The 105,535-nt window shown below is 50.2% G+C and overlaps 1 protein-coding gene, 2 long non-coding RNA genes and 1 other non-coding gene across 12 annotated transcripts; all 4 read left to right on the forward strand.

Annotated features, from left to right (window-relative positions):
- The first annotated feature begins 15,644 nt into the window (after nt 1-15,644).
- On the forward strand, nt 15,645-77,185 carry SSH1 (slingshot protein phosphatase 1). 9 transcript variants are annotated; one of them, XM_070275334.1, is made up of 16 exons: nt 15,701-15,840; nt 20,997-21,037; nt 41,268-41,299; nt 42,608-42,711; nt 46,679-46,762; nt 47,192-47,313; nt 51,880-51,948; nt 52,939-53,004; nt 55,960-56,154; nt 57,358-57,451; nt 58,309-58,437; nt 61,288-61,334; nt 62,731-62,877; nt 64,352-64,552; nt 67,060-67,627; nt 71,063-77,185. In XM_070275334.1, the coding sequence occupies exons 6-16, from the start codon at nt 47,234-47,236 to the stop codon at nt 72,290-72,292; spliced, it is 2,826 nt and encodes a 941-aa protein (XP_070131435.1). In that variant the 5' UTR covers nt 15,701-15,840; nt 20,997-21,037; nt 41,268-41,299; nt 42,608-42,711; nt 46,679-46,762; nt 47,192-47,233; the 3' UTR covers nt 72,293-77,185. The 9 variants fall into 9 exon arrangements, with proteins under 9 accessions (XP_070131431.1, XP_070131435.1, XP_070131433.1 ...); XM_070275332.1 differs by having other exon boundaries at nt 15,798-15,840; nt 46,679-46,743; XM_070275329.1 differs by lacking the exons at nt 15,701-15,840; nt 41,268-41,299 and adding exons at nt 15,843-16,103; nt 20,749-20,847 and having other exon boundaries at nt 46,679-46,743.
- Nucleotides 76,257-76,371, forward strand: MIR9010 (microRNA mir-9010). The gene has a single exon (NR_128021.1). It is a non-coding gene; the product is annotated as a microRNA mir-9010 (primary transcript).
- Nucleotides 77,186-79,181: 1,996 nt separating the features above from the next.
- On the forward strand, nt 79,182-84,101 carry LOC138925328 (uncharacterized). The gene is made up of 3 exons (XR_011441314.1): nt 79,182-79,318; nt 79,444-79,536; nt 83,966-84,101. It is a non-coding gene; the product is annotated as an uncharacterized lncRNA (long non-coding RNA).
- Nucleotides 84,102-84,740: 639 nt separating this feature from the next.
- Nucleotides 84,741-86,725, forward strand: LOC138925329 (uncharacterized). Its single transcript, XR_011441315.1, has 3 exons — nt 84,741-84,873; nt 85,317-85,466; nt 86,509-86,725. It is a non-coding gene; the product is annotated as an uncharacterized lncRNA (long non-coding RNA).
- Nucleotides 86,726-105,535: the final 18,810 nt, after the last annotated feature.

Below are 105,535 nucleotides of genomic sequence, written 5' to 3' on the forward strand. Positions count from 1 at the left end.
GTGGAGTAGGCGTGGAGTTAAAGAGACGAGAAGAAGCCAAAGAATCTGTCACAGGTATTTTGGTAATTTTCCACTAATTTAAGTATTTGCCTCCTTTATCCACCGTTGTGTACTTTATGATAAGTTTGGGCGGACTAATTTAATAGACTAATAAGATCTTCAGTTTCCACTTGCAATGATTTTTCAGGCCAGTTAGATTCCATCTAAATTAGCATATCTAAAAGCCCTGTTGAGTTAAAATATATGCTTTTCCCCCTTGTTAGGTATGGGCCTTTTCTGTCATAATACATTCAGTTTGTTCTAATCATTTTATTAATGCTAAATTATCAGCCCAAGCAGATTTCCATCTTTTACCTTCTTCTTGGAATAATAGTCTTTCTAGTTTACCTTTTCGTATTGGATTTTTTTTTTCTCTTGAATGTCTTTCTTCATTAAAAGGCAGGCTCATCCCGTCCAAGAATACCTAGTCCTGATCCTATAGCTCCTAAGGCTCACTTTCCCTCTGGAGCCAGTGCCAATCAACCCACCAAATATGTTGTTGCCATTGCAGGCTAATGGCTTTGTTTCAATTAGGATAAAGATTACCCAAAAGCATTGAGTTCCTCAGACTAGTATTAAATGGGTAGTAGTAACACCTGAATATAACTTTGGCTGAGCCATAAAGCTTCCCATAGTCTCCCTGGTCTTACAGTAAGATTAAATTTAGGAGGAGGGGGATAGACAAGTGTGTCCAATATTGTCCAAAGTAGCAGGTACAATAAAATAGAGAAATAGTAAGAATAGAGGCCTGGTCCTGAGCATCGGGAGGAGCTCTCTGCCCCAGATGTCAGCGGCTTCTCTTCTTAGTCAATTTGATGGGGAGGTCTCCAGCCTTTGTACAGGACCAGATGTCAGGTGGAGATCTCTTCAGCTGTGAGACGTATCTCCAAGGTTCAAGGCCTTCTAGTTCTGCGGCAGGGTCACTGGTTAAGAGCACTTGGTAGGGTCCTGTCCAATGGAGCTCAAGGGCTGTCTTCTTCTCATGTCATTTCCAGAATACCCAATTACCAAGCTCTAGACTGTGACCAACAGGATCCTTTAAATTGGAATCTGGGAAAGCTTCTTTATCCCGTTGATGGGGTTGAGTATTAGAGATTAGAGACTTATAGTAGTTGGTCATGTTAGCATAAGACAACAAGGGATCAGCAGAAGGTTGTGTACCAACAACGATCTGTTGGTGACCATCCCACATGGGGTCAGTTCATCTTTTCCAAGGAGGGCACTGCGAGCAGTTGGTGAGACCAAAGGCAATAACTTAGGCCAGGGGAGTCCAGTCTACAGGTATATAAAAACCTCAAAGACAATTAACAGGCCTAGACTCCAACATCTACAAAGGGGCGACATAATTTTTCTCTCCACAATTACCTTGATTTTTGCCAAAGATAATCACAGTAAAACGAATTCATTGATATTAAAAACTTGGCCTGATTATTTATACAAGTGAAAATAAGAAGACTCACCGAGAGCTTCTGAATTCCCAAGGGATGAGGTAGGGAGAAAAAGTAAATGTTCCATCTTTGTTCACAAAGGTATATCTTACCAAATTGTTGATAACTTAAAAGATTTCTTAAAATCTGGAAAAACAAAATAGTAGAGCATCCTCCTTGGTTATGGAGTCCTATGTAATTAATACTTGATCTTGATCTTGTGTTAGCTGTTTTATGAAGCCATTGATTTCTCCGTTAGACTTCTGTAATTTCTTACCCAGTTCAGTTTTATGATCTGAAAGTTTATCAGAAACCTGATTTCTAGAGTGTCAGAGGTCTTGCCATGAATTTCTCTGAAGATGAAACACATCTGCAAAAACATCAGAGTAAAACAATCACTCTCTATAGATGACAAAAGATTTAACATTATAAGGCAATTCACAAGAAAATTTGGTTATTTCTGTGACAACATTTTAAGATAATAACTAGGATTATGATTGATAACCAGGACAGATCAGAATTTTAGGAATGTTATACAATTTTTAAAACACTTGCATTAATAACATTTATCCACACAACATAACCTAAGAAGATGTATCGTCACTTATTTGACAATGCTTCCCATATAATTTAACATGCCAAATAAGCCTAATTAGTTTAATATCTCCCTCTTTAGATGAGGAGAGAATAAATTCTTTGAGAGGTCCCATGTCCCACTGGAAATTCCCAAAGTTACTTTTAGGTCAAAAGAAAGAGTTAATTTGTGGTTTGAATTTGGGGAAGTTTGTCAAAAATATCAAAACGTTTAGAAACCTTGGTCAAATAGGATCAAAGGTCACTTTGAGGCAGTGTTTAGTTATCCATTTAGCCAAAGTGATGACAGAAGATATTAAAGGCAAACAGAGAAAGTTAAAGAGTTAAAAAAAACCCAGCAACCCTTAGTTCTCCTGATAGAGAGGTGTCAGCTCTTTGAACATAGGAGATTATTTTGAAAAACATAGAATTCCTGACTTTGAGGTAGACATTCAAAAGTAAGAAAATTCTTTTATAATGTCTTTACCAAGAGCAGACTAAAAGTTCAAGAAAATTATCCTTTCAAATGGTTCAACATCCGCAAATCAATCAACGTGATACACCACATCAACAAACTGAGGAATAAAAACCACATGATCATCTCAATAGATGCAGAGAAGGCATTTGACAAGATCCAACAGCCATTTATGATAAAAACTCTGAACAAAATGGGCATGGAAGGAAACTACCTCAACATAATAAAGGCCATATACGACAAACCCATAGCCAACATCATACTCAATGGGCAAAAACTGAACCCCATCCCCCTGAGAACAGGAACGAGACAAGGATGCCCTCTATCACCACTCTTATTTAACATAGTACTAGAGGTCCTGGCCAGAGCAATCAGGCAAGAAAAAGGAATAAAAGGAATCCAAATAGGAAGGAAAGAAGTGAAACTCTCGCTGTTTGCAGACGACATGATCTTATATATAGAAAACCCCAAAGAATCCATTGGAAAACTGTTAGAAGTAATCAACAACTATAGCAAAGTTGCAGGGTATAAAATCAATTTGCATAAATCCGTAGCATTTCTATACTCCAGTAATGAACCAACAGAAAAAGAACTCAAGAATACAATACCATTCACAATCACAACAAAAAGAATAAAATACCTTGGGGTAAATTTAACTAAGGAAGTGAAGGACCTATATAATGAAAATTACAAGGCCTTTCTGAGAGAATTGGATGACGACATAAGGAGATGGAAAGACATTCCATGTACATGGATTGGAAGAATAAACATAGTTAAAATGTCCGTTCTACCTAAAGCAATCTACAGATTCAACGCCATCCCAATCAGAATCCCAATGACATTCTTTACAGAATTAGAACAAAGAATTCTAAAATTCATATGGGGCAACAAAAGACCCCGAATTTCTAAAGCAATCCTGAGAAAAAAGAACAAAACGGGAGGCATCACAATCCCTGACTTCAAAACATACTACAAAGCTACAGTAATCAAAACAGCATGGTTCTGGTACAAAAACAGGTGCACAGATCAATGGAACAGAATTGAAAGCCCAGAAATAAAACCACACATCTATGGACAGCTTATCTTTGACAAAGGAGCTGAGGGCATGCAATGGAGAAAAGAAAGTCTTTTCAACAAATGGTGCTGGGAAAACTGGAAAGCCACATGTAAAAGAATGAAAATTGACCATTCTTTCTCACCATTCACCAAAATAAACTCAAAATGGATTAAAGACCTAAAGGTGAGACCTGAAACCATAAGGTTTCTGGAAGAAAACCTAGGCAGTACACTCTTTGACATCAGTATTAAAAGGATCTTTTCGGACACCATGCCTTCTCAGAGAAGGGAAACAATAGAAAGAATAAACAAATGGGACTTCATCAGATTAAAGAGCTTCTTCAAGGCAAATGAAAATAGGATTGAAACAAAAAAACAACCCACTAACTGGGAAAAAATATTTGCAAGTCATATATCTGACAAAGGCTTAATATCCATAATATATAAAGAACTCTCGCAATTCAACCACAAAACATCAAACAACCCAATCAAAAAATGGGCTGGAGATGTGAACAGACATTTCTCCAAAGAAGATATACTGATGGCCAATAGGCACATGAAAAGATGCTCATCATCGCTGATCATCAGGGAAATGCAAATCAAAACTACACTAAGATATCACCTTACACCCGTTAGAATGACAAAATATATAAAACTAATAGCAACAAATGTTGGAGAGGTTGCGGAGAAAAAGGAACCCTCATACACTGCTGGTGGGAATGCAAACTGGTGCAGCCACTATGGAAAACAGTATGGAGATTCCTCAAAAAACTAAAAATAGAACTACCATATGATCCAGCCATCCCACTACTGGGTATTTATCCAAAGAGCTTGAAGTCAGCAATCCCAAAAGTCCTGTGCACCCCAATGTTTATTGCAGCACTGTTTACAATAGCCAAGACGTGGAAGCAACCTAAGTGTCCAGCAACAGACGAATGGATAAAGAAGATGTGGTACATATATACAATGGAATACTACCCAGCTGCAAAACAGAACAAAATCATTCCATTTGCAATAATGTGGATGGACCTTGAGAGAATTATGTTAAGTGAAATAAGCCAGCGAGAGAAAGATAATCTGTGTATGACTCCACTTATATGAGGAATTTAAAATTATGGACCAAGAACAGTTTAGTGGATACCAGGGGAAAGGTGGGGTGGGGGGTGGGCACAAAGGGTGAAGTGGTGCACCTACAACATGACTGACAAACATTAATGTACAATTGAAATTTCACAAGATTGTAAGCTATCAATAACTCAATTAAAAAAAAAGAAAATTATCCTTTCAAGATAGAAAAGAACAAAATTTTAATTTCACACCAGCTTCCTTTTGATATTAAAACTCATTCGTTTAATTAAATTCATTTTAATCTTAGCCAACTTGACCATGCTCAAAACTCTTTCCTCAGGGTTCCTCTTCCACACACCTTCTATAGCTTTATTTTTACATTCAGAAATTGTCTCATGCCTTCCCTCCTTCCTAGTACTTTAAGACAATTTACTTTCTTAACAAACACACAAAAATATCTCCATTTCTTATACCTTCTTTACTGAAAACATATATCCTACTTTCCTTGCATAAAGATATGTTCCCCCTATTAATTTTTAGTAGCTTTAATCACATATATTAATTAGAATTCTTTACCCTTAGAAGCCTTAATTTTTAGTGAAAACTAACAAGTAAGCAACTATGAATTTTCTTTTACATTAGCATTCTGTGAATTGGAAGAATTGGAAGTATTTATACACTTTCTAGAAACGTGCCTTTTCAAAGAAAATTTTTCAGCATGGCACAAAACATATTTATTAGTAAACCCAAATATTTTTCTAGTTTTTCTGAAATAGCAAACCAAAGGTAGATAAATCTATGTTTAGTAATTAATTCTAATATTTTATCTTATGTGAAAATGACCTAGATACTCAATAAATTCCTACCACTTAACTTAATCTAGAAAAATTCTCAGTTTTTAAGTTATCAAAAGGTTTTGAAGTTATTTTAAAGCAATTGTTGTTAAAAAGTTTACCCAAAACCTTTTATCTTTTTTACATCTATTTAGTTTACTTGTTCCCAATAATTACGTTGATTGCTTACAAAAACTTGATAAGACATTAGATAAAATCAGCTATCATTCTAAGTTATTATTTTTACTGACAAATTTTGTAACAGAGATAACGTCTGCAACATATCTGATGTTCATAACTCTGAAAACATGCTTATTTCAATCAAACCAATATGGGAGGTCTTTGGGATTGGAGAACGGGAATGAGTGGAGTCTGAACTGCCGCTCGAGCTGCATTTCCAGTTTTGCAAAGATTTGTAAGATAAGGACAGGTGCCTTCAATTCCTCAGAAATTGGGTTGTGACTTAAACGACATCATAGGCTGATCTACCCGTCCGGCTGCATCATCCTTAATTTGCTTCTTTCCCTCTGGGGACATAGCTTTAGGGGGAAAAGCCTACACAAAAAATTTCTACCAGCTTCCAATCTGGACAAATTTCTGATCGTAAGTTGCCAAATGCTTTTAAATATCTTGTCAGCTTTCACCAGGACAAACAGCAATATTTCTGGCAGTATAAACAACTCCATTAGTGTGTGTGTGTGTGTGTGTGTGTGTGTGTGAGGAAGATTGGCCCTGAGCTAACAATCTTCCTCTGCTTTGACTGTGGGATGTCACCACAGCATGGCTTGATGAGCAGTGTGTAGGGTCTGTGCCCTGGACCCGAGCCTGTGAACTCTGGGCCACTGAGGCAGAGCACACGAACTTAACCACTATGCAACCAGGCTGGCCTGCTGAAGTGCACTTCTTAAGTGAGCTTATATAATTAAGAGTTCCTTCTAACGGCCAATGTAATTCCCCTGAGGCTGGCAGCAGTTTGGTAGGACCCTGGCTGCAAATGACATTCAACTCACATTTCTGTCCAACCATATCTGACTGCAAATGGGGTGCAACCCACATTTCTGTCTGACTGTATTTTGGGGCCCCAAACCTGATGGTTACCAAGCCAAACTCTCCAGACACAAAACAATCTTTGTAAGATTTTGCTGTTCTTTGTAAATATTTGCAACTTCTAGAACCATTAGTTTTTGAGCAGGGTGCTGGAAGGTGGTGCACTTGACTCTTAAGAGATTAAAGGTGGCATTTAATCTGTCTGTTCCACAGCTATCACCTCTAGTGCACAAAAAGACAAGTTTTGGAAGCTCAAAGGAGCCCCAAAGTGGCCACTGGAATTTTAAATTATCTCAAGTTCTTTTGATCTAAACATCCAACCATTACAGCTGTCCTCTCTCTATTTCTTATATCCGTATCCTCCTGGAGCACCGAATGAGGCATTGCTGCCAAAGAGGACTTAGAGTAGGGGTTCCCCATTTTGGCCATCTAAGACTTTAATTATCTTTCATTAAACTTTCCTGTTTTGTTAAGTACTTCCAAGCAGAGGCTCTGTAAGTATTGTACATAAAGCCAGCTGGAGTTCCAGTGGGTGACTGCCTCTCCAGGAGCTTGTCGGCTTTAGAAGTGTGGTTTCCCATTTTCGTTTAGTTTGTGTTAAATATGAAGGCCAAGCAATTCCCAAGGGCAGTGTAGTGGGTCAGAAGTGTGCCGCTTGTGGGGCTGGCCCCGTGGCCGAGTGGTTAAGTTTGCACGCTCCGCTGCAGGCAGCCCAGTGTTTCGTTGGTTCGAATCCTGGGCGCGGACATGGCACTGCTCATCAGACCACGCTGAGGCAGCATCCCACATGCCACAACTAGAAGAACCCACAACGAAGAATATACAACTATGTACCGGGGGGCTTTGGGGAGAAAAAGGAAATAATAAAATCTTAAAAAAAAAAAAAAAGTGTGCCTCTTGTGGTGTTACTTCCTAAAAGGCTGTGAACACTCTCTTATATGTCTTGGTTTCTCCCCCCAGCAATCTAAAACTACCGTCGGGGCTCAGAGTACTGGACGACCAATCCTTACGTGTGGATCCCTGGATGAGCCGTTAATTATTTAACGTGAATGATCATGATGGAGTTCCCTATGGGCCCACTGCACATCACAAGGATCGACCCAGGACACTTCCACTAGGTTCTCAGTGGCCTGAGAACCCCTCGTGGCTAGAAGGAGCACACGTCCCTTGTCTTTGGAGCTGGATGAGTTCAGTCTCTCACTTTGCTGTCATACAATTTGTTCAGACTTTATAAATGTAAATCTTTTCCAACTTTGAAGGCAAATTAAAAGGTCAGCCAACCCAGTTTAGTCCAAATTTCCCCCTGGGTTCTCCTTACTCAGGCAAAGTACTGTGACATCCTTAAGATATTTAAGTCTTAAGACCTAAAACAGCTCAAAAAAAAAAAGTGAGGGAACTGTCAACTTAAATAAGGGGGTAGGGATTTCAGGAGAACTCACTGAAACATCTGAACAGGGCAGTGAGGCAAGGATGTCATGGACTCGAGCTGGTACCAAGTGCCAGTTCAGCGTAGGCTCCTTGTGGTCTCAGGTGAGTGTCTCTGAAAGCCTGCCGACTATGCCAAGAAATGTTGATGCCAATAATCAATAACCTTTCTATTGCAAAAGGAAAAGAGACTTTTATTTGAGCCAAAACTGAGGACTATAGCCCAAGAGCCACAGCCCTCAGAAAGGAAGAAAGTGCTCTAGGGAAGAGTGATTTTCAGCACGGTTATAAACCATTTCTAAAAAAAGAGATACACATCGGGCACGACAAGGATACATTCTTTCAAAGGTTCAAGGAGAAGTTTGTTACAGATTAGCACCTACACAGCAGGTCAACAATGACCCTGGCATCATGGGGAGGGAGCCTTTTCTAGAGTCACAAGAAAGGAGGCGTTCATTCTTCTCCTCAAAGTGTACATTCCTTGCTTTAGGGTAATGAGTAAAGCAGATGCGCAATGGAAGGGGTCTATCAGGCAGATTACTTAACTAGTGCTGATTAGGGTGATTCCTGATTGACTGGTTTAAAATTCCATTTCTGGGAGAGTTGAAACTATAATTAAGTCTCCATTCGGTGACATGGGGCTTAGCATACAGCTCCATTTGGGGCCTGTTGTCTTGTTTTTAACAATTGTCAGCTAGCTCAGTTATCTCTAATCATGATCCCTTACACCTCAAAAAATCAGGTTGAGATTTTCATTAGAATTGCATTTAATTTAATTCAGAGAGATTGATAAATCTTCTATACTGAAATTTTCCATCCAAAAACAAAGGTTCTCCATCTTTCCATTTATGTCTTCTTTTTTGTTCCTTGATAGAGTTTTAGAACTCTTCACATTTGACTTCCAAAACTGGATCCTATTATCATATACTGTTTGGTGGCTTACTTTATTTTTCCCCCCACTTAACATTTCATGAAAATCTCTTTGTAGTAGTGCACTGTTTTATAACATACTTCTATATGGCTGCTGTATTAGTTTTCTATTACTGCACAATAAATTGCCTCAAAATCCAGCAGCTTAAAACAATAAACACTTATTATCTCCTACATTTTCTGTGGGTATGGAGTCTGGGAGCAGCTTGGCTAGGTGGTTCTGGCTCAGTGTCTCTCATAAGACTGCAGTTAAGATGTTGGCTGTGGCTGCAGTCTCATCTGAAGGCTTGATCAGGGCTGGAGGATCCACTTTCAAGGTGGTTCGCTCACATGGCTAGTAGGTCAGTGCTGGCTGTTGGCAGGAGGATCTCTCTCCAGAGGGCTGTTGAGTGTCCTCATGACTTGGCAGCTGGCTTCCCCCAGAGCGAGTGATCCAAGAGAGAGCAAGATGGAAGACTCCGTATCTTGTATGACCTAGCCTCAGAAGCCACACACTGTCATATCTGCAGTATCCTAGTGATTACACGGGTCAGCCCTAATCCTTGTGGAGAGGGCTCCACAAGGGCATGAATGCCAGCAGATTGGGATCACTGGGGGCCATTATATGCATGTATCCAAATTTATCTAACCAAGCCCCTGTCATGGGACATTTAATCACTCCATCTTATAAGTTGAGATTCCAAGGCCCAGCAAGGGTCGGTGTGTTGCCTGTAGTCACACAGCAAGTTAGAGGCAGAGTCAGGTTAGCCCAAGTGCTGTGAGGACACCCACTGGAGAGGTCAGGGGAGGCCTGGAGGGAGACAGAGCCTCTCTACCTAGCAGAGAAAACCAACGAAACCAGGTTAAATCAGGGGGTGAGCAGGAGAAGGGAGACCCTAGCCAACTCCACATAGGAATGCAGAGCTCCAGCCTGCCTGGCTGCTGGTGGCCATCAACCTGCTCAGAGAGAAGCCTTGGCAGGAGCCCTGGGTACCAGCATCTGCCAGATCCATCCCTGGGCACCATGCCCAGTGGCCAAGCCTTTGAATTCTCGGAACACCATTCCCTGCATGTGGGAGCACATCCAAACAGTCACCTCTCAGACTAGAAAGGCTGACAACCTGCACATGGGTCCCGGGGTCCGGTTCAAATACTAGCTCTGCTCTGAGCCTCAGTTTCTGCATCCAGGGAAATGATAATATTAGGTATATTCGTTCCCTAGAGCTGCTGTAACAAAATACCACAAACTGGGTGGTTTAAAAAGCAGAACTTTGTTGCCTCACCATTCTGGAGGCCAGAAGTCTGAAATCAAGCTGTCGGCAAGGTTGGTTTCTTCTGAGGGCTATGAGCATCTGTCCCATGCTTCTCTCCTAGCTGCTGGTGGTTTGACGGCAATCTTGGGTGTTCTTGGCTTGTGGCAACATAACTCCAATCTTCACAAGGTGATTTCCCTGGGCCTCTGTCTCTGTGTCCAAATTTCCCCTTTACGTAAGGACACACTCATATTGGACTAGGGCCCACCCTAATAACCTCATCTTAACCTGATCATTGGGACAGATCCTATTTCCAAAGGTCACATTCACACGTCCTGGGAGTTAGGACTTCCACATTTTTTGGGTGGACACAATTTGACCCATCACATTAAGTAACATTGATGAGTAAGACGGCACTATGACTTTCATGCACATTATTGTGTCCAACCCTCAAAACCAACCCACAAGATAAGCGCTCTTGTTCTTATTCTCATTTCACAGAGGAAGAAAGTGAGCCTCCAAAAAAGGAAGTCCCTGACCCGGCGCCTCATAGCTCCTAAATCAGGAAGCCAACGTGAATCAGGGGCACCCCAGGGTCTCTATACCTCCCTGGTGTGGTTGTCATAGTGATTCCTCTGCTCAGTGTCACCTTGTCCAGAGGGTCCCCTGACCACCTGCCTAAACAGCTCCCTCCATTTCCCTCTCCCCTTAGCCTGCTTTTTCTCTCAAGCTCTTTTCACTGCTTGACATTCTGTTTCATTTGTTTGTTTCTTTAAAGATTGACACCTAAACTAACATCTGTTGCCAATCTTCGCTTTCCTTCTTCTCCCCAAAGCCCCCCAGTACATAGTTGTATATTCTAGTTGTAGGTGCTTCTGGTTGTGCTATGTGGACACTGCCTCAGCACGGCCTGACCACTGGTGCTAGGTCCACATCCAGGATCCGAACCAGCAAAACCCCAGGCTGGTGAAGCAGAATGTGCGAACTTCACCACTCGGCCACGAGGCTGGCCCTCTCATCTATTTGATGCTTATCTGTGCTTGTCGTGTTCTAAGAGCTTTACTGATATTAATTCATTTAAATATGATATTTAAATATGCATATATTCTATGCATGTATTATACTAAATCTGTTCGCTTATATGTTGTTTGGCTATATCCTCCATTTGATTGGACGTCCTCCAAAGACAGTAACGCTATTTTGCTCACTGATGGACCCCAAATTCCTAGATTAGCGCCCAGCAGAGCATAGGCACTCCATAAATGTTTGTTGAGTGAATGAGAAAATGATACAATGTCCAAGAAGTGTCTAGAACATATTGGCTTATGACATTATAATGATTTTTTTTTACGGTAAATGTGTATGTTGGTTTTTACATCCATTTTCTATGGCTGCTGTAACCAATTACCAGAAATGTAGTGGCTTAAAACAACAGGGATTAATTGTCTTGTAGTTCTAGAGGTCAGGAGTCTGAGATCAAGGTGACGGCAGGGCTGCATTCTTTTTGCAGGATCTGAGAGAGAATTCACTCCCTTGTTGTTTTCTGCTTCTAGAGGCCGCCTGCATTCCTTGGCTTGTGGCCGTCCTCACATCACTCCAACCTCTTCTGTTGTCACATCTCCTACTCCTCCCTCTGATCCTTCTGCCTCCCCCTTATAAGGACCCTTGGGATTATCTCGGGTCCACTTGGATCATCCAGGATAATTACAACATCGTTAACTTAATCACATCTGCAAAATCTCTTTTACCCTGTCAAGTAACATACTCACAGGCCCCAGGGATTGGGATCCAGACATCTTTGCGGGCCGTTATTCAGCCTACCAGAGCGTTAGTGCCTCTGAACTTCATTTCAAATAGTTAAGGAAGAATTGCAAATTATTTGCTCTGAAAGGGAACTATCCGTATTCTCTTCCCTTGCTCCCTCCTAGGCTGTCCTGGAAGAACCTCAGTCTTTTGCCTGAATTCTAAAGTAGAAAAACATGGGTTCAAATACCAGCTTCACCACTCCGTAACTGTGTGACCTTGAGTGTATGACATAACCACTCTGTGCATCAATTCCCTCATCCGTGAAACGAGAATCACGACAGTGTGACAAGAAACAAACAAGGAGGCCCGACCCAGGAACAGGCACAGAGGCTGTGGGAGCACAGATAAAGGACACTTAATTCAGCCTCTGGTCAGAGGAGGCTTCCTGGAGGAGGTGACCCTGGAGCATGAGTGGGGGACATTCACACGTTAATAAACCATGTCCTCAACACACCTGCAAATCATTTTGCATAATGCCTAGCAGAAAGCAAATAACTCAATAACTTGCTGTTTTTAATAGTTGCAAAACTGAGCTGAGACTACAGAGTTCAAAGATGATTAAATAAATTATGATGAAAAAAATTACATTGATATCGAAAGGAAAGAGCTCTTCTGAATGCAAGAGAACTTTGCACCTGCCTCTTCCAGCTGATTCCCCACCTCCACTCCCAGGGTTCCTGGAGGCCTGCAGACTGAGGCCAGGGAACTTTCACTTCTCCTTTCATCGCCACCCTCCTCCCCACTGCCCCTTACAGGCCAGAGTCAAGCCCACAGGTTGTTGTCACAGAAGGGTTTAGAATGACCAAAATTTTAAATGAGGACAGAGTCAAATCAAGGCAGGATCAAGAAAAGTACCTCATGTGCCCTGTGGAAGCCTGAGGCAAAAGGAAAAATCAATAACACAGTACCGATCCTGTCCTTATTGAAAATGTTGATACGTCATTCATTGTGGACTTTTTTGCACTAATTTTGGTCTAAAATGTTGCGTTAAAATATTATTTCTCTTGGTTACTGAGTTTTGTTTTGTGTGTGTGTGGCCCCTTAAATTTTTCACCCTCACCCTGGTCCCAGCCCTGCTCCTCAGGTTTTCCTTAGGAACCCTGTGACAAGACAGAGATTTGTGACAATGAGGAGTGACAGACACTTGCCGTGTGTTTGGGGGTAGAACAGGGACTATGGAATCCTGGAAGGGACACTGAATCCAGCCCTGAGGCTTTTTGGAGGTGGTGGCCAGCAAGTTCGTCGTGGGAGGAAACAGAGCTCTCAGCTCTAGGAGGAAGGGAGAAGGGGTGGAGATGGCCTTTGGAAAAGCTGGGGACTAGGTTTATGCCATGAGGGTGGCAGGATCAGATCTCGGTATGGATTTCTTGATGGATTGGCGAGAAAGAGAATGGAGGGAAGACCAGCGAGAGGCCTCGGCAATTGTGCAGGCAGTGGTTCCCAGACCAGCAGCATCAGCATCACCAGGAAACTTGTCACAAATGCAAAATTTCCAGCCTCCTCCAAAACTCAGTGAAGCGGAAATTCTGCAGGGTGGGACCTAGAAGTCTTGTGTTTTCTCCAGGATTATTCTCGAACACTTCAATTTGAGAACCATTGGCCCAAGGTTCCCAACCCTAAAAACCCACACCCCTTTTACAAATAGTTTGTAATGACTGCTAACTGGAAGCAAAATTAATAGACAATAAAGCGCACCTACACGGGTAATCTAAAATCCCCAAATCTAAAGGCCCTAACATAGAAGACAAATAAGTCCTAACAAAACAACATGCATGTCAACATGGAAATGCTTGGGCACAACTCCCCTGGAGGATGCAGGGAAATCTCAGAAGTGTGTCTGCTTTTAATGAATGCGTTTGGATTTGAGAAGTAAGATATCCACTATTCAACTGAATATTGCCCATAATTTTGTCTGATATTTGACATTTGAAAATAAGTGCTAAATAAGTGTCGCCATCTGTCCAAAATCGCAGCTGCAAACGCAGGTGTGTTGGGTGGAACCCTCTAACACTAGGAACGGTGATGCCACCTAAAACTCCTTTTCCCAAGCGGTGAACAACTCCTGACAAAGCGCTCAAAGAAAACAAAGCACATTCTTTCCTCTATTGAAACATAGTTGCGTTGCGGAAAAGTCAGTGAAAAACACTTTGTGTTGCTATATAAAACGGTGTTAGGATCTGGCTTCAGATAATTATGAATGGGGTTTTCACCCACACGGGTGGCTGGTGGGAAGGGAGCAATTCTTTGGGGGGGACTGTCCAGTGCCTTGCAGGACGTTTAGCACCCCTACCCTTTAAACGCCAGTAGCGCCAATAGCTGTCCGTTCCCCATCTGTGAGATAATCAAAAATATTCTCACGAATTTCCCAAGAAATACTCCAGAGGGGCTATAGGGCCCCCATTAAGAGCCACCTTTGAGATGAACGGTGCTGAGGGCCAGACCCCAGGGATATGCAGGGGGCCCCAGTTCCTGGATCTGGGGAAAGCAGGCAGAAGGGTCCAGGAGGCTGCCAGGGTTGCTGGTTGGGCAGCTAGATGAATGGTGGAGCCCTTCACTAAGATGGGAGCAGGACTGGACCAGCGCATTTGGGGGTGCTTGTGCAATGTGCACGTGGAGAGACTGAGGATTCTGGATGAAAGAAAAGTTTCCTATTACCGAGGCAAGACAGTACCACCTTCTTGGTATCTTACTCCACATCCGTCTCTCCATCCCATACTGATCCCCTCTCCCCAGGCAACCCTGTCCCTGGTCTCCCTTCTCCCCTCTGCCCCACAGTCCATTCTCCACGCAGCATCCAGAGCTCTCTAGAGCGCATCCTGACTCAGGCCACTCTCTCCCTCCTCACCTCCCTGGGTGCCAGCGGACAACCTCCTTCCAGCTTCTGTGCCTTTGTGCAGCCCCCACCTCCAACCCACCCCAGAGCTGTGTCTTCTCCCTTCACCAGCTATCCTGCTCGTAGGTCAGGCCTCAGAGCAAATGTCCCTTTCTCAGAGAAGCCTTCCCAAGGGAATTTGGCTGGGTTTCTAGACACAGAGAAGGAATTCATATAGAAGGATTAGCAAAACAATTTTGAAGACGTGCCTACCAATTTGATTCACCTCTGTAAGATCCCTGAGGGCTTAATCTAGTTTGCTCACTGCTGAATACTCCATGACGGGCACTCAGTAGGCGCTCCGTAAATATCGCAGAGGCCAGGACCAAGCGAACGGGGCTCCAGGCGCAGGGACCCGGGGGCGTCCTTCCTGGTCCCTGCGCCTCCCCGCCCTGCGCAGTCCAGGCTGCGCGGCCGGAGGGCCTCAGTTTCCCGCCTGCGCAGCGGGAGGCCCCTGGGGACAGCCTCGCTCACCGTCCAGCCCGGCGGGCCAGGCGCGCAGAGCCCTGACCAGCCAGCAGGGCCTCGGGCCGCTGCTCCGGCCCGCCCTCCGCGCACGCGCACCGGCCCGCGCCCCGCCCCCTCTCCGCGGCCGGGCCCCGCCCCCTCCCCTCGCTGCGCCAGGCGCTGGGCCCCGCCCCTCCCTTCGCCGGGTCCCGCCCCGTCCCCGCCTCGCGCTGGGCTCCGCCCCCTCCCCGCGCCGAACCCCGCCTCCTCCCCACGCTAGGCCCCGCCCCCTCCCCGCGCCGAGCCCCACCTCCTCCCCACGCTAGGCCCCGCCCCCTCCCCGCGCTGGGCCCGGCGCGCGCCGGCGCGGGAGGCGGGGGCGGGGCGGCGGCCGGCGGGGGGAGGGGCGGCCCGGCCCCGCTCGGCCCGGCCGCCCGCGCGCGGCTCCTGGAGCGCCCCCGGCCCGGCCCGGGCGGCGGCGGCGGCGGCGGCTCCGGCTCCGGCCCGAGGCCTCGGCGGCCCCGCGCGCCGCGCCGCAGCCATGGCCCTGGTGACCCTGCAGCGCTCGCCCACACCCAGCGCCGCCTCCTCTTCCGCCAGCAACAGCGAGGTGAGCCCGCGCCCGGCCTGGGCCGCGAGGGCCGGGCAGGGCGCCGGGGCCTGCGGGGAACCCGCTCTGCGACCCCGCCGGGCAGCCGGACTGGGGTGACTGTGCGGGAGGCCGCGTGCGGTGTGACCCCCCGCCCGCCTGGGGGTGACCGTATGTGCGGTGTGACCCCCGCCCGCCTGGGGGGGTGACCGTATGTGCGAGTGTGACTCCCCACCCGCCTGGAGGTGACCGTATGTGCGGTGTGACCCCCGCCCGCCTAGGAGGTGACCGTATGTGCGAGTGTGACTCCCCACCCGCCTGGAGGTGACCGTATGTGCGGTGTGACCCCCGCCCGCCTAGGAGGTGACCGTATGTGCGAGTGTGAACCCCCACCCGCCTGGGGGTGACAGTATGTGCGGGTGTGACCCCCCCACCCGCCTGGAGGTGACTGTGTGTGCGGTGTGACCCCCGCCTGGGGGTGACCGTGTGTGCGGTTGTGACCCCCGCCTGGAGGTGACCCTGTGTGCAGCATGACCCCGTCTGGGGGTGACTGTGCAGTGAAACTTTGACTCTGACCCTCCTCTGGGGGTGATTGTGCAGGAAACTGTGTGACAGTGACCTCCTGCCTGGGGGGGTGACTCTGTGGGTGCGACCCCTGTTTGGGAGTGACTGTGCAGTGAGACTGTGGGTGTGGGTGTAACCCCCCGGTCTAGGGGTGACTCGGTGTGCGGATATGACCCTCATTTGGAGATGACTGTGCAGGAGACTGTGTGTGTGACAGTGACCTGTCTCTGGGTGACTGTGTGGGAGACTATATGTGTGATAGTGTCCCCCCTGTCTGGGGGTGTCTGTGCAGGTGTGACTCCCATCTGGGGATGACTGTGCAGGAGACTCTGTGTGTGACAGTGACCCTGTGTGTGGGTGACTGTGCGGGAGCATGTATGTGTGACAGTGACCCCCCCATCTGAGGGTGGCTGCAGGTGTGACCCCCATCTGGGGATGACTGTGCAGGAGACTGGGTGTGTGACAGTGACCCTGGATATTCAGCCCCTGTCTGGGGGTGAATGTGCAGGAGACTGGGTGAGGGGCCGGGAATCCTAATTGGGTGACTGTGTGAGAGACACTGCTTCTGAGATTTGTGACCCTGTGTCTGGTGTAGGCCCTCTCCCTGTGGGCCTGACTGTGTGACTTTCCCTGTGTGTGACTCTGTGGCCTGTCTGCTGGGAACTGTGCCCGTGTGATGCTGGGAGAGACGCCACCGGGGGTGCCCCTGTGAATGTGTGAGATTGTTTCCCCGACGGCACGCCCCTGGAGCGCCGGCTCTTGGTGTGCATGGCTGTGCCTCTCGCGTGCCGTGTCACTGTGTGACAGTGACTGAGTGAGCTCAGGGTGCTCTGTGGCAGTGTGTCATGTCTTTGTGTGCAGCTGAGTCTGGGTTTTCCCTTTTGAGCTGTCTTTCGGCACTGCGTGTTAATGAGCATCTGGCTGTATGGCTGAGGCCGATGCTCGGGTGTCTGTGGTCGCACGGGTGCATTCTGGGGCTGAGAGGGCACCGCTGCACTGTGCAGGTTTCTGTGGGCCTGTGTGTGACCAGGCCTGTGTTTGGCTGGCTCCTCACCCTGGGGTCAATTGGGGAATTGGTCCTCAGAGGCTGACACTTGGGTTGGACTGTGCTAGGCTGGGCCCTCAGGCCTCTGAGCAGATCACTCCTGCAGCTGCAGAGCGACTCCCTTGTTCCCCACTTTCCCCCACTTTCTCATGGAAAACTGGTTAAGGCCTCTGGTCTAAACTCACATTCATAGCAAGGCCGAGTGTTGACTTGAAGACAGCAGCTGGAGGAGGAGATGGCGAACTGTTTAGAGAAAGGAGAGAGGAGGCTGGAGGAGGAGCTTGCAGGCCCAGGAAGTGGCCCTGCCAGCATCTGTGCGGTTCAGGCCCCCTCTCCGGGGAGAGCGTGGAGGAAGTTGACTGATAACACGAAAGGGTTTGTGTGGGTCTGTAAGAGACAGAGGAACAGACGAGTCTTTGGCGTAGCAGCCGTGTCTGTCCCGCCGGCTCCCGGCGGGTACCTCTTGGGCCTGTTTTGCTGGGACTGGCAGGAACGTGTCTGGAGTGGCTGCGAGGTTGAGCCATGAGTGAGTTATCTCGTCTACAGACGGAAGATTCTAATAACCCTTCCTCTGCACACTGAGAAAGAACATTGGTGGCCAGTTGGCTGCAACTGAGAAGTTAGGCTATGAGCTTCCCTCCTCCCCACAGAGACATCTGTTCTCCTGCGTCATTCCTGTGACTGCCGTCTTGGAGTTTACAGAGTACTTCTGGGCACTTCATCTCGTGTTCCCTTCTCAAAAACCGTGTGAGATGAGTGAGGAGTTTGGCTTCAGGAAGGGGTTGCACTGAGGGCCTCTTAGACGAGGTCTCCGACTGTAAACCCCACGTTCTCTGCTATTTAGACCTGATATATTCTCGCCTTAGGCACGTTTTAAAAGTTTTATTATTTTTTAGCTGAGATATAATTCCCATACCATAAAGTCACCATTTTAAAGTGTACAATTCAGTGGTTCTTAGTATATTCACAAGGTTGTACAACCATCGCCACTATCTAATTCCAGAACATTTTCATCACTCTAAAAAGAAACCCCTTAGCCATCACCCACCCACCCCTGCCCCACTCTCGCTAATTCTGAGCAACCACTAGCTGCTTTCTGTCTCTGGATTTGCCTATTCTGGGCATTTCATGTAAGTGGAATCTTACACTACGTGGTCTTTTGTGACTGGCTCCTTTCCCTTAGCATGATGTTTCCATGGCTTATCCGTGTCGTAGCATGGGTCAGTACTGCATTCCTTTTTATCGCCGAATAATATTCCATTGTATGGATGTACTGCATTTTGTTGGACATTTGGGTTGTTTCCACTAGACACATTTAAAATTATTATATAAAGCATTATTGTCACAAAGTGCCCATGACCCAAAAAACATAGAATAAAACTCAGCCAGCTTTCTTTGACTTGAGTAACTCAGCAGCCTTTGTCACCAAGTGAGCGAGCAGAGGCCGAGATGTTCCCTGGAAGGCGAGGCTTTCTTCCACAGAGGGTAGGCCATGAAGCAAGATGACACAGAGAGAGCAAGCGCATGCGCGTGGAGTTGGGAGATGAGGGGCCCGGCTGGCTCTTCCTCCGGCCTGACCCTCCCCGGGTGACTTCCCCTCTCTGGGCCTCAGCCCATCCTGCTACTCGGTGTGGGAACTGAGGGAAATCACAGCCTGACTGGCAAAGCAACACTCTTCATTTGTTTCCAATCTTTCATTATCTCATTTATGTCATTTTACTGTTAACCTTATCTCCTTCCTTTGTGAGGACAGGCGAAGCGCACAAGAAGAGATAAATCAATAACTTTCAGGAATGGATGGTAACATTGTTATTTTTGACAAACGTTCAACGTGACTAATTTTCACAGGCAGATCTCCAGTCCCTTTTTCTGGGTTGCATCAGGATTTCTCAACCTCGGCACTGCTGACATCGGGGCCAGTAAATTCTCTGCTGTGGGGGACTGTCTGGTGTCTTGTGGGATTTTTAGCAGCACAGTGTCCTCCACCCACTAGATGCCAGTAGCGCTCTCCGTGAAACGGCTCCAGACGTTACCCAGTGTCCCTTGTTGAGAAAAATGCCCCTGGTTGAGAACCACTGAGTTAGAGCCAGTATTCTCGTCTGAGTTTGTTGTTGTGTGAGTGGTTTTGTGTGTGCTTCACTTGAGGGCTGAAACTCATGGCCCTGTGGTCAGCAGAGCCTTCTCCAGTTTTTCCACTTCTCCTTCAATGTCGGGTAGGAAGCGTGAGAACTAATTGGCCACCAGTGTTTGCCTCTGCATCATACCCCACATATATTATCCTAATAAAATGTAGGGACTCCGGGACCCTCTGGTGTACTCACTCTCTGTTGAAATTCCCACCTCGGTGTGTGTGCCTTGCGGCCCAGGCCAGTCCTTGTGTTAGCTCTGTACCCTTTTCCATCGCTGTTGGCTTCTGTCTGGGTTCTCTCCTCCATCAGCCTTGCATCTCTACCAGCCATCACTACTTTTGAGGTTTCTCTTGCCCATTAACTGGGTTCCTCTGTGCAACATTACAAAACATGCCAAAATCAGAGGTGCAGAGTTGTGCGTGTATGTGATGGGGTGGGCGGGGTGGGGGGATGGGCAGTGGGGATATGTTTCTTCTCATTTCAGTTTTTTCCTTGAAAGAAAAAAGGAAAAATTGCAATTGGGGCTTAAGTCGTGGTTACTTTTGGAACCTAACCCTCTTGGCCTTTTAACTCTTTTTTTTTTTTTGAGGAAGATTAGTCCTGAGCTAACATCTGCTGCCAATCCTCCTCTTTTTGCTGAGGAAGACTGGCCCTGAGCTAACATCCATGCCCATCTTCCTCTACTTTATATGTGGGACGCCTGCCACAGAATGGCATGCCAAGTGCTGCCATGTCTGCACCCAGGATCCGAACCGGCGAACCCCGGGCCACCAAAGTGGAACATGCGCACTTGACCGCTGCACCACCAGGCCAGCCCCTGGCCTTTTAACTTTTAGAAAATATTAAATATCCCTTTCTTTCATTTATGTCAATAAACCAATAGCATAGAGAGTTTTGTATCAAACATTTAAGCCTTTTTGAGAACCACTAAGAGCTTTTGAGACCCATAGATGGACAGCCTGATCCTGGCCTGGAATGGTTTTTTTTAAAACCCGAGCACTAGGGCTTAAGATGCCGTTGATCACTCAGCCATTGCCTAGCTTGAAGGAGGAAATGGATTCTCTTAAAACATAGCCCCCTCCCCTCGAAAAAGAAAAACAGGATAAGATCCTAAACAACCCTGGAAAGTTGAGAACTGAGAGCCAAATGAGTGTGTTGAGTGTGATGCCAGATAGGAATGTTCAATTGCAGGAATCGATCCATGGTATTCTGGAAGGCATGTGGATACACTTGGGGAAACCCGATAATTCCTCCCTGGAAATTACTCAGAGGAACAGCAGAGCGGGACTGGTGAGGAAAGGGTGCGGCCCTTTAGAAATAGCCAGGTTTCCTGGATGTCTGTGTCTTTTTCAGACACCAGAGCAGAGAATGTGAGAGTAGTATCGGAGGCTTGTTGCTCGTGGTGTCTGTGGTGTGACATTCTCTTTCTTTCTCTGTAGTTGGAGGCTGGCAGCGATGAAGATCGAAAGTTAAACCTCAGGTAAGCAGACTTGTAATTTTGGTTCTTACAGCTTTCTTCCAAGCAGGTAAGGAGTACTCTTGTTCTTTCCAGAAGGGAGAACCTCAACAAACAATACACCACCTTTGTAGCAGTGCTTTAAAAATTATACAGAAAGCATCATACAAAAGTAGCGCTTTAAAAATGGTGCAGCTGTTTTAACTGTAAACAGCTTTGATAACATTATATAACATTTAGAAAGCAGGAAAATAATTACCAATATTCCACCACACTTGCTTTACCGTTAGGAGCATCTTTATAAACTTCCTTCCAGATTTTACCTCTGCTTTTTAAAAAAATAATGGCTGTAATATGCCTCACTTTTCCTTCCTGCTTTCAGTAAGGTACTCCTTTTGAGGTAAGCACATTGCTGATTTGAAACAGACTTTCAACCCCCAAGTTTATTAATTCAAGGTGTTTTTTCTGCTTGTGAGAACTCTTTAGCTATGCTCATTTAAGAAATTCCTTACGCTGTAGCCCTCGTTTGCTATATTCCCAAGTAGACATCAAAAGTACTTTTCTTTTTCTTTGCCAAAAATTAAGGCCTTCTCTGTGGGTATTTTGTTGTTTTACAGAAGATTTAGCACGGCATTATATAATGTATTCCTCTGTACCAGGGAGCCGGCTTAAACTCTGACTCTTAGAGTTTAAAAAAGTAAACAGAGTTCAAGGATATCGTTCTTTAGAAAAAAAAGTCTGTTTCATCTTGTGAGGAGGAGGAAAATTAATTGGAAAAGGAAATATGTGTTCAGAAACTGGGGTCAGCCCTTCATTCCCAGGAGCAGGATGTTCTCCTGGTTGAACCCACATGCAGAAGCGGTAGAAATATGCCTGGCCCGTCTTTGAAGTTTCTGTGTTTGAGAAGGGAGGGAACGTATTCCCTTCTATTGTGGCACGCGTGATTTCTCAGGATCACGTCTGGAGGGAAACAGTAGCCTGCAAAAATCACAGGCTGCCTTAGTTCAATTGCTGGGTCCTCATGTTAATGTCACGCTCCAGGAGGGGCCCGCGGCTCTCTCGCCTGGGGTTTTTGGTTGCTCAGGCTCGAGGGCAGGGCTCGAAGGCTGGAATCAGCCAGACTCCAAGTGGGGGCAGCAGTGGGCCATGTTGCAGATCTGCTGGGCTCTCTGCGTGGAGGCAGGGATGGGGAGAAGTGGAAGTCTGCTCTTCGGAAACTGGGAGAGGAGGCGCTGGGAGGAGAGCTTGTTGGCTGCTGTGTGGGACCCGCAGAGCAGCTGCGCCCCGAGCTTTGCTCCAGCCCTTACCTGGGGCTGGAGTCTCTTCCTTCTTTCAGGGCTCTTGGCCAGGAGAAAGCATTTATCGCCCTCACCTCGATTGTCTTTGAGGCAAAGAACTATTTTTTTTTAATTGCCTTTCATTAGCGAACAGCATAGTGTTTTGAATTGTTTCAGTTAATAAAGAACTCAGAGAGGCCGGCCCTGTGGCCCAGCGGTTTAGTTCCCGCGCTCCACTTTGGCAGCCCAGGCTTTCACTGGTTTGAATCCTGGGCGCAGACATGGCACCGCTCATCAGGCCACTCTAAGGTGGCATCCCACTGCCACAACTAGAAGGACCCACAACTAAAAATACACAACTATGTACCGGGGGGGCTCTGGGAGAAAAAGGAAAAAAATAAAATCTTAAAAAAAAAACCCTCAGAAATAGCAGTGTTATGAAAACACGTGTGTATTCTTCTGGGCAATCAAAAGCCCCTTACTCTGCAGTTTGGGGCTAGAGAGGACCTTACAAAGGGACAGGAAGGACCGTCCCGGCAGCTCTGGGTACTACCGTATTTTGTCCTCACAGCGACCCCATGAAAGTGTTTCCTGGTTCCCAGGTGAGGACCAGGGCCCAGGGTTGCGTGTGGGGGGTGGGGGTGGGGGAGTTGCTGTGTTGGAAGCGAGGCTCCGTTGCCTCTGACACCCGCGTTGTCACGTGCCGCCGCCTTCTTGGAGCCCACGTCTGTGGTCCAGTTGAGCCCACTGTCTGGGACACATGGATGAGGGGACTTGCCCCAGGTCACCCAGGTGGTTAGAGACCGCTGGAGAGTCAGACCCACGGACGCTGCTCGCAGGTGGCACTGCCTCCCAGGGTGTCCCATCGCTCTGACCACCATGAGTCCCTCTTCTCGGCAGGTCCCAGGGCCGCTGTGCACGCTGGGAGATCCGGGCTGGCGTCAGGACCTGGGTGCTACTGAGCTTGTCCTCTCGGCTCCCTTTTCAGTCTGTCTTCGCTCCCCTGATGTTTCACTCCCCTTGTGAGGCGGAAGATACCTCCTGCTGTGTCACCCTTCCAGCCAAACAGGAAGCTTTGATTAATTTGCATTTCCAGGCCATCTCAATAGGCCTCTTCCAGAGAAAGATGTATGGAATAGTCAGTTGTTTTTGCCTGTTTGAGGGGAGGAGAGTTAAGGAGAGATTTCTCTGTGCTTCAAATGGATCCTGAAGGCAGACTGACCTGATTTGGTGTCTGAGGGCTGCAGGTGGGCAGAAAACCTAGGGACAGCAGCATGGTCCTCTCTCCACCCTCCCCGCTCTGTCTGCCCTTAATGGATGGTTTCGTCTTTCGAATCATCCAAGAAGTTACCTTTGCTCACCCATAGCCAGTGAATTGCCGAAGCACGTGGGCTGGGGCTTCTGTCCCACCTGCCCTCTTGTTCCCCAGTCCCCCCTGGTGGCACCACCCTCCGGGTCCTTATTCTTGGGGCCAGCCATCTGCCCGTCCCTCTCCCTCCCTCTGTCACCCCCACTCGCAGATGGACACTGGTCTGGAGGCGCCCACGCTTCCTCCTTGTGGTCCTCACCGTCTTTGTGCACGCCCCTCACCCTGCGGTGCTAGCACCCTGTTGCTGCTTCGAACAGGACGACCCCTGCCCCCTGACCATGCTCTTCCTCTAAGCCAGCTCTTTTGCAGCTGGCCACAGTCGTTGCGGCCAGCTCGGAGTGTCCTGCCTCCAACGTTGTGACCCGTCTCCAGAGGCAGCGGTGGCTCTTGGTCTCCTCTCTGTGCCAGGCCCCAGCCTTGCCTTACATTGCAGGTGCTTGTGCTTCGTCTCATCCCTGTGTTGGTGCTTCCCTTCACGTCAGGGCCTTACCTCTGGCAGGGCATAGCATCACGACACTTTACGTATGTTCACTTTGTTCTGAGCCTGCGGTAAACTGCGTACCTGTGTGATAGAGAGCACGGTGTAGAGGAAAGAGCGAGGGGTTCAGAGTCAGGCAGACCGAGGTTCAGCACCGGGCTCCTGCACTAGGAGCTGAGTTCCTTTGCCCGTGTGGTTACCATGTCCCTATGGGATTACTGCCCCCTGTGGGTTACTGTGCCCCTCTCTGTAGGTCTCATCTGTAAAGCAGAGAGAAAGCCACCGTCTTTCAGGGTTGTCAGGTGGTTTGTGTGGGGCTCCTTGCACAGAGTCCAGTCCACGAGGGGCTGGAGGACTGCTGCTACGTTTGGTCTCGTCAGGTGTTGTTCCTCTTGGTGTCAGTTCACAGCGTCGAGTTGGAGGGCCGGCTCCCTGCAGGTGCTGTGTCCACCGTGTTGGGCTGACCTGGCCCTGAGAGGGCTGCCACCACGGATGCTCTGACCTGGAGCGGCCTATACCCTTTACTGGCTCCATCCCTGTAAGATGCAAATAGGAATGCACACTTTGCAGAATCAGTGTCATAATTCAGACAGCTTCTTCATAGGCCTTCTGGGAAAGGTCTCAAGAACCGATCACCTCCTGCCCAGGATGGAGCTGACGGACGCAGAGCAGGATGGACCCGCTTCTCTCCCTCCCTTGCCTGCTTGCTGCGGGTACAGACTGCTGCCAGCCTCCAGCAGCGCCCTTTGGGCAGCCGTGCCGTTCAGACTGTGGGAATTGGTGAGCAGATGGCCTGCTGGCAGCGGCTCCTGGCTCCCTGGCCGTCCTGGGAGCTGCCTCAGTCTGGCATGAGAAGTCGGTGGTTGTGTGCCAGGCAGGGCCCCAGGAGAGAACGTGGTTGTGTTGTCTCCAGAGTGTGGACCAGGAGTGAATGCTGTTTTCCCCATCCAGCGTTTCCAAGTCAAGTGCATGAAAATATTTGTTAGCGTTCTTTTAATTTTTTTCTTGTCTGCCCAAGCAAACATTTGGGCCAGAGCCTCAGGATTTCGTCTTCTCTGTTTCATCCGGTTTCAGTGGTAAACTGTGAACTCCCTGACACCTTTGCCTTTCCCTCCGTGCTCCTCTCCCCTTTTGGTCTTAACTTCGAGTTCCCCAGAGGACCCCTTTCTCCTCATCGCCTTCTGAAGGTGGCTGTGTCCTCTCTCCTTCCCCCACAGTGTCCGGGTGGCGTTGGGGTTGGCATGGCCTTCGTCCGCAGAACACGCTTCCCCATGTCTATGCAGGACCTCTTCTTTGCCTCCTGTCCACTGTTTGGGGCTCCTCTCTGCCTTTCTCGACAGTATCTTAGCCTGGATTTTATTGTCCCTGTTGAGAGTCTGTCCGGTTAAGTCCTGCCGAGAGGTGTGGAGCATCTGTGGCCTCCAGGCTCTGTGCAGCTGGTGGCTGAATCAGTTATCTGTTGTGTGTAACAAGCCTGCAAACTCAGGGTCCACAACACCACCCAGGTATTCTCTTGCAGTTCCCATGGGTCAGGAATCCGGACAAGGTTTCACTGGGTCCTCTGCTTGGGGTCTCACCTGGCTGCAGTCAGGGTGTTGGCTGGGGCTGGGGTCTCATATGAGGTTAAGGTCCTCTTCCAAACGTACGCCAGTTCTTGGCAGAATTCATTTCTTGCAGCTGTGGAAGTCACAACGGCTTGCTTCTTCAAGGCCGATGGCAGAATCTGCTGCTCTGGCATCTTGTAACTGAATGCCATCCTGGGAGTGACCCTTTATCACTTTCCCATACTGCGTAACCTAATTAGGGGAGCAGCTATCCCACCCAGTTCCCTGGTCCCCCGACTCAGGATAGGGGCTCACCCAGGGCACCTGCACCCGGGGCTGGGATCTTGGGCCTTCTCAGAATTCTGCCCACCAGGATCAGTCTGTGTGAGTTCTGGAGAGGCCCCGGTCTAATGTAGAGAAAACAGACAGGGGAACAAATAGGTTTCCGTGAGTGTTGGAGTGGAGCAGGCGTGCATTACGTACAGGTCATGCCAACTGAGGGATGCTCAGCCCTCATGGGAGGGGGCCTGGAGCGCTGGGGACCCCACAGGGTTCGAGCCCTGTGCCAGGGCATGTCATGTCCTTTCCACTCTGCACGCACACGCTTGTTCACACTTTCAGGCTGGCGCCTCTTGGATGCGCCCCAACTTTGCATATTTTGTCCTCTGAAATACCACCTCTGTTGACCCTTAGATCTTTCTCCATGAGCCTTGGCCTTAGGGACAGGTGGGCCTGGGTTTGGCTCCCACCTCTGTCACCTCCCTCGGCTGTCATACGGCCTTGGGCAGGCCTCCGTTCGCAATGGGCATAATCATGCGAGCGTGTAGGGCTGTTGTCAGAATTATATGTGCTCCTTACGTGAGGCTCCTCTCCCGTCGGGGACATTCAGCAAATGCCCCTGCTTGCTCCTCCTCAGGCACCAGCTGCTGTAGGAAGTGGTTTATGACTCTTCCTTTTTCTTCCCTCAGGCATTTTTCTCTCCTTGGGACTTGCCTTGTAGTATATTTACTTAAGTACTCAAATGTTTCCCACTAGCAGGACCGACTGCACGTGCAAAATTAAAATTGTGAAGCCCTTTGTTAAAAAACAGTTAAGAATTTCAAGATGGCAACGGCAGAGCATTGACCAAGCTCGGGCCCTCCTGAGCCTGGGGCCTTGAGCGACTGCACGGGGCGCCTGCCCATGAAGCCGGCCCTGCCCTCCTGACCGTGAGCCCACCGAGGGCTGGGGCCTTGCCAGCCTCCACCCTCATGGCGCCTGCTGTGCACTGGACAGGCCATCGAGGGCTCGTAAAGGGAGTCTTCTGTGTTCCGTGTCACGTTGGGGAACTCCAAGTGGTCTTGGATGACGTACAGGAAACAAAAGACAGAGAGATTTTTCCTGCAAGTTCGCCCTGCAGTCTGGCCGTGTTAGATGAATCTCAGTCCTCTTTTCCTGATCTGTCTGCTTATGAGCTATTCATTCAACAGATGTTTCCTGAGCACCTGCTTTGTGCCAAGTGCTCTTCTCCGGGCTGGAACAGAGCAGTGAACAGAACCAACAGAACTCGCTGCTCTCGTGGCTGCCGTCCTGCTGGGGGAGACGGGACAGCAGGTCACGTACACAGGCGCATTCACAGTGTGTCAGCAGGGGCAGAGATGTGGGAGTGAGCACTTCAAACATGCCCCACTCCGTGAGCTGCCTCGCATGCGGTGTTTCCTGTAATCCACGCAGAAATCCTGTAAGGAAGGCGCCGTTTTTATTCCCATTCTCTGGGTGAGAAGACTGAGCCTCAGAGCGGTAACTGGCCCCGTTCCGTTTAGCAGGAAGTGGTGGAGCCAGGACTCTCAAGGGCCATGTCTCTCTGCCTCCAAAACCTGTATCTTAGCCTCAAAATTCAAGAGCCATCTCTACTGACCCTCCTCCTGACGATTCGGATCTCTCATGAGGAGGCAGAGTGGACTCGTCGGGAAGAACCGTGGCTTTGCCGTCCCACCACGGGCTGTGTACTTTAGACAAGTCCTGTCACCTGACCTCCCTGGGCTCTACTCAGAGCAAGAATTACGATGCATCCCCCTTCCGGGGAGGTCACCTGGGCAGAGCCCTGGGAGTAACGGTGCCTGCCTCTGTTTATTGGGGGCCTGTGGGTGCAGGCAGTGGGCCTGGACCCGTGTGCACTGGATCTCGTGTCGTCTCCCCACGCCTGCTGCTTCCTCATTTCAGGAAACTCCCGTTCACAGGGCCTGGGAGAGGCCGGAGCAGGGTTAGCACGAAGGCCACTGTGACTCAAACCCATGGCCCCTCCTTTCTGCCCCGCTCCCTCACAGGAGATGTGCAAATCTGTGTGGCTCACCTCTTCCTGTCCCCACTCCCACGGCTTTATAGTCAGGGGCCTCCCATTGACTCCCAATTTTAAATATTGGAGTACACAAACTTAAAATTCTGGAGCCCTTATACTGTTTTGCTGTTGCTTTCGGTTTAACTCAGGTGTAATTTCTAACAATTTGTTGAAACATTTGATTTTAAAGTCAGAATTTGCCCTCAGTATGTGTTAATTTTTTGTTATTGTTAGAAAACTCATCTTGGGCCGGCCCCGTGGCCAAGTGGTTAAGTTCGCGCATTCTGCTTCAGTGGCCCAGGGTTTCCCTGGTTCGGATCCTGGGCGCGGACATGGCACCGCTCGTCAGGCCATGCTGAGGCGGCGTCCCACATGCCACAACTAGAAGGACCCATGACTAGAATATACAACTATGTACCTGGGGGCTTTGGGGAGGAGAAGAAAAAAAAAGAAAATTCGTCCTACAGTTGGGACAAATGAGGACAGAGGTGAATAGTTAATTTGATTCTGTTGGAGCTTAATTAAACTTGTTATTCAGGTTAACTTAAAATGAATTTTGCTCCGAGTCTAGTGTGTTTCATTAATCTTTTGGAATACCAGTACTTACACTTCTAAAGTCAGCCGTGGGGCTCTGGTCTCCTTCCTCCCACGCACTGAGCACACCGGCACTGCTCGTGCGAGCTCTCGCTTCACTGGTGACTTCACAGGTACTGGTGATCACCCTCCCGGTAAATGGAACAAAGCTGTGAGAGGGAGTCAGAAAACCCGAGATGTGTCTGCTGTACAACAGTAGGCAAGTCGCTAAACGTCTCTGGACTCCCACTTCCTCTTTTGTAAAGTGAAGAGACCAGATGGGATGGTGGCTTCCAAATCCAGGAAAGGGTCCTTAGACCCCCAGTCTAGTTCCGGGTTATATTGTGCTCCTAGTCATTCACCGTAGATTGTAACAGAGTCTCTAGAGTTTCTTTTTTGTCCCTATGCTGAGAACAGGGTCATCTGTTTGTGGGGTCTCTGGCCAGGTCAGGGTTATGGTCTGACCCTGAGATGGAGGAAGCTGGGGTGGTCCCTGAGGACGTGGACGCTTTGCCTGGACCCTCCTCCTCGGCTGAGCGTGGAGCCAGCGCCGTTTCCCCCTCAGGCGCAGGCCACGCTCGGAGCAGCGGCCACGTGGCAGGAGAGGACCCCGGCCTTCAGAACCTACCTTCGGCACGCGGTGCGCTGCGGTCAGATCTCCGGATTTGAACAGTTTATTAGAAAGTTCCTGAAACCAGGAGAACGTTTAGACGAGGCCTTCTCCTTCAAGGGAAGGCGGTAAGAAAACAGGATTAATCAGAACAGGATTAATCAAAGCAAAGAGGAGCTGTCCTCAAGGCGTGCTGAGTGACTGGGCTGGGGTGGGGCAAGATGCGAGGCTGGCCTGTGGGGCGCCCCTGCGGGGGCCTGGTCAGTCCTGGTGCCCAGGGAGGTGGCGCCCGCCTCCCTCACGGCGCAGGGCGAGGAGCACAGGGCAGCGCGGGACTGCGTGTAAATGATGGGTCACGCGGGTCGCCTGTCCTGGGCAGAGCGGGGCCTCGGGATCAGGGAACAGGCGCTGCCACCCAACAACCTGCATGACTATCACCTTCGGCCCCGAAACTGAGGAAAAGTTGTCTCCCTCTCGGGGCCGTGAGGCTCAGGGGCTTGTCCTGTGTGGCGCCTGGTGCTGCCAGACACGGTCCTGTGACCGTCGCTGATGGGAGTTGTGAGGGCCCCGCTGCCCTTGCTGACCGCCTTCCCCTCCCTCGGTGGGCGTGAGGGAGTTGCACCTCGAAAGACCGAAGCTCGAGCCGGTGGAACCTAAGAGGAAAACTGAGCAGTGCGTGACCTGCCTCCCCCAGGCCCCTGAACCTGTGCTGGCTTTTATCTGGGGGCCTCGTGTCTTATGTGCCTCTATTTTTACAGATTTCTTTTTCTTTTTTTTTTTTTGAGTGACTCCTTTTGAAGCTATTTTTAAACAGACTTTTGTTTCAAAGAAGGCCGTCGGAGGCCCTGGGTGAGGACATGTCCGGTGCTCTCTGGGCTGGGGCCGCCCTGCGCTGGCGGGAGTCACTCCCGGTCAGGGCTTGACGCGCTCCCCCAGGCCTGGGCCCGGCAGAGTTCCCACGAGGGCGCCCATGCTGGTGGTCTGGAGAGAGCCAGGCCAGCTGCTGCCTCTGGAAATGACTTGTCCCTTCCCCAGGGTGCAGGCTGCCTCTTCGGTGCCAGGCCCGTTGCGGGTGGAAGTTAGGGAGAGGCTCGTGAGGTCTGGCGCTGTGGTCACTGCCCCATCCAGCAAGGGGGCTCCCTCGGGCCCTGGGCAGAGCCCAGCACATGGCGCGGACGGAGGACTATCTCTTGTGAAGCAACCTGGTGTGGGACGCAGTTTTTTTTAGAGTCGTTTGCTTTATCAGCTCAGCCAATGTTTCTTTAGCGCGTATATGTGTATTGAGCTCGGTGCCGAATGCTGGGGCTTCCATGTTCAGTGAAAACAGAGTCCTTACCCTCCAGAGGTAGCTTGTGTGCCGTGTCTACCTTAGCTCTCTCCAAAAAGAATTTGAAACAGCTTGTAAAATTGATGGAAAACAATATAACTTAAAATTAGAGAAGTGGGACATGGGGACAGCAGGGGAAAATAAGGTGAAGTCTGGGGGAGGTTTGTATGTGGAATGCAGGCGTAATGTTGGTACAATGATCAGAGTTTGGCTATAGATCCGACTTTGAGCTTCCTAGTAGTCAAAGCAAAGAGAGAAATAAGATCAGTTGCTTGATTCATGGTGTCCTGAAAATAGCTCCAGGTCAGTTCCTCTGAAGAACTCTTCCTGGTAGACATCTGTGGGTGTTCCCAGGAGACCCAGTGTGATGGGCGGACAAGCAGATCGTCTTAGGTTTGGCCCTGAGGCCACAGGGAGAGCTGACGCTCTGGGCCCATCCCACCAGCTAACCTGGGTATTTGTGGTCTGGAGAGATGATGTCAGCAGCAGTGCTTGGTGCCAAAGCTGCCGGCCGCCCCAAACGTTGAAAACAGGATGCTGAGTCCCATCCTGTAGGCCTGCAGCGTCCTGACTTCGAGTGCCCTTCACAATGGGAGGCCGGCACAGGCAGGTTGGCCCCCCACTGTTCCAAAAGTGTGGGCTCGGAGCAAGAAAATGCTAGAATTAGGCTTCGCACGGGCCAGGGCTGTGTGTGTGCAGGCCCTCCAAATCTGGGCACACAGAGACCAGGAGGAGCCAGCAGGGCAGGGCTTCCCACCATTCTCCACTGCCTTGTGCAGAAGCACGGCTGCTGTCATCCTGGAGACGCAGGGGGAGGAGGGCCCTCGCGCAGGGTGAGAGCTCACGGTTGGTAAGGGTGGCAGCACCCAAAAGATGGAAGGGGAGAGCCATGAAGTCCGCTGGGGACAATGACTGGCAAAATGGTCTTAAGCTTTTCTCACCTGCCAGCAAAGAAAAATTACAAGTAGTATTTTACCAAAATCCACTTAAGGTGGAATTTTTTAAATAATTTTTTAAATTTTGAAACAATTTAAAACTTACAGAAAAGTTGCAAATATAGCACAATTTTTCTCTGAACCGTTTGAGAGTAAGTTACCAGCCTGAGGCCCTTTGAAAACGGCAAGGACGTTCTCCTACAGAGCAGACGCTTGACCAGTGACCACTGGCCACTGGCCCTGAGACGTTACTGCCTTCTGATCCTCAGACCCCATTCAAGATCCACTGTCTGATTCAATAACGTCCTTTGTAATAAAGGGTCCAGTTCAGGACCGCCCGTTGCGTGTAGTTGTCCTGTGTCTTGAGTCTCCTTCAGTCTGGGACATTCCTCAGTCTTTCTTTGACTCTCATGACCGGGACACTTGAAGAGGACAAAAGGAGGGCCTGTCACTTTATAGAGTGTCCCTCAGTTTGGGTTTGTCTGATGTTCCCTCACGATTAGATTCGGGTCATGCATCTTTGGCGGGAACAGCACAGGAGCGACGCTGTGTCCTCCCTGAATCCCGCCAGGGGGCACGCGATTTCTCTTTGTCCTGTTACTGGTGATGTCCCCTCGATCACCAACGTGGGTTTTGTGTGGCCTCTTTACTGTCCAGTTATTCTTTTGCCCTTTATCATTAAGAAGTATTTCTTGGGGGGATGCTTTGAAATGATGTTAATATCGTGTCCCCTGTCAACTTTTCTATTTATTTATATCTGTATGACTCAGGTTTGTCTGTTTCATTCAGTGGTTTAGAATCTGTTAAATTGTATTATTGACTTCAAAGTTCAGATTGTCCCCCATTTGGCCAGTGGGATCTCATTCAAGCTGGCTTCTGTGTCCCTTGACACGTCCACATCATCCTTCAAGCATGCCCTTGCCTCAGACACCAGATGGCCCAGACCTCGTCTTGTGCTTTCCGTACCCCATCTCTGGAATCAGTTGTTTCTCCAAGGAGCCCTGATTCCTTCTAGTGGAGAATGGGATTGAGAAGCTAAAGGAGGTGTGCTCGTTACATTGGGGTGTTGCTGTCCTCAGGCCCTCTCAGTGGGCAGAATTAGGGACTATGTGGGTGACATGCATGTACACACACACGCATCTATATTTATTTCTCTGTTTATTTAAATGTGTTGAAGACCATGATTTCAAATTGATCCTTTGAGTTCTGATCCAGCACCTTGGGGTCCATTGTCTTCTTCTCTCCATATTTGTAACTCCCTGCTCTGACTATGAGGAACCTGGCTCCCCTTGTCCCTCAAGTAGTAAGTTGTTTGATTAACCCCTCTTCTGTACTGACCCTCCCATCTCTGCAGCCACCTGTCCCCTGCATGGATGCCCTCCTCGCCCTGCCCCCCACCAGACACCCTGCTCTGGGCTACCACACCCCCTCCCCCAGTCAGATGCCTGCCTTGCTCTGCCCACCAAGTGGTTTTAGGTCTGACTTGTTGGGGTGTCAGTTCAGCAGAGGTGCAGCACTTCAGAGTCAGACGGCTGGTGTCCTGTCCTGGCTTCTGCACTCCTTGGCCATGGGAGCTTGGGCAAGCGACTTACCCTTTCTGAGCCTCGGTTTCCGTCTGTATCAAATGCTCACAGATGGATGCTGAGAATTAGGTTAATTGATATGTATGATGTGCTCGGCATGACCCTCAGCAATGATGTTGATTATCACACGGCATTCCTTGAGTGCACACACTCCGAGGGACCCAGAGGCGGAGACGTCATAGCCCTGGCTCTCACGACGCACAGTGTGATGTGGAGAACTTACTTGTGTTGTTTGAAGCGCCTGGCTGCCAAGAGGACCTGCCCGCCAGGTGACTGTAGCTCCCCTTGCAGCATTTCTGTCATGAGTCTCATTTGTCCAGTCCGTCCTGTGTGCGGTGAGCACCCAGCGTCCAGCTGCTCAGGGCGTCCCACGGTGAGTTAGGGACGAGGTGTCCTGAGACTGGAGAGGAGGACAGCTCGGTCAGTTCATTCAGGACTATTTACTTAGAATTTCAAAGCTCTGGCTGTCGAGTCTGTTGTGAGGGTCAGCTGTGCCGGCGTGAAGATAACTTCACCCCCAGCTGTAGGCACACAGGCCCGGGAACAGTTTGGGAATCAGGGGCCTTGGATTCCTGTCACTTTCTAAGTTGATGACCTTGGACAAGCGACTCAACCTCTAAGCCTTAGTTTCCTCACCTGCAAAATGAGAGAAGGTGCTAGAAGATGTTGAAAGGGCAGAGCCATGGCTTGCAGCTCGGGTGGCGAGGGCGGGCTTCCTGGAGAAGGTGTGAACATTGGAAGGTGGGCACAACATGGGGAGGCAGGCGGAGAAGAGGGGCTGTGAGTAGAAGCCGGAGTCAAAGAGCTGCTGAGGACAAGGACGTAGATAAGGATGGAGCGGAGAATGTGTGGAGCGGGCAGAAATGGTGCAAGACGTGACACAAGACGGCTTCTGTCATAAAGCCCTGTGTCTAGCTGTGTTAGAAGCTCCTTGAGGTCAGAGAGTGTCAGATGAGTGAAATTTAGGTTAGTGACATACAGTGGCTAATTGTGGTTACGTAGGAAGCTAGCACAAGAAGTTTGGACTCTGTAGATAACGTCGCATGGTCGAAAGTTCTGGAGCTGGGAAATAATGTAACGAGCAGTGGTTAGGAACTGTGCAGAGTGTGTCGAGGCCAGGGGTCCCTGCCCTCGTTCTCATTAGGCTGAAAGCCCCCCGGCTGTGCCGTCCTGTCCCAAAGCTGCCAGCCACATGTGGCTAATGAAAATCAAATAAAATGACAGATTCAGTTCATCGGTCGCAACTCGTTTTACGTGTTCCGTAGGCACGTGTGGCTCGTGGCTACTGTATTGGACCGTGCAGGTGGAGAACACGTCCATTCTTAGGACAGCACTGCCTGCAGGGCCATCCCGAGTACCCGGCGCAGAGCCAGGCACACAGTGGGGCCCGGTGGGTGTTGCGTGGCCCACTGGGGTGAGGAGGCCAGAACTGGAGTGGTGGCTGAGGCCCTGGGAAGGAAGGGGCCCCTGGAAAGGCTGGGACTTGGCAACCAATGAGAATGGGATGGGGCTTCATACCAAAGCAAGGGCTGAGAACCTGGGACAGTTGAGATAATCCGTTCTTGGAATTTTTGAGTTGTTTCAAAAACATTTCCTTCATGTGCCTGTTATTTCTGGCTGGCTAGGTTGTCTTTGCTGCCATTGCGTTTCCCGCACAATGCAGCCTTTGTGCCTCCTGCCCTCACTAAGGGGCTCAGATGCTGATGGACCAGACGTGCAGGGGAAGACAGCACTAGCTGTCCACGCACGGGGCCGGCGGGCTCTTGGGGGACTGTCAAGGAGCTATCCTAAGGTCGTCGAGCCAACTCAGGGCACATTATTCATTGTCTTATTTTGGGGGCAAAAATCCTGCTTTTTTGAGCATGCTGGTGTATTAAGCTGCTTGCTCCAACCCGTTGGTATGAGGCAGAGCTGTGTCACTGGCTTCAGAGAATGTCTCTTACTGTCTGAAATACTTGTGGACATTCCTTCTCTCTGGGAGAAGCCTACGCCTCCCAGCCAAACAATGCATGCCCCGCAGCAGGGACGTTTGTCCCGAGCCCTGCCAGCATTTCTGGCCCGTGACCCCGTTCCCCGAGCAGAATGCCCTGTAGAGCCGGAATTTCCCTGTGCTCAGCATAAAGTGTTCCGGGGAGCAGTTTGGGAGCTCTCGCTGACAGGTGTGTCAGGTGAGTGACCTGTTTTCTTGTACTCTGAAGAATGGTGTTTGGAGCAAGGCCCTGCCGGGCGGCACCGGAAAACACAGAATAGAAAACGAGGCCTCAGTACAGCTCGGGGTCTTTGTGACTTTGGAACACGAATTCAAAACGTGGGAGGAACCGTGGGAGAGCAGTGGAAAGAGTTTTCTGTGCCCGCCTGCAGTCTTCGATCGCCTCTGCATCTTCACGGGCTTCCCTTCACCAGCAGTGGGTCCTGAGTCCATCGGAACCAGCCCCAGCGGTGTTTTGTGGTGGGTCCGTGTCCATCCAGCTTTCCCTGTGGCTGCCTTGCTGCAGGTCAGACCATCCTGCCCTCTGACCTAGGGATTCCTCGGGAAGAGCGCCCAACTCGGGGCCTCTCTGTCCCATTCTGCCCCTCTTACCGTATGACCACAGACAAGCCATTTATCTCCTCTGTCCTGGTTCTTTCCTCAGAAGAATGAAATGGTAAGAATGAAGTGACAGATGTAGGGCGAGCCCTCTGTACACTGTGAAGCACCGTTCAGACAGAAGCCGTCAGTTCCTTGTTTAAAACAACACCCCCCCAGTGCCTGCAGGTTACCAAGCACTCGGGTGCAGAGAACTTGTCAGGTTGACCACTTGATGGCTCCACCACAAGCCCAGGGTTTGAGTCTTAGCTTTGCATTTCTGAAACTTGAATAGATTAGTACACTCAGGAATGGTCAAGTTTGAGAAACCAACTTATGCTAACCAGACTTATAAGGAACTGACTTATAAGCCAGAATAGACATTTATCAATTCACAGCGGGGCCTTCGCAACAGAAACCAAGTCCTCCTCTGTCCACTGTGGGGTACGTTGAACATAATCTTCTGACTCTTCTGTGCCCTGCTCCTCTCTTCTTTGTGTACCGATCCTTCAAGGCCTTGCCTGGCACTGTTTCTTCTAGGGAGATCTCCCTGGATCCCCAGACTGGGCTGGGCATGCCTCCTGTGTGTGTGTGTGTGTGTGTGTGTGTGTGTGTGTGTGTGTGTGTGTGTGCGCGCATGCGTGCATGCATCTGCAGTACCCTACACACCCCTCCCCTGTGGAACCTGCTGCATTCCACTGCAGTTACTGTCCTGTGTCCTTCTGACCCACTAGGCCGTAGTGTTGCTTCTGGGCAGGAACTGTGTCTGTTTCATTTCTGAATTCCCAACCAGCCACAGCGGAGGCTCAGTAAATACCTGTTCTTCTAAATGGAATTAATGACACGTCCTCTTGAGAGTGTTCATGGCACCCACCTTTTCTGTGGTGACAGCTTTAAATTCATTCCACTTGTTTCTAGAATTACTGTCAAGTCCACTGGATGAACCTCAGTCCGCTCGGTCATCGCTGTGCAGAGCCGAGTGAAATTGGGGGTTGAAGCTGTCCGTGCAAAAGTAGTTTGGTTCTTTTCAACCAGGCCAGTCAATTCGGGACCCTTTTCAGAGCCTGTATCTTAGGCTCCTATTCTCCAGTCTTTTGCAAGATGTAGCATCAGAAGCCCTAGAATCCTATCATTTAAGTCACTTCCTGTTCCCTCATCTATAAAATGAGCGTAATCGAGCCCACTCCGTCTACCCTGAAGAGCGTCGTGAAGACTGAGAGAGTTGACGTGAGCCCGAGCGCTTTGTCAGCAGCAGAGCTTGTCAGAGGTCTGATCCGTAGTCGTGGTCATTTCGTATCGTGGTAATGCGGGGATGCCTTTCGAGGGCAAGGACGCTTGTGACCGTGGAAGTGTTTGATAGAAGATGAGCTCGTACATTTATCAGCTAACCTGTTTTGCCGCTCCCAAGGAGGGTGTTATTTTTTGACCTAGTGCGACCTCCCTTCATTGTCCCTGCTCATCCCTCTCCTTCTGAGAGGCCCATGCGTTTTTGTTGGTGTTATCTTTCACCAGCAGAAAACATTCATTGGGAACCTACCGTGTGTCAGATGTTTTTAGGAAGCTGGTTTTCTCTGTGTCTTCTGTTACGGTTAAGTTCAGGGGCTCTTAACCCTGGTTGTGCGTCAGGAGCACTTCTGGAACTTTAAAAAAAGCCGATGCCTGGACTTATTGCAGACTTTTCAAATTAGAATCGGCCAAGGTTCGAAGTTTCATAGGTTCTTCAGATGTATAGCCAGAGTTGGAAATCAGGGACATTAGCATGAATATTGTCTATGGGATGTTTCTATGCCTAAAAGTCCCATCTTTCAGGGAATTATGTTTCTAAGTGACATGGCACACACCCACACCACCCAGACACACACCTGTCCCTTACACAGGGCCGTCGTCTGTGCCCAGTCGATGCCTGGGCGTGCTTGGCTGAGTATGGTGTTCCTCTGTCTGCAAGTATTTGGCTATTTGAGTGAATGACCAGAACACTGTAAGTGAATATCAGAATGTAGATACAGTAGAACACAAATGAGAACCCAGAAATATGGATTCCCAGACCAGTGCGTTTTATTTTCTTGAACTTCGATGTGCACCAGAATCACTCAAGGAGTTTGTTAAAAAACGACACTGCCCTGGGTATCCCTGGAGACTCTGTTTCAGGAGCTTGACTGGCTTCCTTCATTTGTCATATGGAGAGGATGATGCTGCCCCGCATAGCCGTGGGAGCTGGACGCCCCGGCAGAGCGGAGCGCCTGGACGGCCTCGGCCGCACACCGGTGCTCAGGTGAGGCCCGGGCTGTGGGCGAGAGCCCTGCCGTGAGAGCGGCTTCTTGGCCAGCGTGGCTGTGCCGCTCACAGACCTCCTCCTGAGGAGTCCCCATCAGGCCAGAGGGACCCCATGATGCGTCCTGCCCCATAACTGTGGTGCCGGCAGTGAGCAGGGTGATTGCGGTGGTCCCCCAAACCGCCTGCTTGCCCCCGGGGCTGCCGGAAGAACTCTGATGCCAGGTTCTCCTCCCGAGGTCCTGCCGCCCTGCATCACTCCTGCTTCTCGCACACGATGCGTCCTCACGCTGGGAGGAAGGCCTGCAGACCCCTCGCTTCTGACTGCTCCCTGGTGCCCGCTTTTGCGGAACCAAAGCAGCCGCACTGCAGTTAGCGGCACAGGTGGCGGCGGGGTGGCGGCTCCGGCTTCCACTCTGGACATGCGGGGACGACGGGTGTGCCCGGGGGTAAGGGGGCGTGTGACAGAGAGGTTTGGGCCCAGTCCCATCTCGTGTGCTCCTGGGCACGCTGTAGTTTCCTCAACGGCAGAATAAGGAGAGTTGTCGCATGTGTTTCACTTAATCCTTTCGTGGGGATCATCGACCACTGGGAGCTGGGGAAGCTTCCAGACGAGGCCCTCCCAGAAGTCTCTACGCAGAGCTCTGCTTCATGGAGTGTTCCGGGATCCACCAGTTGGATGCCCTCTCATCCCTGTCCAAACCCTCACGGGGCTCCTTTCTCAGGTCCTTAGCCCATCTTGCCCCGCATCATGCTTGTTCGCATCCTTGATGTGTTTCCCCCGCTGAAGGAAGCACTAAAAACACAACTAGCGCCTGGTGGGCTCCTGCCCGGTGGGTTGGGGTCTCTGCCGGGCCCTCCGGGACCTGGCCTGCTCCACCCGCTCCTGCGCTGGACCCCGCGGGGGGTTCTCAGAGCTCCTCCTGGGTGTGCGCACGCTCTTCCCTCTACCTGGACCCCCCCCACCCCCCCGAGCTGCCTCCTCAAGGAGCGATTAGCGCAACGGAAGAATTTTCAGAATGTAAAGTGCTTTGAAAATGTGAATAACTGTGGCAGCTGCCCACGATCACTGTTGGGTGAATGGATGGTGATTTGAAGGAAATAGAAATCCTTCAATGTGTCGATTTTAACAAGAATGGGGTCCCCCTCGCTTGGGATTCATTGCTTGGTGGCCGGCTGTTTCCCTCACAGTTTCTGATACACGCCCTATTGCTTGTTCCTAAGGCCAACAAGAAAACCGTAGGAGTAAAGTGATTAGAGGGACTGTCGCTGTTTTCCTGCCTCTGAATGGCCCTCTTTCATCAGGATATGCAGGGACAAGGGCCTTTTTAAACCCAAATATCAGGGGAAGACAAGCGTCCCACAAGAGCCACTTGCTCGCTGGGTGGGACTCTCATCCGACAGTGAGGACCGCTCTCTGAAGGACTCCGCCTCGTCCTCGTCTGCCCGCTTTCTGCGGAGGGAGTGGACGGCAGCCGCTCGGGGCAGCAAAGATGTGAAAATGGCAGTCGCCAACCTTATTTATTTTACCGACTTCTGCGTCTCCCTTCGGCCATCTCACTACTTCTGCTCTTCAGAGGTTTCCAGCCCAAATTAGTACGTATTGCCACCACTGGTCTCTATTTTCCTGCCCTGTGTTGGTTTCTGGATGACACTGGCTGTTTGTGCTCTGAGGGCTGGGGGTTTTGAGGGGCATCGGTTGGGGTTTTCGTCTGTCTTCAGTGCCTTGTAGAAACTTTAATCCTCTGTTGTAACCAGCGTCTGAGAACACATTTGTACTGTGGAGATAAAAGCCCTGAGGATGCCGGTAGAGAGGGCAGGGGCTGGACCTGTTTTTAATCCCCTGTCGAGATTTTTCTTAAAGCAACAGAGGAAAACAGTTCGGTTTTGCTTGTCTGGGTCCGACCTTCTGGAACTCTCTTTGCTCTTTTGAGGACTCCAGCATGTTTCGGTAGAATGCTGGTTTTCCTGTAGCTGTGATGGGTGGTTTGTGGGTTGGTTTCCTTGCCCTGAGAACCCGGTCAAGTACATGTGCCATCGCCAAAATGGGTTTCTTAAAGGACATCCCCAATAGGGCGCCTTGAAACTGATGAGTTAGGGTTCTGTTCCTTTTGGTGTTAGAAACCTGGCAAAGAGAACCATATGAAGGCCCGGCCGTGGGCCAGAGGGTTCTCATCAGCCACGCAGAGGGTGAGGGAGGCTCTGGGCCTGGGGTGAGCTCAGACCAGAAGACAGGAAATGGGGTCATAAAGAATATCTGCGTCTTGTTTTCACAAATCCTGTGGCCGCCCATGCTCTGCGGCCTCTCCGCCCTGAGCATCATCTTGTGTGGTTGTCCTTGTGCTGTATTCGCTCGCTGGCTCCCCAGAGGCAAGGTGATCTCACAGGCTTGGGATAACCTCTTCTCCGGGCTTCTTCAGGTCTCGCTCTGGACAAATGCCTGTGGCCTTGAGGAGGACAGGGCCGCCATGCACACAGCCCCTGCCTTCCTGCACATGGGGGGCTCCGATTCTCCATCCATCCCTGGAGCCCTGAGGAACGACTGGCCTTGTAAGCCATCACGGGATAAAGCCAGCCTGTTTTGCATTGTTCGCTTTTTTCCCCAGAGGAAATGTAAGGGAAACCAAGGGGAATTTTTGCCCCTGATTTCCAAGGCAAAGGTCACCGTTAATGGCTGGCTGTTTCCAGAGAGCTCGGGTTTCTGGTCAGTATGGATTTTTTTTTTCTTTTTTTTAAACTCATGAACAAAAGAGGCTGATGTTGACTTACAAAGATTTTCCCCAGCTGCTTTGATGACCTGATTGTTGTTTTAAGATCCATGGCTCTTGGAGTCCTTTGGGCAGCTCTTTCAAATTTTGATGAGAATAAGTGGTAAGCGATCTGTGTCTAAAACAGAATCCTTTTGAAAACAAACGTCCTTGTAAGATTTTAAGGAAGGAGAAGGTGACAAGTTCTGGGTGTCGGGTGATTCTGCAACCTGCTGAAACAGGACAACCTGGATTTTAAATTGGCCAGACAGGTGCTAAAGAGCTTTTTGCCTCCCGTGGGTGAGAACGAGACTGGAAAGAAAGGATGCTCCTCATTTCTTCCATGAGTTATAATCCTGGGCTCCCCAGTACTTGAAACTTGCAGCACGAATATACTGCTGATGGAGTGGAAAGGACGACTTGGCGGTGCCTTGCGACAACAGACGAAGTTCTGTACAGATAGAACGTATTGGTATTGTGAGAGATATAAAACCAGTTGGCAGTCGTTCAAAGGCCCAAATAAGAGAGGCAGAACTAAGCCTCATTATTGGATGTTTGACCAGTCACTATTTTTAGCATGAGAATTCAACCAGAAAAACCAACAGGTTTTATTTGTAGACTGAGTGTTATAGAAGATAACCTTTTTCCTGCTTCCAGGAGCTGCTGACTTCAATGCTGGGGTTCGTACGGTGAGTTTTCTTAGCTCCTAGAGTTATGTTTTAGACTTAGCTGAGTTTTTTATTCCAGGATTAGAATGTTTAACTACTAACAGGAGACGTCTGGGGCAAAGGTGATCTTGCTTTTTTATATTACAGAAAATTTCCTTGTATTTCTATCAGGAATTGATTTGCTTTCTATTTAAAAAAAAGAATATTAATGCTTTTTCTTAGAGACTTTTCGCTTCAAATCATTTATATGTTAATTGGTTGCTCAAGAGAGAATTAATGATTTTTATAGTTCCGTCTAATTTGGACTGTGATCTTCTTTCACAAAATTGATAAAAATCAAATGTTTTTGCATTAAAGTGTAGTACATGTTTTATATTACTTTGAACTTTAAAAAGTAATCATTTAAGAAAGTTAATATTTGCTCGAAACAGAAAATGTGGAAGGTCCTAAGAAGTGGAAAGAAGATAATTGTGGGTGGTCCGCCTCCCACCCCCAACACTGCTAGTAGTTTCAGTGTATTTTATGGGTATTTTCAGAGTTGATGGTATTTTGGAATAATTGGTGGTATTTGATACCTAATACAGTCTATCAATGTATACAGTCTTAATTTCTGCATAAGCTAAAGATTTTATTGATAGCCAAATCATGAAAGTGAAAATTTCTTTAATTGTAATTTTTTAAGTTAAATGGTGAATGTAAATGTTATTGCTAGTTAAAATAACTAAAACCAAAGAGTCATTCTGCTGAGAAATTCATTGGGGCAACTTGAGGTTTACTGCAGGAAGAGTGGACACAGCCACCTTGACTAAGTTAAATGGGTCACAGCCACCCACTTTCCTTAAGATGCAGACAAAGAGTGAGGGCGTCATTTCCTCCTCCTCGTATTCCATCAAAGAAGGCACCCAGAGGCAGTGAGGTTGGTAAACGTCAGGGAGTCAGAAACAAAGATCACCAGCGAGAGTAGGAAAAATTCACAGGGTGAGTCACCCTCTCCTGGTCAGAGAGCTGGTCCCTATTTTTAGAAGATGCAGAATTACAGTGAGATCCTTTACAGTATCCTGCAGGAAGGGCTCTTGGCCCCGGGAGAGCCCACAGAGAACCTTGGGTGGTTTAGCAGAGGCGTCATTTCGTCATGCAAACTCGTCTGCAGCAGGGTTTTAGCAAAGATTTGGGAAGAGTACTGTGTGAAATTATTTTAAGGCTCTTTTATGCCATTTGCGTTTTACAATGCCATTTGTCCACTCTTAAAGCTTTTGCTCTGCAGCGTGTCTGTCCCCACGTTCCCCTCTGCATTCCAGCCTGACTGTGCCCTGGTTTTATTCTTCCCAGCTTAAGTGAGAGCTTTTTCATGGTGAAAGGAGCAGCCCTCTTCTTACAACAGGGAAGCAGCCCTCAGGGCCAGCGGAGTCTTCAGCATCCCCACAAGCATGCAGGTGAGTGAAGTTCTGACATTGGGACCTATATTCTGTGCAACAGAGGAAACTTCCGTTACTGGTGGTAAGCAGTTTGCTGGTCGTAAAGGCCGGAGAAATAGTGGAACACAGGTTTGTAAGGATGGGTGCAGGTAGACGCTCTCTCCTCGAGTGGGCAGGCCGTGCACATTTTCCAGGTGGCCCTGGCAGCTGGCAACGCTTTGGACCACTCGTGTCTACATAAGAAATAGGATGGTCAGCCACATTCTGTGTGGATATAAAGATTTCCTACTCACCATTTGTGAATTACCTGCAGGTTTTAAGTTCCAGTGTGACTTTTTAACAAATGCCCCAGAACCTATCATAACCAGATGGTCCCCTTGAAAATAACCACCTTGGGGTGCTCCAAATCTTCTCTGGGGACTCTGTCATTTGTCTGAGCCTGTGGGAAACTCTCATTTGGAGAATTTTTTCGTGGCTTTTGGCACGCCCTGGGGTGGCAAGTCTTTATTCTTTGACGGTGGGTTTACCTTTGGGAAGTAGACAGAAGTGATAAAGTGGGGATCAGACTGAATATTAATTTAGGTCCAAAAGCAGACAAATAAGAAATGCCTGTGAAGTAAGAAGATTAGTTTTCTTAGGTGACTTGACTCTGAAACTGAAGGCAATTTGAAAAGAGGAATTCAGAACACATTTGTGTATAAATGAATCTTCGCCATGGGTGGACAGTCTCTCCGGGTACTTCTGAGTGGGCAGCGCATGTCTGAGGAGGAGCTGGAGAGGCCTCTCAGGCTCAGGACAGCACCAGGGAAAGCAGCCAGCAGTTGGGGCCCGTTTCCTTGTCACTTGTGATCGTTTTGTTTGCTTACCCTCAAGTCATCCAGCCTCATTTTGGATCTGAGTGCCTCGGTTAAAAGTTCATATCTTACAATTTATAGTAAACAGCAGGACTCGATTGGTGTTCTCACATATTGGTATTTATAATGAAGATTTGGGTCTGTTTTAAGCTGGGAAAATAATTGTCCTGCACAAAGAGGCAGTGTGATTTGGGGAAAGAATGTTTGCTTGGGAGCCAGAGACTGGCTTCTGATCCCAGCTCTGCAACTTCCTGTGCTGCAGGGTCAAACCTCAGAGCCTCAGTTTCCTCATCTTTCCAGTGGGCATCAAATGCTGGCACCTCAGAGGGTATGGAATTTAAAATTCATGCAGGTGACGTACTTAGCTCTTGTGCTCAGGGTAGGGTAGCTGTGATTGTTACTATAGAGACTCTAGTAGATAAAACTATAAACAGAATCTTCGTTCTTGAATTTGCTGATGGTTCTGCCCTGTTAGGAGTTTAACCATTGTTCATGTCTTATTTTTTTTTTAAAGATTGGCACCTGAGCTAACAACTGTTGCCAATCTTCTTTTTTTTCTGCTTTTTCTCCCCAAATCCCCCCAGTACCTAGTTGCATATTTTTGTTGTGGGTCCTTCCAGTTGTGGCATGTGGGACGCCACCTCAACATGGCCTGATGAGCGGTGCCACGTCTGTGCCCAGGATCCGAACCGGTGAAACCCTGGGCCACCAAAACAGAGCACGTGAACTTAACCACTCGGCCATAGGGCCGGCCCCCAATCATTTTTCATGTCTTAACCATAACACGTACAACAAAGTGAGTGCTCAAGCTTTGTTCACTAAGGATAAAATGCCTCCTTCCTCTAATTCAAACAGTAGTTTCACACTGTATGTGAGTTTGGGGGAGTAAGTGCAAAACCATTTTGTAAAAACCCTTAATCAAGCTGGTTCGTGCATCTCTGGAGAATAGGAGGAAGCCACTGGCTGTTTGGCTCTTTCTGCCCCTGGGGTCTGGAATGACCGGTGAACTCAGAAAGGCAGAGGGACCACTGACTGTCCCCAGACGCTCAGCAAATGACCCCAGGGCAGGCACAGACTAGACTGTATGTCAGTTCTTTTTTTTCTAGAGTTACTGTCAAGTACCCTGGACGAGCCACAGTCCCATCAGTGATCATCACACAGAGCTGAGTAAAATTGAGAGTTAATTCTGTCCATGTAGAAGTAATTCAGCTCATTTCCGCCGGTCCCTTCCATCTGAGGCTCTTTCTAGGGCCTGTCCCGGAGGCTGATAGTCTGGTGTTTTTGCAAGTGCGTGGTGAGCGCTTCAGCATCTAGAGACTGTGTGTGGCTGCCAGGCTGGGCTTGGGATTTCTGTCTGTCAGCAATTCCACATCTCCACAAGCAGTCCCGCTGAAAAGCATCTATCTGTGTGGAAAATATCCTCGTTTAGCCACTCATCAGACAAGGGGCTTGATTTTGCTTTCTTCTTTGTGCTTCTGTGACTCAGTGTGGGTGGCGGTGGTTGTGTGCCATCGTGGCATAGGTGACACGACAGGGGCGGCTGCCTTTAGGCTGAGGAAGGAAATGGGGAGCTCCATGTCCTTCTTTAATGTGAACCACTACCCCCAAAGTGTTCCTTCTAGAGAGCGGTGCCGGGTAGTGTGTTTCACACCGTGGAATCCTATAGCGGAGAGAACAGACAAAGGGGATCGCCTGCCAACCACCCGGTTCCTCCCTGAGTTAGGAAGTGCAATTGGCACGTCAGATGTCACTCCGCCCTAAAAATTAAAAGGTGCTTCTGCAAAAGGAACAAATCCAGTGTATTGATCCTTCTGAGGTTCTAACTGTGTTCCATAGCGTAATTTTTTTTAAAAAGATAATTCAGTTTCTTTGGGGTGTTACACAAATTGAAGTCAATACAGGTTTTCAATGAGTTATTCCTTGCACTTTCACTTTCTTCTAGATCAGTATCTTTACAGATGAACCTTTTCTTCAGGAAAAAACCCCATGCAAACATATTTAAAGTAAAAGCTCGGAAAAAAGCAGCATTCGAGTCACGCTTGCTGTTTACTAATTATGTAGCTCAGAGAGGTGGCCCCTCTGCCTGGAATGCACAGCCCTTCTTCACTTTGGTTGATCCCATGGCCAAGGAGACTTACCACCTCTGACAAACTGTCCTCCCCTCACTCCAGCCCAGGGCACCCTCTGGACCCCGGGGACTGCTCAGAGAAGGTCAACAGCTGACTCTGGATTACTGCGTCTTTTAAATAACGAAAGGAAAAAGAAGAATACATAATTTTTAGCAAGAAAAGCAAAAATGACAGGTTGCTGTCTACTCAGATTATTTCTCTGGGCACCCACCCTGCGCCTGCCATCTGTAGAAGCACTTAAACATGTCCCATCCTGCTTATAGAAGTGATGTCTACCTCTGATGGAAAATGCAGGAGAATTTAAAGGAAAAATGACCCCCAGTCCTTTTGTTTTCAGACTAACTTTCAGCAAAACCCGACTCCAGCCGTGCCTGTAGCTTCTGCTGCCCCGCCCTGCAAAGCAACGTTCGTTTGAATTTCATGACATTTCTCCTCTGGGCCTGTCTGTATTTTCCCGGTTTTGTGTTAAAAAACCCGTCTTGCAAGTATTTTTGAAAATAAAAGCAACTTTTAAAAACATGGCAATAAGCTGTGTCTCAGCCCTCATCATCACACAACATCCGTGGGTGGAGGAAGAGAACTTGAGACTTGGTGGTTGTGATGTTTCTCCTGTCATGTAGGTAGAGGGATGTTAACTTCTTTTTTCTTTAAAGATTGGCACCTCAGCCTAAGATCTGTTGCCACTCTTTTCTTTTTCTCCTTCTCCCCAAAGCCCCCCAGTACATAGTTGTATATTCTAGTTGGAGATCCTTCTAATTCTGCTGTGTGGGACGCCACCTCAGCGTGGCTTGAGGAGCGGTGCTAGGTCCATGCCCACGATCCGAACCGGCAAAACCCTGGGCCACCGAAGCGGAGTGCATGAACTTAACCACTTGGCCACGCGGCCTGCCCCGAATTTTAACTTCTAGGTCTTCTTCCAGGCCCTCAACGTGAGCCTCTCATAGGTTTCTGCCTGGAGAGCAGGTGAGTGGCCTTTTAAAACGTCGTTCATTGGTCCAACAGGTGACTTGCCCCAACATCTTCAAGTAATGATCAACCTTCTGCGTTGTGAAGATAGAATCAAGCTGGTAAGAAGAGACGAGAGTGGCAAGTTCTGATTTTTAATTGTGGACTTTGGTGGGGAATTATCCGTGAGCAATGGCAGGGGGAGAGGGAGGTAGGTAGGTAATGTGATATCAGATTCTCCCAAATTGTTCACAAAAGCCAAAGGCAGCTTTGTCCCTCAGTCCCCAGAAGGTCCAGGGAGAGGGTGCGTCAGGTCTCTGTCAGTCTGTGCCAAGTTGGAATCTTCATTCTCTGGATTTTATTTGCTCACCCCTTTAACACACTTTGGGGGTCTCCTTTGAGCGAAGTGCTGTCCCATAACAGTGAGATGTGGCTCCTGGTCTGGAGAACCTCATCTTAATCCCTGAACTCACGGGGGAAGGTAGATAACAAAAGCGCTTGATGTTGGTTTGGTGAAAGAAGGGCCGTCCCTTCAAAGGCAGGCCAGTGACAGCCTCTTTGCTCGTCTAGGCCGTGCGCCTGGAGAGCGCCTGGGCGGAGCGGGTCCGGTACATGGTGGTGGTGGACAGCAGCGGGCGCCAGGACACGGAGGAGAGCATCCTGCTGGGCGTCGACTTTTCCAGTAAGGAAAGGTGAGTCTGCTGAGACAGTGGGTTCCTTCTGCCATGGGGGCAAGAGTCCCTGCTGAAGAAAGTTTTCCGTGGTCCCATCTCCATGACAGTGGATGCGTGATGCTGGTGGCAGGACGATCAGGCACTGGGGACAGTAAGCATGCCATTGCAGCTCTCGTGTGCCGGGTGCTTGCTAGATCTGGTCTCTGTTGTCAGAGAATTCAGGGTCCACTGAGAGGATAGGAGAGTCACACTGTGCCCAGAAATTTACCACGTGGTCCCATCGATGGTGATCTAGAAGAGGGCACCTTAGCCAAGAGGGCTTCCTGAAGGCGGTGATGTCTGTGATGAACACCCAAGGACGAGCTGGAGCCCACCAAGTGAGGCAGGCAGGATGCCCTCCCGGCAGACGGGCCCATGTAGAAGTATGTGATTGATCGGCCTTGTAGCAAGCACCTTATCCAGTATGGATTTCCCATGGTCCTGGGTCAGACTTGAGAAGAGATTTGGAATTTCCCAATAACTGGGGGCCAGGTTGGTTGTACTATAAGCCCTATTGTGTGTGTGAAATGAAGGTGAACAGAACTCCTCGCTCTAGGGTAAGTTAATGCGCGTGAGATCATTGCATAACCTGGATTTGTTCAAACTGGATTAAAGTAGACTCCTTTTATCCATCATTCGTTAATCTGCTCGTTCATTAAGCAACTGATTTGCATTCTCCTGCGAATGAGGCAGCATGCTAGGCCCAGATTAGCACAGCAGTAACAGCACACAAAGTTCTCGACCTCAGAGAGCCCGAAAGCCCAGCCAGGAAGAGGGCCATGACCAGAGACGGGGTGATGGGCTCTGTGACGGGGAGATGTGCAGGGGGCTTTGCAAACACAGAGGGGTGGACATAGAGAAGGCGTGCCAAAGGCCTCCCGGAGCATGCGATGGCTCAGCTGAGTCTTGACAGCCAAGTGGGCAGTTGCGCAAGTTCACGGGCAGGGCAGGGCAGGGCAGGGTGCGTTTGAAGAGCATTTCAGGCAGAATTGACAGCAGGAAGAAAAGCCACAAAGGCAATGAAGTCCTGTGACAGAGCTGCTGTTAGTGGCACGCTGGTACCCAGGACTTTGTTGCTTGTTAAAAGTAAATGAATAAAAAGGGAGGGCATTGCTTTTCTGACTTTCTTCCTGGTACACAATACCATTATGAGATGGTTTTCTGCGGCACACTAGGAGATAAGTGTGAGCTGGCGTCGGTGGCCTTGGGCTGGTTGGGCAATCTGGGTTTGGAGGAAGATGTAGTGTGACGTGTCCTGGGAGGTGAATCCTGGAGCCAGGAGGGCCCGGTCCTTAATGTCGGGGTGCACCCAGGCAGTGCTCTCAGAAGTGGACAGCCCCATCTTTTTGGCTATTATTGGTGTGGTTGTGAGGCAGGAGGCACGGGGTGTTCACCAGGTGTGCAGGCGTATTTTCTCTGCGAATGATCCTTCAGCCTCTCTGCCGTCTCTCGGGGCAGGGACTTCCCTCACCAGTGTAGTCCATTCCAGTGACGCTCTCTGGCCCCGAACTGAAATCTGCCTCCCTCTAGAATGTGCCCATCGTCTCAGCCCAAACCGCTGGAGCCTGGTGGAAATCTAAGCGCCTCCCAGCTCTCTCTGCTGCTTCAGTTGGAGAGAACAGTGCAGTTAACAAAATGCTTCATAAACGCCTCATTTAACCCTTAAATCGCCCTGTGGGGTCAGTGGCCCTACCTCACGTTTTACAAATGAGGAGTCAGGAGCTCCAGAGGTTGAAGTGGCTGCACCAAGGCCATCCTAGTAGCAGAGCTGGGACTCACAGTGAGGGCCGTCACTGTAGCCCTGCAGTGTAGACTCCGCTCACCCTGTCCCTCCCGTTGTCATGCTGCGGTTCTGCCCTGGACCCGCCCTGTTCAGTGATTCATTCGTAGACTTGCCATGTGCGCACTGGTTAGCGCTTCCGTATGCCAGGCACCCTGCTGGGTGCTGGGGCTGCATCCGTGAGAGAGACGCACCTCTGCTCTGTCCGAGCTCGTAGCCTGGAGGTCGTGGACGTGGCGTTGGACCATACACATACACTCCAAGGTCATTCTTTATCAGCGGAGCACGCGGGCCCGGATGCACAGTCTCCCACACTCTAAGGTGCCCTGCCCCGCCTTTGCTGCCCCTTGGCACCTGCCCTCGGTTCTCCTGGAGCACCCTCTCCCTGGGGCCTCTTCCCTCTGCTGCATGCTCTGCTCTCAAGCTGGCATCCCCTTCACTTGCTCTCCGAGCCTGAGCCACAGCCTGCACGCAGGCCAGTGCCGGTGTCCTGTGGTTGGGTAGGTGGGTGGAGAGGCTGCAGAGGGTGTGTGGGGGATCGGAGGGGAGTGGGAACTGCGTGGACCTTCCTACTGTTGGCCCTGATGCAGCTGTCGTCCACACCCAGGCATATGGGGGACTAGGACCAGGCATTCTGCAGCTCCCACCCGAACCGGGTGCTGGGCGGTTGTATTCATCCCTGCCTTGAAAACAAAGCCCTGGTCCTTACTGCAGCCTTTGGCCTACTGAGAGCATGATACGCTTGTTTTTCTAAATTCCTGCCATGGGGTTTTGTTTCCTTGTTCCAAAAAAAAAAAGGAGGCAGCGATGAGTATTGCACCGAAGAATGAGGGGGCCCCAGGAGCGGTGTTGGAGAGAGCGTCAGGTGGCCTGGTGCAGCAGGCGCCGAGTTCCTCCTCAGAGCTGTCCCCACACCTTCCTTGGGAGACCAGAGCAGCCGCCCAGCAGGTTCCATCCGGGATGGATTTTTGTCTCAGATTCGGGAACACTTTGGGTGCCACGAGCTGTCCTCCACTTGTGACTGTTGCTGTCTGTTAGAGGACGTCCACAGCGCATCTCCTGCGTGTGCCTTGAGTCCCCACGTGGGCCCAGCTGCCTTCTCTGTTCCTGCTGTGCCGGCCCTAGAGACTTGGCAGCGCTTTCTCCTAGAGTCGCCCCCGCCCCATTTGTCCTTCTGGGTCATCCTTCCTCTGAAAGACCGGGTCTGCCTCACTGCATGTCCCCTCCCTGCTTCCCATCTCTGTAAAGCCACAAGACCCTCCTTCGTTGTAGAAATTTTACTGTTATCGCTAAGGGGCTGGTGGGAGACTCACGCAAACAATAGATGGGTTTGTTAGGGGTTCTGCAGAGCTGCTCCAGCCACGCCGTGCTCCCTGCTCCGTGCTCCTGACTCCAGGTTGGGACCCTGCCTGGAACCGTCCATGGGCTTCTGCCCCTGCGTGTGGCCCTCCCAGGCTCTTCCCCGTCCTGGCGATTAGGGGAGGCTGGGTTAGCTGCTGCCCTCGTTTCATGTGGACAGTTTCATCTCTGCCCTGTGGGCCTCCGCCTGCCCTGGAAGGACCCCTCCTGCACGGGGCCTTTGGCCGCCCACTCCTGTGCTCCTCGGAGCTCTCTGTGACAATTCTTCTCCCCTTTGTCAGTCCCTGGCGTAGGTCCCTGGGCTTTCTGCTCGTCGATTTTGGGCTCTGAGGGGCCCCTCCCGAGTAGCTCCAGAGCGCCGAGTCTCAACGTGAACCTTATTTTGTAGCTCTCCAAAAGAAATCTATCCAGCATGGGTAGGAGTGCAGGGTGGGGCCTGAGGATTCACCCAACACAAAGGGTTCGTCTGATGTGACCCGACACAGACGCAGAAGCAGAGGGCGGAGGAGTCCCGTGCAGCTGCCTGGCCGCCCGTGCGCTGGGGGAAGAGATGTTCTCTGAGCCCCAGGCCGCCGTCCGCACAGTCGCACGCGTGTGACGCGACTCCCTGGGGGCTGTTGGCGGTGGCAGAGATGTAAGCACAGGATCCCTAGAGGTCGTCGGGGCTGGCCCTGGCGGTCACGGCAGTTTCTCACAAGCTGACTCTCTTCTAAATGCCTGAAGAATTGTCATAATAAGCTGAGGAGACCCTCTGGTAAAGGCCTGTCCTTCCCACTGTGCTTTTCAGTGGTGCCCATCCTGAAAGCATCATTGTTAAGCATCGTTTCACTGTTAGGATGGGCAAAACAAGACAGACTAAGCTCGTGTTTGAAACGGCAGCTGCACGAAAGGTGCAGAAACGGGTCAGAATTGAGCTCCAGTAACGGGGTTGGCAGAGCCCCTCCCCTGTCGCCCCAGGACGGGAGGCTGGGGTTGGCTGCCACTACTTCTGTCCCCCGGAGTGCGTGTGGCCTTGTGGCAGGAGTGCGCCAGCATCTGCTGCTTCCTCCTGCCCCAGTGTGGTTAGCTGGTCGCTCCTTGTCCCCTGAGAGCTGCGGCGGGGACCTGGTGTTTATGGAGCTGCATCCACACCAAAGGGTGGGGTCTCAGGACGCTGTGACTGTGTCCAAGTGGGGATCACTCGTGACTCCCTCTAGTGGGGCCATCCCAGACCCATGTCTTCTAAAATTCTGTGGTGAGCAGGCCCTCCAGACAGCCTGACAGCTTCTCAGAGACTCACCCACAGCCGGGCCCCGCACAGGCGGTGGTCCTCGGCATGAGCTGGACAGGCTGGGCGAAGATGCAGAGAGGGAGGATGGTGCTGGTAGTGGGACCCTCACTGTACAGGCCTTTTTCCTCCCTCACAGTAAAAGCTGTACCATTGGGATGGTTCTCCGACTGTGGAGCGACACGAAAATCCACCTTGATGGAGACGGGTAAGCAGATCTCTTTAAAAGATTCTTTCCCTAGAGACTTTGAAACAGGAGTTGGGTTTGGGCCTCGTTGGAAACTCGTTAGCAGCAGAATCGGGTACGTTGTGGACATTATGTAGGTTTGGGTTGTGAAGTCTCAACGGAGGCATGTCACGGGGATCTGCTGCTGTGTGGCGTTCAGGAACAGCAGCGGACTGACGTTTGTTCGTTTACCTGGATTTGTTAAATGAATATTCACTACCTGCCCTCCGTATGGGGCAGCCCCTGAAAGCTCACAGATGAACATGACACAGCAGGAGCTCACAGTCCTTGGGGGGTGTGGAGAAAGACATACAATCGACAGGTACACCAGTGGTTCAGGAGCAAAATCTACATGACAAAACTTTAGGGGCAGCTGTTTGGCCTCCGCAGGTAGATGAGACACGAAAGGCCATCCGGGTTCTGTGTGCATTTGCTCCTGGTGGGGCACAGCACCGCGATGAGTGGAAAGAAGCAGGAAAGGAAACTGTGCCTCCACTAGGATGCCACCAGTAAAAGTTATGTTGCCTAATAGCTAGGACTGGGAGGGGAAAATGAAAATTTGGTTTATTGAACCGGTGAGATTATGGCCACATTTTTCCCTTTTTTGTTTTCCATTAATATGTTTTCCATGCAATTACAAAAAACGTAGATGGGGTGGGAAGTAGTGACTGGGCTGGGGCTTTTGGAGAGATGGAAAAGAGATGGCATCATGCTACTGCTGCCTGGGCCCCAGGGCTGGGCTTCAGTTTGCGGTAGACCTCACCTTGCTGGGTTAAAAACAAGTCTTCCAGATTGGAGAACGTCCTTTTTGTTTGTCCTCTGCCTGCGTCTCTGATGCAGCAAGCCCCTGGTCCCTCATCAGGTGGCATGGGACACACCTGTCCTCAGGGTGTGCGTGGGGGGCCTGCCCGGGTGTGATGGCAGAGTCTGACGTCTCCCCCTGGGACCTTGCTCTCTGTTTCTCCTCCTCAGCGGGTTCAGTGTCAGCACAGCAGGCAGGATGCACGTGTTCAAGCCCGTGTCTGTCCAGGCCATGTGGTAAGTGTGATTTTAGGGACTTTTAACTCCTTAGAAATGTTTTCCTAGCGGACGGCACAATTAGAAAAGCCCCTTCTACTTAGAAGCTCATTTAGGTGTGTTTATTTTGTGTGTCTGGCTAACTTTACATGACACAATTTGCCATTTTAACCATTTTGAAGTGTATGATTCAGTAGCATTTAGTGCATCCGCCTTGTGTGCAGCCATCACCACCATCTGTCTCCAGAGGTTTGTCGTCACCCCAGACAGAAACTTTGTCCATGTTAAACACTGGTTCCCCATGCCCCCTCCCCCAGCCCTGGGAATCTCTCATCTACTTTCTGTTTCTCTGAATTTGCCTATTCTACGTCCCTCGTATAAATGGAACCATCTTTGTCCTCCTGTGTCTGGCTTCTTTCACTCAGCATAAACTTTCAGGGTTCATCCATGTCGTAGCGTGTGTCAGAATTTCATCCCTTTTGAAGGCTAAATAATATTCCATTATGGGGATAGACCCCTTTTTGTTTACCCACTCATCTGTTGATGGACACACGGGTTTTTCCTGCCTTTTGGCTACTGTAAATGGAGCTGCTGTGACCCGTGGTTGAGCACAGCATCTGTCTGAGTCCCTGCCGTCACTTCTTTTGGATGCACACCTAAAAGTGGAAGTTCTAGATCCCATGGCAATTCCACATTTAACTTTTTGGGGAACTACGAAACTATTTTCCAAAGAGACTGCACCATTCTGCATTCCCACCAGCAGTGCACAAGGCCTTCGGTTTCTCCACATCCTAGTCCACGCTTGTTATTTGTTGTGTTTTTCGTAATAGCCGTCTTCACGGATGTGAAACGGTGTCTCGTTATGGCTTTGATTTGCATTTCCCTCATTCGTGAATGTTGAGCACCACTTCATGCGCTGGTTGGCCATTTGTATATCTTTTTTGGAGAAATGTCTGTCTTGTCCTTTGGTCACTTCTTTATTGGGTTGATTTTTTGTTTTGGAAGGAGTGTTGTTTTTACATGTGTGTAGTTCCTCTCGACAACGTCCTTCCAGCATAAATTAACTTCCTCATTGTGCCTGGCGCACAGTAGGCACTCACTTTTCTCCTTGCGGGGAACAGCACTGGGCATCTGGGGAGGCATAAAATGGACACAATTCCCATCCTCTGGGGTTTAAAATCTTTGCAGGGAGGTGGCCATAAACACACGAGCACAGTCCCGTGTCATCCCAAGGGGTGCTGGGTGTTCTCATGGGGTGCCGGGCTCTGACTGCCGGGGCAGGGGCCCGGGAGGGTAGGGCCTCCCTGGAGACTCTGCTTTGGGCGTGAGGTAGAGGCTGTATTGGGTGAAATAAGTCACATTCAGAGCTTCTCAGAACCTGGCACACACGTCTTGGAGCCTTCCTCGTCCCTGGAGGGTTGCACAAACCGCTCAGGCAGCAACCCCAGCACAGCAGTCTCTCCAGGAATCTGGGAGAGACTCAGGAGAGAGCTGGTGGAGTCTGACGAGACGCGGCCGCCCAGTGTTTCAAAATAGCTGCTCTCTTCACCGGGGAGTGCGAGTGACGCAGAATCCTCCCACGGGTCAGGGTCGCTGCCGCGCTCAGTTCTGCCTCCGCTGGTGCTCCACGCGCAGTCCAGTCAGCATCCTTTTGGGGAAAAGCGTGAAATGAGAATTCTCTAGATGTCCCAGATGTTTCTTTCTGACCCTGGGTAATTTATTATCTCTTTCTCTACAGGCAAATAAAAAATAGGCCCACGTGGTTTTCCAAAACTTCAGAACCAGAACTAAATTTAGTAAATATTCAGCTCAAGTTTGTTCCCTCAACCAGCCTAGCGAGAGGACACGTGTATGATGGGGAAAGTGCAGTGGCCGGCAGGGGTTCTTATACCATTGTTGGGCTGCCCTCTCATAACTCCATCCAGCCTCACTGACGCCTAGTTCAGCCCATTCACTCAGACGTTTCCAGCCTGTGTTTTTGTAAAAAGAAGGGAAACGGAGATGACCGAATTGGCCATTACCATGTACTTCTTCTATATTGTTTCTTCTGCCCCTTCCACCTCCCCAAACCTCTTCATTTAGTTCCTGTATTAAAATGAGTTTCTAGGAGCTCCTTTCCTTGGGAAATCTAAGCACCTAAGCCTTTATAACATTGATGGGAGCGGGTTAGAAAGCGAGTTATTTAGAATGCAGTAAAATGCCCCTGCTGCATATTAAAGACCCTTTCCTTCCCACTGCTAGGCTTAGTCGTGGTCCCTACGCGCAACGTAACCACAGCGTCAGAAGCACATCTTAATTCTTGGGAGTGAATGGCTGGAATGTACAATGACATGTGAACCGGTCTGGTTGGGCGAGTTATGAAGTTTTTTGTTTCCTTGTTGGAAATGGGGCGGGATATTCTGTTTGCTCTTGGGTTCAGTGCGTATGTCATTGGGTTCAGTGTGTATGTCATTGGGTTCAGTGCGTATGTCATTGGGTTCAGTGCGTTATGTCATTGGGTTCAGTGTGTATGTCATTGGGTTCAGTGCGTATGTCACTGGGTTCAGTGCGTATGTCATTGGGTTCAGTGCGTTATGTCATTGGGTTCAGTGTGTATGTCATTGGGTTCAGTGCGTTATGTGATTGGGTTCAGTGCATTATGTCATTGGGTTCAGTGCGTTATGTCATTGGGTTCAGTGCATTATGTCATTGGGTTCAGTGCGTATGTCATTGGGTTCAGTGTGTATGTCATTGAGTTCAGTGCGTATGTCATTGGGTTCAGTGTGTGTGTCACGGAGAACGGCTGTGTCTCCTGGCAGGCTGTGAATTTCAGGCTGCCGTGTGTCCCCCACATAACCTTTTATGTAAGAGCGACTCCAATGGTGAGTCCTTTCTGAACGGCCCTTCCTCCCCACCCCCACCCTGGGTTTTCGAGGGGAAAACCTACCTCTCCCTGTGCCTCCCCAGGCCTTGACCCTGTCCCCCTCCTCACCCCAGGTCTGCCCTGCAGGTCCTTCACAAGGCCTGCGAAGTGGCACGAAGGCACAACTACTTCCCCGGTGGTGTGGCTCTCATCTGGGCCACCTACTATGAGAGCTGCATCAGCTCTGAGCAGAGCTGCATCAACGAGTGGAACGCCATGCAGGACCTGGAGTCCACGCGGCCCGACTCCCCGGCCCTGTTTGTTGACAAGTAAGCGCGCGTCTCCTCACCCACAGCCACAGCCACCCCGCGCCCCGACCCCGCGTCTGCCCATCACACCTCCCCTGAAGTTCCCTGGTTGAGGGCCACCTCTCAGAACCAGCATCTCAAGCAGGGGCTCCTAACCTGCAGCCCGTGGGTAGTCTTGTCTGGGGGAAGGGTCTGTGACCACCACCCCCCTTTAAAATTCATAGATGAATTCAGGTGTGAATGCCTTTCTGGGGAACATCTCCATGCCTTCTGTCAGATTCTCAAAGGAGCAAGTGGCCCACATACTTCCCCGGCTCTCGGGCAGTGCTCTGTGCTCTGGCCTTTCCTCTCGGGATGCCGAAGACTGAATTTCCAAAGCCTCTTCCTCCGCTCTTAGGAGCATTATGAATATCACGTCTGGTTCCCTGGATCCCAGAACACACCTGCACCAACACTGGCTGAGGGCAGGGCAGCTGCAGCCACAGAGGCAGCAGTGGTGGATCAATTGGCCTATGTCACGTGGTCACCAACAGAGAAATGCGCCCCCCCCCCCCCCGCCCCGAGTGTTTATTCCTCTGGGACACGGCACTTAAGAGGGCTGTGGACAGCGGGGCACAGCCTGAATGAGGAGAGGACCAGAGGCCTCAAAGAAATTATGGGAAGGTTGGGGAGAAACGATAGTTGCCTTTGAATATATGAAGAAGCGTCATGTGAGAGAAGGATTGTCCTGGTCCGTGTGGCCCCTGGAGTTCAAACCAGGGCTGATGGGTAGACGTTTCAGGGGATACTTAGATTTTCCATGTAGGAACGAGATAATGGGAGCTGGACACAGTTGGGATGATGGGCTGCCTCTGGACGCAGTGACCTCCTCACGCCCAGATGTGTTCAAGCAGAGACAGAGGGTCTAGAGGTGTGGGGACGTTACACTGGCGGTCCCAGCCTCCTGCCCCGAGAGTCTGGTGCCTGCAGGACCTGAGGAGGAGTCTGCTTCCCAGCCACTGTTTGTCCTCTTGACCTGCTCTCCCCTCGTTGACTCCTGTGGGAGTTCTGGACACAGAGGGGACTGCTGTGCCCCTGTCCCCTACCCCCAAGAACGTGCACACCAACAAGTCAGCTCGGAGTCCAAGCCACGCTCTCTCTAGCCCAGGAGCATCTGGTGTTTCTCTGAGTGCTGACTCAGGCTTCCTATAGTTCTGCATTTTCCTGAGTGTCATTTCTTTCCAGGCCAACTGAAAGGGAAAGGACGGAGCGCCTCATCAAAGCCCGACTGCGGAGCATCATGATGAGCCAGGATCTGGAGAACGTGACCTCCAAAGAAGTAAGAAAACTCTTCCCTTCGAAGGCCAGAGGTCATGTAGCGGTTGTTGGTCCTGTTGCTCAGAGAGCAGCAGGGGCTGAGCGGGAGAGCACAGGCCTTAGAGTCAGCCTCTAGGTTGGATCCAGCCCTGCCACGCACCAGCTGTGAGGCCTTGAGCAAATTTCCTGACCTCTCCGAACTTTTAGACCTTTGGTGAGAATTTCGTGAGACCTGCAGATGCACCGAGAAGCGTTGGCCGGTCAGCGCCCCCTCCTCTGTCCCGCGTCTCCTTGTGGACGGACAGCAGGCTCTTACTTCTTCACAGGATCTTGACTGACCGGGAGGTCACTGCCCTGGACTGCCTTCCATCTGCCTTCACTGTTTTTCCGGATCACTTTTTTTCTTTCTTCTGTTGCTTTTTGTTGAAGAAATACAGTGAATTATAGTAATAGCTTAAACTAGGTAGATCTAAGGAGTTGAAATGGCCATTTAATTTTTATGAATTAATACACTTTGAAAATCATATGGTGATAGCTCCCAAAGCAAGATGAAACTGATTCTACATTTTCACTGTGATGTGTTTGATATTTAACTGTAAAAAGTATAAGTGCTTTAAACGCAATGGAGCGATCCCATGGGAATCAGAGTCCTTATTTGAAATGATAAACGTGCCCAAGTCAGACTGACTTGAGGCCGAGTAGCTTGCGCTGCCGCCTCCCACACGTGTGTGCTGGGTGTGTCTAACTAAGTGCCTACTCTGGGGAAAAGGAAACCACACCTTTTTTCAAAGCGGCCACAGTTCGTGTTAAGACTTTAGTACTTTGTAGGAACTGTTTTCTTTAACAAGTTGCTTTTTCCTAATATTTTCCACTCCACAGATCCGTAATGAATTAGAGAAACAGATGAACTGTAACTTGAAAGAATTCAAGGAATTCATAGACAACGAGATGCTCCTCATCCTGGGACAGATGGACAAGCCCTCCCTCATCTTTGATCATCTTTATCTTGTAAGAGGCACAGCGCACGGCCGCGGCTGGGCTGGGGGACATACAGCAGACCCTAATGATCTGGGGCTTCGAGCAGGTCAGAGGGGGGAGGAGCCCGAGTTACTGCTGAGCCTCAGCCCTGACTGGTATGGGAACTCCCCTCTTTGACCCCTTCTGGCCCGCAGCCTACTGGTTTGCTCTCAAGCCAGCAGTTTGAGACGTGGCTCCCAGCTGAACTTCGGGGAGTTGGAAAATTCTGGCAAAGTCAACTGGCAACGGTTTTCAGATTCACTACCCTTTGTCTTCCTCAGTCACTAATGCAGGGGCCCCATCTGCTTATCTCCACGTGGTTTGTGGGCTAAAACCCCCAGATACTGACCCCAGTTACCCACGCTCACCAAGCCCCAGAGTTATGCCTGGGCATCCCGAGACCAGACGCCCGGCCAGCAGCTTCCCGTCTGCTCATGCAGCCGGCCGCCCTGTGCACTGCTCCCGGAGCCCGCTGGGGACAGGCCCTGGTAGGACAGCTGTGGCGCGTCGTGTGCGTTCTCTCACCTCCATCTCCTGCTCAGATTTTCTTAAAGCTGTACATCTCCATAGAAGGCAACTGGCAAGTTTTCAAAGTCAGAGAGACGGTAGAGGAAGGCATGTTACTAAAATTAGAGAGGCCGCGTGGTGTCGCGAAAATCAGACCCACCAACCAAGTCCCCGCTCCCCAGCCTGACCGGCCGCGTGACTGGGAGCGAGTCTCTGCCTCTTTTTCCTTCATCCTGTGCCTCCTGGGGTGATGAGGATTACACACAATACGTATTTAAAGCACTTTTCTGTAGGCACTAGTCAGCAGTGACCGTCGCTGGAGCAGAAAGCACTTCCTGGGAAAGTTGAGGAGGTGTGTGTGCTGCTCACGGCACGAACAGTTTGGTTTCTGCCTGGAGGAAGTAATTAATAGTTCTCCAAATGTAAACGTCATGATTATATTTGATATATTAAATATATACACTTAATGTGCTTCTATATATCAATCTTGATGCGTATTTAATGTAGCTCTCACAATGTGTATAGATGTGTGGATCTGGAGCCTGTATGTGGGAGGCTGTTGGGCCACACTGGTCTCTGGTCCTCTCCCTGGGAAGGTGACTTGCTCCCTGGTGGGAACCATGGAAGGCACTTCAACCCATCTCTCCACTAGGTGGTGATCACGGCCAGAGGACACTCCCGCTTCAGTGGAGCGTTCTTGTTTTTTCAGTGTGGTTTGGTGCTTTATGTCACTTTTTCCATGAGAGATACTAAAGGAATTTCAATGTTTGAGCCTCTCCCTCCAGTATGAAAATATGGCTAGCACCCACACGTTGCCAGCTCCACTGGGGCCCCTGCAGCCCTGTGTCCCCAGGGCTCTGCCCTCCTGGGAAAGGAAGTATGTCGGGAGACTGGGAGGCTCCGTTTGCTCTTTGTGACTGTCAGCTTGCATTTCCTATGACCGAAGTGATCGGTTTTTCTCTGTTTTTTCCCTTCCGTGTCCTTGGCATGCTCAGATATGGAGGCTTTGTTTTTTTAATATCATTTAAAAAGTATGAAAACGTGTTGTAGGAAGTTAGGACATATGACTACATCTAAAGAAGAAAATTAAAAGCATTCCCAATTTCACAAATCTAGAGGTAGTCACTGTTAACATGTTGGTTTATGTATTTCTCTATCTCCTGGTTTTTTTAATGCATATATAGCTTCTTAAAAAAGAGGGGCTGGCCCAGTGGTGTAGTGGTTAAGTTTGCATGCTCACTTTTGTGGCCTGGGGTTCACAGGTTTGGATCCCAGGTACACACCTACACACCACTCATCAAGCCATGCTGTGGCAGTGTCCCACACACAAAACAGAGGAAGATTGGCACAGATGTTAGCTCAGCAACAATCTTCCTCCCCCAAAAAAATAAATAAAAGGAAAGGAAAGAAACATACTGTTTATGTTTACTTTTGGGGGGGAGGGGGGAGATTAGCCCTGAGCTAACATCTGCTGCCAATCCTCTTTTTGCTGAGGAAGACTGGCCCTGAGCTAACATCCGTGCCCATCTTCCTCTACTTTATATGTGGGACGCCTACCACAGCATGGCGTGCCAAGCGGTGCCATGTCTGCACTGGGATCCGAACCAGCGAACCCTGGGCCGTCAAAGCAGAACACACAAACTTAACCACTGCGCCACTGGACTGGCCCCTATATTTACATATTTTTGTACCTTACTTTGAAAATTTTTTTCGTTATGTGGTGTTTGCCTGTGTCATTAAATATCCTCCAAAAGTATGATTTATTTTAATGGCTCCATCATATGGATCCATCATCGTTTATTTACTGATTTCTTCTTGTTGGACCTTTGGGTTGTTTCCACTGTTTTGTTATTAGAAATAACCATAAATATCTTTATACATAAATCTCTGTGCGAATTCTGGGTATTTCCTCAGGGTAGCTTTTTGTCAGTGGAATGTCTGGGTCAGAGGGTGGGAACTTTTTAACTCTTGCCAAAATACTTCCCAGAAAGGTAGACCGCTTCCTGTTTTACTTAGTGGTTATGTGAAAGTGCCCTTCCCGAGTGGGGGACAGAGGTCACTGCCCCTGGTGACAGGACCCTGCTGGGGTCTGAGGAGAGGAGGCGGTGAGAGGGCAGCAGGTTTTCCTGGACGTGCTCTTCCCCTGCTCTGCTGACGATGCTGTGATGCCCTGGGAACTGGTTTTGCTGTCAGCCTCTTTCATTTCCCCCTGTTTTCTGAGGCCGGGGCCATGAAAGAACCATCACCCCCAGGGCTAGCGCACACCATGCGTCCGCAAGCAGCTCTGAGGCTGACATGTGACACTCACAGGGGTTTGTGTGCTCTGTCCCCCAGGGCTCTGAATGGAATGCGTCCAATCTGGAGGAACTGCAGGGCTCAGGGTGAGTCTGCGCCTCGTGTCTTCCCCTGTCCTCCCAGGCAGCTTAGAAACCCTCCATGCTGCCCTCAAGGGCGAGCCCCAAGCTGCCCACCTGTCAGTGCCTGAGCCCTGGTCTCCAGAGCGCCTGCCGGCTGATTTGCATAGCTAAACAGACGAGCTTCAAAATGCCACGTCGTGAATAATTCATAGACTTTTAGATTTTACTGGAGTTTGTGTGATTGTGTGTGTCAGGGAGAATGGTTCTAAATCACACTCAAATGGTATAGGACAGCCTGGATGCTGATGGGGCCGTGAGACCCCTGCCGGTGCCCCGCTGCCCAGCAGAGATGCTGCGAGTCCGAGTGTGGACCAGTCAGCAGCTCTGAGCCCCGGGCTGCTCCTGGTTCTATCTGAGGTTATACTTTTGGGCCTGGTGGGAATCTTGTGACTAAACACTCACTGTTGGCCAGAAGCATGTGCCTGTCTCAGTCTGAGAAATGCTCAGCAGCAGGCATAAAAATGTTCAAACCTAGACCTTCGAGAACAGATGTCTCGACATTTTTTTTTAAACAACACAGGCACAGAATCACCATTCTGTGGGTCTGAGATGATGGCATTCTGGAATTACTGCATTTAAAAATCAAGACTAAACAAACTTTCAAATATATCTTTAGAACTACTGGTTAAGGATGTTTTCTTTCAACAGAGAGTATTCTTTTATTTAGGAAAGTATTCTTAAACTGTAGCATGATACTGATGATGCTTTCTACCTTGCTGGGAATAAATAAATGGTTTTAAAGGAGTTTTTTAAGCATTTGTAAGTATTCTCTTATGAAATCTGTTTGAGGCATTTTAAAACTCCTGGAATTATTTTGCTATGCCAGGAATATAAGTATGAAGTTTAGAAAACTATAGAACCTGGGTTAGCAGACCATCTCAACTATTTATTTATAGCCTGCTTTGTTTCAAAAAGGATTTAAGGCAGTTTCCAAGGACACGAATAGTGGACGGATGTATTCTGCTTTTTAACTATTTAAAAGTGAAGACTTTGTTTTTTCTAAAGCCTCTGTTTGCTCATAATAGTTGTGAATTTTGAGACTTTCAGAGTTTAAAAACGTATGTTTATTTTCCAGAGTTAACATTGCTTAGCAGTGCTTTGAACTGTTTTCTTTTTACGTTTTTATAAAGAAATTTATTTTTTAGTATAAATATAATACATTCTCATCATATAGAGGGCATTTAGAAAACACACACAAAAAATTTACTATTAAGGAAAAAACAAAAGTCCCACCATAAAAACGGATACTCTTTATTTAATGTGCATTTAATTTTTTCTCTGCCCAGTTTTTTGTTACTTTGCTTTTTATAGTTGCTCATTCTGATTCTCCGAATTTGTTCTTTATTTTTTCTCATTACAGTGTTGACTACATTTTAAATGTCACTAGAGAGATAGATAATTTTTTTCCTGGCTTATTTGCATATCATAACATCCGGGTCTACGATGAAGAGACAACAGACCTTCTTGCCCACTGGAACGAAGCGTACCATTTTATAAACAAGGCCAAGTGAGTGGGTGGAGAAGCCAAAGAAACCGGTCTGAGGAGGAAACACTGGCAGGCGCTGTGGGGGCAGACATTGGAGGCAGTCCCGGGCCGAGCTGTCTCCTGGTTGAGGAGCCTGTGGTGTGTGATGGACCTCTGACTTTAGGCCATAGGACCCCATGAACCAACGGGGCCGAGTTGTCAACCTTCTCCATGTGGGACCCTATCATTGATTCTGACATCTGACCCCAGTTTCATGGTCAGCACGGGTTCCAGGCGAGGCTCCAATACCAAGTGGACACTCTCGGCGGCTGTCCCCGTGGGGAGTCGCTGAGCCAAAGGAGGGAGGAGAGGGGGCCGGGCTGTTTGTGGGCTTAGAGCTCTTTGGGGGCTGCTTACCCAGACAAAACTACTCCTGCAGATGCCCTGAGCGGTGGCCGCCCTCTCCACCTGAGTCTGTGCCTTTTGAGTAGAATGGGACAGACCATCAGAGGTCCCTGCTGCCCCAAGGCTCTTGCTAGTGCCACCCATCTTTTGTCCTCACCCTATTCTGTAGAACAACTCTGTCTCACTAAAGTCAAGAAGAGAAAAAGATAAGAGGTGCTATCAAGAGAAACCCCGTCTTCTGCTTTGCACCCCTCTGGATCAAAGCTGCATAATGTGTCCTGACCAAACCTTAGTTGGCTTACATTCCCGGGGGTAGACTGCAGGCCAGCAGTCTGAAAAGAAAGCAGTGAGACTCAGGGGTGCATGTTAGGCCTGGGGCACAGGAAGCGAGCTTGCTCCCCCGTGACAGGCAGGCTGCACTCTGCTGCCCTTTCCAGCCTGGTGTCCCCTCCAATTGTTGAGCAGGCGGTACCCTGAGAAATATTGTTCCCAGCCTTGCTGTAGCCGTGAGGTCAGCCACGCCTGGGCCAGCACCGCCTCCTTACAGCCCATCCTCTTGCCCTGGTTCTTTCCGTCTTGGCTGAGTCGGGTGCTGCCGTCCTCAGTCTGGCTCCTTGACCCTCCCGTCTGCCAAGTGTCTCGCTCTCCCGAGGGCCTTGCAGCTTCTGGTTCGCTGACCCCGTTTTTCCACAGTTAGCCGCTCCCTGTCTCCATCTGCTGCAGCAGCTGAGTAGCTTTTGCAGGTAACCCTTTAGCTGCCCACTCGCTTCCTGCAAAAGGGTTTTGGTCTCCTGGCTGGTCCCAGTGATGCCCAGCGATGTGGGAAGACTCCCACTTGGCTCCTGAAGGCGCCCGCTTTGGGAGCCCTCCCCGTAAAACTTGCAAGGCAAGGACAGGTTCCTCCTGATTTCCAGTTGTGTGCTGAGTGATTTCACAGGGAAGTTATTTCCTTTAGAGGGTGTGTGGACATCCGCTGCGCAAACATCGGGACCCAGGACGATTTGGGCAACCAGATCAGTGCAGGGTTTAAAACAGTCGGTGGGGTACAAACTGAGAAAACGAAGTGGTTTACACTCTTTGATGCTCTCTCGCACCCCCTGGGCCCCTGCAGGAGGAACCACTCCAAGTGCCTGGTACACTGCAAAATGGGGGTGAGCCGGTCTGCTTCCACGGTCATAGCCTACGCCATGAAGGAGTTCGGCTGGCCGCTGGAGAAGGCCTACAACTATGTGAAACAGAGACGCAGCATCGCGCGCCCCAACGCCGGCTTCATGAGGCAGCTGTCTGAGTATGAGGGCATCTTGGACGCGAGGTGAGTGACCGTCTGCAGGGAGGGGGCAGGCAGGCTCCAGCAGCCCTGCCGCCAGGCCCTCGGGGGCCGCAGCCGCATCCGGGCGTGCTCCCGTTCGGCCTGCAGAGGCTTCCACAGCCAAGATCCTGCCTCTCGGGGGGAGCCGGTCTGAGAAAAACAACTATTGTTTGGGGTTTGCTTAGTGGTTTCCAGGAGGAATCTGTTTTGATTTTGTTGGCTCGCACAGAGGGCTGTTTTGCTGCCGGAGAGAACCGTGCACAACTTCTAATCCAAAGCACGACTTGTGTGCGGCACGAGCACGTGCAGTCTGCTTCCTGAGCATCTGCTCTGGGCTGAGCCTGGTGCCAGGCGTCGCCTTGGGCAGTTCCCAGCACTGCAGAGGCAGACTGGGTCCTGCCACCGATGAGCTGGCGACTTAGGGCAAGCTCATCCATCTCCTCCAGCCTCAGTTGCCTCTTTTTGAGTTAAGAATGAATACCACCTGGTAGGGTTGTTGGGCAATTTACGTGACTACCATACAGGTTTACTTTTTATTTTTTTGAGGAAGATTAGCCCTGAGCTAACTACTGACAATCCTCCTCTTTTTGCTGAGGAAGACTGGCCCTGTGCCTGTCTAATCCGTGCCCATCTTCTTCCACTTTATATGTAGGATGCCTACCACAGCATGGCGTGCCAAGCGGTGCCATGTCCACACCCGGGATCCGAACTGGCGAACCCCGGGCCACCAAAGCGGAATGTGCACACTTAACTGCTGCACCACCGGGCTAGCCCCCAGGTTTACTTTTATAGATGCATTGCTAGACCTGGCTCATGGTAAATAATAATGGAGCTGCCTTTTTTTTTTTTTTTTTTTTTGCTTGAGGAAGATTCGCCCTGAGCTAACATCTGTGCCAATCTTCCTTTATTTTGTATGTGGGTTGCCACCACGGCATGGCTGCTGAGGAGTGGGGTAGGTCTGTGCCCGGGAACTGAACCTGGGCCGCTGAAGTGGAGTGTGCCAAACTTAACCACTAGGCTGCAGGGCCAGCCCCTAATGTAGCTTCTTTTTTAATTCTCTAATCTCCATCCAAAAAAGGTCTGCAAAGTACACGTTATTCCCCATTTATAGGGGACTAAGGAACTGACATGGAGGTTAACCTGTCCCACGTCACACAGCCAGTGGACGGCAGAAGGGAGCACATGTCTGGGCCTGTCAGCCCCCAAGGCTCCCATGTGGGGAGGCCCCGAGGTTACCCTGCCCCCACGGAGGGGTTCCCCAGTGACCCCAGGTGGATCCCAGCGGGATTCTGGGACTCGCTTTCTCCCTGTTCCCTTTCTGTTCAGTCTGTTCAAGGCCTCCCTGGGTTATTTCTGACCAGGGTTACGAGGAAGCCACAGGCTAAGTCCACCGGCTTCTTGGCCACATTTGGGAAAGCAAGAGTGCCCTGGCAGGGCTGGTCAGGTCCAGAGACCAGACATCTGGACATCTCTGAACTCCCTCCCTGTCAACCAGAGAGTGCTGGACAGGCCGCCAGGCGGAGCCCAAGGCGGAGGGGGGAGACCCATCCTGCCCTCCCCTCCCTTCAGTCCCTCACTGCCCTGAGGGGTTTGCAGCCTCGGGGGGCGGGGGGGGGTTTCCAGGCCGGTTTGCAGCAGCACGGTGTTGACCTTGAATTGCAGCCCCTCTCAGGGCCCTCAGGCCTTCGTGGACCAGGCGCACAGGGCAAGCCGTCACGAAGGATCGTGACGCCTCGGCATTGAAGAACCAAGGCAGATCCTCCTGGTACACCGTCCTTTGACCTTTACTCTCTCATCTTAACCCACACAGCCCCAGGATGTTGCTGTTGCTCTGTCTGAGGTTCATAGAGTGACTGACTGACCTTATTTCCCCATAAGCCTTTCTCTTTTTTCTCTTTTAACCTTTATGTTTTAAAATGTATCATAAAGATACTACCACAGTATTAGAAGACGTATTTTAGAAACCGACCTGTAACTCTCTGACCTAAACAAATGCTTGTGATTTTCTGGGGTCTTCCCTACTTCATTCTTGTGCATTGCGTGTTTAGGCAGTTGTATCAGTGTGTGTAAATCTTTACTTACTCTCTGCTCTGAGCCCAGTATCTCCCCACAGTGTGGGCAGGAGAAGACTATTATTCTTGTCTGGCAGATGGAGACACTGAGAGATGGACGTAAGTGATGTGACTGAGGTCGCCAGAAGGGATGGGACACTGGGCTCATGGCAGGATTTCAGGTCTAGACTCCTTCACGTGTCTGCCACGTCGTCGTCACGAGACAGGAAGTCACTTAAGACCCTGTATGAGACGTGATGATTTAGGATTTAGCGCCTAGGGCCATTTCTCTCATCCTTGCATTTCTTGGGGACAAATAAAAGAGAGAAGCTTTACCCTGGTGAACCCCTGGCGTCCACCCGCGCCTTGGGCTTCCCTTGCTGGCTCACCCCACTCCTTTAACCAAGACCCTCTGGGCACTGGCCTCTGCTGACCTCCCTCCGCCCTTCCTCCCCCCAGCAAACAACGGCACAACAAGCTGTGGCGCCAGCAGACCGAGAGCTGCCTGCAGCAGCCTGTGGATGACCCTGCGGAGCCAGGGGACTTCTTGCCAGAGACCCTGGATGGCACCCCGGAAGCCCAGTTGCCCTGCGTGGACGATGCTGCCCCGCCTGGCTTCCCGAGCAGCAGGCCCCCAGGAGGCCCCACTCTCCCATGCTGTTTCCGGCGACTCTCAGACCCCCTCCTGCACTCCCCCAGCGACGAGACTGGCAACTTGGTGCAGCTGGAGGATCTGGAGAGAGATGCTCTGTTGGAGGAAGCAGCCCAGCCAGCAGAGGCGCACAAGCCAGCCAGACATCCCCAGGAAGGTCCTGGACTCTCTGAGAAGGAAGTGAAGAAGAAACTAGAGTTTGGGAGCCCCAAAGCCCGGGGCGGCTCTTTGCTGCAGGTGGAGGAGGTGGACAAGGAGGAGGCCCTGGGAGCAGGGAGGTGGGGGCGGCCCCCAGCCCAGCTCGATCAAAACCTGCTCAACCGGGAAAACCTAAATAATAACAACAGCAAGAGGAGCTGCCCGGATGACTTTGAGGTAGGCATGGGACCAGCGTGCGGGGCGACCGTCCTGGCCCCTCAGCAGCCCCTCACAGCCGCCTCACAGCTCGGCGCGGCCAGCTCAGCGGTTCTCGCCCCAGCGACCAGGGGCTTTATTTCAGAGAGTGACTCCACAGGCTGACTGGGCCTGCGGACACATAGTGGCTCAGGGATCTGCCGGGATAACGCCTAATCCCCGCGTGCCCTCTTGACCCCACCGCCTCATTCATGTCTCGGGCAGGGCTGCCAACTGGTGCTTTTTCCTGATGCAGAATGTCAATCATAGAACTTACCACCCAGCTTCAATATTTATCAATATATGGCTGTTCTTATTTCCTCTCACCCCACCCACTTTCCCACACCCTGGATTATCTTGAAACAAATCCCAGATAGATCCTTCATCCACAAATGGTTCAGTGTGTAACGTAACCGCAGTGCCGCTGCCACCGTTGAAACCTCGATAGTTGTTCCCCAGCAGCCTTGGTGTTTATTCAGTTTTCCAGTTCGGAGCCAGCGCCTCACCCTCAGAGCGCAGATTCTAGTGCTTCAGCCTGTTAGTCCCTCGTAGCTGTCCTGTTGGCTGGGTTTCTGCAACAAGGCTTTAGCAACCTGGCACTGGCTTGGAAAATCCCCTCCCGCCAGCCCTCCCCTCCTCCATGAGGCCCAGGGACAGAGTGGGGTCGTGTGCAGGGGGCCGCCGTGCCGCCTGGTGTCCACTTCCGCTCTCGCTCTGCGTCGGCTTCCTGAGGCCGGGGGCAGGAGCCTCATTTCCCCGGGCCTCGCTGCCCATCTCCCAGGGCAGCGGTGCATCCCCAGCGAGAGCCTCGGAACGCTGGTGGATGCGCTCCCATCTGCGCAGGGCCTGCCGGTACGCGTTAGAACGCGGCCAGACCTGGGAAGTTCGGTCTGCCGACCTGCCAATCGTGAAATGTGTTCCGAACCAAATACGACTTACTCATGAGTCCCCCCCCCACCACCGCCGTCCCCTCAAAGAGCAGATATTCCTCACGACAGGTGACGTAAACGCTCTCAGCCCAGATAGCGGTGCCTCAGTTTGTCTGAGATGACGCAGCCGTGAGTCGTAGAGTGATGCACATGAGAGAAGCTTGGAAAAGAGGGTAAATGAGGGACACAGCCTTCCTCTCTGGCCAGACTCTCAGTGCCTGGGTGACGTTATCTAGGGAGTAGAGACAAGCCTTCGTTCATTTGTTCGGCTCGGGTTTATTGACGACGGTGCCAGGCTGGTGAGGGGGCACGACTGGGTAAGACAGCTCGGCACACGTCGCCTCGTGGGGGGGACAAGGGTTAACACGAGAGGCTGTAACGAGGAAGGGAAAACAGATGGTACTTGGTGTGATGACCGAGACAAACCATGGCGTGGTGGAGAATCCCAAAGGGAGGAGGTGAGAAAGAGTTGGCTGTGCACAGAGCCAGGAGGAGGGTCTTGTGTGGAGCCCCTGAGGGCGGGGCCTGGCACGTGTGCGCATGTGCTTGCGTGCGTGTGCGCATGTGTGTGTGTGTGTGTGAGGGACAGGGCCTTGGGGCAGCGGTTGAGGGGCGGTGGTCTGAGGTGCGGTTGGGCAGGTGGCTGGGGCATGCGGGGCCTCCCAGCATGATGGCAGGGCTCTGTGCATGGTTCCGGGGGCATTAGGAAGCCAGGGGAGGGCTTTAGGCAGGCGATGACAAGGCCCACCAACTGGTCGGCAGGGAGACTGGTGGAGTGAGTGTGGAAGCGGAACCTGAGAGGACAGTGGCTCAGAGGATGGGGCGAGGATAGAAACACACAGCGTGGGAGGCAGAACCCTCTGCTCCTCCTGCCTCGTGCTCCCTCCGGCATGCACGCCTGTGCGTGGGCCCTTCTCCCCCATGGCAGGGCCTTCATGTTGCTCTCCCTCTGCCCGTGGGGCCTCCCCGCCTCCCCTTTGCCCGATCAACACCTGCTTGTCCCAGAAGTGCCAGGTGCCGTGTCGATTTCCCTGGACAGCCTTCCCTCTGTGGGAGACTTTGCGCTCGTCCCTCCCTGTCTGAGCACTTTTCAGTTTTCTGGTCCCTTCCCTCCAGGGGACAGTAGGCTCCTTGAGGGCGGGAACTGTGTCCTGTTCACAGCCCCCCCACCTGATGCAGGTCCTGGCACAGGACAGGCACGCCCTGGGAAGAGCTGGCTGAGTGATTCTCTCCCACCCTGGCGCCCTGTGGGCTCTGAGAGGTGCTCTCAACTCTCCCACCGTGGTAGGTGTCACCCTCTTTAGAACATTAGGTTTTAAAGATTGAGAAGAAATGGACACGTGGACACTCTGGTTAGAGCTTCAGGAAGATTTCTGGGTCAAGGGTTCAGGCCTTACCCTGAGGGTGAAGAGGTCTTTCTGGTCAACCTAGAAGCCAGCCCCAGACGAGGATAGGGTTCTGGCCGAGTCCCAGCCTCCCGCCTCCCGCCGCACTCCCCGCACGCCCCCCGCAGCCTCCAGCAGTCACGGCTGAGTTTCCTGTGGACTCCTCGCCTTGGAGGACCTCAGTCTGCCGCACAGGATGGCCTTGATCCCTGACAGTCAGGGCCGGGGGCACCCCCAGGCTTCCCTGGGCAAGAGAAACCCACGGGGCCCTTTGCCAGGAAAGGCTCCCTTTTAGACCAGCTTAGGGATCTCACAGCTAAACAATTCGCAGGGAGAGGGGGGTTGGCTCCCCTGCCTCCACTCTTGCTGTTCTCAACTGGGGCTCAGCCCAAGGGGGCAGCCCCGGGCCTGGTGGGTGTGGGAGGGAGGCGGACAGCGCCCTGACTGTCAGGAGGGGCATGCAGAGGCCCCTGTCATGCTCATGGAGAGCCCCTAATGACCAGGGGCAGGTGGTTTTCCACTGACATTTAAACCCCTCTCCGCCTGGCTCCCGTATCGGGGCTGTGGGCTGCCACGTTTGGGTCCACGTTGGAGTCTTTCCAAAACCATTCTTGCCCTTTGCCACCTCTCTGTGAGGAGCTCGATGGTGGTTCTGTGAGCCACGCTGTGTTTGTGCTGGACAGGACGGTCCCATTTCCAGGCTCCAGGCTCCGGGCTCCCCAGATGCAGGTTCTTTCGGCGGGGGGGAAAGGGCGAGGCAGAAACGCCGCTTCATTTCAGTCTCAGAATGCTGTGAGGTCGGAGTTACCCTGTTCCCATTGAGGCCACGGCTCAGGCAAGGGCTGTGTGGTGGCTTGAGGACAGAGGCCCTGCTCCTGACCGTGCTGGCCTCACCGCCCGAGGTTTGCCCTGGGTCTCAGGCACCTGGCTCCTGGGCAGCTCGGTTCGGCATCTCTAACTCCAACCCGCGTCAGTTGCGTCTGTTGGGTTCTGAGAGGTCTCCCTTCCCCCACAGGCTGAAGTGACAGTGCCGCCCATGCCCCCCTGTGCTTTCTGGTCTTGGGCGCCCGCCACACGCTCACGATGCTCTTGTCTCCTTGCAGCACGACGCCATATTTGGGATCCTGAACAAAGTAAAGCCTCCCTACAAGTCCTGTGCCGACTGCATGTACCCTGCCGCCCGCAGTGCCGCTGAGGCCTGCGGGGAGCGACGCGAGAACCCCGCCGCACCGGCTATCTGCACCCAGCCCACCTTCCTGCCCCACCTCACGTCTTCCCCTGTGGCCCACACGTCCGGCCGGTCCCGAGCATTGGAGAAGCTGACCTCCGGCCTGACCGAGACGCCCCCATTGCTGCCACCAGCAGGCTCGAGGCCAGATGCCAGTGGCTCAGAGGCACCAGCTAGCCTTTTGGAACCTTCTAGAGAGACCCCAAAAGCCCTGCCGAAGTCCCTCCTTTTGAAGAATTCTCACTGTGATAGGAGCCCTCCGGGTGTGGAAGCAGCGAAAGAAGAATCGCCACCCAAGAAAGATGCGAAGCCGGCCAAGGACCTGCGGCTCCTGTTCAGTAAAGAATCCGAGAAACCAACCGCCAGCAGCTACTTGATGCAGCACCAGGAGTCCATCATCCAGCTGCAGAAGGCGGGCCTGGTCCGCAAGCACACCAAAGAGCTGGAGAGGTTAACGGTCACACCTGCGGAGCCCGCGTCTCCCCTCAGGGACGGCCCCACCAGCAGGCTGGAGGCCAGCATCCCCGAGGAGAGCCAGGACCCAGCTCCTGGCCCTCAGCCAGGGCCCCCGGCTTCGCCCAGGCAGGCCGGCAGTGAGAAGTCGGAGGCCTCACCCCCTCCCTTAGAAGGAGCCTCGCTGAAGAGCCCCCCTCCCTCCCTCTGCCGCCTGGATCACACCAGTCATTTCTCAAAAGACTTCCTGAGGACCATCTGCTACACCCCCACCTCCTCCTCCATGAGCTCCAACCTGACCCGGAGCTCCAGCAGTGACAGCATCCACAGCGTGCGCGGGAAGCCGGGGCTGGTGAAGCAGCGGACGCAGGAGATCGAGACGCGGCTCCGGCTGGCGGGCCTCACCGTCTCGTCCCCCCTGAAGCGCTCTCACTCTCTTGCCAAGCTCGGAAGCCTCAACTTCTCCACTGAAGACCTGTCCGGCGAGGCCGATGGGTCCACCCCTGCCGACTCCCAGGGCGCCAAGTTGAGCGCGTCTTCCTTCCTGCATGAGCCCCAGGCAGCCCCACGGAACCCAGCTGCAGCCTCCAGACTGTCAGGGAAATCGGCCGCAGAAAACTTGAAAAGCCCCTCGTGGGCAAGCAAAAGCTGACCCATCTTCTGGCGTGTTTGGACTTAAATCTTCACGCCGTCCCTCCTTCAGTTCCTCTGTGGACTTTGGTCAGCCCCTTCTGTCCTGATTTCTCTTAAACAATTGGCGTTAACCTAACTTTTCCCCCCTCTTGCCATGGAGAGGAGGAGAAGAAACAAAAATCTCTAACACACAGCACAAGAAGAAGGGGGCGTATCGGTCGTGTGGCCTGGGAGAACCAGCAGCTGTCGGCCAGTGGACTCCGGTCCCGAGTGCTGTGTTTTCAAGGGCATCATGGTTCCAGAAGAGCATCCAGACGTGCCCCACCGCAGAAATAGTCCATTTGCAGCGTGCAACAGAGAAGTTGAGCGCGCACGTCCCCAGCCCATTCCAGCCCCCGTGGGAAACCTCTTGGATGGCAATATAAGTCCTACCTCTGTTCTTGCTGTGCTTTTTATTTGTAAAATACAATAATGACCAAGGCTCATTCCAGGGAATAATGCTGTCTCACAAAAAGGTTTTCCAAAAAAAAAATTTTTTTTTTTAAGTTTTTTGGTTAGGACCCCCAAAAGTGTTAAGATTTTTAACTGGCCGGCACCACGTGCTGCTAGGTGAGGTCACAGGAGGGCGTTGAGCCAGCTCTGGTGCTTGGGGATCGTCGCCTGGCAGTGGAGTTCTCTGTCCTGGGTGCTGTTACGGCTGAGGGACACGTGTCTGGCCCCGCTGGCGTCGGGTCGGGGAGATGTCTGTGATGCTCTCCGTTGTTGCTGATGGTGGAGTATAAATTGCCCCCCTCCACTCTCCCCGGGAGAAGACCTACGAAGCCTTGTTGAGTCTCCCTGCTGAGTCCAGTGTGATCATGTTGAGGTTTTGGAAGCGCCCGAGTTCTGGCAGGGGCGCTGGTTCTGAGATGTGGGTGGTCCTGCCAGGAGCTCCGGCACTCAGGTTTGTTAGGTCACATCTACTCATATTTGGGGAGGAAAAGGGGATTTCAGCAGAGAGAAACCCTCAGCCCCTCTCCAGGAGCATCTCGGCAGCAGCTTCTCTGAGAGAAGCGGTAAGTGAGGACCCTGCTTCCTGTTTCCCTTTCACTCTTTCTGGTGGCAAGGACGGAGCGAAGGAAGCTCTGTCATCCGGCCTGGGCTCCGTCGGTGCCCCTGGAGGAGTCAGGTGGACTCTCTGTGTGCGTCATGCCACCGAGGGCTCTGGGCTGAGGGGAGGAGCTCCTCTGGTGTCCTCAGCAAGACGTGATGTTAAAATATTGTGGAGAGAGAGGAGACGTGGTGAGAAAAGTTTAACTCAGAGGCCAGCAAACTGCGGTGTGTGGCCCATGAACTAAGAGTGGTTTTTACCTTTTTAAGAGGTTATAAAAAAAATAAACTAATATGCAGCAAGACTGTGTAGTCTGCAAAACCCAAGATATTTACTGTCAGGCTGTTTATAGAAAGAGTTTGCTGACCCCTAGTTTTATCTGACAGCGCAGGGCTGCCCAGCACTCTCCAGGAAGAAACTGGGCAGAGGGCAGGCCTCCTGGCCTCTTCCACAGCTCGGGCCAAACCCTTCCCTCCCCCTCCCGCCCCAGACCTTGCCCGCCCACCCCAGCCTGTCTCTCCTTCGGGGGCCGGGGCTGGGGGGGCGGTGGCTGTGTATGTGGAGGGCACAGCTGGCTGAAGTGTTCCTACAGTGACAGCTTGCCCTCAGCCAGGTCGGCCAGATTAATTCAGCGAAGCTAGAAAACCTTCAAGGGCTGGTCAAATTCTGGAAGTGGGTGCATGAGTCACCATCTTAGAGTGGTCAGAGCCGGCGCCCGAGAGCAGCCGTTCTAGAGGGCACCCAGGCGGGTCTTCAGGAGCAAGGCTGGTCCATATTCCAACTAGTAGCTGGAGTTTTTGCAAAAACCCTCTCTCCACTCTCCAGGAACTTTTTCTCCCTGGTGTTATTTTTTTTTTAATATATGTTATTTTACTTCATAGGAATTTGTTTTCCCACCACTGTCAATTGAAATCACCTTAAAAGGTGATTATCCACTTATTCCTGAAATTTCCCCGTCTCCCTCAGCCAACAAAAGCATAGTCTCAAAAAAAAAATCAAGTTCAATATGTTTTGCCAAATTAAATTTTATGTGGTGGATCCATTTTTGTGTCAAAATAATCCTTTAGATTTGTGATGACAGGCTTATGTTGGTTTTTTTAACCATGTCTATGTATGAGAGCGATATATTTTTGAGAACTTTAATTTTGAAAGCCATAATTTTTCTTATCCAGTTTAAGCGTGGGAAGAAGACTACAAATATGAGTGGGTCTTTGACTTTTGGCAAACTTCTCCATTCGTTTTCAGAAGCACAACCAGTATATCAACATCAACACAGCCCAGGGCCCCGCGCCCCAGTCCTCAGAGCACAGTGAAGCATTCTTGATTTGATGGCTTGCTCTCCGGCCTGGAGAAGTGGGTAAAGATTTTTCTCTAAGACCCAGAGCAGTTGCGTGTAAACCTATAGCGGATTGCTATTTGAGATATTCTACTAATGAGCTGAGAGCATTCTGCCAGGCTTGGGGGTACGTTGGCGAAGACAGATTCATTTCTGGTCTCTGAAAAGAACGTCTGCTCCATAAGCTATGCCAAATCTTGACTGATGCTTTGTCATCTTAGCCGGTGGGGAAATCCTGAACGTGAGCGGCACAAGTGAGAGGCAGGGGTTTATGCCGGGAAAGTCATTGATTTTGGTGACTGCCATTTTTACAGAATGCCTTTCTCGAATTAGGAGAGAACAAAAATTGTCTAAATCAGCTTGGTACCCTGTGTATTCAGCTGCCTTTCGTCTTCCACCTCACCTTTCCCTTGCTTTAATTCATACGGCATGCCAAAAGCTAGACTAAACTCCATCTCATCTTGCATTGAGATGGGGCCCCATTAAGATAGTTTTGTCAAGTCGAAGGGGGAAACTGGTCATGGAGAGAGGGTACCCCAAGCTGCCCTCTGATCATGCCGTGACAATGCCAGTTTCCATTTCTCCGTCTTCTGACTACTTCAGGGTCTTGGAGCAACGTCTGTCGTTGCCTGAGCTTCTTAAGAACAAGGTTCTTGCTCTTGGGGTCCCCCGCCTCCTCAGTCTCAGTGCAGGGATGTGTGCTGCCCGACGGCTCTCTGCTGGCTCGTGGCACCCTGTCCATCAGGCATGAGGTTACTCCCCAGGTGCTCACCGTGGCTGCGCTGGCCACTGCCTCTCTGCTCCACCCCGCCCTCTCCAGCCAAAGACCATTCCAGTCCATTCTAAAGCCTTTTCCCTCATGGACAAGCCCAGAGGATGCCACAGGATGGAGCCAAATGTGCAATAGAATTAACGCCCTCAGGACACCCCTGTGCTTCTGCACTCTGGTCTCTCCACACGGCCCGATCCCAGAAGGCTGGTAAATGCCCCTGCTCCCTGGGGGGCATTTCTCCCTAGTGAGACCAAATCCTGCGCCATTTAGTCAAGATCATCTAAGTAACCTCACCCGAGGTGTCCAAAGAGGGCCTTGCTCTCTGCTGGCCGGAAGTGCTTGGTGCCAGAAAACGTTTCCCCGAACCCTAGTTTCTGGCTTCCCCTCTAGCTGGGCTTGCCCCAGACACACACGCAGTGAGGGCAACCACTTCACCTCTGGCAGGAGAGCTCGGCGGGCCATGACGTTTGTGACATCTGGACAGCACAATGCAGAGTCGCCTGCTCTGGTCCCCCAACCGCACCCCCAGGTTCTTGCCAACGCTGCACGCCAAACCAAGGTTGTTGATTGACCCCCACGCTCAGCTGCTTGGTTTTTTAATTGTGTGCTCTGCAGCTGAATACCTACGTGTATGAGTTCACTCTGCATATATATATATTTGAATATATGTATAACTTGAACCGCATCATCACGTGCGTCACTTCTCTCATCCATGCTCGCCGTGTCCCCCGTGCTGTGAAGCGGGTCGCCTTGGGTGATCTGGAGTGGCGCTGTGTGGCACCGCCCTCGGGAGCTGGGGGACGGGATGGGACTGCCTTGTTTGTCTTGCCGTAGGTGCTGTGGCCCTGGCTTCAGCCGGTCTCTTAAACAGGAGTCTTTATAGTCAGACCTCCGGTCCTCTGCTGTCCTTGCTCTCGGCCGTGCTGCACGAGAAGGTGGCTGCTTCCGCCCTCTTTCCTACACTGTAATTATTGTTTTACAATTGAGTGCCTTAATAATAGTTTACAAATACTGTGTATTTATGGGAAACTGTTAAGCTCTCACCTTCTGTGATTGGATACTTTGCCTTGTCGGTGGTGGTTGGCGGTAGGGCTGGCGCTTGTCCTGCCCCATACTTGACTCATCTGCTGTGCGGCCTCACGCGTGTGCCCACAACCGCCCCAGGAGCATCGCTCTCGACAGCGCTGGGAGCTCCTGCGGGCGAGGCGGGCGCTGGCTCCCTCTGCGTCCTGGGGTAGTGAGGAAAGAGCGGAACTGGGTTGGCTAGCCAGCTGGGGGGTGGCGCAGCCCAGCCCCTCACCCGTTCCCCCATCACACAATCATACTCTTGTTTAATAGACTTTTTATTACCACGTCGACCACCCTATTTTCCTCTCTGTTAGTGTCCTGAGCTCTTTGCAACAAAATGCAGGTACAGACCCCCCCCCCAGCCCCGCACCAAAATCAGGAGCACCCCGGGATGGGCTGCCCTTTGGTTTTTAGGAGTTGCCAGTGGGTTCCCAGTGTGTTGCATTACATCCATGGGGTTTTTTTTTATTCTATTGGTTTTCTTCTTGTTTTTTTTTTTATATTATATATTTAAAAGGCAGTATCTTTTGTACTGTGAATTTGCAGTAGAAGATGCATAATGCACTTTTTTTTTTTTTACTTCTGTTGGTGTGTACTGTATAGTCTGTGTGCTTCTTGTGATGGAAATAAACTTTTTGTTTATAAATGTCTGATGACCTGTGAACTTATGCAAAAGGAAACTGCCTCTTCAGCCCTTGCCGAGATGGTCAGACACATCTCCACCATCGTGATGGTCAGGCTCTCCTGAGCACCCACTGTCTGCTAGGCCCCCTGCTAACAACCTGGACAAGTTAGACCAAAGAAAGAACCAAAGGGAAAATGTTAGCTCCTCCAGGAATCATCTTTTTTCCTCCTGATTTTGCCAGTAAGGAAGAGCAGGCCCACTTGTGGGTGGTCATTTATGTGCCAAAAACCTCCCCACCAGGGTGGCACTTGGGCTGTGGGTGATGTCTCTTCCCGCACAGGCAGAAAGCATAAAGCTAGAGGTGTGCTCGAGAGAACCCCTAAGCTGCTCACACCTAGCTTCATGGGAGAGGGCACCGGAGAGGCTGGTTAGAGCTGACGGCCAGGGAAGGAGTCCCAGGGAAACTCTCCCCAAACAAGGTGGAGGCTTGTCCAGGGCTCAGGTCACAGGCCGCTGCAGTGAGCTTTGGTAGCTCTCCTCCCTGGGTGACCAGCAAAGCCAGCTGCTTCTGTCATAAGACCCTGCCGTCTTGGAGTTCTTTGCTTGTAGCTGCGCAGTCCGAGGAAGGAACATGAGGACTCACGTTCACCCTTGACTGCCCTTGTCTGGATGCGATGGTCACACCTGCTCACATTCTGATGCGTGAGACCAAGTCACACGCCCCCCGCCCCCCCACTGACTGCCAGGGGGCTGGGAGGTGTAAGGTGCACACCTACACATCCACGGTGGGCACTGTCTCTCCCAGACGAGTCCCTTGGTGTGACAACTGAATTCCAGTGCCTGTAGATCCAGAAGAGACTTTGTTTTGTTCACCTAGACTTGCCCTGTCCCTCACCTGGACTCACAGGAAGCTGACGGGTAAACTGGAAGGCAAGTTTGCTACCTGACAACAAGAATCATGGCTGTCACGGGCCAGATTGCTCTCACTTGCCGTTAGCACATTGAGTCCTAGATAAATCTACATTTGAAACCAAATTGTGGTTAGAAATTGCTTATGGAGTAGGAAATCGAAGCAAAAAGATAGGGGGCCGACTCTGATGGTTAATGCAGTCAGGCTGTGATGCAGCCCTTGGTGTAAGATGTTTTTGAAACTGAACCGCGAGGGTCGTGGTTCAGGACAGTCTGGTGGCAAGGCTGGAGACAGCTAACAAATTCTCTTCAGGCTCCAAGCGTGAGTCTGAGCCTGGAGATGGGGCCCAGTACTCTCAGCGTTCCTAACGGATTCCCTGGGAATTCTGATAGCTAAGTTTGGAAAGCGTGGAAGTCAGAATGTGATGCAATCGAGCAGGCTTCCACTTTGCTCGTTACAGTCGCATTCCACACATGCTTTCTGGTGACAACACCCACATCACCCTAGGAACATGGGTGTTCCTAACTTGTCAGATCCTCATGCACCCGGGGCCCTGGGAGGACGTTCCTGTCACTGGCTGCTTCTACCCTGATTTCGTCCTCAGAGTAGCAGTCCCGAGGTTGAGTGTGACCCCAGATCACCCCTCCCGTGGAGGTGCTTCTGCAGGGGAGGACCCGCATGCTTGCTTGTGTTTACGCCTGGGGAAGCCCCTCTTGGCAAGATGCTTGGAAGAGGCTCCAGAAGGCAGAGCTCAGAGGACGACTTGGTGTTTCAGAAGGATTCTCTTCATGGTAGGAAATTCTTTCCGAAGGAGATGTCCACCAGCAGTGCCCAGAGTGAGCCCTGCCCAGAAAACCCCACCCCGCCGTCCCCGCACCTAGCACGAGGGAGCAGAACCACACTCCTGCACCTTCCGTGTTCCCGGCCCTCTACGTAAGCAATCCCGTTGAATCTTCCAAACAGCCCTGTTGACGTTGTCCTCGGTTTACCGATGAAGAATCAGGCCTGCAGAGCGTAAGTCATTTGCCCAAGGTCACATCTAAAAAGTAGTGAAGCCAGATAGGTCCTGCTCTTCCCCACCTGCCCAGCTGTCCCCCACCCCAGAATTAGAAAGTAGCAAGCTGAAGCTGCATCTTGATCTCCCTGAGGTGTCATCAAGAAAACACAGGAGTCAGAGATGAAGCCTCCAGCCACAGGGAAGTTTGACCCACCTCGTGCTCCAAAACCCGTTTGGGCGACACAAGGTGTGTTTCCCTCCTGAGTCATGTTCACCACATTTTGCCTTGAAAGAGAAACTGCTCGTGCATCTAGAAGTAAACTTGCAAAGGCTCCCGTTTCAGCCTGAAATTTTTTTTGTAAACCGTTTCAGCAAATAAAGCGTCGGCGTTTGCATGAGCAGCCTCCCAGCACAGAAGAGGATGCACGGGGATCTGACGCTAAGAGACAAGCTCTCCCACACGCGGTACGTTGGAAGTGGCGAGCTGCCTCTGGTTTTGAAATTGGATAGCAAAACAGGTTAAGGACGGGGGCCGGCCCAATGGCGCAGTGGTTAAGTTCTCGTGTTCCGCTTTGGCGGCCCGGGGTTTGCCAGTTCAGATCCCGGGTGCGGACCTACACACTGCTTGCCAGCCATGCTGTGGTAGGCGTCCCACATAGAAAGTAGAAGAAGATGGGCACGGATGTTAGCTCAGGGCCAGTCTTCCTCAGCAAAAAGAGGAGGATTGGCAGTGAATGTTAACTAAGGGCTAATTGTCCTCAAAAAAAAACAGGTTAAGGACAATGTTTCCTACCTCATGGGGCCAATAATTTGAGAATTAGCTGATAATATTTGCAAAACCCCTTCTATCTGGCTCACCACAGTGGTGGCTGTTACTGTTGGTACTGGCGGGAGGGGTGGAGGGGAGGGTGGGGAGAAAGAAGTTACCTACACTGAGCATCTGTGAGCTCCAAGTGTTCCATGTGTGTTACCGAGTTGATCCTCATAGCAGATATGACCCTATTTTACAAACAAAGAGGTGGAAGCTCAGAGAGGTCAGGTAACATGGGTCAGGGCCACACAGCCAGGAAGGGACAGAGGCCCAGGGTGCCTGACTCCAAACTCATACACTTTCTGCCCTACCATCTTCTCCCCAAAGAAAGTAGCCCTTAATGTACTCAGTGCAATGCTTAGTGCTTAGTAGGTGCTCAATAAATATTTGATGAGAGAGTGAATGGGTGAGTGAGGGAATGAGTGAAATATGCCAAAGTTTCATTCACCAAGGCTTGGAAATTTAGGGACACCCATGACTGCCTAAACCAAGTTCCTCTGGGGCACAGGCCATGTCTCAGTCACCTCTGGGACCCCAGCAAGGGCTTGGCATGTTGGACTTGAACCCCAGATCAACACCAGGCATTTGCTATGAACCGAAGAATTCTGAGTTTTTCAGAGTCCTGAGGAATCTGAAAGGTCATCCAAGCCAAGTCCCTTTATAACATCCATCCATTCCGGCTTTCTTCCCCATTCCTGGCACCCCTGCCGTGTGCCAGGCGCTGGGGACAAGGAGGAGGCCGTCTGTTCCATCCCTGGTAGTCCCGATGGGAAGTCCTCTGTAAGAGACAGGAAAACACAGCACCTGCCCACAGCAGGGGGGTCAGACACATGGGATGCAAGGTTTGTGTTTTTTCCTCCTTTTATCTATTTTCCTAAGTCTGTGCAATAGGATTATGTTACTTTTATAATAAAAAAGAAAAATGTAAAGATTGACTCAAAGGATGCTTCTGTATTGAGCTGAAATTTGTACTCTCAGCTCCCAGGCTCGTGGGTTCGAGGAATTCAGCACAGCGTTTGGGAGGGAGGGCTGTTTCTCCCCTGTGCTGGGTAGCATGGGTTCCCCGCATGGGTTCCCCCCAGCAGACAGGGTGCTCTCACATCTCTGGGGCGCACGTGCCAGGCAGGGGCTCAGGCTTCCGGGCAGAAAGCTTCTCCAAGCCGCTGTGCCCACCCTCTGAGCATCTGGGAGGTGGCAGTGGAACCACATGACATGATGATGGAAATGCAGAGCCCGGGGCTGGGTTCACAGATGGTAGCATGGGACTCTACCCTTACGAGGACCCTGCAATAGGTCTGATGCTCTGCTCTTGCTGTCTTGAAATTCTTAAGAATTCTTTTACAAGGGCCAGGCCTTTCCATTTTGCACTGAGCCCTGCAAGTTATGTAGCTGGTCCTGGCAGTGTCACCACTCTGATCAAGGGCTGTGGAGCAAGACAGCCCTGCATGTTGCTCCCTAACTTACCCACTCTGTGACCTGGAGCAAGTGACTTAACCACTCTGTGCCTCAGTTTCCTCATTTGAAAAACAAGAATGACTTCATAGGGGTGTTACAAGATTAGCACTGTGTAATTAGCACCACATGGTAGCCTTGGATTTAGATATTATTGGCTACATAAAATACTTAGCCCGGGTCCTGGCCAAAGTCACGCCTCAGTGAGTAGTTGCTGTACCAGTGGGGAGGACGTTGGTTGGCCACCCACAGACCGAGCCTGCTGAGCGGCAGCTCCTCTTCCCACCGTGCTCCCTCAGCATCTCTGCCGCCAGAGCAGAGGGAAGCAGACGCCAGCTCCCTGGAGAGGAAGGGACTCAGCTGGGACGTGCACATGCGCCCTCCTCCTCCCCTGCTGCTGACCCCGCAGAGGACACTGGCTCTGCCTCTCTCGGGTACAAACACCGTTTGTCCCCAACGTGGACCTGAGCGGTTCTTCACAACCAGCCTTTGGGGAGGGGACGGCGTGGGCGGCTGTGGCGTGGGCGGCTGTGGCGTGGGCTTGTCCCTGCTGCCATCCAGAGGTACATCCTGTTCTGGCGTTGCCATGGCACACGCAAACATCTGCCACAACAGACGGCTGGGGCTGGCGGCCGGGTGAGGGCCTGGACGGGTGCAGGAGGCTGGGGTGAAGGGGGCGCAAGACTGTGCAAGCGAGACTTGAGCTGGACAATGATCTGGGAGACCTCGCCAAGCCGCCACACACACACACACACACACACACAGAGGTGCACACGCACAAACGCACATACCATGCAGACACACGCATGCACCCACTCTGTCTGGAAGGCAAGTTGGCCTCCCAGGGCAGACAGATTTCCTTCAGAGAGGAGTTCCTAATTCTCGATTTTCTTCCTGGACGTCCTGAGATCCCCAGCACACAGTCCTGGCCAGCCTGGGCCCTCCTGAATTCTCATCCTGGTCCAGCTCCCACCCGGGCGCCCAGAGCTGCCCTACACCCCATCCCGCTCCCAAAACGGAATTCGCTCTCCTGCCGGTTCTTGTTGTTTTTGCTGATTAGAAAGTAAAACACAGTCATTGTAACAAAATCACGCAGTGTAGAGGAGTGACAGTAGCTGCACCCATCGCGTACGAGCCAGCCGCTGTGCCACACGGCTCTCATGAGGAGCAGACACACAGAGTGCTTAGCACGGCACCCGGCCCATGGGAGATGCTATGCGTGCGCCTGTTGAATAAAGCAATGGTTAAAATGATCTCACTCCATACAACAAGCTGGCCACGCAGCTATCAGTAACACATTTTCTAGAGGAGGAAACTGAGGCCCAGAGAGGTGACATCACCTGCCTGAGGTCACATAATGAGTGTCCCCCCCAGATTTGAATCCAGCTCACACTCCGAGTCCAGATCCTTCCCCCACTGCCTCTGCCTCCACCCTCGGCCGCTTCTCTTAGCTCTTGAACCCCGCACGGAGTCCCTTCCTCTCCTCAGGCCCCACACCCCAGCCCTGGCCTCCTTCCTGCTGGTGGCCCCGGGGTCTAGCTGAGGTCACAGACTGGCCCTAGACTCATCGAGGTCACAGCCCGCCGGAGGCCTTTGGGGATTCCATCCACGGGTTTGCCCTGTGTCCCCAGGACTCTCTGCCTGTCCCCTCCCAAGGCCTAGACCTGGGTGGCGTCATGCTCTTCCTTCCTGCCGATTTTCTCTGCCTTGTGGTGGGGGCTCGGTCGTGACCATAATGTTAGTAGTAACAGGTGGCATTTCTGGAGCCTCGCTGGGCAAGGTGGACTTCGTCATGACCATTTTTCAGATGAAGAGATTCATGGGCCAAGAAATGACTTCTGGGCCAAGTGGCCCAGCCAGAAGGTATACAGAATTCCAGAGCCGCCAATTCCAGGAAGCCACCCTGATAGCACCCCCCGATTCTAGAAGAGATGGCTCTTTAGTTTGAGTACCCCATGGGTGTGCTCAAGACCGTGAGCCCCCTGAGGGCAGCGGCTGGCTCAGGTTTATTGTGGTCCACCCTGTGCCTGACATAGTAGGTACTCAATAAATATTTATTGAATGAATAAAGATATAAATAAATGAATGGTATAGCTGATCTCTTTTCCCCTCTTGGCCAGGAGAAGTTTGGGAGAGTCAGGCAGGCCTGAGTTTGAATCTTTCCTCTGCTGGCTGTGTGACCTTGGACCAGTTAACTAATCTCTCTGAACCTCTGTCTCTCTCTCTGTGGGGAGGGTTGGGGATGCCCTACAATGACCGCTCATAGTAGATGCTCAATAAACAGCACTGTAGGGAGACAATTCAGACCTGAAGCGAGGCTGTGAGGCTTCAAATCTCACCTCCGAAACAGACCAGCTGTGTGACCTCAGACAAATCACTTGCCTTCTCTGGACTTCATTTTCCAGATATCGCTTGGGGATAATAATAGCACCCCTAGCTCGGCTGTGGTGAGAATTAAGAGAGAGAGTGCACATAGTAAGTCCCCTAAGACATGAGCTTCTGTGACTTAGGGTGAGCTCTTTGAGGGCAGGGCAATCTCCAACATCTTCCACCCGACCCTGGGGCCTCGCTCCGTGCCAGGCACACAGTGAGTGCTCAGATTGCTGAAAGAGCTGAACCTTATTCCTGCAGGCCCAGAGAGCCAGCGCCGCTCCCAGAACGCCCTCCCAGCGGGCTGCCTCTCCTGCGTCTTCCTTGTCACTTCCTGAGCAGGTGGAGCCGGAGCACAGGCCTGTTACTACCTTTTGTGCTGAGCTCGGTGGAGGTGGGGTGGCGGCTGCTGCTCCAGGGCAGTGCCCCCCCATGGACGCTGGAAGGGAGGTGGGGAGGGCTGGAGGAGAGTGGGAGCCCCTCCAAAGTGAGCCCAGCGCCCCAGGGGGACCAAGCTACTCAGAGAGGACAGCGGGGTTCAAGCCGACCACCACTCCTCCTAGCTGTGCGACTATGGACATGTCACCCCACCTCTCTGAGCCTCGCTCCCTGTACAGTGGGGCTGTTGACCACACTGGCAGCCCCCGAGGGTTTCTGGGAAGCGGGTGAAGTGTGGAGCATGCAGTCAGCACAATCAGTCATAAATGTGCCAGGCACTGCTGTCTCTGTTTTTGCAGTACAGCTCCTGTCTTCCACAGATGGGGAAACTGAGGCCCAGAGAAGGCCAGTGACTTGCCCAAGGTCACAGAGCCTGCATCTTACTAGTTCCAGCTGTGGCCTTAGCCATTCTCCCTGCTCAGCCCGAAAACAACCAGCAGGGCTGGGCTTCTGGGTAGACCAGTCAGGGATCTCCAGGGGCCCAGGTGGGTGGGGTGGAGGAGAGCATCAGCAGTAACAGCCCCCCTGGCTGAGGGCCTCGTTTCTCATTAAATCCTGAAAAAGCTAGGAAGGCGATATTATCATCCCCATTTTACAGATGAGGAAACTGAGGCTCAGAGAGATGAAGTCACTTGCTTCGAAGCACAAAGGGATGGGAAGAAGGTTTTGACCCAGACCCAGATCTGTTCATTGAGTGAAGGAAGAGACAGTGGCCAGTCCAGGGACACTGGGTGAGTTCTGTCCTTTCCAAGTTCAGTGTGCCTCCCCCATGGGGGGAGGGAAGTGAGGGGGCAACACAGTGTCACAGCATATGGGCTTGGGATGTTATTAACAGCTCCCAAAGTGCGGGGGCGGGGAGCTTAGTCACCCTTACCCCACCCCCCGGGTCCAGAAGCCTCCTAGGGGTGGCAGATGGGCTTCGAGCTGGCTTCTGCAGCCCCAGGAGACCAGGCGGGCCCGGCTGAGCCAGATGGGGGAGGGGGCGCTGCCACCCGCTGCCCCGCCCACGGGATGCTCCCCAGCTGGGCCGACCTCCGCGCAGCACACCGGCCGCTCGCTAGACAGCCACCCGGCTCCTTCCCGGGGGGCCCAGGGACCCGTGAGGCCCTTGGAGAGCAGCCTGGGGGAGAGGGCGCTGCTGCCTCCTCCGGCTGCCCTCCGCCTCCTGCTCCAGGTCCAGCGGCAGCCTCCAGGGGCACCCTCTGCAGCGTGCTCCCTCGGGGACACGGAGAAGCCTGGCACCCTCCGATGGCCCAGGGAGGACGGCCGGCCAGTCCCACGGTCCGACAGGAAGGAGGCACAACTCCTTGGCCCCCTAGAAAATGTGAGCACCTTTGGGGGTCTCCCTCCCCTCCAGTGGACCTGCACAGTGTGGGGACAGTTTGCCCCGGGGGCGTCCGCAGACCGGCATTCCCGTCCTGCTGCCCACTAGCCCCACGATTTAGGGCAGACTCCCGCCTCTGCCCTCTGCTCTTGGACTGCCATCTTCCAGCCCCCAAACTCAAGACTTCATTTTTGTGGGAGGAGGGCTCCACCTGTGGGACTGAAGTGACAGGATGCGCCTCAGGCATCTCTCCCACCAGGAGGCTAGGGCTTAGGGGGCTCCTCCTGGGTGCTCCTGTCTTTCAATCCTGATTCTCAGGGTACCCCTCCCGGGGAGGTGCTGGGATCCTGTCTCCTTGAGGTGAGACCTGAGGGTCATAGGAGTGGGCGGGAGTTGCCGAAATGGAACTTAACGCCCCGGCCCCGTCTGACTTCAAAGCCCCATGCCCTTTCCAGGAGAAACACCGCCTCCACAGACCGTGTCCTCGAGCCCCACAGAGGATGGCCCGCGGTCCTTGCTCTTGTTGCCCGTTGCCAGCCCTCAGCTCTCTGCATCATCTTTGGGAATCCCTGGGGAGCATCCTGGGGGGCGGGGCAGCCAATGTGGACACAGCATCCCCTGCCCGCCTCATGCCCACTTAACATAGCACCCGGAAGCTTCCACACAAAGCGCAGGAGGGCTCCCCTCCCAGAAGTCTAACAGGGACCCCGATTTGGGAGTCAAAGAGTGAGGCAAAGAAGTGGGGGCTATGTGGGGAGCTGGAGGTGGGAAGAGCGTCCTGAGCAGACGGAAGCAGGGCAGTGGGCGGGGCGCAGACCTGAGGGCCTCGTGGGCCATTGTCAGGAGTCTGGACTTGATCCTGAGGAGGCTGGGGAGCCATGCGGAGACTGCAGACCGTGGTCAGCCTTTCTCTCTAAAGCCACACTGTCCAATAGGGTAGCCACCAGCCACATTGTTGTGGACTGAATGTTTGTTTCCCCCAACCCCCAAATTCGTACAGCAGCGAAGCCCTGCCCCCCAGCGTGACTATATTTGGAAACAGGGCCTGTGAGGAGGTGATAAAGGCTAAACGAGGTCGGTCGTAGGATGGGGCCCTAAAGCTATAGAAGACGAAGAGACACCAGACCTTTCTCCGCCATGTGAGGACGTCGTCCACAAGCCAAGAGGAGCGCTCACCAGGGACCACATTGGCCAGCACCTTGATCTTGGACTTACCAGCCTCTGGAACGGTGAGAAAATAAATTTCTGTGTTTAAGCCACCCAGTGTGGTATTTTGTTATGGCAGCTGGGGCTGACTAATATGCACACGGTTGACCAAAACTAAACCTAAAATTCAGTTCCTCAGTCACACTTGCCCTTTACAAGTGCCCAATAGCATGTGGCTGCCATATTGGACAGCGCAGATATAGGACATTTCATTATCACAGAAAGTTCTTTGGATAGGGCTGTGTTAGGAAGGTCACTTGGCATTCTGGGTGGAAGATGTTTGCAGAAGAGGAGACCAGAAGATGGGGTATCAGGAACCCAGTGAGAGATGCTGGTGGCCAAGCACTGTGCCAGGAATACAGTAGGTACTCAATTAAAGACCACTGGAAGGAGGAGTGGCCTGGATTAGAGTGAGGGGGTGGGGGTGGAGGTGAGAGGATGCTCTCCAGAGCAGGTCAGGCGGCTGAATTCACAGGCCGTGGGGACTGGTGGAAAAGTCAGCAACAGCACCTGGCTTCTGGCTTGGGCAGCTGAGGGGATGGTGGGACCGTGGCCTGAGATGGGAACCTGGGAGGGAGAGAGGGGGTGTGGGCACCAGGACGAGCTGGTGTCTGGGGTGCCTGTGCAGTGGCCACACGGAGATGTCCTTGAGGCCACCGGATGTTGGGGCCTTGAGGCTGGTAGCGAGGTGTGGGCCAGGCAGAGATTTGGGAATGGAGGGGTACCCCCCGGGAGAGGATGCAGGGGACCCTGGGGATGCTGTCATCAGAGAGGTGGCCAGAGGAGCAGGAGCAAAGCCAGGAATGGGCAGTGCTGGAGGGGCCAGGGTCAGGGGGCAGGCCTGTTAACCAGGACCGGAGGCCTTGGATCGGCCATTGGAGGTCGTCGGTGACCTTGGGAAGAGAAGATCCAGGGTGGGGAAGGAGAAGAGGCCGGACGACAGCCGGCCAGGCGGACCAGAAGTGACAAAGAGGCAGCGAGGGGCCACAAGTCTTGAGAGGCTTGCTGGTGAGAGGGTTAAGCTGCTACTGAAAGGAGCTGCAGGGTGGGGAGGGGCTTTCCTCCTTGAGATGGGCCAGACCTGAGCCTGCTCACAGGCAAGTGGGAAATGGGGCAGGGTGCTGGGGAGGGGGTGGCTGAAGACCCGGGGAAAGAGCAGGGGCCTTGAATACGGTGAGGTCCCATAAGTGGCGTCTGAGACCTTCTTGCCCGTCTACACTAGATCCAACGACTATCTGAACATCCCAGTGCGGTGGCAATGTCTTATTTGTCCCCATTTCAGAGAGGAAGAAACTGAGGTCTGAGTGGCTCAGCGATTGCCCCCCGGTCACCCTGGGTGCCTTCCCCTAACTTCACGAAGGCTCCGTCCAGGCTGGCAGGGCCCGATCTCCAGTCCAGCTCCTCCAGCTCCAACTCCAGGGTGCGTCCCCTGCACTTATCTGCCTTTGGGGTAAATAAACCACAAAGTGATAAAAAAAAAAAAAAAAAAGCGCTATAGTTCCCAAGTGGGAATAATCTAGGTAGAGAGAAAGAGAAAAGGGTGCCGCTCACGTCACGGCTGGCATTTCCAGATTTTCAACAAGTCCCTCCTGTCGTCACCCCGCTCCAGAATATGGTGTCGTGCATCTGCAATGGTATGATCCTGACAACCGTCTACTGTGTGCTTATCATGTGCCATCCACTTTGCTGTTTACACGTGATCTCGTTAAACCTCACAGCAACCACGAGAGATAGGCCCTATTACTCTTCTCTTTTTAAGGTGAGGAAATGGAGGCACAGAGAGGGGAAGGGACCTGCCCAAAGCTACACAGCACATCTCTGGGAGAGATGGGAATCAAAACGGGGTCTGTTCATTGCCGAGGCCCGTGCTCACCTGCCAAACTGCTTTATCGGTGTTAAAATTATGGCAGAAAGTCTTGTCCTGTTTCTTTGTCACGTCTGGCCTGCTGACTGAGGCGGGGGAAGGGTCAGCATCCAATTCTTTCGCTGGACCAGCCTCTTCTCCCTTAGGGGTGAGGTTGCCCCGGTCCTGGGACAGGACTCAGTTTGACCCACAGGAAGACTGCAGCCATCTGGCTCATGGAAACCTATGTCTGCACCCCCCAGGAAGCTTGCTGAGCCCTGAGAGGCTCAGGGAAACAGGGACAGACAGGCCATAGATTTCTCCCAGAAATGGTCTCTTGCGCTTTGCCAGCCCTGGGTAATTAATGTGTTGGGGTCAGGAAAACGGCTGGTCATTTCCCATTGAACTGACGGAGGGGAAGGGGGCAGGAGCGAATGTCCGTTTCTGATTGACAGGAGAAGGAGTGTCTGGTGGCCCTTCCTTGCCCCGGGTGCCAGAGGGGACCGTCAGTGTTCTGCTCGGTGTGGGTGACACAGAGGATTAGAGAGGTGGATGAGACTTGGCTGGGCCATCTACTACTTGGAATAAACCTGCAGAGCCTCTGGTGTGAAAAGATAACAGCCTGGTTAAGGGGTGCTTCAGCCCCGGGGGGCGCTCAGAAAACGAAGGTGTTTGCCTTCAATTGTCTGGGGGGTTGATGAGAAAGAAGCCCAGCAGGATGGATTTATAGATGAAGACCTGACTTCTCTCCTTCCCTCCTTGGTCCCACATTGGGCTTCCCCGAGCCTCAATTTCCTGCCCATACTACTCAATCGCACGCCAGTCCACAGAAATAACCGTTGCTCAAATTGTGGTGATGTCTTCCCACTTCTTTCTCGGGGCGTCTGTGGATGTAGCATTGTGATTCCAGTGTGGGGCTCTGCTGGGGTTGAGTCATCCAGTCTCCTATAGAAGGACACAGGTTGTTTCCAATTTCTGACTATTGTAAACGATGCTGCGATGGACATCTTTGTGCCAAAAGCGTTTTTTAGCACCTACCATGTTTCCTTAGGCCAGATTCGCAGAAACGGCAGCCTGCCTCCAAGGTGGCCCCAAGGGATCCACACCTTCTAATATTCCTGCCCTTAGGCACTCGCCTTCCACACTGATCAGGGCTGGCCGGAGTGGACAATAAAATATAGCAGAAGTGGGGCCGGCCCAGTGGCCGAGTGGTTAAGTTCCTGTGCTCCGCTTCAGCGGCCCAGGGTTTTGCTGGTTCGGATCCCGGGTGTGGATATGGCACCGCTCATCAAGCCATGCTGAGGTGGCGTCCCACATGTCACAACTGGAAGGACGCACAACTGAAAATACACAACTATGGTACCGGGGGGCTTTGGGGAGCAAAAGAAAAAATAAAATCTTAAGGGGCCGGCCCCGTGGCCGAGTGGTTAACTTTGCACGCTCCACTGCAGGCGGCCCAGTGTTTTGTCGGTTCCAATCCTGGGCACGGACATGGCACTGCTCATCAAACCACGCTGAGGCGGCGTTCCACATACCACAACCAGAAGGACCCACAACTAAGAATATACAACTATGTACAGGGGGGCTTTGGGGAGAAAAAAGGAAAAAAATAAAATCTGTAAAAAAATAAATAAATAAAAATAAAATCTTAAAACATATATATATATATATATATAGCAGAAGTGACAGTGTGTGACTTTCAAGGCTAGGTCATAAAAGGCCGTGAGGCTTCTGCCTTGGTCTCTTGAATCTCTCCATCTGGGGAAGCCAGCCGCCATGTCATGAGGACTCAACAGCCTGTGGACACGCTCACCGCAAGGAGCTGAGGCCTCCCGCCAATGGCCACGCCAGCTTGTCGGCCCTGTGGGTAGACCAACTTGGAAGCCCCAGCTTTCCTCTGACTTCAGCCTCAAGAGAAGCCCTGAGCAGAACCGTGTCCCAGCTGGGATGCTCCCAAATTCCTGACCCACAAGAGACGATAAATGATTTTGCTGTTCTAAGCCAATTGGTTTTGGGTGATTTGATTCACAGCCATAGATAACCAAAGACCAGAGCATTCTACAGACTCCTGTTGGAGAATGCCATTTTCTCCTTCCTTTTCATGTCACCAGATTGTCAGCTCTTCCTTTGACATGTAACTGGCCTGATGATCTGAGGTGACCTCCTGTTAAGTGTTTGTCAGCTCTGGGGATGCGGAGTATATTTGGAAAGCCCCTAATGTGACCAACTGCCTTTCCTCTGCTGTTCCCACATGAAGACTGGGTTTTTTTGTTTTTGGGGTTGTTTTTTTGAGGAAGATTAGCCCTGAGCAAACTGCTGCCAATCCTTCCCTTTTTTTTTTGCTGAGGAAGACTGGCCCCGAGCTAACATCCATGCCCATTCTCCTCTACTTTATATGTGGGACGCCTACCACAGCATGGCTTTTGCCAAGTGGTGCCATGTCCACACCCGGGATCCAAACCGGCGAACCCCAGGCCGCCAAAGCGGAACGTGCACACTTAACCGCTGGGCCACCAGGCTGGCCCCCAGAGACTGGGTTTTGATTTCTGGTGGTGAGCGCTTCCAGAGAGAGGTCTCCACAGCTTGTTTCCTTGCCCCGCTAAACCATCCCACAGCCCAAGCCGGGCAGCAGAGAAAGGCCAGCCTGTTGTAGGTTAATCGCTCCTTTCTTGCTCCAGATTCTCAAAAGCTTTTTAAGGCGTGTAAGCAGAAACGTCTGGCTCGTGAAGGAATGTTTCATCCGAGCCGCACAACCAGAATAAGGGTTCTGGTGAGGATGCCGACTTCCGTTTCTCTGGCTCACATGCTCAAAAGATCCCCATGTGATGTACAGACCCAGGGAACCCACATGAGCACTTGGAGAAATTCAGAGGATTCCATTCATTTAATCATTACTATGTTCAGTGAATAATTCTTTAGTGTCCCAGACACTGTTGAGAACACTCGAAAGTGTGTAAATCACGGTCTTCATGCTTGCGGTTGTTCACAGAGGCAGCGAATGGAGTAGAAAGTCCATCGATGTTGGAGGTTATATGTATACTAGATTCAAGTCCCAGTGGTACTAGCTACAAGCTGTGTGACCCTGGACAGGTTTCTGTACCTCTCTGAGCCTCAGTTTCCTCTTCTAAAAGGAGAGCATAATAGCAGAATCTATTTGCAATGTTTCGAGGATAAATGAGATAGGCATATGAACCTAGAGAATGGCATGTGTTTGACCACTGCTGAACTTATTATTGTTAGTAGTAAAAGGTCCCACAGTGCCTCAGATGAGCCCGGATCACAAAATAAGACAGACCCATATTTGAATCCCAGCTGTGTGCCATGGACCATATGCCTTCACCACTCTGAGGCTCGGTTTCTTTGTCTGCATAGTGGGAGGATAGGGCCGTGTGTCGGTTATCTGGGCTGTGTAACAAACCACCCCACAGTGTCAGTGGCTCAAGACAACATATATTATCTAGCTCATATATTATCATTTGGGGCTGGCTTGGCTGTTGGCTTGCTCTTGCATCCGTGGTCAGCTGAAAGGTTGGCTCATGGCTGGATGCTCTAGAATGTCCTCACTCATATGTCTGGTGGTTGGCGGCTGCTGACTAGGGTAACAGAGAGCGTCTGGGCCACAGGACTGTCATCATCCAACAGACTAGCCTCTTCTTCCCGGGCTTTCTGGCATGGTGGCTGGGATCCAAGTACGGCAAGAGAGCACAAGCTCCACACGCACACAGTCTTTGCACGTGTCATGTTTGCTGATGTTCCATTGGCCAAGGCTGGTGACACGGTCAAGGCCAGAGTCAGAGTGCAGAGCAGCTCCACCCAGCATGGCTAGATGGAGGTGAATAATTTGTGGCCAAATTTACCATCTACCTCGGTGTCCCTGGCAGAGATATTGGGAAGAACAAATGAAAAACGACAGAGTTCTACGTAGTCATTAAGATAATAGAAATCATTTATTGGCACATAGTAGGGGCTCAGAACGTGTTGAATGAACAATCCTCACTTTCCAGGTAAGGGAACTGTTTGTTGTTCAGAGAGGTTGATAACTTACCTAGGGTCACACAGCTGATTAGTGAAACAGCTGGACTCTGAACCCAGGGCTGTCTGGTTCCAGAGTTCACGTTCATAGCTATCCCTTCTGCTGCTTTCCCAGCACAGTAATTCAGTTCGAACATTCAGAGTGACTGATAGAAGCTTCCATCTGGGTTACAAACCCAGTTTCTTTTGTCCCATCATGAAGGCCTGGCCTCATTTGAAAGAAGCCAGCTGACCTTTGCTTGTCATCTGTAGTCGAGCCTGGCACAAAGTAGAAACCGGAGAGCAGTTGTTTGAGTAAAAGATACCGCCTCCCAGTCCATGAGAATTGACGTATGCGCGCGGGCAGGGAGGGAGAGCGGCTTTGCTCCCACATCGCGCAGACTTCCTGCCTGCCACTGACAATTTTGGTGGCAAGAGTGTGTGTTTCAGAGGGTATGTTCTCCCCGCTCAACTTTCCTTTGGGAAAAGCCGTTTTCTCGCCTCTCAGAAAAGGAAGTGACACCTCCTTGGGGAGAGAACAGATGATCTTACACCTGGCTCTTCTGCTGGGAGAGACGACAGCTGATGGGAGCTGTGATCAAAACCTATAAAGGAAAAGGGAATAAATCCCACGCTGTGGGAGAGAGGTGCTCACGTGCCCCCGAGGGCCCAGGCTGGCATGTTGATCTTGGTGAACAGGAATTCTCGATTCTGCAGGAGAGCAGGATGTCCTTGGGTCCCCAGGGCAGCCCGGACGCTGCTGGGGGCTTGTTCGATGGGTTTCTTTACTTTCGTTGATATCTGAACGTTTCCATAATTCAAAAGACAAACAGCAATAACTCAGCAATTTGGACTCAGGAGGTGGGGAGGAGGGGGTGCAGGCCCTGATGTCAGAAACACCATGAGATTCTGGGTTCCGCGAGACATAGCCATAAAACCTCAAATTCCTTCCCCTCCCGAAGCCTGTTCCCTCTTCTGTAAAAGAGTCTCGATAATAGGCCCTATCTCCTAGGATGGCTGTGACGATTAAATGGGAGCTTTCCTATAAAGCCTCTGGCCCAGCAAGACTTACTGAGGCTCCATATGTCTGAGCCAGGGTTTCTCAATCTAGCTTCTACAGACATCTGGGGCTTAATCCTTTGTCGTGGGGCAGGATGGAGGCTCTCCTGCGCATTGTAGGATGTTTAGCAGCATCCCTGGCCTCCACCCACTGGATGCCAGGAGCATCCTCCTAGTTGTGACAACCAAAAATGTCTCCAGATATTGCCAAATGTCCCCCTGGGGGAAGGCCGGGAGCAAATTGTCCCCAGTCGAGAACCACTGGCCTAAGCCTTTATTGCTGTTATTAATGAACAGTAATTCCCTTTTCGTGTGAGGCTGAGGCATTGGATTTATGAGGGGAGCACTGGCCAGGTTGGGCTTCGGAAGCTGCAGCTGGCACTGCTACAGATGGCACGGGCGTTCGCAAGGTTTATTACCCCCAGAACGAGATTTACGTGGACGACTGAGCACTTGCCGTGCCAAGATTCATGTTTAAATTTTGAACAATCTTCACAGGAGCATTGTCTGGAAATTCTTCCAGCTGGGGTTCTGCTGAGCTTGGGCTTGGGGTCTTGATAAAGCACTTTGAATTTATAGAATTCCTTCTCCCCCTTCAAGAAGATAACTTATTTGATTTCAAACTGTTGAATGCCCTTTGCAGAAAAACTGGAAAATACGGAACAGGAAGTGTAAAGAGGAAACCCACCCATAACTCGAATCCTGTCACTCAGAGATAATTTCTGTTACAATATGTACGTGAGTGTGTGTTTTATAAAAGTGGGACATACTGCCTTCTGACCTGCCTTTTTCATCTTACAGCACATCTGGAATATTTTTACATATCATTGAGCAACAAGTATTCTTCCACAAAGTTCTTTTAGTTTTCCTGCTTGAAAACCTGCGGCTCCCGGGAATAGCCATGCTTCACAAGAGGAGGAGGCTGAGGCCATATTCCATGGTCCCTGTTGAACCACAGTCCTTTACAGGTGTTACCTGGACACGTGGAAGATGGAGACCACAGAGCTCGTGAAGGAAGAGGCCAGAGTTGGGTTCTGGGAAGTCATTTTTGCCTCCAGGATGAGGTACAGATGTTTTTGCTGATGTCCCTTCTGTCCAGGGCCTTCCCTCAGTCTGTCTTCCTGATCGTATCCCTCGTTCATAGCATTCTTGCCAATTACTGCACTGGGATGTATTTACCTGTCTCCTCTTGTTGATTCCGTCAAGGGCTGTTTCCATGGCAAACAGCCGTGTGATAAACGTCCTTATGCATATACAGTTGGTCCTCATTATTCGTGGACTCTGTATGCATGAATTCATGGTTAAAGTTCAGTGTGCTCCACTTCAGCGGCCTGGGTTCAGTTCCCAGGCGTAGAACCACACCATTCGTCTGTCAGTAGCCATGCTGTGGTGGTGGCTCACATAGCAGAACTGAAAGGACTTACAACTAGAATATACAACTATGTACTGAGGCTTTGGGCAGAAAAAAAAAAGAGAGAGGAAGATTGGCAACAGATGTTAGCTCAGGGTGAATCTTTCCCAGCAAAAAAAAAAAAACCCTTTATTTGTAACCCCAAAAGCAATACTCACAGTGCTTTTGTAGTCATCTGTGGGCATGTGCAGAGTGGTGAAAACCTTGAGCTAGCCAATGTGCACGTTGCCAGTTGAGGTTGAACAAGGTGATGTGCTGCCTGCTTGTTTCAGCTCTCACACTGCAAGCAAGTGTCCTTTCAGGGTATACACGGTATACAGCTGTCCCTTGGTATCTGCAGGCAATTGGTTCCAGGGCCCTCCCCCAGGATACCAAAATCCACAGATGCTCACATCCCTTATAAAAAATGGCATAATGCTTACATATAACCTACACACATCCTCCTGTATACTTTAAATCATCTCTGGATTATTTATAATGCTTAATACAATGCAAACGCTATGTAAATAGTTGTTATACTGTATTGTTTAGGGAATAATGACAAGAAAAAAAGGTCTATATGTGTTCGGTACAGACGCAACCATCGTAGGCCTTTCGACTCATGGTTGGTTGAATCCGTGGATGTCGAACCTGCAGATACAGAGGGCCGACTGTATTTAGTGCCACATTTGTAGCATTTGTATGCATCTTGGGCATGATTTTTGCTATTTAAAATGGCCCCCAAGCGTAGTGCTGACGTGCTTTCTAGCGTTCCCAAGCATAAGAAGGCTGCCACTTGCCTTACGGAGAAAATACACGTGTTCGATAAGCTTCATTCAGACGTGAGTTTTAGTGCTATTGGCTATGAGTTCATTGTTAATGAATTAATTATGTATATATTGATCAACAATGTATATATTAAATAAGGTATCTTTAAACAGAAACATACATAAAAACAAGGTTATATATTGATTGTTTGATGGAAATATTGTGACCAGAGGCCTCCAGGAACCTAATGCCGTATTTCCCCTAGCAGCAATAATTCAGTATTCACTAGTTCAATGTTCCTGATGACTGTATGGAATATAACAACTGTGAATAATGAGAATTGACTGTATCTTTGCATGTGACCATGATTATTACCTTAGGATAAATTTCTGAGAAAAGAATTACTGAGTGCAAGTAAAATACCTCTCCTGAGGTCTTTTGAGTTTGCGTCAGTTAGCTCTTGCTGTGTAACAAACCTCAGTTTCCTCCTCTGTAAAATGGGGATTTAAAAAGCCATACTATTTTTCATCAGTTTAGTGCTTGAAATGAAATGAGGACTCATTGAGTTAGTGCTTGGAAAATTGGTAACACTGGGCCTGGTGAGCAGTAAGTGTTTAATAAGCGCCAGCTCCATCATAGTATTTATTTGTATTAAAGATCTGTGGCAGGCAGGCTCACAAACATAATCTCAGATTAGCATCATTTCTCCCCACTGAAGAGATAAGGAAACTGAGGCCCAGAGAGGTGATGTTACTTCCCCAAGAGCTCAGAGCCAGGAAGTGACAGGGCTAGTTGTTATACCAGGAACTCTGCCATCAGCTCAGTCCATCATGGCTATCACGTATGGACTCAACTCCCAGCATGTGCTGGGCCCTGAGCCAAGTGTGCAACCTGCATTTCCTCACTGACGCACCCACAACACCATAAGGTGGTGTCACAGAAGGTGAGTAGGGAGCAGGGACTTTCATCCCCACCTGGTAGTCATGAGGTCCTCCCCGCATTGGTATCAATGGAGACCATAGGAAGGGGTCTGGATTTCTATCCCAGCTGGCAGAAGTGACATGCTCCTATATCTCTCCTCTAGGGTGGCATCAGAGAGAGTCAGGACTTTGCCCACTGTCTGAGACTACCTTCCTGTGCTGTCAGAGGAGGACACATGGGGACACTAAAGATTGATGCCTGAAACAAAAATGATAACTCTGTCTGATATGCTTCTAAATATATGTAGAGAAAATCTTTAAGATAATTATGTTACAAACAAAAGAGACATAAAGGGAGATAAAGTCACTATACTTCACTTCAACTGGTAAAATGATAATACCAGTAGACTGTGAATAGATATATCGATATCTATATATAGATATAGATAGATAGGCTTATCTTTATCTATATCCATAATGTAATACTTAAGAACAACCACTAAAAAAGCTATACAAAGAGAAACACTCAAAAATACTAGAGATAAATCAAAATGGAATTCTAAAAAATGTTCGAGTAACCCAGAAAACAGGAAAAAGAAAACAGAGAAGTGAAAAATAAAGAGGACAAGCACAAAGCACAAAACAAAATGGTAGACTTAAGCTCTAACCTATCAATAACTATCTTAAATGTAAATGGTCTAAATACACCAATTAAAAGACAGAGATTGGGGCTGGCCCAGTGGTGCAGTGGTTAAGTTCGCACATTCCACTTCGGTGGCCCGGGGTTTGCTGGTTCAGATTCCGGGTGCAGACATGGCACTGCTTGGCAAGCCATGCTGTGGTAGGCATCCCACATATAAAGTAGAGGAAGATGGTCATGGATGTTAGCTCAGGGCCAGTCTTCTTCAGTGAAAAGAGGAGGATTGGCAGCAGATGTTAGCTCAGGGCTAATCTTCCTCAAAAAAAAAAAAAAGACAGAGATTGGCAGAGGGAATTAAAAAACAAGAACCAACTATATGCAATATACAGGAAACTCTTCAAATATGCTGATATAGGCAGGTTGAAAGTAAAAGGATGGAAAAAATATATATCATGGAAACAGTAACCAAAAGAACATAGGAATGGCTATGTTAATATTACATAAAGCACATTTTAGAGCAAAGAAGATTACCAGACAGAGAGGGACATTCTATAATGATGAAAGGACAATCCATCAAGAAGACCTAACAATCCTTAATGTGTACACACCAAACAACAGAGCTGCAGAATACATGAAGCAAAAACTGATAGAACTGAAAGGAGAAATAGACAAATCCATTGTTATGGTTTAAGATTTCAACACTCCTCTCTCAACAATTGAAAGAACAATGCGACAGAAAATCAGCAAGGACACCATCAACCAACAGAATCTAATCAACATTTATAGAACACTCTGCTGAACAGAAAAAGAATACACATTTGGGGCTAGCCCCATGGCTGAGTGGTTAAGTTCGCGAGTTCTGCTTCAGTGGCCCAGGGTTTCCCTGGTTTGGATCCTGGGCACGGACATGGCACCATTCGTCAGACCACATTAAGGCAGCATCCCACACGCCACAACTATAAGGACCCACAACTAAAATATACAACTATGTACTGGGGGGATTTGAGAGAAAAAGGAAAAATTAAAAAATCTTAAAAAAAAAGAATACACATTCTTTTCAAGTATCCACAGAACATATCCCAAGATAGACCATATCTGGTACTATAAAACAAATTTCAACAAATTTAAAAGAATTTAAATGATACAGAGTGTTCTCTGACCGCAGTGGAATCAAATTAGAAATCAATAACAGAAAGATAGAATAACCTCCAAACACTTGGAAAGTAAACAACATACTTATAAATAATTCATGGATCAAAGAGGAAATCTCAAGGGAAATTAAAAAATACATTAAACTAAATGAAAATGACAATATGGGGCTGGCCTGGTGGTGCAGCAGTTAAGTTTGCACATTCTGCTTTGGCAGCCCGGGGTTCACCAGTTCAGATCCTGGAGGCGGACATGGCACCGCTTGGCAAGCCGTGCTGTGGTAGGCATCCCACATATAAAGTAGAGGAAGATGGGCACAGATGTTAGCTCAGGGTGAGTCTTCCTCAGCAAAAAGAGGAGGATTAGCAGCAGATGTTAGCTCAGGGCTAATCTTCCTCAAGAGAAAAAAAGAAAAGAAAATGACAGTACAACACATCAAAATTTGTGGCATACAGCTAAAGCAGTGCTGAGAGGGAAATTTATAGTACTAAACACATATACTAGAAAAGAAGAAGTTTCACATTAATAATCTAAGCTTTTACTTCAAGAACCTAGAACAAGAAGAGCAAAATAAACCCAAAACTAACAGAAGGAAGGAAATAAACATAAGAGCACAAATCAGTGACACTTAAAACAGGAAAACAATAGAGAAAAATTAATGAAGCAAAGAGCAGTGCTTTGAAAAGATCAGTAAAATTGACAAATCTCTAAGACTGACCAAGAGAAAAAAAAAAGAAGACACAAATTACCAATTACCAATATAAAGAATGAAACAGGAGCTATCACTACAGACCCTGCAGACAGCAAAAGTTAATAAGAAAACTCTACAAACAACTCTACACACATAAATTTGACAACTTAAGTGAAATGGACCAATTCCTTAAAAAACGCAAACTACCATAACTCACCCAATATGGAATAGATAATTTGAATAGCGATATAACTATTAAAGAAATTGAATTTGTGGGGCTGGCCCTGTGGCCGAGTGGTTAAGTTCATGCGCTCCACTGCAGGCGGCCCAGTGTTTCGTTGGTTCGAATCCTGGGCGCAGACATGGCACTGCTCATCAAGCCACACTGAGGCAGCGTCCCACATGCCACAACTAGAAGGACCCACAACAAAGAATATACAACTATGTACCAGGGGGCTTTGGGGAGAAAAAGGAAAAAAATAAAATCTTTAAAAAAAAAAAAAAAGAAAGAAATTGAATTTGTAATTTAACAGCTCCCAAAAAAGAAATCTCTAGGTCCAGATAGTTTTACTGGAGAAGCCTACCAAACCTTTAAAGAATCAACAGCAATCCACACAATCTCTCCAGAAAACAGAAGAGGAAACATGTCCAACTCATTTCATTAAGCCAGTGTTCCTTCGATATCCAAACCAGACAAAGACAGTACAAAAAAGGGAAACTCCAGACCAATATTCTTCATTAGTTTAGAAACAAAAATGCTTAACAATACACTAGCAAATAGAATTCAATATATGAAATTAATTACACACCATGACCAAGTGGAGTTTATTCCAGGAATGCAAGGCTGGCTTGGTATTCAAAAACCAGTCAGTGTAACCCACCGTATTAACAGGCTAAAGAAGAAAAACCACACGATCATATCATTTGATGCAGAAAAAGCATTTGACAATATTCAACACCCATTCATGATAAAAACTTTAAGAAAAATAGGAAGAAAGGGCAACTTCCATGACTTGATAAAGAGCATCTACAAAAAAAAGTTATAGCTAACGTTATAGTTACTGATGAAAGACTGGATGCTTCCTCCCTAGGGTCGGGAACAAGGCAAAGACGTTTGCTCTCATGACTTATTCAACGCTGTGCTGGAGTTTCTAGCCAGTGCAATAAGGCAAGAAAAGGAAATAAAAGGCATTCAGATCAGAAAGGAAGAAATAAAACTGTTTCTATTAACAGACGATGTGACTGTCTACATAGTAAATCCCAAGTAGTCCGCAGAACACCTCCTAGAACTAACAAGTAAGTTCAGCGAGGTTGCAGGATACAAGACAAACATACCAAAAAATCAATTGTATTTAAATATAATAGCAATGAACTCATGGACACCAAAATTAAAAAGTACAATGCTATTTACAATTGATGAAAAGAATGACTTAGGTATAAATCTAACAAAACATGTATAGGATTTGTATACCAAAATTACACAAAATGATCAAGAAATCAAAGAAGATCGAAACAAATAGACTTATAATGCGCATGGGTTGGAAGACAGCATAATAAATCTTTGATTCTATTCGGATTGATATACATGCTTAAGACAATTCCTACAAAAATCCCAGAAAGACTTTTTGTAGATATAGACAAGATTATTCTAAAATTTATATGCAAAGGCAATGAAGCTAGAATAGCTAAAAACACTTTTTGAAAAGAAGAATAAAGTGGGAGAAAACAGTCCACCCAATTTCAAGACATATTACTTAGCTATAGTACTCCTGATTGTGTGGTCACGTCAGAAGACAGGGGGCCGGCTCCGTGGTCGAGTGGTTAAGTTTGTGCGCTCCGCTGCGGCGGCCCAGGGTTCAGATCCTGGGCGTGGACATGGCACTGCTCGTCAGGCCACGTTGAGGCGGTGTCCCACATCACACAACCAGAAGGACCAGCAACTAAGATATACAACTGTGTACAGGGGGTGTTTGGGGAGATAAAGCAGAAAAAAAAAAAAAAAAGATGGGCAACAGTTGTTAGCCCAGGTGCCAATCCTTAAAAAAAAAAAAAAAAAGAAGAAGAAGACAGATATATAGATCAATGCAACAGGATAGAGAACTCAGAAACGGACCCACGTAAATATACCCAATGGATTTTTCCTCCATCTTTCAATGGAGGAAAGATAGCCTTTTCAACAAATGATATTGGAGCAATTGTATATCTGGAGGCAAAAAAAAGAATCTCAACCTAAGTCTCAAACTTTATATAAAAATTAATTCAACATTGGGGCTGGCCCAATGGCACAGCGGTTAAGTTCATGTGCTCCACTTCGGTGGCCCGGGGTTTGCCGGTGCAGGTCCCAGGCATGGACATACACACCACTTATCAAGCCATGCTGTGGCAGGCGTCCCACATATAAAGTAGAGGAAGATGGGCATGGATGTTAGCTCAGGGCCAGTCTTCCTCAGCAAAAAGAGGAGGATTGGTGGCAGATGTTAGCTCAGGGCTAATCTTCCTCAAAAAAATTTAACTCAACATGGATCAGACTTAGATGTGAAATATAAAACTACAAAACTTTTAGTAAAAGCATAGGAGAAAATCTTTAGGATATAGGCAAAGCATTCTTAGATCTAATACCAAAAGCAGGATCCATAAAAGGAAATATTGATAAATTGGACTTCATCAAAATTAAAAACATTTTCTCTGTGCAAGACTCCATTAAGAGGATGAAAAACAAACTATAGACTGGGAGAAAATATTTGCCAACTAGATATCCAACAAGACTAGTAGGTAGAATATATATATAAAGAACTCTCAAAACTCAACAGTAAAATAACAGTCCAATTAAAAAACGGGCAAAAGACACGAAGAGATAGACAGATGGCAAATAAGCACATGAAAAGATTTTCCACATCATCCCCTGTCAGGTAACTGCGAATTAAAACCACAGTGATGTATCACTTTTCCCATGAGAATGGCTAAAATAAAAAATAGTGACAACACCAAATGCTGATGAAGGTGCAAAGAAACTGGATCACTCCTAGACTGCCGGTGGGTGGGGGTGTGAAATGATACAGTCACTCTGGAGAAGAGTTTGGCAGTTTCTTAAAATACTAAACATACAAGTATCTACCATATGACCCAACAAGTGTATTCCTGGACATTTTCCCCAGAGAAATGGAGATTTATGTTCACACAAAAACCTGTACATGAATAGTTTTCATGTTTATATTATCTTTATTCATAATAAACTGCCCCAAACTGGAAACAATCCAGGTGTCCTTTAATGGGTGAATAGTTAAACAAACTGTGGTATATCCATTTTATGGAATATTACTCAGCAATAATAAGGAGAAAACTATTCATGCATGCAACAACCTGGATTCATCAACAGAGATTTATACTGAGTGGAAAGCCAGTCCCAAAAGGTTGCATGCTATGTGTATTTCATTTGTTATTCTTTTTTTTTTTCTTTTTTGAGGAAGATTAGCCCTGAGCTAACTGCTGCCAGTCCTCCTCTTTTTGCTGAGAAAGACTGGCCCTGAGCTAACATCCATGCCCATCTTCCTCTACTTTCTATGTGGGATGCCTACCACAGCATGGCTTGCCAAGTGGTGCCATGTCCGCATCCACACTCTGAACTGGTGAACCCCGGGCCACTGAAGTGGAACGTGCGCACCCAACCACTGTGCCACCGGGCCAGCCCCTCATTTGTTATTCTTGAAATGACAAAATTATAGAAATTGAGAACAGGTGAGTGGTTGCCAGCGGGTAAGGAAGGGTGAGGTTAGGAGGGAAGTGATTGTGGCTATAAAGGGAAGTGGCGGGGGGGGGGTCCTTGTGGGGAGGGAAATGTTCTGAATCTTGCTTGACTGTATCAATGTCAATGTCTAGATTGTTATATTGTACTATAGTTTGCAAGATGTTACCATCAGGGGAAACTGAGTAGAGGGTACATGGGATCTTTTGTATAAGTTTTTACAACTGCATGTGAATCTACAATTATCTCAAAGTAAAAAATTTAATTGAAAAAAAGGCCATCTATCTGTAGCCCGTCAATCATTTCCAGCTCCTATTTTGCAGAAAGAAGCACTCAGAGCAGCGAGAATCGAGATTTATCAATGTAGCGTGAATTTTAATGTTCTCTGAGCTTTATCCTCTTCCGTCACTCAATTAGGGGTCTTGCCTACTGCAATTATTCTGGGAGCTTCCGGTCTCTCATTTATTTAATATTATTAATATTTGTTAATGCTTCCACAGGGCTAATTCACTCAGCTTCCTGGTTGCCTTGGCAACCTAAGACTAATGTCCCCATTTGGTACCAAGAGAAAATAGAAAAATGATTTGCTGAGGAGCCTCTGAATGCAGGTCCCACAATTCTTTCTTCTTCATACCTGAGCTGGCACATGTATTATGTGGGATTTGCAATCACTCTTATTTTTCCTGGTCATTAAATTCCTCTTCATCTAGCATCTATCTTAGACCACTTCAGCAATTACCAGCTTTTGGGATCAGGAAAAGATTCTCAAATCCAGCATCTTACCTGGACCGAATCCTTCCACTTAGGGCCAGTTTTGGACAGAGCCAAGGTTTCCTTCAGGCCCACAAAAGGGCTGCTATAGATTCAAGAACAGCAAGATGATGGCGATTTTCTCCCAGCAGAGGGTTAGGCAACTTTCCTGCTGCTTCTCAGCTGGCCACATTTGGGGCAGGTGTGGGGTCGGATGGTGACGTGGCACTGCTTCTGGCCTTGGATGCTTTCTGTGCAAGAATCACCTCCCCCAACCCAGGGATAAAGCTGGGCACTGAAACAGGCAGCGGGTTGGGAGGCAGAGGTCTTGGGATCTTTTTCTCTCAGTGGACTTCATGATCCACTTTATGGTTATGTCATCTGGGAGGAGTTGGTGTGTTGGGAAATCTTACTTCTAATCTCATCATTTAACGAACAAGGTGAAAGGAATCAATGTATTTTAAACACCTACTGTGTGCCGGGCACTGTCCTCGATGCTATGCCATGCCTTAATTCATTGAATCTAAACTCCTCAATCTCCAAAACTACCCCACGAAGTAAGCATTTGAATGAACCCCACTCTATAGAGGGGGAGAGTAGGGCACAGAGAGGGGAAGTGACTTGTCTGAGGTCACACAACTGGTAACTAGTGGAGCCCGAATTTAAAGCCAAAGTCCACGTTTTTTCTATTCTGTAATGCTGCCAAAGAGGCAGCTTAATGTAATGACTAACTGGCTAAGAGTGCAGACTGTGGAATTAGAAGGATGTTGGTTCCATCGTTAGCTCTACCCGGTTCAGGCTGTGTGACCTTGGGCAAGTAATTTACCTTCTCATATTCTTCACCTGTATAATGAGGGTTAAGAATTGTTTTTGTGGCCACAGGATTGTTGAGGGGATTTCAGGAGATTTTACACTTAAAGGGCTCAGGTAGCGCCTGGTATGTATAAGCAAAGGAAAAGGTTAGCAATAATCTGTTTGCAAAGAGTAAGCCAGCTTGGTTCCTGGCTCCATCTCAAAGCACTTTATCAACCTTCGTTTTCCCAAAAGCACTCAGAACTCACTGCTGTCAATGCTCTGGTTTAAGGAAAGCCAGGAACCATAAACATCACAATAATAGCCAATCGTGTTTTGTGCATTGCCAAATGCCTGGCACTGCAGTACGTGCTTTACCACCGTCATCTCATTTAAATGAAACGAGTGGCTAAGTCTGGCTGCGGAAAGGGTCTCAGTCCCTCTTGATGGCAGTGGATGCTTGAAGGCAAATGAAACCCATCCCTTTATATTGTTGAAGCACCGCAGGAACAGCCACGGGTACCATTTGTTGCGGGCGGATCACTAGGCAGGCGCCCTGCTGGGTTCACTATTGAAGGTGAGCTCCTGGAATCCTTCCAGAGAGGGGCTGCTACTCTCCCTGTTGGACTGGTAAAGAAACTGAGGCTTAGAGAGGATAAATAATTTGCGCTGAGAGCTGTTTTGGTTCGGGTGGACCTTGATTTACATAACACACATTTCTGAGGCTGATGCTTAAAATGAAAATCGCCCCCCTGTGAATTGCAAAGATGCCTTGCTTTGGGAAGTAAATGGCCCTTCGCCTCAGCAGGTCTGCTTTGTGAATTCAGTTCCTCATGACCAGTTTCCCCAAATCTTGGCATTTCAGAGCTTGGTATTTGAGAAAGGGACTCTGGCTTTTAGGAGGACAACTTCACGCCAAAGATCAGGAAATTCAGGCCTAGAGAGGTGAAGGGAGCTGCCCCAGGACACAGTGTGACAGCAGCACAGCTGGGACTCCAATCCCGGTGCTTTGACTTTCCAAAGGCCAGGGCCGCCCAGTTAGTAAGCAAACGGGTGAGGGACTTTGGCCAGGAAAAGGAAGGGAGGGACCCTGTATCCTTCATTTCCT

This window comes from Equus caballus, chromosome 8 (genome assembly GCF_041296265.1).
Source record: "Equus caballus isolate H_3958 breed thoroughbred chromosome 8, TB-T2T, whole genome shotgun sequence".
Lineage (NCBI taxonomy): Eukaryota > Metazoa > Chordata > Mammalia > Perissodactyla > Equidae > Equus > Equus caballus.

Excerpts from the sequence above, each read along its gene's own strand:
- SSH1 (XM_070275327.1), top strand. The coding sequence starts at position 20,704 with ATGAGTGTGTTGAGTGTGATGCCAGATAGGAATGTTCAATTGCAGGAA. Across the intron at positions 46,744-47,191 it reads GTGAAGATAGAATCAAGCTG|GCCGTGCGCCTGGAGAGCGC; the intron begins GTAAGAAGAGAC and ends TTGCTCGTCTAG. Across the intron at positions 61,335-62,730 it reads GAGGAACTGCAGGGCTCAGG|TGTTGACTACATTTTAAATG; the intron begins GTGAGTCTGCGC and ends TTCTCATTACAG.